General features: G+C 39.1%; 2 protein-coding genes and 1 long non-coding RNA gene across 7 annotated transcripts; all 3 read right to left on the bottom strand.

The window, feature by feature from the left end:
• Nucleotides 1-41,856: 41,856 nt before the first annotated feature.
• LOC131228587 (uncharacterized) lies at nucleotides 41,857-91,580 on the bottom strand. Of its 4 annotated transcripts, none has more exons than XM_058224343.1 (11): nucleotides 91,548-91,580; nucleotides 90,602-90,814; nucleotides 89,607-89,760; nucleotides 87,000-87,174; nucleotides 82,295-82,410; nucleotides 61,583-61,642; nucleotides 60,049-60,202; nucleotides 59,704-59,770; nucleotides 42,888-42,959; nucleotides 42,583-42,648; nucleotides 41,857-42,465 (listed from the first exon to the last, which is right to left on the bottom strand). In XM_058224343.1, exons 1-11 carry the CDS (start codon nucleotides 91,563-91,565, stop codon nucleotides 42,331-42,333), a joined length of 1,230 nt encoding a protein of 409 aa, XP_058080326.1. In that variant the 5' UTR covers nucleotides 91,566-91,580; the 3' UTR covers nucleotides 41,857-42,330. The 4 variants fall into 4 exon arrangements, with proteins under 4 accessions (XP_058080326.1, XP_058080327.1, XP_058080329.1 ...); XM_058224344.1 differs by lacking the exon at nucleotides 91,548-91,580 and adding an exon at nucleotides 90,960-91,329; XM_058224346.1 differs by lacking the exon at nucleotides 42,888-42,959.
• A 3,267-nt stretch (nucleotides 91,581-94,847) lies between these two features.
• LOC131228742 (probable plastidic glucose transporter 1) lies at nucleotides 94,848-136,151 on the bottom strand. Of its 2 annotated transcripts, none has more exons than XM_058224593.1 (11): nucleotides 135,752-136,151; nucleotides 130,496-130,696; nucleotides 123,488-123,587; nucleotides 120,076-120,188; nucleotides 117,191-117,284; nucleotides 116,942-117,098; nucleotides 112,906-113,052; nucleotides 112,745-112,818; nucleotides 107,231-107,319; nucleotides 97,440-97,554; nucleotides 94,848-95,106 (listed from the first exon to the last, which is right to left on the bottom strand). In XM_058224593.1, the coding sequence occupies exons 1-11, from the start codon at nucleotides 136,060-136,062 to the stop codon at nucleotides 94,909-94,911; spliced, it is 1,599 nt and encodes a 532-aa protein (XP_058080576.1). In that variant the 5' UTR covers nucleotides 136,063-136,151; the 3' UTR covers nucleotides 94,848-94,908. The 2 variants fall into 2 exon arrangements, with proteins under 2 accessions (XP_058080576.1, XP_058080577.1); XM_058224594.1 differs by having other exon boundaries at nucleotides 135,822-135,954.
• LOC131228743 (uncharacterized) lies at nucleotides 100,631-106,844 on the bottom strand. Its single transcript, XR_009163079.1, has 2 exons — nucleotides 105,672-106,844; nucleotides 100,631-101,081 (listed from the first exon to the last, which is right to left on the bottom strand). It is a non-coding gene; the product is annotated as an uncharacterized LOC131228743 (long non-coding RNA).
• Nucleotides 136,152-144,179: the final 8,028 nt, after the last annotated feature.

The raw sequence follows: 144,179 nt of genomic DNA, 5'->3' as shown, positions 1-144,179 counted from the left end.
TCACCGATGGGTACGAAGAGCCCACTACGGAGTAAGAAGCTGCCTACACTGCTGAGTAAAAGACCGACCTCAAAGAACAAAGAAAGAAGGACAAGGCCCTATTTCTTGTCTATCAAGGGTTGGACGAATCCACCTTTGAAAGAACCACCGAAGCAACGTCAAGCAAGCAAGCATGGGAGACTCTTAGCACAATTTTCAAAGGAGTTGATTGTGTAAAGAGGGTTCGTCTCCAAACCCTTAGGGTCGAATTCGAGACTGCACACATGAAGGAAGGTGATACCATTTCTGATTATTTTTCAAGATTGCTTGTCATTGTTAACAACCTGAAAAGAAATGGTGAAAAGATCGAAGATATATGTGTGATTGAAAAAGTGCTTCTATCCCTTATAACCAAATTTGAGCATGTGATTGTGGCCATAAAAGAATCAAACGACTTGAAAAAATTGTCCATTGAAGAACTGATGGGATCGTTGCAAGTGCATGAGCAACGAATGCAAAAGAATGCTGGTTCAATGCTTAAACATGTCTTAGAGTCTAAGTTGACTTTAAATGAACAAAAGAATGACCATACACAACAAGGGGGTCGTGGCACTAGCAATCATGCAAGAGGCAAAGGGCATGGATATCATCCAATCCATTAACAAAATCAACAAAAGTGTACTAGTTTCCGTGGAAGAGGAAATGGTAGAGGCCGGTTCATACGTGGTCGTGGAAACACAAAGAACGTTCAATGCCACAATTGCTAGAAATTCGGCCACTATGCCTCTGAGTGTTGGAGCAAAGTGGATTAAGATGAACGATCCAACTATGCTGATGCATCACACCATATACAAGAAGACTCCACACTCCTCCTCGCACAAGAAAAGGCATGTGAACGGTCAGATGTGTGGTATCTCGACACAGGTGCAACCAACCACATGAGTGGTAACAAAGAATCGTTCGTGGAACTCACAAAAGGAGTTTGTGGCAACGTGAGTTTTGGTGACTCATTAAAGGTACCCGTGATAGGTAAAGGAAAATTTAAAATTTATCAGAAGAATGGTGAGCTAAATCACATCTTTAATGTGTATTACGTACCAAACATGAAAAATAACATCCTCAGTATCGGCCAACTCCTTGAGAAGGGGTATGTCATACACATGGATATCTATTCTCTCTCTATAAGAGATACTCACAGGAGACTTGTGGCTCAAGTCCAAATGGCAAAGAATCGTATGTTTCTGCTTCATATTAACACAAAGGTTGAGAAGTGCCTCTATGGACTCGTGAAGAATGATTCATGGAGATGACATCTTCGCTTTGGGCATCTCCATTTCAGTGACATTAAACTCTTATCATCATCAAGCATGGTGCATGGCTTGCCGGCTATTGAAGCTCTAGAACATGTGTAAAGCGTGCACACTCGACAAGCAACAAAGGAACTCCTTCCTAAATAGAGTGTCCAGAAGAGCAAAGGAACCACTTTAGTTGGTTCACACTAATATTTGCGGATTACTTGAAACACCCTCTCTTGGAGGTAATAAATACTTTATTACCTTCTTTGATGATTTCAGCAGAAGACTTTGGGTGTATTGCATCAAAGAAAAATCTTCCGCTTTCACTATCTTTAAAATTTTCAAAGCTCATGTTGAAGTTGAAAGTGGTCACAAAATTAAATTATTCAGATCTGACAGAGGTGGAGAGTACACCTCAAATGTATTTCAAGATTTTTGCAGGGAACAAGGCATCAAGCAGCAACACATTGCAGCCTACACGCCACAACAGAATGACATTACGGAACGAAAGAACCGCACCATCCGCAACATGACAAGAACTATGCTCAAAGAGAAAGGCCTGTCAAAGAGCTTCTGGGCAGAGGCAGTTGCATGTAATATCTACTTGCTCAATCAGTGTCCAACCAAGAGCGTCAGAAATATGACACCACAGGAGGCATGAAGTGGCTACAAACCAAGCATGGTGCACCTAAGGATCTTTGGGTGTGTCGCATACACTCAAGTTTTAGAAGCAAGAAGAAGGAAGCTTGATGATCGTGGCGAGAAATGCATCTTCATCGGCTACAGTGAAGAATCTAAAGCCTACATGCTCTACAATCCACTAAACAATAAGGTGGTGGTAAGTAGAGATATAGTGTTCTGCGAGGAAGAATCCTGGAGGTGGAACCAGGAAGATTCGACCAAAGAAATTCAGGTCAAGGCCAAAGAATATGAAGAAGAAAGGCACATGAATCAGGGGCAGACACCCACATCACCCCCTTTGGATCACAAAAGTCCAGGAGTACGTTCCATCTCCCCTGGAAGTACTTCATCAAATCAGAATTCGATCAGCATATCTTCATTCAATTCTCCTTCACCCTTGGCTCCTATCAAAATGAGAAGCCTCGACGACATCTAGGCATCTAGGCAGAAACTGAGGAAGTGAATTTGCTATGCCTGTATGCGCACCATGAACCTCTCACATTTGAGGAGGCCATAAAAGAAGAATGTTGGAGAATCGCTATGAAAGAAGAAATTCATGCCATTGAGAAAAATGACACATGGGAGCTGATTACGCTTCCTAATGGCCAGAAAACTATTTGCGTCAAATGGGTGTACAAGATCAAACGAAATGCTAATGGTGAAATTGATCGCTACAAGGCAAGGCTCATACTAAAGGGCTATAATCAGAAGTATGAGGTGGACTATGAAGAAGTCTTCGCTCCTGTTGCTCGCCTTGATACTGTGAGGATGATTATCTCCCTTATATCCCATCACAGTTGGATGATCTACCAACTGGATGTGAAATCTACATTCCTTAATGGAATTTTGAAAGAAGAGGTATATGTTGACTAGCCTGAAGGCTTTGTTATGCAAGGGGAGGAACATAAGGTGTATTGACTAAAGAAAGCCTTCTATGGTTTGAAGCAAGCTCCATGTGTTTGGAATGCACGCATCGACAACTATCTTTAAGAGAACGGCTTCGCCCAATGTCCATATGAGCATCAGTTTACATCAAGAAGAATGTTCATGGCAATATGCTTAAAGCATGCCTGTATGTTGATGATTTGTTGTTTATAGGAAACAACCGATCGATGTTTGATGAATTCAAGAAAGCCATGTTTAAGGAGTTCGAGATGACCGACGGAGGTCTGATGTCCTTTTTTCTGGGCATTTAAGTGAAGCAACAATATGGTGGCATCTATATATCTCAGAAGAAGTATGCCAATGAATTGCTTGAAAAGTTCAAGATGGCCGATTGCAATGCCATAAACACGCTTGTAGCAATGGCTTAAAACTGACAAAGGACGGAGAAGGAAGAAGCGTTGACTCGACTATGTTCAAGACTCTGATTGGAAGCCTAAGGTACGTCACAATCATAAGGCCGGATATCATCTACAGTGTTGGGCTTCTAAGTAGGTACATTGAAGCACTAAAAGAATCACACTGGCTAGCCGTAAAAAGAATCCTCAAGTACGTCAAAGGAACATTGGAATTTGATCTTTTCTATCTATACGATGATGAAGCAATGTTGTATGGATACTCAGACAGTAATTGGGGAGGTGACCAAGATGAAAGAAAAAGCACCACCGGCTATGTATTCTATCTCGAAACGACTACTTTAACATGGAATTCGAAGAAGCAGAATGTGGTCGCCCTGTCCACATGTGAAGCAGAGTACGTGGCAGCATCGTCTACTATCCGTGAGGGAATTTGGTTGACAAACCTACTAAAGGAGCAGAAGTATCCGCAGGAAGAATCCACAGTCATATATGTGGATAACAAGTCGGCAATCGAGCTAGCCAAAAATCCGGTGCAGCATGGAAGAAGCAAACACATTAATACCATTTTCTGAGAGATCATGTGAAGCAAAAAATGATAAAATTAGAGTATTATTATACTACGGAACAGGTGGCGGATATTTTCATAAAGGCATTGTCGACAAATGCATTCAAACGACTAAGAATGATGCTCGGAATGAAGCCGGTTTTGATTTGAAGCAGAGTGTTGGAATTCCAAACCAATCTGGTGCATCTACCCACTGTCTGTTGGATTCTCAAGGAGAGTAATTGTTAGAGGAAGCTTCCAGCAACTAGATGCATTCCTCCATGTGGCTGTTCAGCTCCAGATGCTTTGAAATGAAAAATCATTATATATATATATATATATATATATATATATATATATATATATATATATATATATATATATATATATATATATTGTGCTTGTTACCGTAGTTAATATCATGCCCCTATAGTGTAATTTAAAAAGGCGTTTTTGTCTTTTCACCTTGGTAAAAAATGTCTATATAAGGGAGCTCTTATAATCCGTTTGAGATCAAGTCAGTAAGCTTGAAAGCAATAGTAAAGTAACAAAGTTTCTCTTCTCATTTTTCTTTTCACGTGTCTGTTGAGTTCATATCTAAGGCATAAATAAAGCCAACATGTGTAAGGCCCCCTCTGCCAACACAAACACTCTCACCATTTATAACGGGAGCACTACCCAATCCCATGACCCATCCAAACATGTTTCCTTCTCCATCCTTAACTATTGCAATTGGATGGAATCAATGGACAACCACTAACAGTCCATCAATTACCTTAAACTGTATTCCATCCCTTCTACTCCACTCTAATGCGTCGAGCCAAACACAGCCTAAGCTTTCAGTAGCTGCAATTCTACTACATAAATTCACTTTAAAAAAAAAAAAAAAAAACAATTGATGTTTACTGCATGGCCCTGAATGGGCCAGTCTCTGTCAGGCAAAATAAAGAATTTAAATGCGCCCGGTCCAAACAGTTCAAAATTCAGGGCCTAATACTGGACACCCAAACTGGGCATTAAATAATTAAAGATGTGCAGGCACTTAGAAATTTCACATGTGGCATACAATTAATCAAATTAAACCATCCAAATTATTGTACCTGGTGTAGATATATCATGAATCTAAAATTATGCTTATTTCACTATCTAAGTATTAAATTAGTAGAAATTTATTGGACGGTTTAAATGTTTTAAAAAAATAAAATCCAATGGTCTAATTTCCATAAACAAGCATCGAAAATCAGAGCCTATGATTGCTCAATCAATCTATCAGAGGGATTGTGACTCCAGAAAGAGGGCCGCTCAAAATAGTCAACTTTATTTGAGCTAATATATGCCACATGTACAATATCTAAGTGCCTGGGCATCAAACCTGGAAGCCTGAGTATCGTGTAAACCTCTTTCAAATTTAATATCTTAGCTTTGTTAAGCCCGTATATATGTGGGATAAAGCTCATGTACATGCCACACGTGCTCGCATGGCACCATACCATCCATCAAAATGACACAAATATATTAATGCCCCAGCTCAAGAATCAGGTTGAGCAACCTGTTAGGTTGGCTATAGTTTGCAAAACAAATGTACGGCTCATAAAAACTTGTATATATATACACAAACCGATGATTGATAGCAATGTTAGCATATGATTACGTGCGAACCGGTGTGTAGTCTCTCTCTCTCTCTCTCTCTCTCTCTCTCTCTCTATATATATATATATATATATATATGAAAACATGTACAAGGCTGGTATGATCTGGATATTAGACATGGATCGAGCCTGGCCCCAATTAATAGATAGGCTTAATTTGAAGCAGGCCTGTCCCTTGGGCCCAGAATTCCCTCCCAACCGAGCCTGAGGCAGGCGACATCCAAAAGCCAATGGGCCAGCTCAACCCATTGACAGCCCTATCATTTACATGTGCAAGATGAACGGCTATAGATCAAGGTCACAAGTATGAACCATATTTCAAAGATTTCAGAAGGAGCCTAAGGGTCGCAGTGGGCTGAAAGTCAGGCCAACTAATGGTCTATAAGCGTGTACATCGAGTCGAACCGAGTCGAGCAGGCCTTAGCTCGACTCAGCTCAGCCACTAGCTGACATCAGCTCGAACTCGGCTCGGGTCGGTCCTCGAGCCTGACTGGCCAACTCGGCTTGGTTCAGTCAGCAGCTTGGGCCAGTTCGAGCCAAGATCGAGCCGAGTTCGCCATTGCGGCATTTTCACAAACACATGGACTGCACTTTCAAAATCTCACTGTATTTAAGACAACAACAATAGTTTTACAGGTATTTTATCAAACACCTTCTAAGCAATATAAAAATCAAGAAAAAAAAGGGTGTTGGTTTCATATACATACCTTCCTTGCCACCAGCCACACTTCTTTGAGTCATTTCATCAAACACTTGGTGAGCAACATCAATATCAAAGTAACGGAGTCACCGAATTGGTTCAGTCTGAGTCGAGTCGAGCTGGGGCCAGCTCAAACTCATTTTCAAGCTCAAAAAATCAGCTCAACTCGGCTCGAACTCAGCTTTGAACTGAGTCGAATCGAGCCTTTTCGAGTCGAGTTGAGTTGAGCGAGCTAACTGAGCTAGCTCAGTTCGTGTACACCTCTAATGGTCTATCTATAATTGGGGTTGAAAATTTATGCAAGTACTTAATTTTAAGTCATGGTTGCCCGAAACCGCTACGGCTATCCCCAAGTTGGACAAGGTTTCTGAACTTGGGCCGGTCGATGTGGTTTATTAATATGACCAGGATCCACTGGTAAGGAGCTAGAAAGAGCCGCATCTGCTTTGTGCTCGATTAAGCCATTTTGAGGGCATTAGTTGTGCTAAATCAGCATATAGTTTTGTAAGGGTCATTTGGATATTTGTAAAATCCTTAAGTAGGAATCTATTTATAGGTAATCAGATTACATGGAGTGTTTGGATGGGTATATCAGCCAGTAATCAGATTGCAGGTTGTAATCTGATTACAGGTTTTAGCTGTAATATGAAACATAAAAAAGTTATATTTCATATTACAGGTAAAGGGATTTCAGGCAACGACTAATTTTTGAAAATTTTTAAAGTAAGGAGAGTTGTGGATAATCTTCCAATAGGTACAAGGACTCAAAACAAAAGAAGAAAATAAAAATGAAAAAAAGAAAGAAAAGAAGACAAACCTCTCTCTTTCTTTGTTACTATTGCTAGGGTTAAAACTTCTCATATATTTGGATGTTATCAAATCTTAGTATCGTGCTTGAATTTAGTGGGCCCACTTTTGTGGCCTATCAAATGATTTATTTATCGTAAAAATCGGCCACATGCTTTATTGAGTTGGGCTTATACTAATGATCTATCTTACATAAAAACTTTAAATGTCTTTTGATTATTTTTAAAGAATTTATCACTCCAAGTTCTATTGTGAGCGAATACATAATTACAGGTTAAAAACAAATTTCAAATTATCCAAACATAGACAACTATTTCCCTGTAATTAGATTGCAGCTTAAAGCCGAACAGTACATCGTGTAAACACTTTATACTTATGATCAAATTACCTGTGATTGGATTACAACTTAATGACTTTATAGGCATCCGAACGACCCCTAAGGGCCGGGGGACCAAAAACACTTTTATAAGTAGATCATATGGACGTAGAGCCATTGCTTATAATGCGGTTTGGTGGAGAAAAAAGTTGGCTTAACCTCGAAACCCCAAAACCATGGTTAGCAATATTGTAATTGCCTAGGCTAAGGCCTAGGAATTTCTGCCCAAATAGATGGCTATTGTCATTCACTTTGTAGTTTCTTTTCCTTGGGTATCTGCTCTTATGAATTATGGACCTTGTAGTGAGTGTAGAGAAAAAGAGAAGAGATCACCATTTTCGTCTCAGCAATCATCCTTGAGAATTCATAGGAAGAGAAATCTCTAGAACAAGAATAAAAGAATAATATTATTTTATGAAGTGTTGCTTGCACTGTATCTAATGTATTTATATAAGTAAAGAGGCTTTGGACTCCTATATAATCTGATTCAAACTAGACAGCTTTTCCCAAATAGAAACTTGATGTGCTCCATTGAATCGTCCATGACCCGTCTTACATCATAGGATCTTGAACCCCACCAAATGCATAGTTTGTCTAGAAGCAGGATTCCATACATATGGATGATCCTGACCGTTCATTCAATGATGAAGGTGATGCTCCAAAAATCTCCCTGGCTAGAAGTTCCAAACCCTTCAATCTTTGGCCTATTTATTGTTTAATTTGTGCAGCTGCTATACCTTTTTTCCCCTAATCATCTATTCATCACAAGCTAATGATCAACGGCTTAGGACCTTATAATCTATTATACATCTCCCATCCAACATCAGTTCAACGGTTTGGATGACTTAACCACAACAAACCATACATCTGCAAATGTACACCGATTCCTATGTGGGGCCTAGATATAGGCATGGATGAAGACTATATTATTATATAAAAATGCCCAGCATGCCCTAAAAGGTAGACTTTGTTATCATTGTTTTGCTGCCATATAACAATCGTGTATGGGAGCACTACAACAGTTGGGACTTTTACCGGCGCTCAAAAGCGCCGCTAAAAACCCATAAAAGCGCCGCTAAAAACCCATAAAAGCGCGCTAGAGGAGTTTTACCAGCGCTGCGCTTTTCTGAGCACCAATAATTGTAGTTTTTTCCGACGCAAATAAGCGCCGGTAAAGTTCGCTCCGAGCGCCGGTAGAAGTGGTTTCTAACATTTCTACACGAGCGCCGCTAAAAGCTTTGATATATTTGAGAGCCCTAGCATGCCAGTAATTTTTTTTATTATATATAATTCAATCGAAACCTGTATTTTTAAAATATTTGAAACATAAAAAATGATGCCATACAAATAAAACTGAATATTAAACAAATTTTATATTACTAGACAATAAAAAAAAATAGTATTTATTACAATACACATCTTCAATTTGATGAGTTGCTAAAAAATATTAATATTAATTGATAACTAATACAGTAGATTTCCTTCACTTGAGGGTTATCTGGGGGCCTTATGCCACATAAATATCCTGCAATATTTTGAGTCCGAAGATCTGCTATGCAAATAAACTTCTTCAAAATGTTCTTGGGCATGATGTATGTGTAGCCCGTCTCCTGTAACCAGGAATTACTCACATAAGTTAAGTTTCCAGAACCTTTAAAGTTAAAAAGTGCATACAATGGAAAATAGCCATAATTATTTACCTTAATGTCCTCAGTGTTCACATAAATATGATTGACTCTAAGATATAGATTCGTCACTGAGATTGCTCTCACACGCCAATCAGTTTTAGAACCAAATGCTGCTTGCTCATAGGGGCTTGTTGTGGTGACAATGAGTTCATCGCCGTGCACAATTGTTGTCCTTGTTGTGACTACTATAAGTTGGCTTGCTTCTTTCGCCTGCATATGAAAATTTGCTAAAGATTATTAGCCAAGTGAAACCGGCAAAGAGCAAATCAAGGTTTTGGACCAGGGTGGATGTCAAGCACTGAATCCATGGTGAAGTGAATTGTAAGGGCCCGCAGGGATTGTGACGCATGCTTGTGAAGACACCTCTGCCATCATCTCCTTTCCAAGTAAGATTGGATTCTATATTGTCATCCACCATCATTACTAACTATATTCCTGCAAAGTAAAATCTGAAATTTTTTGGTTTTACCTTCCAGAAAAGAAAAAAAGAAATTTTTTGTTGGCTTCATTTGTTCTAATTTGTCAAAAACCATACAGGGAGACGTGGTATATATGATGGCATAATTGGAAGCATACATCAGCATTGGAAACATAGAGAAGTCGTGAAAGTAGTTTCAATGCAGAAATCATTTTCACAAGTTATGAATACTCCGATATTGCTGGAAATTGAGAGTGGTGGGATTTTGGTCTGTGTGGAGAAGCTAAGAAAAGGCCATGCTATAATCATTTACCGTGGGAAAAATTACAGGCGCCCGGTAAAATTACTGCCTGAAAATCTACTGAAAAAAAAAAGTAGCGTTACAGCGATCTATTGAAATACAGAGACGAGGAGTAATTACACCATTTCTTATAGTTTTCACCTCTTTTTCCTTTTGATAGGCGATCTTCAGCAATAAAAGTGCTGATCCAATTTTTGCGACTTCTGAATTGGTCCTTTTTTCATGTCTTCCAGTGCCTAAAGTATTTTGCATACCAGAGACAACGGACAATCTGGAATTTGAAACACAAACTAGTGAGTTTACCTTCTCACTTTCTATATGCAAGCTGTGAATTAGGCATTGGAACAAAGGAATGAATGGGTGCAACTATCATGCACCATATATGCTATACATGTGGATGGTCAAGATTGTCAATTAGAACATCTGCATTGTGTACGCATGCTTGGATTGCCCATGGCCCTGAAACAGCCCTAATCAAACAATCCTAACCATCTAATCAAGAGCCTGTGAACTGTCTTGAAGTTGTAGGCAACAGTTTGCATCAAGGTTTAAAAACTCAAAAAACTTGAAGGTTTGTTTTCGTGTAACTTAGTTGAGTTGCTTCTATGTTTTTTTTTTTTTTTTTTTTAAATTATTTTTTGTAATGTTTTACATTTAAAATACAACAATATTTGAATGTTGTTGATTCTTGGTGAGTCTAGTTGAGTTTTTTTTTTTTCCCGAGTTTTGTCGTCTCTAGTTCTTTTCACAAATCTTAAGCAAATTGTGACGAAATTGAGTTTTTCAAGTTTTAAAACTATGGTTTGCTTTCACCTGAAATCCACTGAACACATGGTTAAGGGCTTATCTGGTGGGCAATCCAAGGTGGCTTCCAACATGTTGTCTGTATAGATTGATGAAGATCCACCTGTCTAGATCCACCTATGCAAGTTTACAGCCATAGGTACATAAACGATCAATTGTATTCTGTCTACATTTTTCATAATTTAAAATTAACTACTTTCAGCAGTGGAGAGTGAAATCAGACCTGTCTTCCATCCAAGCAACACTGTACAAGTTCCCCAGACAGGTTTCATACTCTGGAGGACTGGGAATCTCTCCAGGACAATAAGTTCCCCAACTGCTCTCTATGGCATTCGACGCAGTGGTCGCATAGATATTTAAACCTTCAGGAAGAAGTCCCTCAAATATGCTCCCTGATTCACAAGCTTCAAGATAAAATACCTGTAGCATCATAGGAATATAGGGTCCAAAATCAACATTACACTCCTGGGACATGGTTATACTACACAATGCAAACAATAGCACCGATATTTGCTTACCAGGCTTTTATAAGACCCAGATGCATGCTTTTTCTTCAACACGTCTACCAGATCATTTGCATAAAGGTAAGGAAATGTGGGCATACCTAACAAGTTCATAAATATGCCTTCAAAGATGCTGGTTGCATGGGTCCACTATCTGCTTCTTCACTGGATCCAAAAAGTAATCCTTGTTCATTCACATATACAGCTACCAAATTTATCAAAGAAAATGTCATAGATAGCAGTGAATCATGGGTATTTCTTTAAATATTGATTAATTTAGATTCAATTCGATATTCACTAAACTAAATTAAAAGAATGCATAAATTACTCTTTTTTAATTTTATTTTGTTTGCCCTTATCTTTATTTTTTTTTTAAGGTAACACTAACAGGGATTGAACCCTGGATCACTCACAGATGCTATACTATCTTTTTATTTTATTTTCATTTTGCTTGCCCTTATCTTTGACAAACTGCATTGTATTGAATAAACACTCATCTGTATACCACATATAATTAAGAAAACAATAACATCAAAATATAATAAAAGAACTATTCACTTGGTATAAGGAATTACCCCAGCACTAGTACAACTCATGGTCTTCCCCAAGTTCAGATCGAGATTGTAGGCAGCTCCTATATCAAAAACATATTAAAAGATTCATTCATTGGCTTCCAGTTAGCACATAAAGAATCATTCTTGAGTAAATAAAACAGGATCATTTGAATTGAACAATACCTCTAGAATCACCCTCCACGGCTATCTCTCCTTCATATGTACTCGGTTCGAAATTGGTAACAACTTCCCTTCCATTGCATTTTATAGCCGCCTTGTCATCAGCCCTGAAGTCCAAAAGAAAAGAGGGGAATTCAAGTTGGATGGAACCATTAATGGTTGAGATTCAGGGTAATGAAATTCATCATCAGAGAGAAAAATTCATGATTAATTAGACCTTGCAGCTTCTACTTCGCTGTCAAATAGCCCAAGATATATGTACGTGCACGCAAGCATAATGTTCCATCGATGAAGACAGAACTCCCAAGGCTTTTAGAATTGTTGATCAGAAGCTTTTTGTAAACAGTAGGGGTGTACATCGAGCCAAACCGAGTCGAGCTGGCCTCAGCTCGACTCGGCTTGGCCACTAGCTGACCTCAGCTCGAACTCGGCTCGGCTCGGTCCTTGAGCCTGACTAGCCAGTTCAGCTCGGTTCAATCAGCAGCTTGGGCCAGTTCGGGCTGAGTTCAAGCCAAGATTGAGCTGAGTTTTTTGTACAACATTTCCACAAACACCTGGACTGCACCTTCAAAAACACTTGGACTGCACCTTCAAAATCCCATTGTCTGTAAAATCAGCTCGACTTGGCTCAAACTCAGCTTCGAACCGAGTCAAATTGAGTTGACCGAGCTAGCTCGGTTCGTGTACACCCCTAAATTAAACAGAGGGTTCCAACAGAAAGGGGGAGAAAAGAAGAGGTTTTTAAGTTATTTTACCTAGACAGATTGTCTTTCAATGATCCAAACCGTTTATACTGCAAAGCCGAAATGGAGGGGCCCAATCAGAGGGTGGATTGTATGAGCATAGGTAAAGTTCCCAATTTTGATCATTTCTAACAAAGATTTGGCATGAAATATTGAAGAATTCTAACACAATCATGCCACTGGTTACTAAAAAGCATTTGATATGGATAAACCTGGTTTTACATGCAAGAGTCCAAATACTAATTCAAAATCAAATGATATGCTTTTAACAGAAAACCTACAATGCCAATATTTCAATATTTTGAAACATTTAAAGGGTACAAAGGAGAGAAGATACATTGAGTAATCCAGGCATAGCAGAGAAGTCGAAAGGATTTGCAGGAAACATTGTTTCTGGCACAGAATTCTCTGTCTTGATCCTGTCTCAGCAGAAGAACCTTCGCTTTTGGGACTTTTGTCATCTTTTTTTCTTCTTTTTAAAAAATTTTTTTTTTTTTAACCAATCCACTATCATTTCATAAATTGGAAAATGGGACTTTTGTCATCTACCGGAGGTGACTATTCCTCTAAAAAAAATGTGATTTTAGTGTAAGAAGAAGAAATCAAGTGGGACCTCCACAGCACGAGATACAACCTCTTCAACTTGCATATTTTCAATGAAATGATCGCAAGACAAAGAATGCACCCATTTCATTAGCATATCAAAGACATTGAGTGTGTGTGGACAGCACAAGTGTGTGTATGTTGTCAGTTCAGATGATTAATTTATACAGTATCCATATTGAATTGCAATTACTAGGCTAATGAGTGTAATAGCCAAGTTGCAATACTCTTCTGTAGTATTCATAATGAGGGTGTGGGCTCCAAATTGCAAGTACATTACTTTCAAGTTGCACTTGAAAGGACTGTAATGCGATGAGGGTTAATGGCTCATTAAATTTTAGTTACTTCCTCTTAATTACATTGATGTTCGCAATTCAATTCACATATGCATCCAAATGCAACCAAAAGGTTTAAATTCTTCCAACAGTTGATGAATTTGACCCTACAGAAGAAAAAAGAAGAAGAAGAAGAAGAAGAAGAAGAAGAAGATCCCAAGTACATGCAAAGGGACAATACCTGATAACCCATTTCAAGAAGTGAAGAAAGCATTAATCGGAATGTCTGCCCTTTGTTAAAAGAAACAAAATTCCTCACGTTTTCTAAAAGAAAAAACTTTGGCTGGAAGTAATCGGCAAATGAAAAAAATGCTAAGTTCATTTCACACTGGACCTTACTCTTAAGTGCTTTTGTGTAATCAATCTTTACCGTCCATATTGAAGGCTACTGAAGACGTTTAACATTGTCATGTGATGTTTGCATGGTAGCCCATGATATGTGAAATGTGCTTTGGATCTAATGAAAGTCTAGATCAATGGATTGGACTGTTTAAAATTAAATGTCTAAATGCAGCTAGGAGCAGTATGACTTAACGTGTGTTCTAAGGGCACTTGAGCATTGCTGAACTATAATGTTTATATATTAAGCCCTGTTTGGTAGATGCCTAAAAATGAATTCATCTCATTTCTTTAACAGTAAGCGTGTATTGGAGATCTTGATCCCTAATACATTAGAGATTAAGATCTCTAATACAAAATTACAATTGACTAACATGAGATAAGCTCTTTTTTAGGTTTCTACTAAACAGGGCCTTACTATTTTAAAGGTATTTTAGTAATGTTTTATTTACTAATATAATTATACTTTAGCAGAATTTTATATATCATTTGAGATGTCGAGTTCCCTGTTTGTCACCAACATGAAAATGATACATTTGCAAATGTACACCGATTCCTATGTGAGGCCCAGATATAGGCATGGATGAGGACTATTATTATATAAAAATGCCGAGCATACCCTAAAAGGTAGACTTTGTCATCATTGTTTTGCTGCCATATAACACGCGTGTATGCGAGAGTGTATGGGACGGTGGGGCCCATAGCTCAATCAGACGGTCATGGTTTCAGTCCCAGCTCACCAACTGATGTTTGTGTACGATCTATCAAAGATAGGATCGTAGAGGACAAAGATTTGAAGTAGTGATTCCAACAGCTGGTTCAGTGTATATGTATTAATTAATCTTTCGATGATATGATTGTTTTAGAGGAAGTTTTTAAACAAGAAATTCCAACAAGTTTCGATCAAAAGAGGAAAAAGGAGAAGGAATAATAAAATTATTTTTAATTGATGAGAAACTGAACCCACTTGCCTAAATCAAGAAACCTTCACATGGGATCCTACTCATATGCAAACACTAATAACAATTCCTAAAGTAGGAAGGACATTTATAGCCTATGGTCCTAAACTAACTCCAACCATAACCATAATGATGGTTTCATAAACTTTCATTTGAAAGGATTTGGATGGTGGATTTTAAGGGTCCACAATCTCCCATTAGTCCTCACTTTTGAAGACATGGTTACCTAAAATCATCTATTAAAATGCGATCCCATCATTCTTGCTAGTATTATAAAAAATTAAAAAATAAAAAAATGTCACATTGGCTTCAAATGTCCATCCCTCCCTCTTTAATTACAAGTTAACTTAAAAGCGAAACATAAGGCGGCGCTAAACACACTTTCCATTTGTAAATAAAATGATGGCGGCCTGTTTTGACACATGAATGAGCATTCTAAAATCTGTCAAGCTTCAAGGCCATGGATGAAAGAAAGCAGGAATGTGGGAAGCTGAGAGATCGAAAGAAGCTGCACGGCCGTGAGAAAGCCAAGAAATGCGGGTTATTTTGTTGCAGCTGCCGACTTAGTGTCTCTTCTTCAGAGGATAATGAGGGCACCGATTGTGACCGGGTTGACCCCATGTCGAGCCTAGTGCATGCCATGGTTCAAGAGCGGTTAGACCAGATGGTTAGAGGTAGATGGGAACCAAGAAATGGGTGTAGAATGAAGAAGCAAAAGGGCGATGAATGTAAGTGTGTTATTCTGATTGCAATGGACAAGTGCTCTTATGACCCTGGGGAGGATTTCCGACGGTCAATGCTAGACGTTATAACTATGAACAAGATCGACGAGCCCAAGGAGCTCCGGTGCCTCTTGAATTGCTACATTTCAATGAACTCGGAGGAGTGCCGGCCGATCATACTCCGGGCCTTCCATGAGGTCTGCACCCATCTCTTCATGTGTTGTAATCGGTAAACATGTTGTTTTTTTTAATTATCTTGTAACATAAAAGACTTTGGGCAGCGGCCGCAATGAGTCGGTCTGATCCGTTGAGTTGCCTGTATCCACGCTTCTCTAACGGTTATGATAGAGTACTGTCCATCTACTTTTGGCCCATCTCCACTTTGGACATGGAACGTCCATATAATTGGACCATATCATCTACCATGGCCCAAAATTCCCTCCAATTGGACGTTCGCCATTCGAATATGGATGCAACGCCATTTCGGTTTCAGTCCTACTTCATGGACCATGGACCATCGACCTGACTGCTTAGCTACTCCCTCGGTGGGAGATACTGTTGGAGACAGCCCATAAGCAGAAGGGCCCACCATCAGCTGGGATGGATTTTAAATGGGAACTTAAATAAGAGCCCCACGTGATATAATTGCATTTGCATTCTACTCTCGGAGCATCCTGTAATTCTTTAAAGAGAAATTCTTTTTATTTTTATATAATGGTGGATGGACACGTCTCAATTAGTTTTCCACTTTCCAGCTATTCTCTATATTCCAGGTTGTGTGCTCTGGTAAGTATACATGTTGTATGATTATGGTTGTTACTTTCTGACATGTATCATGATTAGTCATACATGTCCATCTGGCACGTGTGGGACATCCCATCCATGCATCAGGCAGGGCCTTACGTTCCCACGTGATTCATGTGGTATGATGATAAGTACCAAGGTGGTGCATGTTTGTGGGATCTGGGATATTCATAGGTTGCTCCCCGCAGTCAATTTTCCTTTAGCCCAAAATCCACCAGATCCATTCATCAGGTGGGTCACACATGTAAAGGAGAAATGGATGGTTAGAAAAATAATAACCAGGTGTCTATTTTAAAATCAGGTAGGACCTAAACTTGTGTTGGGTCAGTTGGGTTCAGGGTAACCTAAACCAAGTTAGAATGATGACCTTGCCATTCACCTATTAAAATCTTATATTTGTGATAGAGCAATTACAAATGTTTATTAACATATTTGGATGAGTTTTATCAATCTTGGATGATGCAAAATCTGATATGATATGTTGGTTTTAACCATAGGGTTATATGGTGTATATTCGGAAGGGTATGATTTCGATATAATTATTTTTATTCAATTTTCTTTTGTGTTGAGATTTAATTATGTTATAATTAATTTATAATAAATTTAATTTAATTTTTTATTTTTAAAAAAAAAAATTAACTTTTTTTTAATACACACATTCACACACCACAATGAGATTTCACCACACGAGACCTTGTGTTGAAACTCTTGTGAGTTTACCGCGGAAGCATGAACAAAGATACAAATTTGAATTTATTGTAATCTTCATTTTTAGGCCTTTATATATATATATATATATATAAATTCAAAGCTACATTCAATGAAAATACCAAAGGAAATTTTCAATATTTCGGTTTCTTCCTTCTTTATTAATCTACGTTCCTATTTCCACGTACATGTGTACATTAGTATGTTTTTCATATGCTTTCAGTGCATTATGATTGGATGTAAGAAATTGGCAATCCCCTTAAAAGGAATTAAAGGAAACGTTTGGATAGAAAGCGAAGTTGTATTAGCACAAGCTGGGGTGGGACAAAGATTGCTCATCTTTCATTTAGTGCACATTGAGAATACAATGTTCTATGCAAGTGTCACATGTGCTCACATCAACCTTCAAGAGCCCAACATACAACAATTGTTATTTTGAGTACGAGCTAAAATACTACATATACAAACATTCATGCTAAGCTCATCACATGTGATCCAGTCCATCGATATTTCATACTCTCTATTTCATGTGTTTGACAAACGGAAAACGAAGATCATTAATCCCATCAGCATGATCTGGATATATAACTTGTTCTGATCCTACCAGTCCCAAGAGGCTATCCTAACACAAGTTTGCTTGAATCCAAACGAGGCCCCAATGGGTCCTGATAGACCAGAATGTGAATATGGCCTGATGCATCATCTTATTCATTGGGTCCAATTTTCGGTAATATAGACTGTTGACTCGATGGGCCAACCTACCTTCTTAGGTGATGCGCTAAGCTTTTGGTCATAGGTTTGTAAACAATGCTTAAGAGGGGTAAAAAAATCAGCAACAATCCAGAGAAAAGGCTAGTGATTTGACGGCTAGGATCTTCCAATCGTTGACACCTTTTGTGCATCCATGATGGACACTGGGATGCATCTTATAAATCACCTGGATATCACCAAGCTCCTGGGCCTACTCACTCTCCATGTTCTGATGCACCGTACACAATTTACTTGCCACTCTCTAGATTCTTTGAAAAATCAGTCTGATCTGATCACCAATGGGACATGTGCACATGGGTTTTTTTTACCATTGATAATCAGATTGCCTGGCCCAGCTGAAAAAATAAAATAAAAAAATAGATGGCCTGGTTTGTCATAATTTTTATAAAATGGCATCTAAGAGGTGGGACCCCCTGGGAAGAGGCTTGGATCTGAAGCAAGTGGGCTACAGGAGGCAATTTTGTGAGCTGTGTAACTGCATAATTTTCACTGATTGCATCCCTAAAAGGACACATAGCAACATCAGCTCATCCATTTCCATAATTATGCCCACCATGTGTAATCAACGAACGTGAAATGAATGTACATTTTTTAGTACTTGAAAAATCCAAAGTGCACTTGGTCTGTTCCACGTGCTAAAGTGGTCCTTGTCTGAATTTTAACCATTTGCTCAATATTTTTTTAAAACCGCACATGCCACTAAAAGTTAATGATTTGATTCGAAACTTTGGCCAATTCAACTAGACTTGGTCAGGATTTTGAGACTAGTCACGACCAAAAATGCATGTGACTCGGTTTTGACTCAGAAGGACTTGTTGAGTCCGCCAACAGATACTATAAACTCAATGCAACTTGGTGTGACTCAACCCAATCACCCTATCATATAACTCAGGGAAGGACGTGATGAGGTCGATCACCATCTTCCTCGAGGGAATAACGACTCTGAACCCACACGGAGCTTTTTGAACTCCTCACAGAGATACCTCGAATCTACGAGGGAGAATAAGAAAATAGAAATAAATTCTAGAAATTCAAAATAAATTTATTCCTAATTGTCTGATATGTGTGTTAATGTTACACCATTTATAAAGTTTTTTTTTTTTTGAAAAAAAAAATCAAAATCAAAATCAATTTTTTTTAATTACCAAAAATAGCAAAATTTTAACTCTAATAAAAATCCTAATTCTAATAAAACTCTTCTAAAACTTAATTTCTAAAAATAAAAATTCCACATAAACTTTTGCTAGAAGAGTCTTAGCATTATTAAAAGTTATTTCTAAAAAAAGAAAAAAAAATTAAAACTATAAAACTAAGAAAATATTAAAAAAATAGAATTACTAAAAAATAATATTTTTTCTTAAAATATTTGTTTTTAAGCTGAAATTACGTGTTTTCTTGCGAAACGGACAGATGCAACCTACATTGTGGGTCGGCTCACCCTGGATGGCTCATTACAGTAAAGATTGATACATTGTGCACCTCGTAACGATACCCGGATTAAAAGCTATGACTAATTTACGGTTCACCTTCTTTTGGTCCAACCATGTTAGGAATGTATCTGTGCCATGTCCTACATCATAACTATGTCTTAAAAAAGTAGATTGAACATTGTTACCAATAGACGTAGCACCATGCAACAAATCTTTTTGCCCATTTTTTGTATTTGGTCATACGTTAAATTTCTGCCATCATTCTACATATTTCTTAATTTATCTATTAAATGAATTTTTACCGGAATGACTCCAACCAATGGTCAATGGACGTGTTCAACTCTCCTTTTTCATTCCCTTTTTTTTACCTTCTGATAATATTTTAAATTTTGTAGGGACTAAAATACCCATGCATCAAAGATGATACAAGATTTGAGTGTTAGAGAAGGAAATAGGGCTCCATCCAGATGTGTGGAGTGGGTCACATGAAACCATTATTGGGCCCACTCCATGAGAGATCTAATTCACTCATTGTATTCATGCAATACTGGAATCACAGAAAACATGATTTTAGCCTTATCGAAGCTCTCTATAGCCCACCATAGTTGATAATGTAGGACATTTATTTCCAATTGTTTCCTGTGGTATGGTTTACCTTTGTTATGTGTTTTACTCATTCTTAGGCTCATCTCCTGAAATCAAAATTCGAATTGAATGGATGGTGTGGATTTCACACATATGTCACGGTGGGCCCCACAAATACTGTTCGAATACCCTTTTGTTGGGCAATCTGTAGGAAAGGACACCGTTGAAATTTTAGAGTTTTTTTAGAGGGAAACCTATCAAAACCCTTCAACATTCGATGGTTCTTTAGTGGGACCCACCATCGCTCTTTGTCCATTCCATGCTCCGACGTTCCATCGTCCGAAACCATTCTTCTTTGAAGCTTCCTTCGTGGACCCACCACCATTCTCCTGCATTCCATTTTCTTGCGTTCTTTTCTCTGAAAAACAACCATTAAGGTCTTCTCCATTCCATTTGACTACTCATCGGCCCTCCGTCTACAATTTTGACATATATAAGAAGTAAGAAGGCAAATAGGTATAATTTGTATTATTGAACTAAGAAGATAAATTGAGTTGTACAATTGACAACGGCAACCCGTTGTACATGACAATGATGATTTGTTATACATTAAAATGTCAATCCATTGCACATGACAATAATGACTCACTGTACTTGTTTTTCTAAACTTAATAGTGAAGCAGGGATGGACGTGATGAGGTCAATTAGGATCTTTCTTGAGGGAATAATTACTTTTCTGAACTCTTCACAAAGATTCCTTGAATCCACGAGGAAAAATAGAAATAAAATCTAGAAAATTCAAAAATTAATTGATTGATGACAAAAATGAATTTACAACCCTTTAAATAGTGATACTAGACATAGGAAGAAGTTTCAGAATCAAACTCCCTAAAATTCACGACTTACTATAAATAGCAAACTTATTGTTTATAAATGGTCATGATTTCTACTTGACTTAATTTATGTTTTTGGCCAAAAATAGTAAGTGTCCAATTTGTCCTAACTAGGTTATTCTCATAAAATTTCTAAGCCTTTTTCATGTTGGGCTCATGTTGGGCACAACTCCTAAAGCTCAAAGGATTAAGAGTTATGATCGAACTAAAACTTAATATAATAGTAAAAACGAAATTAAAAAGGATTTTCAACTGTTGATTTGATGGAATCTCGCAAATTCAGCGTGGGCAACCCCGCGCAGCGGGTTAGGTGGCAAAAGTATCTTCTCCTACCCCAAAATGATAATTGGTACTACGTTGAATTACTCATTCCAGTTTGCGATATATGTCTGTTTTAGGGTTTTGACGGTCTTGATCACTTCCACCTCCAATCGGGCCTTCTCTAGTTCATCTTGGACATGAAAGTGTTAGCAACCCGCTTTATATCACATAGGCCCACGTTTTCTTTTTCAGGTATATTCATATTTGAAGATCATGACTCTCTGGGCCATCCTATTTTACTATAATGGGGAGTGTGTATATGAGTTGTGACTCAAAATGTGTCATTGTGAGCATTAATTAAAATTACATGTAATGAGATTATATCTAAAATGCATAAGATTACAAAGACAACACTAGTAGAATATGATATTAGAATAAAGGTTTGAACATGGTCGCATATCACTTGCTCCATACATTATCAAAGACGACAAAGATGTCCTAGCGTATATATGATTTTCAATAGATAATTGTTGTCATTTTCAGTGGGTACCAATTACCGTTGTTATTTTTAGTAGGTCCCAGTTGTTTCATGTACAACAGGTCATCCCAACCATTTCATGTACAACGGTCCACCATCTCTAAATGTCACCCTGCTAAAAAGAAAAAAAACACATGACAACCCTATTTATCTCTTACCTTTGGCCACTATCGTTAGAGAAAGTCACCACTAGAGAGTGAAACAACGAATGCAGAAAAGTATTAAAAATGATAGTTTTTTTTTTTTAAATTTTCCATAGAGCTATTGTGGGTTCCACAGGAGTGAAAATTTTGCTGGAGTGTCGCTAAAGAGTGTGGTAGTCCCACAGAGGAAGCTTCAAATAATTGGAGAGTGTTGTGGTCCCCTCTAAGAAAAAGATTCAAGAAAATTGAAAATGGGCCTCTTCTACGGCTTGGCCCCACAAAGAGTATTCGGATAGCTTTTGTGGCGCCCGCTATGAGTTATGCTTAGAATATGAGCCAAAAAATAAGGTCGATCCAAATCTCAAGTGGACCACACCATATGAAAAGGGGAATTGAACACCTGCCATTTAAAACTTCTTGGGGCCACTGTTTCCTTTGGTGTGGGCCACTTGAGTACTGGACCTACCTCATTTTTGGGCTCATGCCTCAAAATGTTCCGATAAAAAGGATGAATAGTGTAGGTATGTCATATATATATCATGGTGGAGGCCACAAGTTTAAACCAGTCCTTTTGGATCGATTTTCGAATCAGAAAAACCAACCCATTTTCAAACATAGTGAAAATGAAATAATTGCTTATTTACTAGGTATTTACCAACAATTTAGAAAATCAAATAGGGACATGGGCCCAAGAATAAAGGAAAACCACAACAAAGGCAGACCACAACACAGGAAATAGTTGGGAATGAATGCCCACCATTATCAACTATTGTGGGCCATAGAGGGCTTGGATAGGGCTAAAATCAGTGTTTTTGGCAGGCCGAGGACTGGTTGAATACAATGAATTGATTGGATTTCTCGTAGAATGGGCCTAATTATGATTTTACGGGACCCACTACACATTTGGATGGAGCCCTCTTAACTTGTCCAACACTCAATCGTCATATGAAACTATTTTCAATGTATGGACATTCAATTTAAAAAGTCAGCAGAAGAAAAAGAAAAAAAAAAGAAAGAAAGAAAGAAAAAGAGTAGAAAAGTGGGCTAAACACATGCATCGGCTATAGTCATTTTGGTAAAAATCCATATATTAAATGAGTCTCCAAAGAAACTCGTTCTGCGAGTCAACCCAACCCAGCAGGATATCAAATCGAGTGTCTAAGTTTTTTTTTTCTTCTTCTTTAATATGCTTGTAAGTAATAGAAATCATTCGTTGTGACCTATCTTCCTTCTCACAACCAAACATTTGTATTTATATATTTTTGCAAAGTCACTAATGAGTAGGTTAAGGTTACAGTGGTATCAGTAGCGCAATATGTAACGTTGGAGTCGGTATTGAGGGCTCGACGTCGTGTGTGGATGACATCCAATCCATACGAAAGGTTTGGCACGCTAAGATGTCCGGGTGATCCCAAAAAAATTAGGCCACGCCAAACAGCATGAGGGCCAGACCACGGGAAAAAAAAAAAGAAGCACAAAATTCAACACATTCTACTAATTAGATTGGCCTGACTTTTGGAGTGCCACATCATCAGTGTGGGGCACACCATTTTGGACGGGTTGGTCCCATACACATGCCACGTGGGTTCACCCATCGAATTCTTTTTTCTTTTTCTTTTTTGGTTGGTTATAAAAACCAAATTCTTTTCTATAGGTGGCCCAACTTGGTGATTGGATTGGGCTGATTTTGAGCTGGGTGCACATCATGTTGGGAAAACCTGTAGGGTGGGGTTGGATACCATCGGCTCCCACGTTGGGCCCACAATAGCCCCGTACCACTAGAGCATCCACAGGTAGGCATCATTGATGTCTACTTCAATATGTAATAACATATCTATTCAGTAGGATAGCATTAAAGACACGAACAATCAGTTCCACAGTCGCAATAAATCCACCACAAAATATCCCAAGTGTTCCCCTTGAGTTAGGGTCGTTGTATTTCATGTTAAATGGCTTTCCGGTGGCATAAGTATCTTTTGGTTCACACTTCATTGTTTCGGGATAAATTACTATAATTCATTCTTTTTGTATTCTCGGGAAATTCCATCTAATTTGGTATCAGAGCGGGAGGTCTCGTGTTCGAGACTCCTCACCGGGTGTTCACTCCCCAAGTATAGGGTTGTGATGTAGTAATAAACTCAGTGAGACCGAAGTCGAATCCCAAGGGACTGAAACCTGTACGTAATTTGAAACTAAATAGAACTAGAACTAGACTAAGATGTAATCTAAATCAAGTGAATATGAGGGAATAATTGTGAATAGATTAATTAAAAACTAATAAAAATAAATATGGGAACTAGGGTGCCAGGGATCAACTTGTAGCAATTGGGAAGTTACCTTGCACTGATTCAGGAACACAGCTGGAATCAGAGTCCTTTCTTATCCAGTTAGTAAGAAGAGATTTGTCAGATCTCTGAACTTCTCATGAATCTAATCATCAACAGATAAGATTAGTGAAGATTTAGAAGTGATTCCGTCACCTAACCATGCCCAGGAGACTATGGCAAACAACAGCAATTTACCAATCTCACAGCCAATCATGAGAGAATTGTGAAAGTTAGGAAGGGTTCTATCACCCAACCATGCCCATGAGACAATGGCGAACAACAGGGCCTCCTAAGTTCACAATCTCATTATGAAAAGAACATACTTAAAGCTATGGTAGATCTACTGTAATTTGAGTCACAATAAACCATTAAAAACTAAAAGTATTCCTTGATAATCAAACTAGAATCCATAAGAGTTCAATAACCATGAATCAAAGCAAAACTAACACCCCAATTACGCTTCAAGCTTCACCTCTTAGTCCTAACTAAGAGGTTTAACCTAGCAACATGATTAGGCTAAATCCCTTAAACCAAAATAAAATAAACAAAAGAAAAAGAAAAAGAAAAAGAAAAAAATAACTCTACTCTCTCTCCCTTGTTCTGTGCTTCACGTCCAGCCCAAATCTAGGATGATTTTCTCTCTTTTTCTTTTTCCTTATATAGAGCAAGGAGGTCGGTGCGGAAGCCTGCTTTACGCAGAGAAGAATCGGTGGAGCTTTCGCAGCTCCTTTCGCAGCCGCGTGCGAAACAAGAACGCGGCAGCTTCTTGATAAGAATGAATCTCAGCAAAGCAGGGCTTGTTACATGATCTGATCCGGCTAGACTTCTTGGCATCAGTTAAACCCACATTTAGAAGGTTTCGAATGGTTAGGATCGTTGGACTGATCCTGGCCACGCGCACAAAACGGATTAGATCGTCTGGGTTTTCGAACGTGCATAAACAGAGCTCGTGTTTGCGCTGGTGTTTGGTGGGGCCCAATATTAACTGTGATGAAGAAATCTACACCGTTCATTAGATTCTAAATGAAAAACCATTCGGGAATGACGAGATTGGATTGATTTCAGTGTGGCCCACAAGGTCTTTTGCTCTGCCATTCATTCTCTCTCAAATGGTTGAGATCATCCCAGCAGTTTTGTTCTCAGACTTTTGACACCAAGGATTGGACGAGAGGGCCCTTGGGCTCCTAATGGATGGTCCGGATTAGACCTTTGTTGTACGGTGGTGGCCCATAAGAACCATCCGCAAGCCACAAAAATTCCATAAAACAGAGCTTCGCATCCAGCGCTGTGATAGTTGGTGGGCCCATAGTTGACGTCAGTGTGGAAATCCAATCCGTCCATTACGTTCCTCTCGAAAACTAGCTAGAAAAGGGTATTTCTGTATGTCTTTTGATTCGGCCCATTGAATCTTTTCTTTCACCGTTAATCTTGCATTTTACAAAGATCCACATGCATATACGTGTATAGGGCCAAAATCCACCTAGTAGAGGGTCACACCTAGCCCAGAGACTCAATGGTCGGCACTGATCATCCGTTGAGATGATATGTGGGACCCACTAGCCAAAATCGACGTCCTCTCATCCGTTGCTAGACGTTTCTTGATTTTTAAGAATAAGAGTCGGTCAGCGCACGCGACTTTGGGAGATCCGGTGCGTGGCCGGTGAAAGTGTACTATGTACACGTATGTGTACATGTGGGGTCCACTGTGATCTTTTTGAGATATCTGCTCCATCCATCCATTTTTCCATCTCATTTTAACCGTGGGGACCAAATTTAAAGTGTATCCTGATAGCAGGTGGGCCCCAAATCAGTGTTTTAGGGTCTTATGTGTCCATTGGGCTACTTCCACAGGGTTCCAACGGCTGAAATTCTACATGTACGGTTAATTTATGGTCCTTAGGCCATATGTGAAGTTTCGAGTTGAACGGATGGTAGAAACCCTATGATCTTGCATTCTAGCTCATTTTCGGGTCACTTAAGCTTTGGTTTCTCACTTTTCTCGGATTTTTGGCGTCGATCTTGGTCCCCTGGAGTCCATCCCATGCTTTGGTGAATTCTAAGCTTTAATTTCATGCTTTTAGCACCTTGTTTCAGTCCAAGCTCCTAAACACACCTTACAGCAAAAACATGGTTAAATTGGGCTGTTAAACAGTACCATGTTCATAAATCCAGGCAGTAACTGGGGTCTGATATGCAATATTTGACCCTCAACACCGGGGTGATTAATGCAACACCATTTTCACATCAGGCTCGAGTGGGGTAACCCGTGGGATGCGGGGACACACTCGGGGTAGGTGACCCATGTGATTTGGGGCCCACGAGGGAGGTCTCATGTTTGAGACTCCTCACCGGGGGTGATTAATGAGCATTTCATACCAGGCTCGAGTGGGATAGCCCATGGGATGCGGGGACACACTTGGTGTGGGCGGCCCATGTGATTTGGGGCCCACGAAGGGGGTTTGGCTGAGGTCCTAACCTATGCGATGTGGGGCCTGGGCTATGAGATTAAGGGATTAATTCGCCGTAATCTAATAGTTCGAGCTTTTAGAGCAAGTGGTTAATTGTCCTGCATCAAATGTTGGTGGACTACGGAAGCACACAGATGAATCAATCAAAGTAATCCAATAGCACAACCAAGTCCAATCACAAAGACACTGAATTTTAACGTGGAAAAACTCCCTTGGAAAAAAACCACAGCACCAAACGACATATATCACTATGAAAGAAGAAATTACAATAGATAAAGAGAATACCCGATTCGAACAAGCATCAAATCTCCCCTTACAAGCCATTAAGAACCCTATGAAGAAATTAGAAAGCTCAAAGATATACCCTAATCCCGATTACACTCATATTTATAACCTTTGGGAGAATCACCATCGAAATTGGAAACAAATCCCACAAATACGCAAATCTGTGCAATCATTCAATGGTACTTCGATGGGAATTCAATGGCATCGAGCAGCCTTCGATATCATCGAACAGTTAACAATGCCATCGAACTAAACACCAAAACGTTCCAGTGATAAATCATGAATTTTTTTATTTTTTCTGAAAGCATCGAGCTGGATACCAAAGTGTCCAACAACCAACATGAGAAAATATAGATTTTTACGATGGCAACGAGCAAGGCTTTGATGGCATCGAACTGTCATTGACGGACATGTTGAATTATAGATTTAAAACATTAATTAACAATCTCCACCATGTCTTCAATCACCCTTCTCCATAGCTTCTTTTCTCTCATCTCTAATTCCGCATTGCATCATAGCTCCACCATCGCTTCTCATGCACACTTAGTCTTCCTTTATGCCTTCGTCAAGACTAGAGAAGTTGCATAGAAATTGAACTTCTCTGTGAAAACCACTTTAGTGAGCATGTCCATTAGATTCACGCTCATGTGAATCTTCTCTAGAGTAACGCATTCTTCCTTAAGCACCTGTCGAATAAAATAGTGACAAACATCAACGTGTTTAGTATGTGAGTGATAAATGGAGTTTTTAGCCAAATTGATAGCGCTCTCGCTGTCACAATTAATCGATACAGCTTCCTGTTAAAGCCCCAACTATTTATCATCCCCCTCAACTAAACACCTTCCTTGAAAGCCTCTGTTACTGCCATATACTCAGCTTCGATTATGGAAAGAGCCATCACAGATTAAAACTTTGACATCTAACTGATCGCTCCACCCACTAACATAAACGAGTAACCGAAAGTCGACTTTCTAGAATCCACACTGTCCGCGTAATCAGAATCCATATAACTAACTAATTTGGCCCCTGATTTCTCAAAAGATTAAGGCGTAGTCTTGCGTACTTCGAATGTATCGAAGTTGTCATTTAACTGCCTCATAGTGTTGCTTTTAGACATATATCTACTAACAACACCCACTGCCTGTAAAATATCCGGTCTCGTACAGATCATAGCATACATCAAACTGCCAACCGCATTCGAATAAGACACACGAGACATCTCATACTTTTCTTCATTTATTTAGGACACTGTTTCAAAGAAAGCTTGAAGTGAGCCGCATGGGGAACGCTAACTAGCTTTACCTTCTCCATCTCATACCTGTAAAGGTTGCTACTCCTCTGTGTCATGATAACAATGAGTGCCCCTTCTGAAACTTTAACGACACGATCAAAAGCTAGTGAACTTGCACCCAAGTGCCTTGAGTGCTCCTAAAGATACCAAGCTCTTCCTCATGTCAGGAACTTGTCTCACCTTGGTCAAGGTATACTCAATGTCATTAAACATCTTATTACTCATCGATCTAATACCTACCACATTATAGGTATTATCATTACCCATAAATACCTGGCCACCATCACACTCTCTGTAACAGGTGAACCAACTTTGATGAGAAGTCATGTGATATGAAGCCCCAGTATCCAAAATCCGCTCATCCCTATGATCATCATATAAGTGCCCGACCATAAATACCAACAACACATCACTTCCACTCGTACCTCCATCAGACTTGGTGGTGTTGGCTGTAACGCCTCGATTTCTAAAACCCGAGTACGAGACTCGTTTTCAAAAATCTGGGAGTTAATGAATCAGAGGAACAACGGAATGTAAACTCAGAGTGCGATAGCCAAAAGAAGCATGCATATTCATGAGAGCTCAAAATTTGACCCGCCCAGCTAGGGGTCTTAGTTACAAAAAATCCATAAGTCCAAAATACCAAACCACTAAAATATAAAGTGTCAACTACTGATTAACACCAAAATATGCCGCTGCATCCTGATGCGGCTCGTCCTCGTAATACTCTTCCTCTGGCTTCATGGTGGCATCATCAAGGCTAGCATCGACACCTTTTACGTTCGTCCCTGCATGTTCTGTACGGTTGGATAGTTGATGGATGAGTGGCCAGCTCAGTGTGAATTCCTCTCAAGATTACACATCTCCGCCTTAGTAAACATAGTTAAAAGGAAAAACAAGCAATAATCTAAAATAGGCAATATGCAGTCTTATTACATGTATGGATGCATGAATGCACATCAGCCTGGGGATGCACATCCAGCCGGACTTGGGCTCGTCACCCATGCAAATCATCGACTTGGAAAAATCATCCAGTCGGACAGGGGTCGATAGTCGATGGTCTGGGAGCTAGCGAAACGATACCCCAACAACTCTGGGCCACGTGCTACAGCATCCAGAATTAGCCATCCGTCATCGCCAATATGCTATGAATGCATGATTAGCCAGCCGTTATTAATCCAATTGCAATCAGCCAACTTAAGCAACTCAATGGTCACTACAGGGGCTCAACACCCAGCGTAGGCCGACAGCTCGAGCATAGTGTCCCATTACCACCATCCCCGGCTCATGAGGTCCTCCACATTGGGATGTTCTAATAGGGTACCTTGATCAAATGACACCGGTTCAAGGTCCCTATTTCCACACATCTGTCTAATTGCATCCCAAGTGTGGCTTGCATACAATCATGGAATCCTCCATGTGTCGCATCAAGAGGTTATGTACAGAGGCAAATCATGTTAACATGTGACAATATATAACTTCAGGTAAGGCATGTAAGGAAGCATCATGAATTAATAACTAAGGAGAATATATTACCAAGTCATGTGAATAAAGATCAAGGATGAACTAGCATGTGAGCAAGTATCACAATGATGGTGGTCTAGTACAAACTAGGTTTAGCTAATTTAGAAATGGAAAGCCCAAGGGGAAAGTCATCACCTGTATGATAGTGTTCTCGAACTTGGCCCGAGCCTTCTTATGGTCCAAGGTTGCTTGAGGAATTTCCTAGAATTATGGTTCATATTGGTCAGGCATTTCTATGGCTTTGTACAAGAGTTCAAAAGGGGTAATGATCTCTACTGTTGGACCCCACAAGGCCCATCATGATGTTTGTTTTTATTTTTTATTTTTATTTTTTTCATACAAGCCGCTCATGAGGTCACAGGGATTTGGACCAGGGAAAATAATTAATTATCACGTTGATCCCAAAACTTCCGTGACCTGAAAGGTTTCAATGCTGGACATTTAATCTCCACTATGCACTACGGTCCTCCTGATGGATCTATTTTATTTTTGCCTCAAACCTTAGGGCAACATAAGTATCGATGTGGGGTCACTGTTAAGTTATTTGGATGGGGAGGATTACAACGTATACATCATAGTGGTCCATCAATGGGCGGATGGTTTGGATCTAACACAAACATTATGTACGGGGCCTCATAGGCTGCTGGTGACATACAACAGTTATGTAACTGGCGTGAGGTACGCCCGCCAAACACACCCACCGTTCAACGCTGTGGATATTTTCATATATCATGGTGGGGTTCACTGCACAGATGGTTGGTTTGGATGAATTACCCATATCAGGGTGGGGTCCACATACATGGACCACTGCCATAAATACGAGCTCGACAAGTAGATAGACGGCTAAGATGGAGTACGTCCATTAGTGAAGCTCCTCCCACGTGATGTGGCCATCATGGAATATATACATATTATATGTACGGGCATATGCTCCTGTTGGGTCCTACATGGATTTGGGACCTCATATAATATTTCATTATATGCTACATGCACTGGATGGTATTCTAGCTAGTCACAATAGGTGGGTCCCACGTAAGGCCACCTCATATATACAATACATGTATATATTATAACCACGTGGGTTCCACATGGGTGTGGGGCCCACATATTATTTTATTATATGTTATATGTAATGGAGAGAGACTCCATATAATCACAATAGGCGGGTCCCACCATAACATATATAGCATTATATATACGTACTATTTTCTTATTATATTATTATATGTTATTTATGATTACCATTATTTTATTATTATTATTATTTTTTCAACATGTAAGGCAGACTGCCCAGGGCCTGACGTCCCTTGATGGACGGCCTGGGTGATCCACGTCACCAAGGTGGGGCCACATACATGGCCCACCAATCGTGGTAGGGTGAGGTCCACCTGCTGATGCAGGGTGCAGCCTACCAGCACTTGCACAGAGCCCATATTCGAGCATTCCATCGGTTTTGGGTGAGGCTCACCTGCATTTGTGCAGGGCCCACTTGTATTTTGGTGAAGCCCACATGCAATACAGCTCCCCTGCAACGTGCTTTGGGCTGTCCCCCAGCAAATGACGTGAAACAGCCTCTGTTGCAGGCTATTTTGGAGGCTGCTCCTGCCTTATTTTTTCGGCTCAAACACGGCCCACTTCCCGGCTGTTTTACGCTCACGTCGACGCCTAAATGGTGGCATGGTGGCTGCCATCTCTTTTAGCCAAAAAAACGGCCGAAGCGGGGCATTTTCTCTCTGGTTTTCGGTCTGATTTTTGGGACGTGCAGCAGCTTAATAGAGTCCATTTGTAGGCCGTCCCAGGACTGAGCTTCAATCCCCCAGCTAAAGGCCATTCCCACGCCATTGTTTGGCTCCAAACAAAGCCTGCACTCAGGTCTGTTTTTGGTCTTAAAACGCATGGCATGTTTATCTTCAAAACAGAGCCTGATTCTGGCTTCATGAACAGTCCCTGGTGATGGGTGTTTTTCAGCCATGAACAGGTGTGGGTGAAGTATGATAAGGCCTTGGTTTTGGGTTTATCTTTAGAGAGAAAAGGAATGGAAAAGAAGGTCTCACCTCTAACAGATGGGTCTGACCCAAACTTGGGTTGACACGCACACACCCACCACCCTCTCCTACTTCTTCTCTTTCTCTTATTTCTCTCTCAGATGGTGTTGCTGTGGTCCCACACTGACTCGGCTCGGTTCGTTTTTCACGGACTGAGTTGGGACAGTGTGCTCTAAGCTCTCCAAGGATGCTCTCGTTCTCTCTGTTTTCTCCCTTTCCCTACCTTATTTCCTTCCTTTCAGTGAGGGAGCTAAAGGGCGAAAATGCTCCTTTTATAGGCAAAGGATGGAAACCTTCGATGGCTGTGTCAGCCTTTCACCGCCGGAAATGGAAACCTTCGACGGCTGTGTCAGCCTTTCGCCGCCGGAAATGGAGATCTCATTTAAGGTTTTCTCAGCCATTGTCGACTATGAGGGGACTCTCCTCAGCTGGTTCGGTGTAGACCTCAGTCCTCTGGATAGGAGGGGCGGTGGCTTGCTTCTTACGCCACCGGATGGTTGCTCTCTCTTGATCCTATCCGCTAGGGAATGGACGGTTGGGACACAAATCCCAAGTCCCTATGCGTGGGGCCGGATCGCTATACCGTTTTGGCCGGGCAGACCCCATGAGAAAGATGGACGGCTTGGATCGTTCGAAAAACAGCTATGGTGGCCCACTTAAAGCTCAAAGGCTAACGTTTTCAAATAGGGTGCTGGCGGGAATGGTTTTGAGAATTTTGTAATTGAGTTCGGTCAAACACTGTTTGACCATAAGTGGCCGTCCAGCGCTCATCGTGTACTAGTGTTTGGGGTGTATATGCACCCAGCTTTGGGGGCTCATCACAACTCTGGTGCTTGATCCGCCCCGCTCAACTGTCTTGGGGACTGGTCATAAGGGTCCCGGCCCAGTTTGGGGCGGGGCCGAGGCCCAGGCGGGTCGTATCATGCCTTTTAGGGCTGAATTTGGCCCGAATGATGTGATCTGTTGGTTAATTGAGTTCGATACTTGTTTTCAACGGTTAAATATGTGTCTTCAACACAGAGATACCCTATTGCCTATCCGATGACTCTTGGGGATTTAGTCCTTGAAATAATGCCAACACAAGTTGTCTTTAAAAAAATTGATCTAGCTTAGGTTATTTGATCATGCTTACCTCTTTGATTGGTGTGGAGCATAAGTTGAGTCTCCCGAGTCGTGGCGGATGGTCTCAATGCTGCTTGGGAAATCTTGTCCTGGGCATGTTAAGTTAAGTTATTAGGTTGACGGGTCTCAAGTTTTAATAATTGTGGGTTTTAAAAAGGTAACACCCGAGTATTAGAGGTACGGGGTTTTACATTGGCTTCCCTAGAAGAAGCCTCTGAGTTCTCTTTTCTTGCCTTTGAATTTATACAATCCTTCTTCATGTACCCAAACATCCCACGGTTCCAACACTTCAACTTTCTCTTGGCCTTGCCCTTGGATTTGGATCTCGATCGAGAAGATCCACTATCCCGCTCAAAATTTCGCCCCCTGTAACCAATGCATCAGTCGAGGCACCTATGTGTTGCGCAGCACGCCAACAACGCAGTGAATCGAGATCCAATCTCCGGTCTCACCCACAAACGATAAACAAGAAGAAATATAAACTAGAAACAAATCAAAGCAATCCAAACAAACCACAAGACAAGATATACGTGGAAAAACTCCAAACTAGGGTAAAAAACTACGGATGCAAACTTTCACTATGAAGAAAAATAAAGATTACAAAGCAAAATATTAACCTCTCCTTTGAAAGTACATAGAAAACCCTTTGTTAACACCTTAGAATTATTTTTCAATAATTTTCAAAATCCACTAGAAAAGATCTAGGGACACCTATATATAATTTAAGCAACTTCCCTTTCGCACCCTTGCAAAAGCGGACTCAAAAATCTGTAGTCCGCATCAAATTTGGAAACGAATCTGCATAACTACGACCGGTCGAGCGAACCCCATGACCGGTCGAGCATGGGCTACAACCGGTCAAGCACCTCGAAACCAAAAAATCTGATGCTCACTGGACTTTGAGTCGAGCCAGTTTACGACTGCTCACGACCGGTCGAGCATACCCTACGACCGGTCGTACAGGGGCCACGATGAGTCATGCGGCCCCCAGATGTGGCTCCATATCTCAATAATCTCCCACTTGGAGATACATCGCCATAAACATTCGTCTTCTACATCCAGAGTGCATCACCTCCCCGTCTTCAAGCCTGAAGACCAATCAAAGCTGAACAGAGCTTCAGCTTCTCCCATGTGACCGCCTTAGTCAGCATATCCGCAGGATTCTCACTTATATGAATCTTCTCCAGAGAGATCGATTCATCTTCTAGTAATGAATGTATGAAGTGATATCTGATGGCAATATGCTTGGTCCTTGAATAAAATGCTAAATTCTTATCTAAGTGTATTGCACTCTGACTTTCACTGTACAGCTTGCAATCTGCTTGCTTCTTACCCAACTCTTCCATGAAACCTTGCATACTTCTGTAGCCGCAATATATTCTTCTTCTATCGTACTGATAGACACTATCTTTTGTAACTGAGAGACCCAACTGACTGCAGTACTACCTAGAGTAAAGACATAACATATAGTGTTTCTTCTGCTGTCGATGTCTTCTGCCAAATTCGAATCCATGTAGCCCTGTAGCTTGATTTTCAGTCCATCATAGCATAGCTCTACATCCTTAGTACATACCAGGTATCTAAGGATCCACTTCACAGCTTCCCAATGTTCCTTCCCGGGGTTGTTCATGAACCTGCTAACAACTCCCACTGCTTGAGTAATATCTGGTCTCATGCTCACCATAACATACATGAGACTCCCAATAGCTGACGCATATGGGACTTTAGTCATATAGTCCCGTTCCTCTTGCGTCTTTGTAACTTACTTCTTAGATAGCTTGAAGTGGTTGGCTAATGGAGTGTTAATCGGCTTAGCACCTCCCATATTGAATCGATCAAGTACCTTGGCTATGTACTCTGCCTGTGATAAAACCAGTTTCTTATTTTCTCTGTCACGCTTTATCCTCATGCCGAGGATTTGTTTTGCAACTCCCAAATCTTTCATGGCAAATTCTCTAGACAGTTGTCTTTTGAGATTTGAGATATCCTTCATGCTTGAACTGGCCACAAGCATATCATCAACGTATAGAAGAAGGATGATGTACGACGTATCAAACTTTTTCAAGTAACAATAGTAGTCTGCATGACGTCTCTTAAAATCGTTTTCCGACATGAAACTTTCAAACTTCTTGTACCACTGCCTTGGGGCCTGCTTTAGGTCATATAAAACTCTTCTTCAGTCTATACACCTTGTTCTCCTTTCCTGGTGCCACGTATCATGTCGGCTGATGCATGTATATCTCTTCTTCAAGGTCCCCATGAAAAAAGGTTGTTTTAACATGTAGCTGCTCTAGATGTAAGTCCTCTGTAGCCACTATACTCAAGACCATGCGAATCATAGACATTTTCACCACAGGTGAAAATATTTCGGTGAAATCGATACCTGCCTTCTGTTGAAACCCTTTCATAACCAGTCTCGCCTTGTACCGTTTCGAACCATCGTGTTCCTCCTTCAGTCTGTAAACCCACTTGTTATGAAGAGATTTTTTACCCTTAGGTAGAGTGACTAACTCCCATGTACGATTATACTCAAGAGAGTCCATCTCATCATCCATGGCCTGCTCCCACTTAACCCATGTATCTAACTATAACACCTCTTCAAAACACTCTAGTTCACCATTATCTGTTAGTTGTAGATAATGTAAGGAGGGTGAGTATTGGACCGTGGGTCTCCTCTCCCGAGTAGACCTCCTCACAATCGGTGTCTGTGGCTCTGCCTCATAATGTTCCTATACATGATCATCCTATGATGCTGTAACACCTATGTCCGGTAACTCTTCCAACTCTATGAATTCTTTTTCCTTAGCCTTATTTTCTTGCATACTGTCCTTATGCATCATTTTTTCATTGAAGACTACGTCCTTACTTCCTATGATTTTCTTATTTTCTGCATCCTAAAACCTGTAGCAAAAATCATACTACCCGTAGCCTATAAATGTGCACCTCCTGAACTTCGCATCCAGCTTGTTTCTGTGCTCTGCATCAATGTGAACATATAAAGTGCAACCGAACACTCTAAGATGTGCAAGGTTCACTTCTTTCCCAGTCCACGTTTCTTCTGGTAGTCCACCATCCAATGGTACTGAGGGACTTCTTTTAATGAGATATGCAGCAGTATTCACAGCATCTGCCCAAAATCTCTTGGGCAACCCTGCATGTAACATCATGCTCCTGGCGCGCTCAAAGATGATCCTGTTAATGCGCTCAGCCACACCATTCTGTTGTGGTGTCCCTTGAATCGTTTTCTGATGTTTGATTCCATTTGCTGCATAATACTCCTCAAACCTCTTATCACAGTACTCTCCCCCATTATCAGATCTGAGACATTTTACTGTTATACCTGTCTTGTTTTCTACCATAACTTTCCACTTCTTAAATACATCAAATACATTAGATGCTTTAAGAAATAAACCCACAGTTTTCTACCAGCATCATCAATAAAAGAAACAAAATAACGTGAGCCACCAAGAGATAATACTTGTGCTGGTCCCCACACATCAGTATGTACAAGCTCCAACAGATGTGTCTTTGGAGCGCGTCCTGTTTTCTTGAAACTTACCCTCTTCTACTTGCCATACACGCAGTCCTCGAAGAATTCCAAGTCAATAGACTTCAACCCTGGTAGTTTTCCTTTTAACAATAGCACTTTCATCCATTTCTCACTCATATGTCCCAACTCTGATGCCATAACTGCCCATTCACTCCAGTTGATGTGACTGCGAGTAAACTATACGATCCTGAAGTCACATACAAAGTACCTTCCTTTTTGCCTCGAGATATCACCAAGGTACCTTTTGTGATCTTCCAGGAATCACTGGTGAATGTCATCACATAACCGGTATCGGCCAACTGCCCCACTGAGATCAGATTCCTTCTCAAACTCGGTACATGTCTGACATCCTTCAATTTCAACGTCGTTCTGTCTTTCTGATTTATATGAATGTCTCCCTTGTCAATAATACTGCACAGTTCATCATCATCCAGGTAGACTCTCCCGAAGTCACCTGATACATAGTTACGCAGAACTTCCTTACATGAAGTGGTATGAAACGAAGCACCCGAGTCTATAACCCAAGACTTATTCTTCGCATCAAGAGACAAGATCAACGCCTCTGTGTTACTCTCCTCAGATAGATTCACTGAATCTTTCCCACCTTGAGAGTTTCCTTCTTATTTCTTAAGTGCCCTGCAATCACATTTCATATGCCCCTTCTTGCCGCAATGCCAACACCCGTCTTTGTCTTTCGGTCCTTTGGACTTCTTCCTTAACTTAGAACGCACGTGTTTATTGCCTCCTTTGTTCAGCGATATTTCTCTTCCTTCAACGTTTAGAGCATTCCCTGAATCCCTTGAAACTCCTGATGCCTTTCTTCTAGATTCTTTGCTGAGAATTAGACCGGCCACATCATCAAATTTCAGCTTTGTCGACCATGAAGAATTGCTCACAACAATTACCAAACCATCCCAACTATCTAGCAAACTGGATAAGATCAATAACGCCCTGACCTCATCCTCAAAAACAATGCTAACGGTTTCCAACTGGCTCATGACTATATTGAACTCATTTAGATGTTCAGCTATACTCTCACCATCTGGCATCTTCATGTTAAATAGTTGTTTCATAAGATGAACCTTGTTGGACGCAGAGGGTTTTTCATACATGGTGGCTAGGGCTTCCATTAATTCTTTTGTAGTTTTCATCTTGGATATATTGAAGGCGACGCTCTTAGACAAAGAGAGTCGGATCGTTCCTAAAGCCTTCCTATCCAGTAAAAATCATTCATCATCTGTCATCTTTTCTAGTTCCTTCACTTTTCCTCCTAGAGGAATATAGAGGTCCTTCTGATATAGATAATCCTTCATCTGCATCTTCCAGAAGTCAAAGTTTGAACCATCAAACTTCTCAATTTTAGTTTTTCCTTCTTTCGTCATCGCTCTCAATAGAACTAAATCAATAGCTCTGATACCAGTTGTTGCGCAACACGCCAACAACGCAGTGAACCGAGATCCAATCTCCGATCTCACCCACAAACGATAAACAAGAAGAAATATATACATGAAAAAACCCCAAACTAGGGTAAAAAAACCATGGATGCAAACTTCCACAATGAAGAAAAATGAAGATTACAAGACAAAATACTAACCTCTCCCTTGGAAGTATATAGAAAACCATTTGCCAACACCTTAGAATTATTTTCCAATAATTTCCAAAATTCACTAGAAAAGCCCTAGGGACACCTATATATAGTTTAAGCAACTTCCCTTTCGCACCCTTGTGAAAGTCGACTCAAAAAATCGTAGTCCGCATCAAATTTGGAAACGAATTTGCGTAACCACGACCAGTCAAGCAGACTACACAACCGGTCGAGCGGACCCCACGACCAGTCGAGCATGGGCTACGACAGGTCGAGCACCTCGAAACCAAAAAATCTGATGCTCATTAGACTTTGAGTCGAGCCAATCTACGATTGCTCACGACCGGTCAAGCGGACCCCACGACCGGTCGAGCAAGGGCCAAGACCAGTCGTGCGGCCCCCAAATGTGGCTCCATATCTCAACACTATGTTACCATTTTTCTTTCTCATCGCCTTTCCTTGAAGGGCTGAGATAACGATATCAATACTAAGGGTCAATCTACCAATGTACAATAAGTGCTTCAATGACTCATATGAAGCCGGAAGAGAATTCAACAGGATGCATGCCTGATCATCATCTTTAATCGTTTCCTTCATATCCAGCAATTTCGAAATCATCTTGTTAAAATAGCTAATGTGGGCCTTAACGTCTCCGTTTAGTTCACTAAACAAAGTTCGGTCAACCGAGGACATCTGGATGGATTTTGTTTAAAGGGAGTCAATGAGGGTTTGTCAACCAAGATAGAGCTATGGTTCACCAAACTCAACTTGGGTCCTCCGCACCTCAACGATGATTTAAAAGGCCCCTAGGGCATTTCCTTTGCACTTCTTCATCTTCAACTCATCCCTTTCTTCCCTAAGGCCACACCAAAGCCCTCAAAACCTCTGAATCATCAAAGAGCTTCTGATTTTTTTGTCTTCCTGAAATCGACAAACCCCTTGCACCGAAATGGTGCCCATCCTCTCCATCATATTCCCCCTCTTCCTGATTCATTTAGTCACCTCACTCATGGCCAAAATGAGTAATGCAACGAAAGAACCAGGACACCACCAAGAGCGTCGAACAAAGCGTAAGGGTGATCTAGGAGCTTCTACATCCATAGTCACCACCGCTCGAGTTAAGAACACAAGCCATGGTCATGAGGGGCCATCGTTGTCACGTGCTCCATTGCCTCCAAGTATGAAGCAAAAAACCATCAACACGCTTTATGCATAGCGAGATTCTTAAATTGGCCCACTTCCACATTCACATGCATTTTCACATTTGCATTCATACAATTTAACACTATGTCAACTTCCACATATACTACCACACTTGCATTCATACAATTCAGCACCACATCCACATGCACCACCACACTTATATTCATAAATTCAAAATTCATATCCACATCCCACATGCACATGCACTTTCACATTTGCATTCAATATGCAATTCAAAATTCACATCCACTTCCACATGCACGTGCACTTTCACATTTGCATTCATTCAATTCAAAATTCACATCCATTTCCACATGCACATGTACTTCACATTTGCATTCATACAATTCAACACCACATCCACTTCCACATTCATATGCACTACTATACTTGCATTCATATAATTCAACACCACATTCCCTTCCATATCCACATGCATTCATCCAATTCAAAATTCACATCAACATACATTTTTTTGTAGATAGATCATATTCTTTGACAAAAATGAGAGAAGATGTGAATGTTGAATAAAATGAATGAACACGTGGATGTGAATGCTGAATTGAATGAATCAAAATGTGGATGTGAATGTTTAATATGAATGAATAAAAATATAGATATGGATTTAAATTTGAATGAATACAAATATGGGTGTGGATGTGAATATGGATGTGGAGGTGAATATGGATATTGAAGTGGGAGTGAAGGTAGATGTGAAAGTGAACGTGGATCTGGTGTGCTGAGGGTGGATCACCACCCTTCTTGGCCTACATAACACTTTTCATACTGTTATTGTGGGGCCCACCATGCATCTCTATTGAATCCACTCCGACCATTATCTCGGAGAAATAATTTCACAGTATGACACCAAAAATAAGGGAAGAAGACATCGGGAGTAGAACCATACCAGAGGAAACAACTCAGAGAGGAAGTCCACTGTTAGGTGTATTTAGGGGCTATAGAGGCCTCGGATGAAGATGAAATCAATGCCCTCCAATATCCCAAAATGACAAGAAATAAAAGAATAGATTAGATTTCTTTAGGAGTTGGCACATATCTGGCTTTGTGGTACCCACAATCCCCTCTTCTTCAACTTCCGAAGTATGAGGATGAAAAGAGGAAACAGCTAAGAAGGCTTTCAGTGGCAAGGATACCACCTTTTGAAGTCATATGTGATCTTATGTGGGGCCCATTAGATTCTCATGAAGCAAATCCAACCCATCCAAATCAAAGGGGTTTTAATTTGATGTCCTCGGTCCAAGTTTGGGGGTAAAACTTATTACAAATGGACCACACTGGAGGAAACAGTCAGCGAGCAGGGTTCATGCAGTAGTGGACCACTCAGAGGCTCAAATGAAAACTGAAAAAACCCTTATGTGGATTCCCGGTTGTTCAATTAATGTGAAGGGACCATATCAGCCAAGGGATAGGGCTGATCATACTTTTAGTGCGTCCCACAATCCATTTGGAAAGCAACTCTCACGCTTTCATTGTAAGCTACAGCCATATGATGGAGTAGGTGGGTAAAATGGCAGTTTCGTTTGGAGTATATATATATATATATATGCAAAAACTCATCTCAGTGGCTAAAAAAGGTGAGCCCCATTAAAAATAAAAATAAAAAATAAAAAATAAAAGGTCATTTTCTCCTTTACATCATTCCATAGTGCTATTATAGTAAAAATCCCATAGTAGAGTGGATTAGATGCAGCCCCGGCCTCAAGATGGTGTGGCCCTTGCCGTGGAGCCCACCTTCATGTATGTATGTATTTTATACCCATGTTGTTTATTCTCATTGCATAACATTGGAGGGCATAAACCAAGAAATGAGGTAGATCCAAATCTCATGTGGACCATACCATAGGAAACATTGGATAAGTGACTATTAAAAACTTCTTCTGGGTCACAAAAGTTTTGGATCAATCTGATATTTATTTTAATCCCTTCATCCGGGTTTGTGTGACCTTATAAATAGATTAGATGGCAAATAAACATTATTAAAACGTCGCGATGGGCCCTAAATAGATATTGATGTTGAAACGTTCAATAGCCACTGTTTCGTATAACATGATCAACCTAAGATTTAGATCTCCTTAATTTTCCATATCAGTCACACTCCCTTAAAGGAAAACTTGAAAAATTTTAAATCAATGGCCAAAATGAAGAAAAGCTTCAAAATGTGGCTGGAATGATACTCTCGGAGAAAAACTTCAAAATGTCGTTAGAATGACGCTCTCTAGGAGAAAAACTTCAAAATGTTTGTCACCGTAACCACACAGGAAGATTGCCAAAGTGGGTCCCACGAAGGTTGAAGTAACGGTCTTAACCACCTTCTTTAGTGGTGGTCCCATCTCTCTCAAATCGTTGGTGGTCCCTCTTTCTCAAATCGGTGGTGGCGGTGGTCCCATCTCTCACAAATTGTTGGTGGACCCCCTTTCTCAAATCAGTGGTGGTGGTGGTCTCTCTCTCTCTCTCTCTCTCTCTCTCTCTCTCTCTCGTATCAGTGGCATGGTGGTAGTCCTCTCTCTCGTATAGGTGGTGATGGTGGTCCCCTCTCTAAAAAAAGCTTCCAAAAACCTAAAAATGGGTTGGAATGTGGGTATGGTCCAACATTTATGTTTACGGAATTATATTGTGGGGCCCACCATGCATCTCCATTGAAATCCATTCTTACCATTAGCTTGAGAAAATAATTTTAGGGCATGGCCCGAAGAATATGAGAATAAGCTAAATAGGCCTGGTGACCATTTCAAACTCTGGGCCAAAACCAAAACCAGGTCTAGCCTGTTGACGGCCCCAAGATGTAAAATCGCCAAATGGGGAATGGAGAGCTCGGGATATGTAAGTAAAGACTTCCAAATGAGAAATGCTCCTTACAATCTAGTGATCGATCACTGCAAATACTTCTTTTTTTTTTGTAGTGAAGGACAACCCCGCAGTCACATAACTGCGGTAGTATTAAACATAACTCACTTGTCAAAGCAGCCAAAAAAACATTTCTCTTCTATATGATTTGCCTCGTTACTCTCTCTCTCTCTCTCTCTCTCTCTCTCTCTCTCTCTCTCTCAGTTGATTTCCCTCCAAAACCAACATTTTGTTTTATTCACATGGAAAGACCAGATAAGAATGCCACTGCCTTCGCAAGGAGAGTAAATGTTGTGACATTTCCGCCTCCAAATGAGATTTTTGAAATGCCAACGTAGTCTCCCATGAACCAGCAGCATGTAGCTCCACTTGGAATTGTTAGAAAGGAGACTTAGCTTAGGATACAACAGAGAAGAAGTGGGCCCAAAGAACATGCCTGTAAGAAATGGAATCAGCTGATCTCTTTCTCAGGTCCAAAGTACATGGTGCTACAAACAGACACCAAAAGAAGCAAGCATCCGATCAGCCTATTGAAAGATGGTGCCACCCTCAAGAACGCGATGCCCCATATTTGAGACAGAAGGGCCTGTGACACAGAAAATTCATTTAATTTGAAAAACCATTCTGAAGATGGAAACTATCAGAGAGTATCATTATCTTATTTCTGTAGTCCTGAAAAAAGGCACAAGAAAAAGAAAATAACCTCAATATATTGCATATTTGTAACTTTACTAGTTTTCTCAAGCTGAAGTCCACGTGCTAAAAAGACCTGGACATAAGAAGACATTGAAACAGTTAAAGCAGCTGTCTACAAAGAAAGAATCATCAGTAAAAGAAGAAGAAAGAATCAAAACCTATAGTGAGAGAAGATATGCAACTATGATTTTGAATGTAACAAAAATCACGATTACTTCAAACCACGGTCCGCAGACCAGGTCAGGATTCGAATGTCAGATATTGAAAGGATAAGAGACAACATGCCAATAAGACGTAAGAAAGGAAAGATACCTCTGCAAAGAATGCCAATACACCAAGTACCACCAGAGGAAGAAATGTATAGAAATTTGGCAGCACAAATTCCTGGAAGGAAGAGAGTGAACAACATTGAAAATGCATAAACATCAGATGCAGGAAAATGCATGATAAAGACTTGATTGATTGCAGCTTCTATGCTGAGAGAGAGAGAGGGAGGGAAGGAGACTTGAAGACAGTGAATGAACTCTTTTGTGTGTGCTAGTGGGTGTGGGCATGCTGGGAAGGGGTATTCATAAAATCTTTAGCATTCAACGACCATGAAAAAAGTGTATTCTCCGCGATTGGAATCTTCTCAGAACAATATGAATAGTAATTTAGTTTTGTAGCTGTGACATCTTTCTAGAAAAATGGCTGCTAGCACATAGAATGAGTAACAGTGAAGAATTATGAATTATGAGCTTTTGGCCTCGAGATGTTGTTCTAAGGGTGGAGCTGTGACTGTTGGTCAATCAATTTGAATCCAAAAGGGACCTGGATAACCAGCGATATCATGATAGAGGGTGTAGAGATATAGGTGGATTGTACAGCAGCAGACTTAGTTAACAAAAGCAGCCAAAGGAGGGGATTGGGAACTGGCGTAAGAAGACAATAATCCTTTTCTGAGGCCAAAGCACCGATGATGAATGGGGTACTAGGAGTTCTACAGTGGATTCATCTCAATGACCACAGATTTGACATGTCTTCCTGTGAAAGATACGGGATTTGCATAATAGAATGCATGTCTACAAAACAAATCATGGTACTTTAGTACAGAGAATAAGCTTCAGTACCATTTGAATAATAGTGAAGTCTTTCATTTGATTAAAAATATAGAATAAACATGAGGTTGCTGAAATTAACCAATACGTATGTGTATCCCAAGGGTGCGATACGCATCTGTTTCCCATTGATTAACCGATACATATCTGTATCCCAAGGGTGCGATACGCATCTGTATTTCATTTGATTAACCTATACGTATCTGTATCCCAAGGGTGCGATACGTAACACGATACTGATATTTCAAACGCTGGTTGAAGCAATCATCTAACCAGGGAGAACGTATTCTCTGAAGCTTCTCCTTGTCAAAAAGGCCAACTTTAAAGGGTCTCATTAGAGGAGCTGGAGATAGGAGTATGAGACCCTAGAGCTTGGTAATTCTGACAGGAATCAAGAGAATCCATTGGCAATTGTTGTTGTTTCTTCTCAAGGTGGATAGAATCCTCAACGAGGATGGGGAAAATAGGTAGGGAAGATCAATGGCCTTTGCAAGATGGAGTGACAGGTATGGGTTCTCTGGCAGAGAGGTTTGGTTAAGGCGTGGGGGGTGCCATTGCATGCTTGAGATGTCGACACATTCCTCGCCATCTAGTCGTGCTTCAGCACTGTGATGGAGGTGCATGCCAGTTGGGAGCACAAGGAGAACTAAGTTGGAAGAATGAAGATCCTTCTTGATGGCTTCATGGAGTTGTTTAAGCCGGTGCGTCTCATTGTGGAAGGAGAGTACATGATTGAAGTTAGGAGGAAGAGGAGGCATCAGATCTACTGATTATTCTAAGGAGATGGATGGAGGTATTGGTGATGTCGTTGAGACCCGTTGCACTTATTAGCAGATGGCGCCAGGGATGCTGATATAGAAGTCCAGGAAAAGAAGACATGACTTGGACAGGGCAGGCCCACAGGTGACATGTAGATAAAGGTCCAAAGGGGGAGAGTTGGGTTCATGAGCATACTAGTGGGTGGGGGTTCATGCTAGTAGAGGGAAGGAGCTGGTTGGGCTAATAAAAAATTATTGCCCTGATAAAGTTGGGATACGCACTTCCCAACTGGTTGAGTGTGGAGAAGGTAGGAACATGTGTCTTAATATTGTTGAAGGAGATAGGAAAGGTAGTTGTTGGCATAGCGCGGAGGGTGATAGGGATGAGGACAAGTATCATGATGTTGACAGGTGTCCGCAGGTGGCAAGCGAGCAGGGCGACTCTTATCATGGTGAGAAATTCCAAATATCTCATGGAAGACAATGTTATTGAGAGGAAATTTTGAAAAGTCTCCACCCAAACTGGTATTTGGGATCAATGAGGCTTGTTGTGCATTGGGAAATACAATAATTTTTCTAATCCACATGCAGGGATGGACATTGAGTTGAGACAACCGTACACTGGGGTAGGCATTAGAAGCAAGATTCACCAATTTCTATTGTGCCAGAGGAAAATCTTGACTCTAGAAAGAAGGTCATGGGGGACTATAAATTGAGATTCGGTGTTGGGATTGATGGCTGTGAGACAACAAAAGTTAGGGCCAATAGTGATGTCTAGGGTTAAAATGGTTCATCAATGCATTGATAGTACAGGCCGAAATATCGGCCAATATTATCATTATCGCTATAGTATTCAATTTCAGTATTGTATCGGCCATATAGTATCCATATCGGCCTGATGTGATACGCAATACGGGATCAAATCAGCCTAACCTTAAAAAAGGCCGTATCGACCAATAATATCTCCCAAACCCTACCGTCTCCCAAACAGGGGTAGAAAGTCAACTCTAACATGGTTCCAACATGTTTTACTGACAGATGTTAACCACGTGGTGTTTTTTGGCAGAAATGAAAAAGCGAAGGTGTCATTTGAATTTTATTTTTATTTTTATTTTTATTATTTTATTTTTATTTTTTAAGCATAAGGGACAGTGTTATTTGTCTTTGAGCTGAAAAGGAGGGAGCTATACCTATTTTTTTTTTTTTTAAAAAGAAAGAAAGGAAAAGGAAGAAGAAGAAGAAAAGAGAAACGGAAAAGGGAAGGTGTCATTTGAGAAAAGGGAAGGTGTCTTTGAGAAAAAGCACAAGGGAGGGTGTTATTTGTCTTTGAACTGAAAAGGAGGGAGCCATATGTTAAAACCTTTTTAAAAAATTCAATAATTGACTATACTTGCCATGATCATTGGCACACCAAAAAAAGAAAAAGATAATAAATGAAAAAGGCATGACCATCAACATGGTGTGATATCTTAAAATCGCTTGGAGATATACTTGCATGAAGTGTGAGGGAATAGGAAAGGATTCGGGTGTAGGAGTGAGGAAGTGCCTATTTCAATTTTGTTTTACTAAGGATAAATAACTAAGAAGAGGGACTGCACGTCCGAACTCTGACTTAAACCAGGAGAAACAGCTAGATAGAATGTTCATGCAACTAAGCTTGGAAACTTGATGAGAGATGCCAAGTGCACTTGCCTTACAAGTCGAAACCAGGAAAACCGGCTCAAGATTGGAGCCACTCATCAAGCAATCCAATTGTAGCTCAAAAATTAAGCTGATCTAATCATCAAGCGGGGCACAGATACAGATTGAATTTGGTCCATTGGTTAACTTCTCTCAACCGTTCATTTATTGTGCATTAATGCTACTTCCTCCGATACATGGTACATTAGTGGTAGGATCATCTAGATCGCTCTAGTACATAACTAAGCATATGCAATATAGTTTTACATACAAATTAATATTGTAAATTATATATGAAATAACAAATGTTATTACTCCCAAATACTATAGAACCATAATCTAGGTCAGTAGAAATGGCAATCTGGATAGGAAATGATCCATTATTGAGTGCTTCAAAATGAAAGATGTAGAGGCTATGGTCACCAAATAAAAAAGGACAGGCTATGGCGATTTAGGTAAAACTTGGCCCACCTAAGATTATTATTAAATCTGTCAAACGTTGAGTGGTGGTGTATGGAATGTTAATTGGGCCTTACTGTATGGATTTCAGTGGTGTTTGGCCATTGATTCGGGCCCACGGTATCTCCCATTCAAATCCTTAATCTCTGGATCAAGTATTGGAGGCCCCAAAACCTAGTGCACTGATCGGACTCGAAAGGAAGAGCATTTTTCATTGTTTTCGTAGTGTTTTTAATCAAGTAGATGGAATCGCTCACAAAAGGAAGCATTGGCGATGTGAAAAAGAAGGCTTGCTGACTTTTTTGTTTTTGTTTTTTTTTACAAGGCGGTGTTTAAAGTTGATTTTTTTTAAAATTTATTTATTTTTTCTTTTTCTTTTTTTTCTTTTTTCTTTTTTTTTTTGTCGTTACTTTGTGTTGGAAGCAGATTTTAGTAGATTGGTTCTATTCATAACATTGTGTGAGATGGATGAATGATGTTGAAGTGGATCCGAAGTGATGAAAGGCTAGAAATATTTATGTGATATTGTTGTGGGGGTGTAGTTGTGTGCGAATCTAATTATAAGACCAGTGTTTTTCCATGTGAGTTGAAGTAAATTAGTTGCAAGGTGCTTTTGAATCGAAAAAGGAAACTTATGGAGTATTCAAAAGGGCTAAATCTAATGTAATAGAGTGGGCAAAAGCTTCTAAGCTAATTATTAAGTTTCCGGAAAGTTAGAGTGAGTTGTAATATTATTTTGGTTTTGTTTTTTTTATCTTTTGGGCTTTGGCCTATCATCAATAAAATTATCAATGTTCAAAAATAAATAAATAAATAAATAAAATTTGCAAGGTAACTATGGACCAAAAAGTGTGGTTATTGATCCCTCATCGCTAGGAGAAGTATCTGGATCTTTGTTTAATGCATCGATAACTTAAGCGAAATTGAATGTGAAGAATTATCTTCTCTGGGCTAAATCTGTTGAGGTGTGTCTCTTAGCTTGAGAAATTGTTCACCTCCTCACGGAATCCAAACCAGAGGAATCCAATCCAAGTATAAACAATGGATGCCTGATAATGCCCATATTCGATCTTGGTTGTAGAATAGCATAGAACCTTAAGTGAGTTCCAATTTGACATGCTTGAATATTGCAAAGGATGTTTAGGATATGGTGAAAAAGATGTACTCATAACAAAATATTTCTCGGGTGTATCAGTTACACAAGGAGATTTTCTCATTCCAAAAGGGGGATAATTCCCTTTGTGAATATTATGCAAAATTGACTAGCATGTGAAAAGAGCTCTCAATGTATCATCTTATTACCTTAGATGTTACTATTATGAAGAAGGTAGTGGGAAGAAATGAAAGTTGCGAAACTCCTATCCGAATTGCCAAAAAAATATCATTCAACTAAATATCATATTTTGGGGTGTATCCATCCCTTCGGTTGCAGAAGTTTATGCTAGGCTTCAAATAGTTTCTGACGCAGGGATGAACGTGATGAGGATAACTACTCCGAATCCACAGAGCTTCTCTGGACTCCTCACAAAGACTTCTCGAATCCACGAGGAAAGAAAGCAGAAAATAGAAATAAATTCTAATAAATTCGAAATTGATTAATTGATCAATAAAAACGAGTTCACAACCCTTTAAATAGGGGTACCAAGCAATGGGAAAGAAATTAGAATCAAACTACAACTCAAACTCTTAGAATCCGCGACTTACTATAAATAGTAAACTTACTATTTATAGACGGTCGTGATGTCTACTAGTGCGCAAGGTTTTCGGCCAAAAATAGTAAGTGTCCTATTTGGCGTCACCAAACCGTTCTCCTAATTATTCTAAGCTCTTTTCACGTTGGGCGCAACTCCTAAAGCCCAATGGATGAAGAGTTATAATCAAACTAAAACTTACTATTTATAGTAAAAACGAAATTAAAACGGGGAAACGACCATCGATCCAGGGGTTTTTCGCAATTCCGGGCTGCGCAACCCGGCGTAGCGGGGTTGGTTGGCTTTAGTAGCTCGTTCTACCCCAAAATCATATATTTTACGTCAGATAACTCATTCCGGATTGCAAGATACGCCCGATTTAAGGTTCGATGGTCTGGATCACTTCTGTCGTCGACCGGGCCTTTTCTGATCCATCTTGGCCATGTAACTGTCCGCGACCCGCTCTACATCAGTCTCCTCCACTTCAAAAGAACTCGTCCTCGAGTTCTCGTCATGCTCTGGTTCATGATACTCGGTTAGGTCCGTGACATTGAAAGTCCGTGAGATTGCCATGTCATTTGGGAGATCAACAACATAAGCGTTGTCATTGATCTTTCGGATGATTGGTACCGGTCCAATCTTCTTATTTTTCAACTTGTTGTACGTCCCGGTCGGAAATCTCTCTTTGCGCAAATGGACCATAACGCGGTCGCCTACCTCGAACACTTTTTGTCGCCGATGCTTGTCCGCTTGTTCCTTGTACTTCTCGTTCGAGGCATGTAGCTTGGTCTGCACTTCTGCATGGATGCCCATGATCTTGTCTGCCATATGTTCTGCTGCAATGCTCGTGCCTAGGTGCTTGGGCAGAGGGACCAAGTCAAGTGTGTGGCGAGGCACTCGTCCGTAAATAATCTGGAACGGTGATCTCCCTGTCGAACGGTTCACCATATTGTTGAATGCAAACTCTGCTTGAGACAAGGCCAAATCCCACTGCTTCGGTTTTTCTCCTGAAATACAGCGAAGGAGGTTTCCCAACGTGCAATTCACAACTTCAGTCTGCCCATCAGTCTGTGGGTGGTAAGCATTACTGAATTGAAGTAGTGTATCGAATCGATTCCATAAAGTCCGCCAAAAGTGGCTAATGAACTTCGTGTCACGATCGGAAGTAATGGTCTTGGGGACCCCGTGTAGCCGAACGACCTCCCTGAAAAATAAATTCGCCACTTGTGTTGCATCGAGGGTCTTCTTGCATGGGATCAAGTGCGCCATCTTTGAGAAACGATTTACCACCACGAACACCGAATCCATGCCGCGTTATGTTCGTGGGAGACCAAGCACGAAGTCCAGTGATAAATCCTCCCAAGGACCGTTAGGCACAGGTAACGGGGTGTAGAGGCTCGTATTCTGATATTGCCCCTTGGAGGTCTGACAAACATGGCAACGTTATACGGCTTTTCCTACATCGGGTACTAATTGCGGGCAGTAATACCGCTTTTTCACAAGAGCTCCATTGGAGGTCTGACAAACATGACAACGTTGTACGGCTTTTCCCACATCGCGTACTAACTGCGGCTAGTAATATCGCTCTTCCACAAGAGCTCGCGTCTTGTCTCGCCCCAGGTGTCCACCAAGGCCACCTCCATGTAGCTCCTAAATAATCTGCTCCCTCAGAGAACTTTGGGGGATGCACAATCAATTCCCTTTGAAGAGAAAATCGTCTTGTATATGAAGGTCACTGGGGTGACCTTCTTGACACTTCATCCAAGAATCTTTGAAGTCCTCATCCTCGGCATACAGCTCATTGAGACAGTCGAAGCCGACTGCTCGTTGCTCATTGTAACTAGTAGTGATGCACGACGGCTAAGTACATCAGCCACCTTGTTCTGCTGCCTTGACTTGTGCTTCAGAACGAACGTGAATTCCTGTAAAAACACAACCCATCTAGCATGCACACGATTCACGTTAGTCTGACTATTAATAAACTTTAATGCTTGATGGTCAGTGTACAAAACAAACTCTCTTTGAATCAAATAATGCCGCCAATGTCGCAGCGCTCTTGTAATGACTCATGCTCATAAGTCGACCACTTCTTTCGGGCTTCGCTGAGCTTCTCGCTGTAGAAGGCTACCGGCCTGCTTTCCTGTGATAATACTCCTCCAATTCTGACGTATGAAGTGTCACACTCAACCTCAAACAATTTGTCGAAATTAGGAAGCACCAAGACCGGTGTTGTAGACAAACGATGCTTGATCTCATGAAAGCTCTTATCAGCTTTATCGGTCCACTGGAACGGTCCTTTTTTCATGCAATCTGTTATAGGCGCGACTATGGTGCTAAAATCTCGCACAAATCGACGATAGAAAGTCATCAACCCGTGAAAACTCCTCACCTCATGAATGTTTGTCCGGATCGGCCATTCCCTAATAGCTCGCACCTTTTCATCGTCCACACGAATGCCTGTGGACGTTACAACAAATCCTAGAAACAATAGGCTATCAGTTAAAAAACTACACTTCTTCAAGTTGAGGTACAACTTGTTAAGTTGTAGGACCTGTAGCACCTGCCTGAGATGTTTCTTGTGCTCCGCCTCATCCTGGCTATATATCAATATGTCATCAAAATATACTACCACAAATCGGCCAGTGAACGGTTTTAGAACTTGATTCATCAAACGCATAAAAGTACTTGGTGCGTTCGATAGGCCGAAGGACATGACCAGCCACTCATACAACCCTTTCTTGGTCTTGAATGCCGTTTTCCACTCATCACCGGGTCGAATACGAATCTGATGGTACCCGCTCTTTAGATCTAGTTTAGAGAACACCTTGGCCCCTTCTAACATATCGAGCATGTCGTCCAACCGTGGTATTGGGAACTGATATTTGATGGTAATTTTGTTGATTGCTCGGCTGTCGACACACATGCGCCAGCTCCCATCTTTTTTTAGCGTTAATAATGCTGGTACGGCACATGGGCTCATGCTTTCTCTCAAGAGACCCTTACGGATCAATTCCTCCACTTGCCCCTGAAGTATCTCACACTCCTTTGGACTCATCCGATAATGAGGGCGATTGGGCAGGCTAGCCCCAGGGACGAGGTCTATGTGATGTTGGATGTCCCTCATGGGGGGCAATCCATCAGGTAAATCCTCAGGCCAGACTTCTTTGAATTCGTTTAGCAACAGTCTTAAACTTGGAGGGATGTTTGAGGGTTCCTCTTCCTCGCCCTTCACCACTATAGCGTATACCTCGCCGGTTTCCTTGGATTCTTCCATAAAATCCCGAATGGTCAAGAGGGAACTCCCCTCCACTTTAGAGGCTTCAGGGTGGTTCTCTAGTGCCATAGGGGCAAGGATTATTTTTCGACTATCCTTGACGAATACGTAAACATTATCTCGTCCCCGATGGGTCGCATCACGGTCCGACTGCCAGGGTCGACCGAGTAACATATGACAAGCTTCCATATCGACCACGTCACAAAGTATTTGATCTTTATAATTTTTGCCAATTGAAAACGAGATAGTGCATTGTTCAGTTACCTTGGTCTCATTCACCTTTTTTTATCCAGCCAATTGAGTACGGGGAAGGATGTTTCATCGTTGGTAGCCGCAACTTGTCCACCATCACTCTTGAGACGATGTTCTCGCTACTACCACTGTCTATGATCACATCACAGACCTTTCCATTGACGGTGCACCGAGTACGAAATATATTGTATCGTTGTGAATGTAATTCCTTTCGTGGGGCATACAGCAATCGCCTCACAACTAGAAATTCGCCACGATCATCGCCCGTCAATTCATCGCCACCTGCTATTTCTTCAGTGATTTGATCATGTTCATCTAAGCGATGGTCTTCTTCTGCGTCCTCATCTTCAATGCCCCCTTCGTTTATAGTCAAGTGTGTTGCGGGACGTTGAGGACAAGTGTTTGATAAGTGGCCTGGTTGGCCACAGCGGTAACAATTGTTCGACCTTGGCCGAGCATAAGGATTTGGAATCCTACTCGGACTCGTTGTTGTAGGTGCTGCACGTTGAGGCCTGGATGAGCCGCTCCCCGTATCACGATTTGCGATTGTAGGAAGTTGAGGTACTGGGTCTTTTCCTCATGGCAGCACTGGATCCTGCGTGGGACTCGTCATGGGGGGTCGAGTTGAAGGATATGGACGAGCAGGAGCTCTTGCAAGTTGTGTTTCTGCCCTACCCGCCAATTGAACTGCTTCATCCACAGTCCCGACTGGGTACATCTGAACTCGGTCCTGAATTGTCGGTCGCAACCCACCTATAAATCGTGCCACCTTCTGTGACTCAGATTCTGATAGATCGTTTCGTGTAGCCAGCCGTTGGAATTCTTCAGTGTAATCTGTGACTGTTCGATTTCCTTGCCTGCAATTTTGATATTGCTGGAATAATATCTGCTCATAATCACTAGGGAGAAATCGAGATCGAAGAAGACGTCTCATCCGTGGCCATGATGAGATGGGCGCGTTGTTTTGGCGAGCTCGTGAGAGTTGTAATTGTTCCCACCATGCAGAAGCACCAGATTTTAATTTAAACGCTACCAATTTTACCATTTTATGATCTGGCATGTCCATGTAATCAAAATATCTCTCTACTTCGGCTAGCCAATCGAGAAAATCTTCTATACGTAATAAACCGTTAAAACTAGGAAGTTCAGCCTTACCTTGATAGTCTCTTTCAGCACGATCTAGATGATCACCTCCATAGATTGGTCGTCAGGCAAAACCCTCATTAAGGTCCTCGTCGCTAGAACTTGAATCATCTGGTGTAGCCCTACGGTTTGCCACTGGTAGTGCTCTACGAAAATCGGGGTTATGTCGTGCAGCAACCATGGGTGGTCGAGCCACCACGGGTGGTGAAGTACCGCCTAGGGCTCGGGGCGGAAGTAGCGCATCCGCAAGACGGTCGAGAGTTGCCTGCAGCCCTTGCATGGTCAACTGACTCTCTCGGTGGAAAGTTTCCATTCTTTCCGAAAGATAACGAATCCCTGGATCACCGTCACAGGATTTTGATTCATACCTTTGTTGTTTGCCATCGGCCCGAGGGGAATCCTCGCTTTGATACCAATTGACGCAGGGATGAACGTGATGAGGATAACTACTCCGAATCCACGGAGCTTCTCTGGACTCCTCACAGAGACTTCTCGAATCCACGAGGAAAGAAAGCAGAAAATAGAAATAAATTCTAATAAATTCAAAATTGATTAATTGATCAATAAAAACGAGTTCACAACCCTTTAAATAGGGGTACCAAGCAATGGGAAAGAAATTAGAATCAAACTACAACTCAAACTCTTAGAATCCGCGACTTACTATAAATAGTAAACTTACTATTTATAGACGGTCGTGATGTCTACTAGTGCGCAAGGTTTTCGGCCAAAAATAGTAAGTGTCCTATTTGGCTTCACCAAACCGTTCTCCTAATTATTCTAAGCTCTTTTCACGTTGGGCGCAACTCCTAAAGCCCGACGGATGAAGAGTTATAATCAAACTAAAACTTACTATTTATAGTAAAAACGAAATTAAAACGGGGAAACGACCATCGATCCAGGGGTTTTTCGCAATTCCGGGCTGCGTAACCCGGCGTAGCGGGGTTGGTTGGCTTCAGTAGCTCGTTCTACCCCAAAATCATATATTTTACGTCAGATAACTCATTCCGGATTGCAAGATACGCCCGATTTAAGGTTCAATGGTCTGGATCACTTCTGTCGTCGACCGGGCCTTTTCTGATCCATCTTGGCCATGTAACTGTCCGCGACCCGCTCTACATCAGTTTCTCTTCCAAATAAATCTAATAGTGCTCATGCTAATGCCTCTAATAAGGCTGCATTTGCCACCTCATCTGGATACTTTGGCATTCGAAGAGGTTGTGGTGGATGAACTGGGTGTTGTGCCTTTCATGTTGGTAGAGGTGGTAGGTTGCCAAGGGAAGGTAAAGGTGGTCTAGTAGTAGAGGAGACCATATATGCCCTCATTGCGGCCTAACAAATCATATTATAGACTTTTGATGGGATCTTTATTGAAAACCTCCAAGGGCTAATCAAGCCCTTGTGGTTGAGAATTTTTCTACGGATGACAGACCCACTACTACTTCATCTAATACCGATGGTGATCAGATTAGTGTTACACTATCATGGGAAGAATATGCGTGGTTCCTCTCTTCTAGTGGCTCTACATCCAACAACGTTTCCTCTACGTCTAAAATCACTTTAGCCTAATTAGGTAAACGTGCCTCTTGTCATCTTATTCATCTTCCCGGATCATCGATACTGGGGCGTCGGATCATATCTTTGCTAATCACAGTTCTTTTTCCTTCCTTTGATCGTGTTTCATCAAATATGTTTGTTGCATTAGCTTATGATACTTATTATTATTATTATTATTAAAAGGTAACAATACTAGGGATTGAATCTTGGATCATTCATACACACTACACTATCTCCACTAACTCATCTGACGAGCGGGAGACTTAGCCACAGGCCCACAGCTATTGGACTTGATACTGCTTAGCCTAATGTGTTTGTGTCCTTATCTTCTGCTCTATATGCCCCAAAATTTTCTTTTAGTCTTTTATCTATAAGTAAAATAACAAAATCTTTAAACTACCATGTCCTTTTTTTTCCTTCTTATTGACTCTTTCAGGACCTTTAAGATAGGCAAGACGATTGGTGGAGGTCGGGATAAGCATAAACTGTACTACCTAGAGAGATAATTAGTAAGTGTTGCAGTGCTTTTTGAGGTTCTGTAATTCATTGGCATTGTCATTTAAGTCATCCATCTCTCTGAAAACTACAGACTCTCATTCCGTTTCTTCTAAATGTGCCAGTTTGGGAGTGCAAAACGTGACAACTGAGTAAGCATCGTAGAGTTCATTTTCCGTCTAGAGTTTGTTCAAGAAATGATGTTCCGTTTAAATTAGTTCATTATGATGTGCGGAGACCAACTTGAGTCCTTAGTTTGTTAGGGTTCAAGTACTTTGTACTTTTTATTGATAATTATTTTAGAAATACGTAGTAATATATTATGAAACATATGTCAAAAGTCTTTCATGTATTTTAGAATTTTCATAGCGAAATAAAAACTTAAGTCATGTGCAAATTTGTGTATGTATAGAATAGATAATGCCTTGGAATTTATTTCTCGGGATTTCTAGACCTATTCACAAAGTCATAGTATTATTCATCAGACTTCTTATGCTTATACACCTCAACAAAATAGTGTTGTTGAGCGCAAGAACATACATCTTATTGAAGTTACTCATGCTTTGTTATTAGAAATGAACCTTCCACAATTTTCTGGAGTAATGCAATTCTTATTGCATGTTGCTTGATAAAGGCGATGCCCTAGTCAATTTTGGATAGCAAAACACCATTCTCATTATTGTTTTTTATTGGGTATGTTTTTTTTTGTTCCTCCCTAAGTATTTGGTTGTACTTGTTTTGTTCATCTATTTGGGAATAGACAAGATAAACTTGCACCTCATTCTGTTAAATGTGTTTTTCTGGGATACTACCATACTAAAAAAGGTTATCTATGTCATTATCCTTCACCTACTATTAACAATGAACATGTTGTCAAAGCCATGCTTGTGGAAGTTCATTTGCCTAATGTATTTCCTTCAGATTTTGTCGTTGAGGAGACACCACCTCATAAGGTTTTCACGCAAACATATTACAAGAAAAGGAGGACGGACCAGGTATTACAAACTATTCCTTCTCAATCTACGCAATTGGCTACTACACCTAATGAGGTTCTCACATCTTTTGTCTTCGGAAGCTGTCAATGATTTACTTATGATGGTTCGTCAAGGTAAACATTCATATGTTTCTTATCTAGTTTCCGATTTTGTTATCTTTATTCACTTGGACCCTGTAAATGACCCATTCTCAAATAGGTAAACCCTTGTTGATCATCACATAGCCTTAGAAGCTTGATTGGAACATGATAATATTGGCTAAAAGAGATACGAAGCTATTATAAATCAAACTGCCCAAAAACAGAGTGGATCTTGATCCTATCGGCAGTTTGTCGATGTGACTCAATAAAATCGAAGACCAGCTCGATTCCATTAAAGAAACGGTCTAGCAACCAAACATTATTTATGAATTTTCTCGATGGGATCAAAGGATAATTTGATCCTATCGAAGGACCTTTCGATCCTATCGACAAAGCCGTTACTAGCTGTTTTATAGCTGTTGCAACATGATTTCTATAAAAATGGGCATTCAGTTCTTGGAAATATAGATGGTTTTTTGTGCAAGTAGAGCCTAAGTGATTCCCCACTCATATACATCATCATATACTCTAAACCAAAAAGATTCATGACATTCTTCTTATGATTAACCACTCTAATGAGCATTCCAAGGTAAATTATGAAGGTGTTCATGTTCTCTCCCTTGTTATAGAGATTAGACTCAAATCTATAGGTAAATCATTGTTTAAATCCTCTAGAACACTCGTCTAGGTGAATCCCCCTCAGAAAACAACTATCCCTTTAGTTGTAGGAGATTCTACTATCCTCCCACCACCTTGGTCACCTCACTAGAGCACCCCCCTTAGAAAACAACCATCCCCCTTATGCACGATCGAGATATGATGGGTGGTCAGCTATAGATTAATGCACCTTCCTAGGTGGTAATATGGTTACATGGAAAAGTAAGGAAGCATAACGTGGTTGCTACGTCAAGTGCTGAAGAGTTGGGGTTCGTGGTTCAAGTTCTAATGCCTATACACTTCAACAATCAAGTTGTTATACACAGTGTTTTAAATATCGACAATATTGGCCGATATATCCCACGATATATCTTGTATCCCACCTGTGCGATAAGAAATGCATAGGTAGTGTCAATATATCCCACCTATTCGATCTGGTGAGCATATTCGATTTTTTATCCTTCTTTTTTTTTTGTTTTGTCGTAAATCACGTTAAATCAATGTCAAATGGTTACAAATCTATGATTCTTCATGTTTTCCATGAAAAATCAAGGATTTGGAGCTTTGATTTTGAGATTTGGGGGAGACGGGGCAAGTTGCGGAAAATTGAGAAAAATCAAAATTTCTCTGTTTCTCTCAAATCAATTGCAATCTTTATATCCAAACACAAAATCAAACATGTAACCTAATCTAGTGATTCTTCTTTTGCTTTTGAATGTATTGCTTGCATTTCCATACATGTCTTCTTATGTTTATAAATATATGAATAGACTTTAAATATACTTGCACTAGTTCAGCTGGACGGTGCATGTATTAGGACCCGATACAAAGGAAACCCCTATTATGTGCACTTTTTTTGTAATAATTTGATTTCTTTTTCAATAATCCTTAAAGTTTCCTTGAAAAATTCGACCAACTTCCCAATATTCACATGTTTCCCAACAACGGCGATACATTACACGATACAACCGATATATCCCATGTGATAACCGAAATGTATCCGTATCCCAATGGTGTGATACATTACACGATAACGATATTTAAAACATTGGTTATACATATTGCCAATAATGTAGAACTGCATGAGAGAACGAAGCATATAGAGGTTGATTGTCATTTCATTTGGGATAAGATATCTTAGAAAAAAGTCTACACTCCTCATATTTCATCCAATGATCAGATTACAGATTTATTCACCAAAGCACTTGAGAAGTCTCAGTTCGAAAAAATTATCTCCGAGCTAGACATATATGATATCCATGCTCCAGCTTGAGGAGTGTCATGATATCTATGCTCCAGCTTGAGGAGTGTTAAATTTGTCAAAACGTTGAGTGGTAGTGTATGGACTGTTAATTGAGCCTTATTGGATGAATTTTGGTGGTGCTTGGACCATTGCTTAGGCAAGAGGGGCATACTTATAATTTTACAATTATTTATTGTTACAACAATAGGTGAGGACGTGTGGATAGATAAAATACTCTGATGCAGGACATGAAAATTAACTATGATATGCAAGATCTCAGGCTTTAGATCAAACTAATTCAAAAACACGCACATAAAATTTCCACATCCCACACAAAAGTTCAAACATTCAAACAAGGGGAATCTGTAAAGGTCCAGGCCTACACATGCTAGGGCTACATCAATAAAAATTATTAGCCAAACGATATTCAAAGGAAAGTGAAAATCATCCACACATGCACAACAATCAGTCCCTAATCCAAGGAATTCACCAATTTCAATTCAGAAAACCCTAGGATTAGAAAAGGGGCAAATAAACTGAAAGTATTGCAATCTAGGGTTAGGATTAGGGGAAAGAGGTATAAGAGGAGTAAAATATCAGAAAATTAGAACCTGGAGATAGTCCCCGCGCACAGACAGCGGGCCAGGCCTATCGTACATGCACAGGGGCCTGGCCGCACATGCGAGGGGGTCCCACACCTGGAAACCGACTCCTTGAGTCTGGTCGGCCAGGGGTGGACTCCAAAATCCCCAAGTTTCGGGTCGATCCGAGCTACGGGCTGCGCATGGTGCTCCGCGAAGTTTCAACCCACCTGCAGGGCTAGATTCTGGAATCCTTTTGAAGAGAGGAAAATTGATACAATAAAGACAGATTTATAGTGCAGATGATTGTGGGAGATGAGAAGAGTGGACGGTAGAAGATGGGAGCGGATCGAGATAGATGTGGCTTCGCACCACGGTAGTTAGCCCTTCGAAAAAGGGAAGGCTTCGCACCCACTTAGGTTTTCATAACTCGGAAAGGAGCAGAAAAACGCAACAATTTTTATTAATCTTCAATAATCCAAAAGGCTACAAGGGGTGCCTATTTATAAGAAAACCCTATGCCCCAAAACTCACGCCATGTGTGCAACCTACTACTTGGCGATGAAGTAAACCAAAATAAAACCTACTTAAAGAAATCTAAAGTATCCATGATATTCTAAATAATATTAATAAGCAAAACCTAAAATATGAGATTAATCAGACTAGTAGGCCATGATCATGAGATCCAATGATGGGTTTTACTTGACTACTGGGCCCACTCCAACGAACTAAAAGTCAGTCTTCTAACTAGGAAGCCCTCCCTGAATGTTGTCATCGATCCAGATTGACGGTGGGGCCCTCCTCCTTGCGTACGTGTGTGTGTGTGTGTGTGTGGTGGGGGGGGTGCGTGATGTCCCCATCATACTCCAGCCATCTATCTCTCTCTTTCCCTTTTTCTCTTCCTTCTCTATTTTCCCCTTGATTTCTCTATACTATACAAGTTTACAATTTTAACAACCCAGTTTTAGATATGGCATTCTGCCAATGGAGATCTGATGATGACTGGCTCTGATCGAGAGTTTTCCTCTCGTCATTCCCAAAACAAGAAAAACTGATACAATATTTCACATCCAAGTACTGATTTAATGAAAATGGGCTAGAACTTTGTCAATCATAATATTTTTCAAATGAGTTATTTTCTTCTAATGAGTAAAATGTGATGAACTTACCTCAAAGGCAAAAGTGCATACTGCCGCAGCAGGAGTAGCAAGTACACCAAATCCAAAAACTGTAACCCTATAGAAGAAGGGCAGTGAATTAGAAAACTGAACCACTTTTACATTTAGAAAATTACTGACATGCTGGAGTGCTTCAAAATGCACATTCAACCACATTCTCATGCATGGAATGAACACTAAATGTAAATATGGGCATAGCAAATCTGACATAATGACTCCTCTAATAATATATTTTAAATGAAGTGTCTCCACCGGTTGCAGCCCTTCCTCTAGTAAGTGCCACTGTCATTCCAGCGAGCGTTTTTAAATTAAAAGGCACTAAGTTACGGATCTTACACAGGTTGATCAGATGCCTTTCCTGCAGCTCGTATAAGGCAGTAGCTAAATCCACCAGTTATTGCTGAAAATAAACCCACTAATAGCGCATAAACAGGGTGATGTCCTCTAACAATAGATGCCTTACTTGGATCACCAGTTTCAGTTAAGCCTCCTACATGCATGTAAAGAGAAATATGCATTATAAAGAACAAGTATAAACATATAACCAAATAAAAAACTCCATTATAGAGAGTCATAAATACATACTGATAACCTTTATGATATTATTCATGCATAAATCTTCAACACAAAGTTATATGCAAAACAATACACTCTCGTGTACCAAATGGACTAAGGTTCAAGGACTAGACTGTGGATTATTGTGACGTGGATGAATTGACTTGTGTTGATGTTCATCGATTTGCATTGCCAATACAGTAAGCGACTTCTCTACCACCGTTGAGATTCGAAAAGTACTTTGATGAATCATCAGGTCCACCAATACATGGTCATTACCAGTTTTGAAATATGGATATCATGTTACGTATCACATTCTTGGGATACGAATACGTATCGGTTATCGCATGGGATATATTGGTTGCATCGCGTAATGTACTGATGTTGTTGGAAACATTGGGAAATTGGTCAAATTTTTCAATGAAACTTCAGTGATTGTTATAAATAAATAAAATAAAATAAAAACCACATTACTACACACTTATAAATCAAAATATTTATTTTAAAAATAAAAATAAAAATAAAAAACAAGTGCACATAGTAGGTTTTCTTTATATGGAGTCCTAATCTATGCGTTCTCTAACTGAATTGATGCAAGTATATTCCAAGTCTATTCATATAATTTATAAATGTAAGTCCAGGATCTATGCCACTTATCTTGTAGGGGCCACTGTGAACATGTTCTCAACCACATATCACGGTCCACTAATCAAGTGCACTACATGTGTACATTGAATATAGATTGTTGGTCATCTTTTTTTGCATCTGGCCCACCGCCCATCCTGATTTTTGGCCCCCACTTGATGAGTAGATAGGTCCCGTACAAAAGTGCTATATTAGCACATGTACGATGAATCAGCTCTTCAACCTCTACTTGTGCTGCTCACACTATATTTTAGTTTTTCTAACTGCATGTGCTGGGATAAGGCACACACTTTGATTCATTCACATAAACATTTAAAAGAATAGCAAAACTTCATTTCATTCACATACGTGGCGCAATCCACACATCCAAGTCATCATCATCATCATCATCATCATCATCTAAGCCTTATCCCAACTATTTGGGGTCAGCTATACGAATCCTGTTCCGCCATTCCACTAAATCAAGGACCATATCCTCAGTTAAATCATATTTCATCAAATCTTTTTTAGTTAAAGCCTTAACCCAACTAATTGGGATTGGCTACAAATCTGTGCATGTACTATATTTGTTACCCAATCCGTTGCTTATGCATGTTGGCACCTCTTTCCCACTCACACATGGGATTAACAGTTTGCACATGTCTGTGTGCATCATTGAATGCCTTCATACCTTGAATAACAAGCATTGGTCGAAAAATGAATAGCAGGCCGAAGAAACTGCAAGCCAAACCTGACATATGAGTGAAGTATAGCAGAAATATTATTGCCCACACAATTATTTTGTTGTTAAAAAAAAAAAATAATTAAAAAAAAAAAAAACACAAATCTCAATTAAATGAAAGGAATCAATTAGATATCCTCTTAAAGCATAACTAACAATGGAACTCAATCATCATCACCATCATCATCTCCATCATAACACTAGAATGCAATAACAATATTTAAAGAGCGGATAACAGAAGAGAAACAGTAATTTATTTACTTACAACGCTCATATATATGGATTGATAAGAAGAATTTTAATAGATAGCAAAGCCCAAAGGCAAGATATGATCCCCAGGGGGAGAAATGACCTTAATCTTACATAAGGGTACCTGCCTATCCCCAACAAGATCAGCTTTCAAATAATCCAAATTCCTTTCAAGGTAGGGAGGAGGAGCTCACAAGATCTTTCACACTTTCAAACACTTGGGTAACGGGCATGATTTTATTGTTGAAAGCCCTTAGCCCTCTCCTTTTAAATGGCCCATAAGATTGCCAAAAGACTAAGATTCCATAGCGGTATGGCACTTGGATCCCTTTGACCTGCCACCAAAGCCTGCAAAATAGTCGCCATAGAACCCAGCATCAACCAAGCAACTTCAAACTAGTCCAAACACCATTCCCATAAGCTAGAGGCAAACGGGCGATGAAGAAAGAGTTTAATAGTATCCCTTAGGCACATACAACAACCATAACAATTATCATTTTCTTACTCCACAGATGATCAATCTCGAACACCTCGTTGCACCTAGTTAGCCATCCAAACACGACTCTAAGTTGAGCTTTAACCCTCCAAAATCATGCATTACCAACACTAATGCCCTATACTCCCTCTAGGATTCTGACCAAATCTTCCTCATTCTCTCTCAAATTTCTTTTCATGACCAGGGATAAACTATTTGTACAACTTTGACATCTTTACATGATAGGAATTGCGGAAGGGTCATCAACCGAATAGCACAGGGGATAATCACCAAACAATGGTCCCCAAAATTTATCATACAAGCTATTTCCTACCTCAAATTCAGTGCCTTAATCAATATTGGCCTCCCTACTAAGGATTGATTATGTGCCCATGACCTCGCTTATGTCACCAAATGAAGGGAGCCCCAACCAGCCTCCCACACCTCTATTTTTCTGCTCTAACCCTTCTCCATAGCATATCAACTTCCTACCAAACCTCTGAAGTCATTTTCTTAATGAAGCTTGGGCCATAGCTTTCAAGAATCTTATGCCATCTTCTCAGTTACTTACTCGGTATGCACACCTTGTCCTTGTTCAAGAGGTACATTTCTTCCAGACCTTTCCATAAGAAATTCCTTTGTAATTATTCCAACTAATGTTTTAAATATCGATGATATTGGCCAATATATCCCACGATATATCTTGTATCCCACCTGTGCGATGCGAAACACGCAGGTAGCATCGATGTATCCCACATGTTCGATCCGGTGAGCATTTTCAATTTTCGATCCCATTTTTTTGTTGAAATTATATTAAATCAGTGTCAAATGGTTATAAATCCATTGGTTATTCATGTTTTGCATGAAAAATCATGAAGTAGGAGCTTTGATTTTGATATCCAATGATTCTTCATGTTCTCCATGCTTTTTTCAAAATTTTCCTTCAGCCAGCTATCAATTAAGACTAATTTCAAAGCATTTAGGAGTATTTGATGAAATGATCATCACATACACTTTAATTTTGAAATTTGAATGTAGGTGATCTGATTTGAGGAAAATTGAGAAAATTTCAAAATTTTCTCAATTTCTCCAAAATTGTTTGTAATGTTGCACTCTAAACATGAAATCAAGCATGTATAAGGGTTGATCTACTGATTTCCTTGTCAATTTTCGGAACATTAAAATATTAATTTCTTTTTATTTTCCTTCAACCAGCTGTCGATTGAGACTAATTTCAAAGTATTTAGGAGTTGTTTGATGAAATGATCATCACATGCACTTTAAATGTTGTACATTAAATTTGAATACAGTTGCATTAGTTTAGTCAGACAATGCATAGCTTAAGGCCCTATACAAAGGAAACCTATTATGTGCACTTTTTTTTGAGATGTTATGATTTAAAAGTTTGTATTAAGGTTTTTTTAACAATCATTGGGGCTTCATTGAAAAATTCAACCATTTTCCCAATGTTTCCCATGTTTCCCAAAAAGTGCAATAAATTACTTGATACAAACGATATATCCAGTGCAATAACTGATACGTATTTGTCTTCCAAGGATGCGATACATAATGCGATACCGATATTTCAAACATCGGTTCCAACCGACTAATCATGCTCTGAAAGATAGACAAAATACATTGCAACACCAATAAAGCTGCTTAGAGGAATGTACTTTTCCCTCCCAAAGACATCTCCCCTTCCATACAGTCGGCCGTCTCTCTGTTCTTTCAATTCCCCCACTCACACACACACATTAAAATAATATATATATATATATATATATATATATATCCATGCTTATCCCCAATGGTATGTTTTTTTAGAGGACGAAGGACTACTTCAAAGCATCTTAAAGTGTTGTGAAGAAACAATACCGACTCCCTTTCCGCACCACAACATATGAGCGTATCATCCACAAAATTATAGATGAGAAACCTAAAAGTCATAATAAGCCACACTGAAGCCTTCTATCAGCTCTTCATTCTTCTCTAAAAATTTACTACGAGCATTGGTTATGTCTACAAAGAGGAAAAGAGATATAGGATCCCCGTCCGATCCCTCTAATCCATTAAAGAATCCTATTAAGGATCCATTAACAAGCACAAAATATTTTTCTGATCTTGTACATTCTTGCCTCCAGCCTCACTAGCAAACCTTGAAGCATGTCCTTTCGAGCAGGTAATCATGAAAGTCCCAATTCAAATTAGCATATGCCTTCTCCAAATCAACTTTGCACACCAAACCATTCTTCCCCAATTTGTGCCTGAAATTGATGCATTCATGACGACAAACGCTGTCAAAATATAGTTGCACAAATCATGAAGTAAAGAGACCACGTAATGGAGTTTAGGAGCAGAAAAGGGTTAATTTCAAAATATTAGCATGTATAAATAGTAAGGAAGCAGGAATGTGAGTGCTAATCTAATGAGTGATTCGACGCAGCTGCAACAGCTGGTTAGAAGGTATGTCTAACTACTGGCAAAAAATTTCCCTTCACAAATGCACCTTGGGAGAAGGTGATATTTGGATCGAACACTCCTTCAGGCCTCAAGTTTTTATCACTTTCTCTTTTAAGGGTAAAGGCAATGAATGAAGCCCCATGTCCTCTGCTAGCTTCCCCTTTTCACGAAACTCTGCCAAAAAACTTACCATCTTGCCCTTTTACTACTTCCCAAATCCCTACTAAGAAGTGGTCATCCAATCTTGGGGCCTTCTCAAAACCAAATTGGTCCAGGGAACCTTTCCTTCCTCAATCGACCTTCCAATAAATTCTTCATCTTCTTCACCAATATGGAGATATCATTAAATTTTAAATTCCCCATATTGGCCTTTTCCACTCCTCTTTGGAGTGCTTTTTTTATGATAAAATAAATTGTTGTACAATTATTTACTTGAAGTCCACAATCACTTCAAATGTCTCTTGAGGGCTTACAGAAACTATTTTGCTCCACAGATTTTGAGGCTTTGGATGCAGTTGAGTATATTCTTCAAGTGCTAGCCATCTTGTGAAAGAATTTGCTCATTTTTATTACCCTCCCCAAACCACAACACCATAAATCTTTGCCGTCAAATGATTTCCTCCACCTTTTCCATTCTATAGATAATCTAAAGAGTCTTTCTACACTTCAAATCTCCCTCGGATACACAATTTTCTACCTCCTCCCCATTATCTACTAAATTCCACCTAATATCTTCAACATTCCTTCCTCAATCTTCCTAAAGTGCTCCTTTTATCCACTCTTTTCTTTTGGATTTAAGGAGATTCAGTTTTAAGGCCAGCCTTCTACTTGCTCCACCAGTCACCTAGAACAACCACCAGCCTTTAACCTATGAAAGAAGCTGACCTCCTCTAACAACACCAAAGCAGAAGAGAATAGGCAATTGTAGAATTAGATTGGAGGATAAAAGGACCAATGATCTTAGGTCGGACATAGTAGTGCACGTCATAAGCTCTTGGATTCCAATCCCAAAAATTAAGCAAATGACCTATTTGGGTTATAAATGAGTCAATCTAGGCATTTCTACACATAAAAGTAGCTCCCCAATGAAGGCCCACGTTGCATACTTGCATGTCTTTGGACCTCATCTACGAATCCTCTCATGCTTGATGTCACCCTGCTACCTCCTCTCTTATCAAAGGAAAATTGATGATAAAACGTCCCCTCTTATACACCTTGATAAAATTCACTTGCCCACACTCCAATCCAATTCATTCTAGAACTCCACCTGCTCATTTGGATCATTGGAACCATAAAGAAATATGAACACTCAATTGAAACCCAAGCTCAAATCTCTAAACACAAACAAGATAAAGAAAAGGTTTTCGATCCACTCCCATTCTTTTATGAGAACAAGTTTATCCCACATCACCACAATACTTGGTGCACCTGTGCTCCTAAGCTGGTCCAATTGAAACGTTGATGACCCCACACAAACCACCACAAATTTTCATCCCACTTATGCGATGCAAGGGCATCTTGGTGTAATTCCAAAGACACACCAATCTCCACGCTAGGGTGGGGTGGCCCACGAGGCGGGGTCTGTGAGATGCAGAATGTCCATGAGATGGGGCCCACTGTGGGACCGTGCGAAGCAGGAGTTGCCCACGAGGAAGTCTTGTCTGGGTTTTCCTAGGAGGGCCTTCCTATAGGGATAAACCGATCCTTCCCCATCAGCTCTGGAGCTTTTGGTGCACTAGTCGGTTGTCCGCTATCAAAATGGTATCAGAGCAGGAACTCAGTGTTTGAGTCTCCTCACCGGCATGGGTTGATGATGCGGGGGCATCTTAGTGTGATTCCAAGGAAGCACCGTATCTCTACGCTGGGGTGGGATGGCCGAAGAGGTGGGGTCTGTGAGATGAGGAGCCCACTGTGGGACAGTGCAATTCGGAGACCCGTGCAAAGCGGGGGTTGCCCACAGGGAGGTCTCGCCTGGGTTTGCAGTTTGCCTGAGAGGGCCTGCATATCGAGATAAACCGGTCATTCCCCATCAGCTCTGGAGCTTTTGGTTCGTTGTTCGGTTGTTTGCTATCATTATACAACTTGCTTTCTTGTGAAGTGATTATTTTATATGACAATGAATACATGTGACTTGCATTCTTTTAATAGGGTGAGTAATGAAGTGCCTAGCTAGCTTCTCTACACTCATCATACAATCTTTTTTCATAATTGATTGAAGATTTACAGTTCATATGTTCCCTTTTACCTCGATATTTCCTAGGGACCACCATTCCCCTTTAATTTAGGTTGTTTTGATTTCTCCTTGTCCACCAGGTGACATCGCCCTTGATTTCCTTGTACAATACATTTCACTAGCTTCCCCACCTGGATTCCCATCTCATTTTCCTGTGTCATGTTTAAAACCCTTGGACATCAGAATGACTTTCTCACATTGAATTGACTACTCTCTGCATTTAGTCACCTCTCCTCTTACAGCCTATCAACCCAACTCATTTCCCTCTCCAACAGGCCCAGTGACTTCTTTGGGATGAATCAAAGTCACAGCCACTATGTCACTAATCACACCTTCCTAATCCATTGGGAGAAAATAGTGGCCTAACTTCCACCAACTGATCTTTTTTTCCATGATCTTCAACCTTAAGGACCTAATGTGCTTCCCACCGGCTTGAAGAATAAAAGAAGTCCATCCATTGGCCATGTTACATGAAAGCTCAATTTGCAAGGTAATGCATTGCATTTGCTCATGGTTCCAAGAATCCCTTACAACTCCAAATAGGGTTCTAGATGCGCAAGGGAGGATGTTGTACTTCTAATTAGTTGACCTCGGAAAATGAACCCACTCCTGCCTTCCCTTTCATTCAAAATTCTTGATCTACGCCCCTTTACAATTAAGATATGCCAAGCTCTTCAAAAGGGCTTTCATCCCTACACTTTTCAGAGGAAAATACCTCTTTGCTCAACTTTTGAGGCCAGCCAAGGAATCCATCTTCTCACTTGAAATTACCTCTCTATCCATATTGTCGTATGGTCATGAATCTTTCTCGCATTTGAGGCGTTTCCACATGACTCTAGCTCTCCTTTTACACAATCATTCTAGTGGTTTCTGTTTTTTTTTTTCCCACTCTTTCGTTACTTACCTCAGGGCCATTAACAGGCCGGTTAACTCCAATCATTCCTCCAAATTTCTTACCATTGACTAAAAGCCCCCCTATTCTTGTTTCTCTTTGGAGCCAAAGTAAACAAAGACAAAGCTCCTTGTTTTCTTAAAGCTTTATCTCTAACAATATGGTAATCTTTGATTTCTCCTACCTTCCAAAACGGAGTGAAGAGCTCAATCATCATTTATCGATCAGGGAGATCATGGATGCAAGGGGATATCCATGTTCTCCAATCATCCACCTGTTTAACCTTTTCCGGACCTCTTTCCTATCCTCAAGCTTGCGCGAGGGGCGAGCATGCACATGAACAATTTACACCTATGGGAACTACATATAAAAATAATAAATAATAAATAAATAAATAAACCCTTTAAGGGAAGCAACCAAAGGCCCCATGATAAGAATTATCACATCAACTCTCACCGAACCACTAAAATGATAAAAGAAGTACAATCTAAAATTCTTGGTTATTAGTTGCAGCATTGTTCGATAATTTCTTGGTTATTTGATAAGAGAAACTCACTTTGTTTTGTAGATAAAGACTATTGTTGTTGCCATCATCATCATCCTCATCAGTTTTTTTTATTTTTAATTGGATCATCATTCTCAGTATCCTCATCACCATCGTCAACCTCAGCAGCAACAGCATCCTCATCCTCATCATTATTGCCATCATCTCCATCATCATCATCACATTGTCCTAGCTATTTGGGGTTGTCTTTATAATTCTGGTATGCCAATCATTCCTATCTGAAGCCCAACCCTCAGTAAGTGTACAAGTTATTATAGGTCTTCACCCTCATCATGCTTTTCAAGCCATTCAACCTTGATAAAACTTTCCTGCCTCAACAGGTCAACTCTGGCATCTGTAGCATGTAGCAAAACAATCCAAGTCAGCTCTCCATCATTTTAGCCCCTATTGAATCTACTCTTTGGGTGTTTTGGAAGTCCTCATTCTTGATGTTCCTGTCTAGTCTTCAGAGAAAGAAATTGTATCAATGGAGAAGCTGAAATAGAGAAGCATCAAGCATTTGACTTGAAGTACATCAATCATGAGATAGCCCCACCTTTTAATTGGATGAACAGAAGTGTGAGAAATACAATAAAAAGGGGAAAAAAATTTGACAGTAATAGGCAAGATCACAGTCATTTTAAGACATTAAAACTATTTCAGACCGTAAGCATATCAATCGCAACTGATAAAAACCAATTACACAGAGAGCAGAAGCAACCAATGGCTACCAACTTAGCTTAAACTCCCATCATTGCTCAAAAGATAAAGGAAATAGAAGATTCGAAGGTCAAATCACAAATCACTTGCAAAAGTGCTTGATCTATCTGCTTTCAACAATGGCAATCCATGTGAAAAAGCAACCTCATGATAATTAGTTGTTTTAACTCCTCAAAAGTAAAGGTATTAATTAGTGACCAAACTTTGGAGCTCAGACATCATGTACACAGCTTTTTAGGACCACGAGTTGAGAAGCAATGAGCTACATGTTGTGGAGTCAGGTATGATGTTGCAAGAGTGCAAAATACATATTCTGCATAACCTCAAATAATTTGAAATCTAAATTCCACAACTCCACAAGTCCATATATCAAGCATCTCAAAAAGCAGAAGCTTAATTATTAAAATCCACAGGAAGTGGAAGTGTTAATATAAACTGTTTATGATTATGAGTGAAGTGTCTAAGAATCACAAGTTTCAAAGTAGAGTGGCACTTTGAGGCTCACGTTTCTGAAAATTTATGTTTCTTTTTGCTTCTAAAGTTCTGTTTCTTGAAATGGAAATAGAGGTTGTGATTTGAGCTCCAGAAGTTGTTTTATTCCTCTGACTAATTAACATGACTGCAGCCTTTCTAATGCAACTCGAACCGAAAAGAAACTATTTGCATAGGATTGAAACTCGAGAGATATTCCTTTTATCAAATACTGAAATATTATTAGAAAAGCAAGAAAACAGAAACAAGGGTAGCTATCCATTAAGGATTGGCAATTGCAAGAGAAGGTCTCCATACACCATTAAGGCAATAGAAAGCATTCTCGTACCAGATTCGCTAGAAAAAAGATCACCAATAGAACTCAAATATAGCCGCATCCAAGATGGATAATGGAATTATAAGGGACTGTTGGGCAGACTCCAATACCATCTCTGCAATTTTTTTTTTTCCAGAAAAATCATAGAATAATAACATATGGGTTGATGTCCTATTTGTAGGCTGCGGTAAGGAGAACCTTACTAAGAGAAACTTGGATACCATTTGATGAGGACATCACGTAACGTACACCCTTACGTGCGTATCAGAGGAGGAAGCGGACCGTGCCAATTTCCCTGCGGCTAGGCGAGTATCCGTGATCGTGTTGAAGACCTCATGTGCATGTGCGAGCATCTGGAAGACCCCACACTAAGAAGATGCACATGGGATGCTTTATGGAGTGATCTAGATCATTGGATCGGAGGGATGCGGCGATCGGGTCATTGGATCGCATGGATCACATGATCGGGCCATTGATCGTTGATCGTTCACATCAGTTTATCATATTTTAGGATTTAGTTTTTTATTATTTTATATTTTGACACATTATGAGTGTTTTTGTTGATTTTATTTAGACTAAGGCTATTTTTGTTAAAGTTCACAAGACGGGGATTTTTGTAATTTTTGAAACTTCTTAGATCTATAAAAAGAGGAGAGCATATGACTTCTCTCTCATTGAATTTCATAATTAAAAATAAAAAATAAAATAAAATAATTTTAAAAGAGAGAGAGAGAGAAGGTCTTGATTTCTTCTCCCATCTTCATGCGATTTGAAAATACTTCCATGTAATTTGGAAGGAAGATTGGTGTGAGTTTAATCTTCGTCAACGGAGGTGCGAGGTCTCCATCTATCCCCATACAATCTTCTCTTTTCTTCCTCATCCGGGTATTTTCTTCAGATTCTTAATTCTCTCATCCCAAATCTTCGTCTTCTTCCAAACCCAACCTTCCCATACTCATTCATAATCCAAACCCTAACCGACCTAAACTGCCACGCCCCAAAATTTGGGTACCCGAGTAGGGCTACTCAATACCCAAATTTCAATCACGTGAACTACAATTTATATGTTATCATTAATGCACAAGTAATACTCAATCCCACAAGGCTATGTGCATATAAAATAAAGGAGGACAACTACAAATTTTCAAACTTAATCAAGCAACATTGTCCATACATCCATAACTAAAACAACTAATTAAATTAAGTGACTTAACTTGTTACATTAACATTGAAATTTCAAACTAAACCTAATGCAACTAATAATAAAGGCCCGCCTGCTCAAAATATTCCAACTCAACACCTGTATGGTTTAAATTTAACGTGAGTACAATGACTTAGTAACACAAATCTGAAGTTCTAAATTTCTTATGTCTTTAAGTAATATATTTGGAATAAACATAACAACAAGACTTATGCTAACATCAAGTAAAATGAATGTAAAAATGATATGCATGCGATACTACTTGATGATTCAACGTAATTAATTAAATAAACATCCAGGATTAATTTCAACACCGTACTCAGTGTATGGTCACATTGTATTAACGCCCACGCACCAGTACCTCGTGGTGAGGGACCCATTTATACATTAGCTGGTCAGACTACTGCTCCAGTTGTACTTCTAACGTATGTCCACGCACACAATTGTACTCATACGTCGTACACAAAGGAGACTCTGAATGATCCAACGGGTTCTAGGGTCTTTCACCCAAGGGACACGATTGCCCTAATTGCTGACTTTAGGGTCTCTTACCAAAGGGACAATTGCCCTACTTGTTGGCTTTAGGGTCTCTCACCCAAGGGATACGATTACCCTATTTGCTGATACAAATATAATTTCTTTATTTCTTTCTCTTTTTTTTTTATTTAATAAAAATAGAAGAGCAAGAATGACATGAACAATTCTAAAATCAACAATAAAATAATTTAATAAATCTAATTTCTACATTGCAATGCAGAATTTATACAAGGTGCATAAATTTAATGTTGATAAAAATTTAGCCCCTAAAATTGTAAAAAAGACTGTTTACTGTACCGACAATAAATTTGAATTTTCTAAGGTACAGGTCGTGTTTCGTAATAGTGTGGAAATTATGCCAAAGCCCTTGACTGTTCTGAAAATTTTATTTGAGCTCTTAATTTGTGATTTTCTTTTTATATTTTATATATTGATATAACTAATTAATTTTTAAAATTTTGAAATAATAAAAAAATTATAATATTAAAATTTTAACTTAAATAATTATTTAACCATATATACTAAAGTTTATATTAATCTTTAAACACCAAATTCTGTAATTCTCAACAATTCCATAAATAATCTTAATCTCATTTAATTAATTTCAAATAAATTTAGTTCTTAATATTTGAATTGAATTCATATTCCAAGTGAGCGTAATTAATATTAATTTTATAAATAGTAACTACAAATTAAATTATAATATAAATTTATAACTCGATTAAACATCTCAAGGTAATTCTTGATTTAGGTTAATAAATCAACTAATCTAAAGTCCTAGATCTATATTTGTATATATTAGATTTATTGAATTAATTATTCCAAAATGTTAATCATACCTCAAATTAAAATTTTAAAACCTTCAAGAGAATTTATGCTAATAATTTAATTTATATACATCAAATTTTCTTATAATTTGTATTTAAGTTAATTAATTTATAACATAAATTTTTATTTTTATCTTTCTACAAATTTCTGGATTAATTTGAAGTTAGATATAAAGGAATTTCAATTAATTAATAAATCCATAAACTTAAAGTGGGTTTTATATTATTGATAGTAAAACAATTCAATTCAAATGAGTCTATAAATTACAACAAATTGAAACCATAAATTTACGTAAACATTTTTTAGTAATAATTTAAAATTAATAATTCTTAAGAATTTTATATTTTAAATTAATTATATATCAATTTTTATAACAAAATTTTAATAGACAGAAACATCTGAAATTTTTATATATGAGTTAGAATTACACCAAGAATACAGAATAATTTATTTAAAAATTAAAGGATTAACTAGCCTATTATATGAATTTTAATTAATTAATTAATTATAAATAAAATTACATGGAAATTCAAATTTAAAAACATAGAAATATAAAAGTCCAGATTCATAAGAGATCACCTACCTTAAAAAAATCTGATGATCCGGCCCTGCTCCAATCTCTCTCTTGATCTACAGAGTTCCCTCTCCCTCTCTCTTTTTGATTCGATTGTTTCTTTATTTCTCTTTCTTTTTTTTTTCTTTTTTAAGGAGGTGAGTAACAGAATGGAAGAGTGGGGATTATGGGACAGTTTCGATTTGGTGGGAGGCTTCGGTGCCCATTACCATACGAAAAAGAGGGAAAAAGGGAGAGAGTGGGTTAATCGACAGTGACGTGCGAAAGATAATTCATTCTTCTTCTTTTCTTTTTCTTTTTTTTTTTATTTTTATTTTTAGATATGGTGGGTCCCACTAACGATGATATAAATCTACTCCGTCCATCATCTTGGCCTGGCCATGAGAAGATATGAGGCCAAAAATGAGACTGATCCAAAACTCAGGTGGGCCACACACAAGCGGACGGTAGGGTTGGTTCCCAAAAAAAAATGGATTGTTACATTCTACCCCCCTTAACAAAAATTTCAACCCCGAAATTTAACATACCTATCATATGAAGATATGAGGGTACTTCTCTCGGATTTCATCCTTTGGCTCCCACAAAGCTTCATCCTCGCCATGATGCCCCCACTGAACCTTCACAAGTGATATTGTTCTTGTTTGAAGTGCTTGCTCCTTCCTATCGAGGATGCTAATCGATTGCTTTATGTATCAGACGTCCTCCCGGATTTCCAGCGGCTCTCAGTCAATGATATGCAATGCGTCTCTTTTGTACTTTCGAAGTATAGATACATAAAATACGTCGTGGATGCCAAAAAGCTAAGGCTAGTCTGTAGGCTATGAGGCCTACTCTCTGCAAGATATCGAATGGTCCGATGTAGCGTGGTATCAATTTTCCTTTCTTCCCAAATCGCATAACTCCTTTCATCAAGGATACCTTCAGGAACACTTGGTCTCCTATGGCGAACTCCAAGTTCCTTCGGCGATTGTTGGCGCAGCTCTTCTGCCGACTCTGAGAGGTACATAGACGCTCTTTGATGACAGCAATCTTCTCGGATGTCTCTTGCACGAGTTTCGGTCCCAACAATGTTCTTTCACTCACTTCGGTCCAACAATTTGGTGATCTGCAAGGTCTTCCGTATAAAGCTTCGAATGGCGCCATACCAATACTCAACTGGAAACTATTGTTATAGGCAAATTATACTAAATTGAGGTGGTCGTCCCCATTTCCCTTGAAGTCAAGAATGCAGCTGCGAAGTATGTCTTCTATGATTTGATTTACCCACTCCGTTTGTCCGTCAGTCTGCGGATGAAAAGCCGTGTTGTGCTGTAGTCTAGCGTAATTCCCAAGGCCTTCTGAAGACTCCTCCAAAAGCGTGATGTAAACCTGGGGTCTCAATCGGATACAATGAACACAGGAATGCCGTGACGCCTAACGATTTCCTTGATATATTGTTTACTTAACTCGTCTAGAGATGAAGAAATAGGTATAGGAAGGAAATGTGTTGACTATGTTAGCCTATCAACGATCGCCCATATTGCATCATGATGGCAGCTTATTTTCGTTAGTCCGACAATAAAATCCATCGATATGTGCTCTCACTTCCACTCTGTGACCCGTAACGGTTGTAAAAGTCCCAACGGCTTTTGATGCTCCACTTTAACCTGATGACAGGTAAGACACCTTACAACGTAGTTGGCTATCTCCCTCTTCATATTACCCCACCAATATTGGCGCCGTACATCACGGTACATCTTGGTTCTTCCTGGATAGATGGTGACTTTTGTACAGTGCGCCTCATCTAATACTTCTTGTTTTAATTCAGATATGTCTAGAACACATAACCTCCCTCGCAATCTTACCCCACCATCAGAGCCTACTCGCCACTCCAAGTTGTCCTTTTCCACTTCTTCTGTTATTTTCTCCTGTAGCCATGTATCATTCTTTTGCGCTTCTATTATTCGTCGCACCTAAAAAAGAAAATCCTGAATAATTACATCCTAATATAAGAATTAAAGGGCTAATCTAAATGGATAATTAAGAGATTACTTACCAAAGTGGGCTGCACCACTAAATTACCGATATAAGCCCGAGGTTCATCGATACGAAATCTGACATCAAAATCTTTAACTATATCAAGCATCTCTCATTCTTTAATCATTAAACTTACCACCAGCTTACGTGTCTTCCTGCTTAACGCGTCAACTATGACATTCGCCTTGTCTGGATGATAGCAGATGTCGAAATGATAATCCTTCAAGAATTTCATCCATCTCCTCTGCCGCATATTTAGGCCTTTTTTATTAAAAAGATACTTTAAACTCTTGTGATCCGAGTATAGTTCAAACTGCTCACCATAAAGATAATGCCTCCAAATTTTTAAGGCAAACACTACAGCTGCAAGCTCTAAGTCGTAAGTGGGATAATTCTACTCATGAGGTTTCAACTGCCTTGATGCGAATGTTATTGCTTTACCACTTTGCATCAGCACGCATACCAACCCTTGATAAGATGCATCAGTTTATACCACAAATCTTTCCCCTTCAACTAGTAAGGAAAGTATTGGGGCTTTCGTTAATTGCTTCTTCAACTCAGAGAAAGCTTGCTCGCAATTTTCATTCCATTTAAAAGAAGTGCCCTTCTTGGTCAAGTTAGTCAACGGCCTTGCTATCTTAGAGAATCCATCAATGAACCTTCTATATTTACCAGCTAATCTTATAATTATGTCGATGCGAGAATACGATATTATATTGGGGATGGATTGGTTATCTTTATATCGGGCCAAAATCGATTGCTTTAGGAAGATAGTCATATTGAATATAGATGTGCGAGCACCGTTACAATTCCATGGAATACAAAGGAAAGGAGCACCGGTTAGTTTGTCAACCATCTCGGAAGTTAAACCTCGAGGAGTAGAACAAATTCCGATTGTTAATGAATTTCCAGAACTATTTCAAGATATCCCTGGATTACCTTCAAAGAGAGATGTTGATTTCGCAATCGATCTGGTACCTGGGACTGCACCAATGTCTAGAGCACTAACCCCACCGTCCACTTGTATGTGGCCCACCTGAGTTTTCGATCAGTATCATTTTTGGCCTCATATCCTCTCATGGCCAGGCCAAGATGATGAACGGAGTAGATTTATATCATCGTTAGTAGGATCCACCGTATCTAAAAATAAAAATAAAAATAAAAAGAAGAAGAATGAATTATCTTCTGCACGTCATTGCCGACTAACCCACTCTCTCCCTCCCTTCTTTTTCGTATGGTAATGGGCACCAAAGCCTCCCACCAAATCGAAACTGTCCCATAATCATCACTCTTCCATTCCGTTACCCACCTCCTTTAAAAAATAAAAAATAAAATGAAACAAAGAAACAAAGAAACAATCAAATCAAAAAGAGAGAGGGAGAGAGAGATCTTTGTAGATCAAGAGAGAGATATTTGAGCAGGGCCGAATCATCAAATTTTTTTAAGGTAGGTAATTTGTTACGAATCTGTAATTTTATATTTCTATGTTTTTAAATTTGAATTTCCAAGTAATTTTATTTATAATTAATTAATTAAAATCCATATAATAGGCTAGTTAATCCTTTAATTTTTAAATAAATTATTCTGTATTCTTGGTGTGATTCTAACTCATATATAAAAATTTTAGATGCTTCTGTCTATTAAAATTTTGTTATAAAAATTGATATATAATTAATTTAAAATATAAAATTCTTAAGAATTATTAATTTTAAATTATTACTAAAAAATGTTTACGTAAATTTATAGTTTCAATTTGTTGTAATTTATAGACTCATTTGAATTGAATTGTTTTACTATCAATAATATAAAACTCACTTTAAGTTTATGGATTTATTAATTAATTGAAATTTCTTTATATTTAACTTCAAATTAATCCAGAAATTTGTAGAAAAATAAAAATTTACGTTATAAATTAATTAACTTAAATACAAATTATAAGAAAATTTGATGTATATAAATTAAATTAGTAGCATAAATCCTCTTGAAGATTTTAAAATTTTAATTTGAGGTATGATTAACATTTTGGAATAATTAATTCAATAAATCTAACATATACAAATATAGATCTATGACTTTAGATTAGTTGATTTATTAACCTAAATCAAGAATTACCTTGAAATGTTTAATCGAGTTATAAATTTATATTATAATTTAATTTGTAATTACTATCTATAAAATTAATAGTAATTACGCTCACTTGGAATACGAATTCAATTCAAATATTAAAAACTAAATCTATTTGAAATTAATTAAATGAGATTAAGATTATTTATGGAATTGTTGAGAATTATAGAATTTGGTGTTTAACGATTAATATAAACTTTAGTATATATGGTTAAATAATTATTTAAGTTAGAATTTTAATATTATAATTTTTTTATTATTTCAAAATTTTAAAAATTAATTAGTTATATCAATATATAAAATATAAAAAGAAAATCACAAATTAAGAGCTCAAATAAAATTTTTGAAAATGTCAAGGGCTTTGGCATAATTTCCACACTATTACGAAACACGGCCTGTACCTCAGAAAATCCAAATTTACTGTCGGTACAGTAAAGTCTTTTTTACAATTTTATGGGCTAAATTTTTATCAGCATTAAATTTATGCACCTTGTATAGATTCTGCATTGTAACGTAGAAATTAGATTTATTAAATTATTTTATTGCTGATTTTAGAATTGTTCATATCATTCTTACTCTTCTATTTTTATTGAATTTTAAAAAAAAAATGAGAAAGAAAGAAAGAAAGAAATTATATTTGTATCAGCAAGTAGGGCAATCATGTCCCTTAGGTGAGAGACCCTAAAGCCAGCAAGTAGGGCAATTGTGTCCCTTAGGTGAGAGACCCTAAAGCCATCAATTAGGGCAATCGTGTCCCTTAGGTGAAAGACCCTAGAACCCGTTGGATCCTTCGGAGTCTCCTTTGTGTACGGCATATGAGTACAATTGTGTGCGTGGACATACGTCAGAAGTACAACTGGAGCAGTAATCTAACTAGCTAACGTATAAATGGGTCCCTCACCACGAGGTACCGATGCGTGGGCGTTAATGCAATGTGTCCATACACTGAATACGGTGTTGAAATTAATCCTGGATGTTTATTTAATTAATTACGTTGAATCATCAAGTAGTATCGCATGCATATCATTTTTACATTCATTTTACTTGATGTTAGCATAAGTCTTGTTGTTATGTTTATTCCAAATATATTACTTAACGACATAAGAAATTTAGAACTTCAGATTTGTGTTTGAGACGATCCTACTGAGTCGTTGTACTCACATTAATTTTAAACCATACAAGTGCCAAGTTGGAATATTTTGAGCAGACGGGCATTTATTATTAGTTACATTAGGTTTAATTTGAAATTTCAATATTAATGTAATAAGTTAAGTTACTTAATTTAATTAGTTGTTTTAGTCATGGATGTATGGACAATGTTGCTTAATTAAGTTTGAAAATTTGTAGTTGTCCTCCTTTATTATATATGCACATAGCCTTGTGGGATTGAGTATTACTTGTATATTAATGATAACATATAAATTGTAGCTCACGTGCTTGGAATTTGGATATTGAGTAACCCTACTCAGGTACCCAAATTTTGAGGCGTGACATAAACCCATCCTCCCACGCCACACATGTGACCGTACGGCCACACGTGCAAATCCCACCTGCCCCTTTTGGTTTCCCACCATCATTATCAAAACCCCTTTCTTCCATTCTCAACTCTAACCCTAAATCTAAATTTCCTAATTTTCCTACTTTTCCAAATTACCCAAACCCTAATTTTCGCCCTAGGTCGTATTAGGTTTTCTATTTTGAAATAGATTATACCCTATGCTAATTGGATGTCCCTACATCTATTAGATCCTAGTTTCTTTTTTATTTAATGATCTTGTGTTACGATGTTGGTAGCTTAGGTCAAAATTACGCATGATTTTCTTTTGATTTTCATGATATTTGTAATGTATATAGCGACATTTGTGTTTTTTGGTTAAATATCTTAATTCGGTTATTTGATCTCACATGTTACTTAGTTCATGCATTGGTCTTGCATCACCATTGGCCAATATGACTCACCAATTCATATCCTAAACCCACACAAGCTTTCCCCTAATGACCTGAAATATCCTGGAGATTAGGGAAACAACCCGACTTCCCTACATCACAGGAAAACAGACAAGGAAACAAACTAATAGAACTTCACACGCTAATAGAAGTCTCTAATTATCATGTGAATGGATTGTTTTGACTGGCCATAAGCCATATGGTTGATGAGGCAGGCCCACAACCCATCTAGGCCCACGACCCACTACAAGGCCTAACATATGCTAATTTTGGACTATTTATTTATAGATTTGGAGCCTAAATATCAAGATTCTGCAATTTATTATTTGTGAAAAATATGGGAGATTATTTAACGATGTGATTGAAGATATGGGGAGATGTGATTGAAGATATAAGGGCTAATTTGAAGATATAATTGAAGATTTGAAGGATTATTTACTAGATTTGCTTTTACTATTATTAAGCTTTTACCATCTTAGGTAGATTAGATTGATTTGAAACAATTATGATTGATTTCAAATCATAATTATTTTCAAGTCAATCTCTTAGTTGGGGATTCTCATTGAAGATTCATTTAGGGGCTATAAAAAGAGTGGTGTGGGAGGTAGGCGTTCCAAGATTTTCTAATTGTGGCCTTTTCTTAAATATTGTAAGAAGTTTGATATCTCCCTCTCTGCTCGAATATTCTTGTGGGTCTACTCTTATCCCTTTTTTAAGGATTCAAGCAAGACCTCATTGATTCGATAACCGGGTTTCACCATTTGGGTATCATAGCAGGTGATCATTGGGGAACTGCCATTTCTACATCATCTCCTAGTGGGCTTCAAAGGGGGTGACACAAGAAGAGTTTGTGCAAGTAATCCAATTGATACATGCACTCACGAACCGGGTAGATCAACTCGCACATGAGGTAGGCAATCTCATTAATCAAGTAGGGGAGCTCCAGCATGGAGGGAATCCAGAGACCGAAGTTGGAGCACGTGGAAATGTATGGGAGGGTTCACACCAAGGTCCTAACCAATAACAAGCCGCCCCAACTCATGAAGACAACAATGATCAAATCTTTTCATTGCTGAGAACCCAGAATTGAAGTAAAAATTCCGAAAACGACAAAGAGATCCATGAGGTCAAAGGAAAAGTTGATATCTGAGGTGATCAATGCATTAACGTTGAACCTAAACTTGAATTCACCAATGGATCAATTAATGGATTAAACGATAGTGGCGGTCACATTAATAGACATGCAATAAACACTCAAATTGAAGAGCTTTTGTGAAAAATGACTGTGACATGAAAAACGAGGCAAATGTTTTAGGATCTATGAAGAAATATAAAGTTACAACAAACAAGTTGGCACCCACAAAGGCGCAAGTGAAAGAGACATCTATAGTGGACTCCAAGGTTGTGATGAGCCGATGCTTAGGGTTGCACCAACAGCTTCCACCAACGAAGAAAATTCATTGTAGAGGTAGTACAAGTCCAAAGGTTGATATTGGTTTCCAACTCGAAGACAAGTTCTTTCAAAGTTAGAGAGAATTGACCAAGGCCCACGGCCAACTATAGGGCCCAACATACGCTAATTTTAGATAGTTTATTTATAAATTTGGGGCCTAAATATCAAGATTTGCAATTTACCATTTGTGAAAAATATGGGGGCTGATTTAGATATGTAATTAAAGTTATGGGAAGATGTGATTGAAGATAAGGGGGCTAATTTAAAGATGTGCTTGAGGATTTGGAGGTTTATTTCCTAGATTTGCTTTTACTATTATTAGGCCTTTACCATCACAGGTAGATTAAATTGATTTGAAATCAATCTCTTAGTTGGGGGATTCTCATTGAAGATTCATTTATGGTCTCTAAAAGGGGGGTTGGTGTAGGAGTTGGGCATTCCATGATTTCCAAAATGTGAGTTTTTCTTAAGTATTGTAAGAAGAAGTTTGATATCGATCAAGTATTTCTCCTACACTACTCAAATATTCTTGTGGGTGTACTTGTCCATTTCTTTGCGATTCGGGTGAAATCTCATTGACTTGATAACCGGGTTGCACCAGTTGGTGTTTGCAGAATACATACAAGCATGATAATTTTAGCACATAAACTAGTACCTAATGGTATCCAATCACACATGTGATCAAGATGGGACTAGTTTGGATCCTCTGATGCATAAATATGACCCTTTTTCACAAGATGCATTGCTTGGATGCATCATTTTCTCAATTACAAACTTCCCAGCTACACTACATGGATTCTTCTAAGCAGGATAAGTATCACGTGTTGGAAGCATCTAAAACCAACACGTATATGCAAAATGCCACAATTCTTGTCTTAGCAAAATCCAGCCTTTTAGACACCTTAACAAGAAAAACCATCTCAATGGACACTTCTTAACAAGAATCTATGAATTATAAATTTTTAAAAATAAAAAATAAAAAAATAAAAAAAGAAAGATAAAAATTTTAAAAATAATAAATAAATGGATTTAAAACATAACATGAGTTAATTGTTTAGATTTTACAGAATCACTTGTAAAAAAGTTTTACTTTTTTTCCCCTTTTGATAGGTAGCCAGGCTCAAACCAAAGACCTCAATGTTGAAACATGCCCTATCTACCACTGGCTTATGAGCTCAAACCCCTCGTACAAAAGACAAAATTATAAAATTATATCATCTTTTAACAACAAAACTTTAGAATTTTACTAGATGTTTAATGTCTTCTTTCTTTGTTTGTGTATTTATTTTTCAAATTAATAATACCACCCATCCTTTCAAATAATAATAATAATACTACCCCCCTCATTTCAAGAGTAAGAGATGGAAGATTTGCAACTGTTGTCGGGTCCTCATATTCTATATTTGAAGAAAGGGGAACTACATGATATTCCCTCAAAATGTAAAAGATTATATGCATTCACCAACTACAATACACGTGGGCATGCGAAAAACATTTCGGGATATGGTATAATAAGCAACTATCCAATCCATTTTGCTTAAATGGCTAAAAGAAGGTGGAGACAAGATAAGAATTAGGTCATGATGTGCTACCCACATACCTCCAATATCTGCTAGTGACAATTTCTCGTGCAAAACTATTCTTGCCACAACAGATGCCAGAATTGGAATTGTAAAGTTCAATACAACAGCATTAGACAATGGTAGGCTTTGGATGCTGAAAAGAACAATTTGCAGAGATTTAATGACTAATAATTACTGAGAGAAAAAAAGGCTACCAAGTATTTAGCACAAACTTTAGAACTTACATGTAGAATAGCATAAAGTCAATAGAAAAACATCATTGAGAGGGAGAGAGAGCATATGCATGATAAGATTCAGAAGGCATGATAAGATTCAATAGTAACTCAGAATGATAAAGTTCACGCATAAACATTATAGAAATTTGTATCCCAATTTTCAATATGGATAGTTTAGTGTACCCTTTCAATGAGTTTAATAAATTCTGTATAGGGAACGTTAAAAGCACACCAGGGAAGAGGTCACTATTTTCAATAGTAACTGAGAATGATAAAACTCATGCATAAAAATTATAGACATTTTTTCACCCAATTTTCAATATGGATAGTTTAGTGTACCCTTTCACTGTGTTTAATAAATTTTGTATTAATAAAAACAAAAAATAGTCTGTTCATGTCTTAAGTTTTTTGCACGCTCCTTGAGTGGTCATTGTATCATGATATTTCATGATACAACAACCTTATTTTTTGTGTAGCTTATAGCTGCATCAAAGTTAGCATTCCCACAATAGTTTGGTTATGATCTTATAAAATGGTTGGTCAAAGTGCTGTCTGTTATGAGCTTATAAAATGGTTGGTCAAAGTACAGAGTTATGAATTTCAAATTCAATCTTTAATTGTTAGAGTTGTTGATGTGTTGTCTTTGCCAACTACTTTCTTGATTCTAATGTTTGGCAGCGAATGACCAATGTACAAAGTTCTTAAACCCCTCCCCTTTCAGGACTATCCATAATGGTATTAGCCTCACAAGGGATGTTCTTCAAAGATGCACCCATGGTTCCAACCATATCCCAAATTTCTCCAAGAGTCCAAGTATATCCACCAAATCCAAGGTTCCACATTCCTTGTAACACAACCATAGCTTACACTTCACTCAAGTATCCCTGATGGCTGGAGAATCCCAATTGGGCCTTACCCATTTCACCTCACACTACACCTCCGACGCTTGTTATACCCAGACTACTGATGCCATCAGGCGCTCCATCACAGGTCTATAGGTGGGTCCCACAATCAGATCAAGTACTGCTCTGATTGTATCTCCAATTGTTAAAAGATACACTTCTATAAAAAGTTTGCTTTCGGGATATTAGCGCTAGTCCAAAGGGCATTTTTCTTAGAGCAAAATCTTATGTAATCCAATGGGCAGTGGCCTCTTTCAATGTAGAGGCTTGTAGTGGGTTGTGCCCCTTTGCTTTCCTTTTTTCATTCTTTTGTATTCTTTCGGCTTTCCCATTCTATTATTAATTAACTGTCATCTCTCAAAAAAAAAAAAAAAAATTTAACCAATAAATTGTCGTCTTTCAAAAAAAAAAGTTTGATTTTCCGAAAAAATTTTGCAACATCTGATTGATCTTAAGATTCTTAGAATACAGGTTATATGAATTATTATCTTCTTTTGGTGATAAACAACCCCACATGTATACGGAGAGAGAAATAGCAATATAACCCATGCAGAAAAAGGAAAGGGAAAAAAAAAATGTGTGGCTCCTACTAGTTGGAAGCACAAATCTTTAGGGGGAGAATCGCAATCCCTACAAGAATCTAAATTGAAATCACAAATCTACAGTTCTGATGGAGTTGTTGGTCAAGTGGAAGGAATCCCGAAACTGAGATCCAAATATATAGACAAAAGATAGATGAAATAAAACTTTTAGTTCTTTTATTCATCAGATTGGAATTCCAAGAAGACTTTCTTTCACTGGTATTGCAAGCCTTTGAAAGTTGTTTAGCAGATACCATAACATTCCTAGTTACCAGTGAATCTTTGAAGTACAAAACTCCCATTCAAGCTCTCCTCCAGTGCAAGTTATATGGTGATTTGCCCATTCAATGAATAACGATTTATCTATTGCTAGAGGGTAAGAAACCTAGACAGCCAGCACTTTATTTCTGCAATCAACTGTTCCAAAAAACAGTTTCCTAGCCCTATGAACAGCATCATGTGTTGCATTTGCAGGTCCAAGGTTCCAGCTTTCCTTTTCTTCTTGCAGTTTTTCTTTTGCTTTCCTCTTCTTCTTGCAGTTTTTCTTTTTCTTTCTAATAAAATTTTGACTAATCATAAATAAATAAATAAACACACGCCTCTACAATAAATGCAAAAAGTCCTCACACACAGACACACACACACACACGTGCAAAAAGTCACAATAAATGCAAAAAGTCCTCAACCTATTATTTTTTTCTATTATTCCCTATATATCCACCTTGATGTCTGTTCGTCTCCCTTCTCTCTTTATGGACACCACAGGCAGACGTGCCTGCTTCCGCACCCACATTTGCACAAACCAACATGCAAGATCCAAGCCTCTCAAAAGGTGGACCAACCATAAGGTTTCATGCGCCAAAAATTAAGCCAATATTCTCATTTAGTGGCCAACATACAAAGAAAATAGATGGACTGTTAATAGGAATTGACAAACACACCATCATACTTGTGCGGCCTATCCCTTCTAATTTGAACCACTCACTATTTTACTTTTAACCACCCTTTTAGGCGGTTCGGATTTCTTGATCAGTGCAATTTTAGACATATGCTCCATCTGCAGTTCAACCCAGAATTTGAGATGGTCTGGATAGTTGTATACTACCGTTTCTTTAGTCGATGAGACTTGCAAGAAGGCAATCACAGCACAACTTGTAGTGTACTTGTACCTTCTTTCATCCTAACATGCCACTTTTGTAGGACATCCTTACAGTGAAAACAGTAGGCTCCATGAAGACCACCTTTCTTAAAGATCAAGTTGATCCACTTATTAGGTAGGCCTTACCTTATCTTGAGTCAGATGTTGGTGCCAGTTGATTCCAACAGTGTGGCCCATTTGATGAGCAAACCCTTACCCACCTGATTTTTGTGGCAGATGATCTTTATGGTGGAGCCTAATGGTTTCATGGTAAGGATGTCCTACACAAGTAGCATATTGGTCTACCAGATACAACAAACTCTCAGTCAGTTTCCACACACACAATGGGCCAGACCCCTACGATGGTTCACCACCATGATTCATCCTTTTTAAGTGTTGCTCTCATGTTTCGATCCAGACCATCTACAATGCAGGCAACGTTGTGGATAAAACATATCATAAACGAATGCCAATTGAGAAATCTTAACTATTGATTTTAGCAATATCAAGTATATGGTTGAAAGTAAAATAGTGCGTGGTTTAAATTCCAACAGAAAAATAATCAGCAACTATAATAGTGTGAATTTTGAGTCATGTTCTATCCAAAGTTTGTGATGCAAGACAACTAATCACTTGCTCTAAAAGCTCGAATTGATAGAGCGTGGCTAAGCAATCCATTTATCTCATGGCACAGGCCCCACATCCCATAGGTTAGGTCCTCAGCCGAACCCCCCTCGTAGGCCCCACATCACACAGGTTCCACCTCACACAAGCCACCCGCCTCTCATGAGCCGCCCACCCCAAGTGTGCCCCTGCATCCCACAGGCCACCCCACTTGAGCCCAATGTGAAAATGCCCCTGCATTAGTTTGCTTAACGATTTCAGTGGTCTAGATTGATGTACGACTATGCCATGTGAATGCTTGAAGAGTCATCGCCATTTCTAAAATGGATGTAAATAATCATAGAAATTGGCTTGTGAAAAAGCATACAACAGGAATTAGAAAATAATAATAATTAATGCCCTTCCCCTTTTTTTTCACACATGTGGGGCGCTCTCCACAACAAAGGGGATTGTTTGCAACAAAAATTAATGAAGCGGTGGTTGGTCTAGAAAGCTCAAGAAAGGGGGCTTTAGGTCATAGACTCATAATCCCTTAAAAAAGGCAAAGAAAATTTATTAGATTTCAATTGTCTAACCCTATGTAACTTGGATGGGTGTGTTTCTTGGTTTTAGGTCTGGCAACAGGCTAGGCCTGGGCTCAGCAAAAGACATTTTTTAGTAGGCCAGCCCGATAGACCCTACACCAACAGTTTAAAAAGTCAGGCCTGAGAACTTTCCAGCCCAACTGCCACCCCTATCCAGTGTTAGACAGGGAGGCAAGTTGGATGTATTGGCTATTGAAAGTCTAACTTGACAGCATGTCCATAAAAATTTTAAAAAAAAACTCTTGTATCTTATTAGCTTAGCATAATGCAACAAATCCCAAAAAACCAATAACTAGTTATAAACCCAAAAGCAACTGTTTATTTGTAGAAAGCATCCAAAACATAGAAGACAATAATCATTTATACAATTATTTTCTATGAGCCATGACCAAGAGCATCAAACACACACAAACACATGTTAGCGCGAAATAATATGAAAAAAGAGCCAATGCCCTTGGTGCATGGGTCCATCCTAGGAAAAGACCACATTATTTTCAAAGATATTTGTCACATTCCCCAAAAATAAGTGCTGGAACCATTATTTCTTTAGAGCAAGGTCAACTGAAACACTATTTGCAAAAGTAAGTTATTCAAAGGATACTATCTAAAAAGCTAAAAATAATAAAAGGCACATCACCTACGGAGACAAGCCATACTGTTTGAGTAAGCAGCACTGACCTATAAATGAAAGTCAACAACGAGAGAAACCCAATTAGGGCTCTTGCAAATATAAGTTTCCAGATATGTGGTGGTCCAAGTATAGGTTGTCCAGTCCTTCTCAACCACACAAATGACAAGATCAAGATAATTGCACATCTTGTAAATACAATTTCAAATATTGGAATTGATCCAACTGTCAATTACAGAAAACAGAATACAAATCAGAGCTTAAAACAACACTTGATTAATATGCAAAAGTACATCATTTGTGCAAGTATTTCGATATAAGTTGCATTAGCCAGACGATACTATAGAATATTAACTTCATTAAACCAGAAACTGGCGGAAAGTACAGAATATTTTGAACTACCTGACAAAACAGAATTTATAGGAGGAATATTAGCTATTACCAAGGTCAATAATTCTTTTGGTGGATAAACAAAATATTTCAGTGTAAGGTGGTTTGAAATTGCATGGAAGATGTAATTCTTAACTGCATGAAGGGAATAGAAACAAATCAAGATGAAGACATTATAAAAGTCCAGTCTTAACTCACTGAAGAGAAAGGATACAATTTCCTGCTGTAGAGATCAAAACAGAACTCCAGAGACACATGAAAAATGCAGGATGAAACACTCTCAAGTTTTATCAACTGGAAGTCCATATTTTATGGCTAAAGAAAAGAAAACATAGACCCAAGTCCAGAATGAATTATACATTAGTACATGATTCCACTTTAACAAAGACGAACCATCAACAACAAGGTAAGCTAGCTTTTCTACCAAGAGTTTGCTTATGATTGACACATGGACCAGCAACAAACTAGAGAGGCTGTGCAGTGTCCTCTGGTATCTGGACAACAGCAACAAAAGCTAGGGACTTACCCTTGAGCCTGTTAAAGGATGGAGGGCTACAGGAGCTTCTGCTTTTTCAAAGAGATACAAGAGGAAATATTCAATTCTTGATTGAAACAATGGCATTTCTCGTTCTCCCAGAAAACATACAGGTGGCCTACCTTCCATTGATCCAGGCCACTTATCTGGTGGGAACCATCCTGAATCAATTAAGCCCAAACTCAGCCTTAAGGGAAAAGCCTACTTATGTGATCAGAGGATTTTTCTTCTCTCACTGTATGTCTACAATGGCCTAAACCATCAGTTTGTAGCCAATTATCAGATAGTTAAGATCATCAGATGGAGGAACCTTTTAAGGCATGACTGATTCATAATTACACCTCCCAGATGAATGGTCCGGTCATCAAGATATGTACCCAGCCTTTATAGTTCACCTCCCAGATGAATGGTCTGGTCATCAAGATGTGCACCCACTCTTCCTAGTTCTTAGACTGTACCAACAACACCGTTCAATTTGATCAAGCATCACAGGATACCTTGGACTATATATGTGGTGTTGTAGTTCCATATATTGGGACAAAGCTGCATTTTACTTTATGATCATGTATTATTTATTTACATTGTTATCAATAAATTTGTCAGTTTACATTCTTGAATTAGTATCTAATGAAAGTGATTAATGGAATAATCATCATAGCATTGTCCCAGCTATTTGGAGTCTGGTATTGGATCCTATTACACCAATCATTGGAAGAGGAATTCTCTTGATTGCATGGCCAGTGATTTATGCCTAGCTGCCCACCTCACATCAACCCTCCACCTTGGCTTGAGCTTGATATAGAGAAGTGCATCGCTTCACACCCCTAAAAATTTGGCCTCTTTGTATGGATGGACCCATCACCCATCATCTAAGCTCCCAATAGGAGATGGAAGGCATGGGACTGAAATGCACATAGCACATCACTTTCTCATCTATCTATCTTGTCCTCCCGGGTGTTCCGTAACAGTAACAGTGGCCATAACGGCCACCACCATTACCTTTACGATACGGGACATAACGGCTGTTACGGCCCTGTAACGGCCGTTACGGTCTCTCTTTTTTATCTGTTTATTTATTGAAAAACCCCCGAAAAACCTGTATCTACCCCGTAGTGTTGATTAAAAAGTATGAAAAATGTGTTTGTCCCATAATAAACTATTACGGGGCTATTATGGCCTTTATAGGGGACGTAATGTGCCATTAACGGCAATTACGGGTCATTTTTTTCCATAACGGCTGTTACAGCCATTACGACCCCGTAACGTGTAACGGTTGCCGGTGTTACCTTTACGTAATGGCCTTTACTGCCCCGTAACGGCCTTTACGACACACCAATCCTGTTGGCACATGGAAGCTTAATTTTGGTGGGTGTTTTGTTAGCAATCCAACTTGTTCCATCACTGGAGGTAACCTTCAGGACTAGAATTGAATTATCATCTTAGCCTCTGGAGCGGCCAATGCATCCCATCCTGCAAAAGCAGAAGCTAAGGCTCTTTTAATCGGCTTGAGTTGTTTTTTTTTTCTAATACCTTCACCAAGCCAATTATAATTGAAGGGGTGCTCCAGAAACATCCCTTACTATGATAGTTGAGAGAAACCAAGATTTATGTTGATGAGTTTTCCATGGTTTTGTGTATGCTTGAAAGATTTAAGCAAGCAATAAGTCAAGTATCTTAAGTCAATCTAACTGATGTCCAAAAGGAAGTATGTTTGTTTGTACAAGTTTCTGACCTGAGAAAAAATCAGAGAAGAGTTGCATAATGCAGTAGATAGAGGAAGATAAGGCCATGCAGAGTAAACCAGAGTATCTACTTCCACTCCATGTCCATGAAAGAAATTGATACAAGGCGATGACCTCCGTCTCAGATTCTTTTGATGTTGGCCCCTACAAATACACAAGATAATTAAACCATGGTGTACGCTCTCTCTCTGATATGAAACTGATACATATATATATATATATATATATATATATATATATATATATATGGGAAAAGGTACTATGCGCTCGACCTCACGAGCCCGTCCCATGAGGTCGAGCTGTGTGGGCCCCACCGTGATGCGTTTCGAACATCTACCCCATCAATCAGATGCACCATTCCATCGTGGGCCTAGGTCTCAAAAATCAAGTCAATCCGTGACTTGTGTGGGCCACACCACATACAGAAGTGGGGAGGGGCCGTGCACCATTAAAACATTCATAATCAGTTTTTTGGGCCCACTGAGATGTGGTTTGCAAATCCAGCCCATCCATTATGTGTGTCCCACTTGGATGAGGGTTCAGACCAAGTTTCAGCAGCATTAAAAACTCAAGTGGGCCCCACCAAGTGCTTTTATATGTTTTAACGGTGTCTTCACATGATTTTAGATGGTATGGCCCACCTGAGTTCCGTATACAGTTGATTTTTGGGATATACCATAATTTAGAGGGGACCCATCAAATGCACGGTGTTGATGGTCGACACGCATCACGGTGGGGCCCACACAGCTCGACCTCACGGGAGCTTACCGTGAGGTCGAGCGCATAGTACCTTGTCCCTATATATATATAGACACACACACACACACACACACGAGCAAAAGCCACAGTTATGGAAGCCACTAGGATAGTGATCATCATAACAAGTCATAAAATGGTGATGGAAATGGGAAATTAGAGCATCCATGAGCGATGTGATGAATGATAAAGAAATAGCATGAGAGGATAGCAATTAGCAATAGCATACCTTTTGGAGGGGCTTCCTTTTGGGATAGGAGACGGAGAAGATGTTAAATTTGGGTTTCTCCACCTCTTTATTTAAGAGCAAGGCAGTTATCTCATTCTCATCACTCACCGAATCCACAGCTGCTGCAGCATCTGTGCCCACCATCTGAATGACGTGTCCTCCTCCATCCCCTTCTCTTATTCCATGCTCCATCAGATCCACGGAATCCATCCCCTTTTCCACCACAACCACAACTTACTATTTGTATGTATGGTAACGTTCGGTAATAGCTACCAGCGATTGAAAGAAACTGAAATCTTTATTGCAGAAACCTCTCTCTAATTCTTCCCGGGAGAGAGAAAGACAACGATCATCTCACCTTTCGAGTTTCCTTGTGTATGGTTTAAGAGTAGACAAAGTCTCCGGCATTTGTCCAGGGGCATCTTTGTTATAAAAGAAATTCGAATTATGTCTTGTACCGGAGAGAGAGAGAGAGAGAGAGAGAGAGAGAGAGAGATTATGTTTTCGGAGTCTGACAGAAGAAGACGCAGACATGGTAGACTAGTTCAAACCTCTAAGATCAAGGGAGCTTGCAATATGTGGGGCCTACATTATGTAACACATGACATCTGACCCGTACATTAGATGTGTCGCCTCACGTTCTCCCCAGGGCCCAAAACTCGGTGGGCCACTGCACATGGGACAAGTTGAGACGGGATGGGGATCCACGGGGGTTTTGTATACGAAATCCAGGCCATCCAGGCCCTTAATCTTGCCTGGTTGAAGGCTCAAAACAAAAAATAGGGTGTTTTGAAAATCATGTGGAATCCGGTGAAGATCAAGGGTGGAATTCTTCTCGCGACTTGTTCCATTTTAGGTGGCCCACCTGAGTGTTTTAAAAAAAAAAAAAAAAAAAACTGATTTGTGGAGGGGCACGTCTAATGGACGGATTGGAAGTGATACATACAGCACGTGGGCCTGACATCTGCCCGGTACCACTGGAGCGCAGCTGAAGACCAAGAGGGCACCTGGGTTGTACTCAAGTGACAAATCGAAACTCGGTTCAGTAGCGCAACAGAGGTGTGTGGATCGTTCCCCTTTTACCGCTGAAATTTGAGTCCCACACATTACGTTACGTTACGCTGTGCGCATGCTTTAGTTCCCACACAGATGCATGGACATTAGATGGGCCCCTTATTTAGATGAGCTGACCACAAAATTAGGTAGGTCGACTAATCAGACAGGCCACATGTGCACATTGAATGAGGATCGCTACTATGGGGACCATCTGGTCAGTTGACTGGGCAATTTTATTTTATTTTTTGGCAAAGTCATGTACACCAAGAGGCCACCAGATGTAGCTGCGATATCCCACATGTTCTCTCTCTCTCTTTTTCTCATTATTATTATTATTGCTTGCAGAGAGCCAAAAGTTAACGAGAATGACGAAATTACTTTGGGGGACGAGATCTGGACTTTCTTTTGGCGCCACCAAGAATTAGGTATGCTTTGATAGATATGTAGCAACTTACAAAAAAGTGTACTTGATTGCACACCAGATATGTACTTATTGCCGTATGATCCATGGGCACTTTATCCATTGCAATGGAGTTTATTCAATAACCCAAACCATTTTATGTGACAGGCTGCTTCTTAGAAGTGGGTATTCAAGGCTTGTAAAATTCTGAGTATTTCCAGCCTTTGATTATACAAAGTTTATGTTGGCCGTCCATTTTCAAAGCAAAAAAAAACCAAATTTCAAATGTTTAAAATAATTCAATTTGAGATGTTTTATTTTCTGTTTATCTATCAAACAAGTTGAAACCCATCATATAAACGGCTTGGATCATTGAAAGATTATCAACATTCCAACACTAAGGTTCCAGCATCTCAAATTGCAAAATGGTCTGATGCATTCAGGCAAACCCCACTTACAAAATGTACATCTGGCATAACTCAAAGTGAATCCATCCGAAATGTGAGACCCATGGTAGGTAGGTCATTGTCCAACAGTCAGATTGATTGAACAACTAAAACCTCAGATGATTTGTTCGTTGAATTTGGTCGCTGTCCATTGAAGGTCCCTCAATTAGCTAATTAGGAAATGAAATTAACGGTTATGGATGGTTTAAGTTACCCATATACCAGAATGTGCAATTTCTTAGTGCCAAACGTCACACTGAGCCTTAAAATTTCTTTTTTTTAAAAAAAAAAAAGCCAATGATTCTTGGCACAAGGCCAATCCATCATAGGATCCAACAGATGAACGGTTCAGATTCATACCCGTGTGCCATGGGCATCAAGATTTGAGTGCCCAACAAATAATTGGATATCACCTGCCAGGATCCTTTTAATTTATTTTCAGTGTTTTTATATATTTTAAAGGAGTTACGGACACGCTGGCAAAGATGACAGTCCGCCGCCACGCACACAGATACAGCGCATGATCAAACTGAAAGTCAATCTAAACAATCCAAATCTGGGCAGATCAGGGATCGAACATAGCACAAAGTTCACACGGAAACAGAATCCTAACAGCCCAATTGGCTGTCATCAAACGGACAGTTACACTGGAAATAAAAAATAAAAAAATCTGACAAGTCCTATTCAACAAATCCATTTCCATACCCAATTAATCTGGTATTAGGGACATGATTTACCTACAGTGGGGCCTCTGATTTGGGCTTATTCAAATTGGTAGACCATGACCTGCCACAGTATCAGTACTGCTTTATGTTATAATCTTTGGAAAGGATCTAATATAGCTAGTTGTACCACTGGCTTACAATACAACTAGCTACTTTGGACACATGGGACAGTCCCACCATCAATTTGGGCCGTCCAATCATTACGGCTGGCCCCTGGAAAGTGAGGATGAAAGATCACAGTAATTGGACAAGCCCATCCATCCAATCAAATGCAGTGGCAAAATGAATGGCTAAGATGGAATTGACCGAACCTACAATAAGTTCCCATGCTTGCACCATATTTTGTGTTGTATTAGGAATAATCCACCCTTAAAATTTTTAGTTAAATAGACGGGTAAAAGTGTTGTAGACTGTACATTCCCAACATACGGATATATTATAGTACATGGCCTGTGAATTCCAAGTTTATAAGCACAACCAACGTGCACTGGATACCAGTTTATCACACATTTCTCCAGTAACACATGTCAATGTAATCAGGGGCCATGGTATTATTTAATGGTATTGGACCTAGTAGATAAAAGGCTGTATCGACTGAATTAAATAAATAAATAAACCATCTCCATATTATTGCTAAAATTCTTTAAAATGCGGGGATCCTAAATATGTCTTTTTTTTTCAAGACAAGAATTTGACAATGTAATGGCCATTCTTTGGTAAGAACAATGTTGGTCAAGCGATGTCAGCTTGACCTGTTGAAAGTCAATCAAATAGCTCTAATAAAACACAAATCAAGCATAACCTGGTGGTTTAGGGCTTGATTCATATAAATACTACAAAAAATGGAAATTTGAAGAAACAAAAATGATGGCTCAACTCTTCTTCCGATATTTTTCAAAACAGTTCATCAAATCCCACTCAAATTTTGTGATTGATCCTCACAATAGGCCTAGATCTAGTTTAAAGTTAGTTTTCAGCTTCCTTTATTTATTTATTTAAATAAAATTAAAATTTTATTTTAAAAAAAAAAAAAAAAAGAAGCTTCCTTTTGGGTTGAAATGAACCAAAAAGTGAGGGGAAAAAATCAAAGAACGCTGAAAATAGAAACTTTCATAATGGACCATTTATGGTTGTATATGGCCTGTAACAGCCATATTGGCCATGTAACGATACCAACACAGATCATAAGGTGACTAACGATGCCAGTACAGCCCATGTTTTTCATAACAGACCAATGCACCCCCTATACCATAACAAGAGTGACCATTTTCTTTAACACAACAGTGGATATGTTGTAGAACATAACCATTTTTTAATACCATGTTCAAGGCCCCAATCTCAGGACGGCTGGTCTTATTTCAGTGGCTGTAAGACACTTGAATCCTGATGCATTTGAGAATTTAAGCATTACTGTCAATTTTCATCCCAATAATTGGTGCCTGTAGCTCTAATAAGAAATGTCACATGAAACTGCTGGCTGTTAGTTTATTGTCAATCATCCTCTCCAAGGCCTAAAATGGACACTTCAAAGCATCTCAATACCTTCATAGCTCCAGCATGCCTCAGTATGTCACAAGCATGGAATTCCATTTCACTTAAAGTAAACTTGCTCTATAAAATTAAATAAAAAAAGTAAATTAAAGAAATGACTATATTCTACATTCTTCGATAAATGCTGGTTTACTCACCTTTAGTTGGAAAATCAGGGTATAAGTTCATTTCTATTTCTTCCAGAGAACGCCCTTTTGTTTCAACTACAAAATACTTAGCAAATAATGCTGACAGAACAGAAACCCCACCAAAGCTTGCGTAGACAGCACTGATTCCAAATCTATCCACCAGTTCCAGGAAAAACAGCCCCACCAAAAAATTGCAAACCTGAGATGAAGTAGGGTGCATATGAAAACAGAATTCAGGCTCTGCATGGATGTCAACAGACAACTGAATGCAAGAGCAGTAATACGAGCATTTTGACAGCATCTGCAGATGACACCATATATGGAAAACAAAGACTTGAAAAAAGAAATTAATGCTGCAATCTCAAAATAAAAATCCGATCGAGTTTGACAAAACCATTGCCTGCCCATGAATTTACTCCACAACATGCTGAGGAACTACGCCAGATCCATGTCAATAACTACAAATGGGGACATGGCAAAACCTCGGGTTCGGCTTGCCAACAAAGCATCATGGTTTTCGTTTTTTTTTAAGGGCGCGTTTGCATTGTAAGTTATATTAGATAAGCTAATTATGCCTTAAGTTGCTTATCTTGGTTTCTACCTATTAAGTAAATATGCTTGTTTGGTAAACAACATGCTTGTCAGTGAAAAAAAAAAAGTAGAAAAGCATGTTTTGTTTCCAACATCATAAAAGTATTTGTTTGGTCCACCCTCATAATCACTGTCCATCATGTGGAGCCAACCTTTGATGTGGATTGTTCATTGTGTGAGCCCCAGCTTTGATGTGGGTACTCCATCATGCAGGGCCCTACCTTAGATGTGAACCATCCATCATTAGGGGCCAACCTTTAATGTGCATTGTCCATTATGTACGGCACACCCTTGAGGTTGGTCATCCATCATGCAAGGCCCACCATCAATGCTATTGTCCACCATGTGGGGTTCACCTTCAATATCCATTGCCCACCCTGTGGACCGTCCATCATGTTGGCCCCAATACTGATGTGGGCCGTCCATCATCTGATGTCAGGCTTGGATGCAGGCCACTCATTGTTAGGGCCGACCCTTGCTGTAGATTGTCCATTATGTGGGACCCACCTTGATGTGGGTCATCCATCCCGTGAAGCCCACTTTTGATGTAGACCATCCATGATGTGAGCCTCACCTTCAATTTGAATTGTCCATCATGTGGAGCCCACCTTCAATGTAGGTGGTCCATCATGCGGGGCTTGCCTTAGATGTAGGTCATTCATCATTAAGGGCAAACCTTCGATGTGGACCGTCCATTATTTGGGGCCCACCTTAATGTGGGTCATCCATCATGTGGGCCCCACTTCAATGTCCACAGCCCATCATGCGGAGCCCACCGTTGATGTGGACCATCCATCATGTAGGCCCCACCTTTGAAGTAGGTTGTCCATTTACCAGCCCGCTTTAGATGGGAGCTATTTATCATTAGGGGCTGACCTTTAATGTGGATCATCCATTATGTCGGCCCACATTAATATGGCTTCATCCATCATGTGGGGCCCACCTTTGATGTGGACTGTCCACCATGCAGGCCCCACCTTAGATGGGAACAATCCATCATGTAGGGCCTCCTTTGATAAGGACCGTGAGAGAGAGCCTCCTTTGACGTGGACCGTCACTGAGAGAGAAGAAGAAAAGTAACAAGTCAAAAACTATCAAGAAAAAAATATATATTGAAATAAGTAGATTTTAGCATTAAGTTACTTTTATAACGATGCTTACCAAACTAACCTAAGTGAAAAAAGTAACTTAATGACTTAAAATAAGTTAAAAAGTAGCTTATTTGGTGGTATCCAAACAGGCCCTAAATGAGGAAATTTATTACGACGGACAAAATAACAGAGACTGCTGAAAACAAGTGACCTTTAATCACTGCCTCAAAAGCCAGGCAATCAAGCTTCACAAATACAAATACAAATACTGGAACTGGAAATGGAACTGAAGAGAGCTTATGATATGAGAGAAGCCACCATGGTCCACAACCAGTTGAATGGAAGGATGAGCAAGCAATCGCTTCCCTCAAAGAAAGAGGAAGAAGAAACGTTGCCCATCACTTGGTGCACAACTAATCTCAGTCATCCATATCCCCCGACCAATCCCGCATAAGATCAACTAAAACCCAAGAAATCATGACCCAAGTGAAAAAGAGAAAAAGGAACCCAGCTCCAGCAATGAAAGGTTGTCACATTGTCCTGGTTTGAGGGATTTGAACAGTTCACAATATGATTTGTACAGTATATGAGATTTACAATTATATGACAAGATGACTACGTGTGAAATGACTATTTTTTTCCTTTTTTTTTTAATCTATATACATGAGAAAACGATGATGTAATATGCAATTGGAAGTTTTGAACATCGCAATAACCCCCATCAAATTATTTGAAAAATAGTCTGTCATAGCAGGCCTAAAAAGCTTCTCTAGACAAATATGTATAAAAGGGTGAGTTGCATTATATTTTATAGTGGCACTACCATCTGCTCAGTTGCATCAGTACATACCCAATGAACTGAGAAACTGAAGCCCATGATTTTTGCACGGGTTCTGGCGCTGCTTAGCTCTGGTATAATAAGACCAGTTACTGGCCCAGCACCTACGGCAAAGGTGAAGATGTACCTACATGCCAAAGATGCAACAATACTCAAATTTCCCAAATATGCTGTTGTTGAAAGAACCAAAATGATACACTTTAGCAGCACAATAATGATGTTTCATTTCAAAATTTATGTTTGCAGTAATGCCTGGGTACTAATTCTATTATTTTAACCTTTTTGGTAGATCTATTAGGCCAACCCCAATTAATTGGTATAAGGCTTAGATGATACTGATGATAGATCTATTAGGCTCAGATGAAAAGTTCATCTCCAAATATTGGCTGTTAATCACACAAGCATTTGACATTGAAGGGCACATACAAAATTCAAGAAAGCATATTCCTGTGTGAGTGTTTGCAGTCCCAAGAATTATCACAGATATCCAATCAGTGGTCATAGTGAAGTTGTTTGAGTATATTAAAAACTAGAAACTGGGAGTTCATTTGTCCAAAGCATTGAAGTGGGCCTCACAATATGTCCAAATCATAGCATTGGACGAGCGACCTGTTCAGTCAGTGATCTAGGCCCCAAAATCTGTCCAGAGTTTTATGTGCCCCTGAGGATAGTTTGATTGATCTGTGGGCCCCATATTGTAGCCCAATTACGAGGGCATATATGGTGTCTGATGAAGGTTAATTTTAGTTAGTGACCTGTCGGGTAAGTTTCATGTTAATATTTTCATCACTTATATTGTGGGCTACTTTTTAAATGAGCACATGATTACCGGGGATATTTTATGGAAGGGTTATATGGCATGAGTAATGGTGCGAGTTACGACCAATTTATGAAAGGGTTATATTGTTGTGATAGGATTTAGGGGTTTTTCTTATCCCTTTCAATACTATATTCAAATAGATGGTCAGGATTAGACCTAATGAATGATAAGATTACATAAGGGTGTCTTTTAATCTGGGTAAAACATATGCACACATGCATAGGCTCTTTTATGAATCAATGATAAATGGAATTTCTGTTTACCCTTCACTTAAATCCGCAATGGGTTTTCCTAGCGGTGTGGCACTCCTTTGCTAGAAGGATAACTCTTTTAGATCATGTGGGAGACTCCACATAGCCATGATTTAGAAGGTGTTAAGAGTACACAATCTTGGATTTATGTGCATTGCAATACATTTAAGTATGCATTTAAGCATGAGAGTATAAATATATTCAGTTGTCCTTTAGTGCACCATATCCTTAGAGATAATGGTGTATAGGTTTAGATTTCATTTGCATTTGTTTCAAGCTTATTAGCTGTAACAAATGGTCTATGAATAAGAGCTAGTAGGGGTAGAGAGATGTGAAGAAAACTATTCCCTTCTCCTCTTCTCTCTTTTTTGTTCTCATTGTCTTTCAACACGTAGTCTCTTGAGCTTAACATGGTATTAAAGCCATGACATGTTTCTTCTTTCCAATCTCTACTATTTTTCCTTCACCCTTTTTTCCTTTCTTACCACCCTGTCACGAAGTTTTGAAGGGATCTTAAAGGCCTCCCTAGATCTGTTCGAAATTAAAAAGGGTGCGTCATGTATTGGCAACCATAAGAAGTGTTGCTGGATTGTCTACCACTGGAAGTGTTGCCAGAATATCATTCAACTGCCGAAGTGAAGTGTTGTCGGAATGTCCTCCAGCCACCGAAAGTGTTGCAGCACAAAACACCAGCCACTGAAAGAGTGATCAGGTCTTTAGCAGCCACTGTAAATGCCCCTGACTCACAAACCCAGCCACCAGAAGTGCCACAAATCAACCCCACCACCGCAGTCATTGAAAGTGAACTCAAACTCTCTGTCAATCTTCAAAATCATTGACAAGCTTAACATGTATGATATACGCACTCTAACTCGAGGGGTAGTGCTAGAGTACACAATCTTCAGTATATGTATGTTGCAGTATATTTCAATGTAAGAAAATACATATATTCAATTGTCTCATGGTACAACATATCCTTAGAGATAATGGTGTATCTTTTATATTTCATTTGTATTTATTTTAAGGTTATCAGTTGTAACGAATGGTTTATGAATAAGAAATAGTAGCGGAAGAGAGATATGAAGAAAAATAATGCTTATTAGTTGTAACTTGTAACAAATTATGGAAAACATAAAGAAGAAAAAAGAATGAAATTTTTTTACGTCCCTCTCCCTTTACTAGCTCTTATCTAAGACCATTTGCTACCACCAATAATCTCAAAATAAATGCAAATGAAATCCAAAGGACACACCATTATTTCCAAGGATATAGTGCTCCATAGGACAACCTAATATATGTGTACTCTCACATTGAATATGTGTATAGCAAGCCAACAACACCACAGGCAATTGAACATGTATAATCTCACACTCAAATGTATTGCAAAGTATGTACATCGAACATTGTGTACTCAAACAAAGAGAATTTTGATCATTTGCCCTTTTTTCTTCTTCCATTCCCCATCCTTCAACCTATATAAATCATACTCATCTACATTTATAGCTCCCTCTGCATTAGTCCTAACTCCTACATCGATTTTGTCTTAGAGAAAGCTGGGCATTTGCGATATATATGCTCTAACTTGAGTAGGAGTGTTAGAGTTGTTACATATTGAAACATGAGACTTCAGTACTTTTATATTGTACCCATTGTTAAAAGTATTCTTGATATTATCAAAATATCCCTGATATTATCCGTATCTCCAGCCCGGCAATACCGAAGTAGTGATACTGATGGGGACATCACACGTATGCCCCCCTACACATGTACGCAAGGAGGAGGAGGGTCCCACCATCGATCTGGATCGATGACGACGTCTAGGGAGGGCCTCCTAGTTAGAGGACTGCGTTTTGGTTCGTTAGAGTGGACCCGATAGTCATGTGAATTCCGTCATGGGTTCTCATGATCGTGGCCCACTATTCTAATTAATCTAGTACTTCGGGTTTTGCTTATTATTGTTATTAGGAATATCATGAACAGTTTAGATTGCTTTGATTAGTTGTTATTTTTTATTACTTCGTCTCCAAGTAATAGATTGCGCACATGACAAGAGTTTTGGAGTATAGGGTTTTATTATAAATAGGCACCCCTTGTAGTCTTTTTTCTCATTGAACATTAATAAAATTTCTGCATTTTTCTGCTCCTCTAAATTTCTGAGTTGTGGAGATTCAATTGGGTGTGAAACCCTCCTTTACTCGAAGGGCTGACTACCGTGATGCGAAGCCACACCTATTCCGATTCGCCCCCACTTTTTACCATCCATATTTCTCTTCTCCTACAATCATCTACGCTTCAAATTCATCCTCTATTGCAACCGTTTTTCTCTCTACAGCAAATTTTCAGAATCTGGCCCTACAGGATCGCTGAAACTTCGGCGAAGCACCACGCACAAACCGTGTATCAGATCAGGCTGAAATTTGGAGGTTTTGTGGCCCACCCCTGGTTGTCTAGGGCCAAGCTGGCCATTTTTCGATTTGTGGGCCCGACACACATGCGGGACACCTCCAGCGCACGTGCATCTGCGCCTTCACCGTTGTCCACGCATGTGACGCTTCTCTGGTTCGTCTCTCTCTTCTCTTTCACCTCTCTTTCACCCTAAATCACTAACCCTAGCCCTAAATTACTCAAATCCCCAATTTTATGCCCTTTCTTCAACCTTAAGGTTTCCCGAATTGAAATTTGTGAACCCCTTGGATTGGAGAATTATTTTTGTGCATGTGTGGATGAATTTACCCTCCTTTTATTATTGTTTGGTCTATAATTTTGATTGATCCAACCCTAGCTTGTGTAGGCCTAGGCCTTGTTTCTGAACTAACGTGATCTAAAGCCTGAAAATCTTGCACATCATATTTGAATTTCATGTCCTGCATCAAATTTGGTATCAGAGAACAAGGTTTTTATAGGGGAATGCATTACATGTTTAGGGTTTAGGTTATTTGTGTCCATTATGCATTAAGTATCATCATATAGAGTTGTTTAGAGGTCCATAATTTCTGATATAAATTGCTGAATTTTCTACTATTAGAAAATCTGCATCTCTTTGTTGGATTTTTTGTTGACAAATTTTTTGCACAGATAGGTTGCTGGAAATTGAGTAGTATTGTGTCATTTTCTTCATATAGAGTCTTATAGGAGCATTTAGTCCTATCATTATGACCCAGATGCGTAACTCCTCAAGGGAATTAGAGTAGATGCCCCTACGTTTCATGCTCACTTGGACCCTAAAGCCTTTTTAGACTGGCTGGCGGATATGGACTACTATTTTGAGTGGTATGACATGTCGGATGCTCGTGGAGTCCGATTCGCCAGGATGAAGCTTGTGGGCCAAGCAAAGAGGTTTTAGGCTACTGTAGAGCGAAAGAAAGAAAGAGCAAGGGAGTGCCCAATAGTCCATTGGGGAGAAATGAAAGAAACACTAAGGAGAAGTACCACCCTTTCTCTTATCGCTTACGGTTGATTGAGGAATGGCAGTCTCTTCAACAAAGTTCCATGAGTGTGGCGGAATACATTGAGAAGTTCGAAGAGTACTTGACTAGGTGTGAAGTTGATGAGGATCCCGTACTCACCCTTGCTCGATTTAAAACGGGCCTCCGTACTGACATTGGGAGAGAATGCTCGCCAAAGACAGACATTATTGAACAGTTGTATCAAGTAGTGTTAGAGGTCGAGCAATATCTCAAAACACATGTGGGAAGGTGGTTTGATTTTCATGATTCTAGTACTAAGGTCAACCCTTCTGGGGCTAAGCCTAGCACTGGATACCAAGACAAACCTTCCAGCAGTTTTCAGTCCAGGCCCAAAGATGATAAGAGTAAAGAGGTTATCGGGTCTAGCTCACGTAAGAGTGGAGCAACTAGGTGTTTTAGGTGTCAAGGGTTTGGTCACTTTGCCCACCGGTGTGGCATAAGAGAGGGCACCAAGGTGTTCCTTATTGATGGGCAAGTAAGAATAGTGCTCCCAAAAAGTGACAGTGAGGAGGAAGAATATGAACCAGTACTAATTTCGACCAACCTTGGCTAGGTATTTGAGATAAAAACACATTATATTACAGATTTTTTTGAATCAAAGCTCGGTGGGCCATTTTTCAGAAAGTCAAAAATAAGTATTTATACTTTTTTTAATATGTTTTTCTGTTTTAATCATGTCATATGATGTGTTAATCATAGTAGAACATGTTAATGTGCATTTTACAGATTTGGGGTGCCATTTAATAATTTTTTAATATTTTTTCTATTTACGCATGAATTTTGGCCCCTTTTTTAAAATTCGAAAAATCAATTTTTAATGGTTGTTTTGCTGTTTTAATCATGCTATTTGATGTGTTAATCATAGTAGAACATGTTAATGTGCATTTTACAGATTTGGGGTGTATTTACGCATTTATTTTGGCCCTTTTTTGAAAATTCGAAAAATCATTTTTTAATGATTCTTTTGCTGTTTTAATGATGTCATGTGATGTGTTAATCATAGTAGAACATGTTAATGTGCATTTTACAGATTTGGAGTGCCATTTTATATATTTTTATATTTTTTTCTATTTACGCATTTATTTTGGCCCTTTTTTGAAAATTCGAAAAATCATTTTTAATGATTCTTTTGCTGTTTTAATGATGCCATATGATGTGTTAATCATAGTAGAACATGTTAATATGCATTTTACAGATTTGGGGTGCCATTTTATATTTTTTTCTATTTACGCATTTATCTCGGCCCTTTTTTTAATGATTCTTTTGCTGTTTTAATGATGTCATATGATGTGTTAATCATAGTAGAACATGTTAATGTGCATTTTACATATTTGGGGTGCCATTTTATATTTTTTTCTATTTACGCATTTATTTCTACCCTTTTTTTGAAAATTCGAAAATCATTTTTTAACGATTCTTTTGCTGTTTTAATGATGTCATATGATGTGTTAATCATAGTAGAACATGTTAATGTGCATTTTACATATTTGGGGTGTCATTTTATATTTTATATTTTTATTTTTTTCTTATTTACACATGAATTTTGGCCCTAAAAAATAATTGCAAACACCTAAATGTAAGATATTTTCATATTACATTCATTCTAATATATCTATCATTGATAGTAGATAATTAAAAAATTAAATATATGAATTTTGTAGTCAAATTCAGGTTATCAGACGGTCCGTTACAACTTCTCACCAAAGAGTGGACCATTACACTACCATAAATATGTTCCAATTTATAAATGAATGCATATTTGGAATGCTTAGAATATTCCAGATTTAATCTATATTTTTGCCGTTACGCCCCCGTATCACCGTTACGCCGCCGTATCCGTATCGGTTTTGGAGGTCACCGTTACGCCAACCAATACCGATACGGGACACCTTGCTACGTCATGGTCCGCATTAGGCTTGAACGATGAGGGAACGCAAGAGTCTGCGACTCTTGCAGTTGTGCATTGTGCCTTTACACAAGCAAATAATACCGATAGTTGGCCCCGTTGTTTTGTTCCTATTCAGTTTGGGTTATACAAAGCCACATTTTAGTGTAATGTTGTTCCTAGGAAGCCTATCGATCTTGTCCCTATGTCACTATCACATAGGCCATCAGAGTCTGCAGAGTCCCTTGTGCATCACATTCATTCATGGCATCAAGAAATCAAGCAGAAGATCATGACTAGTGACGAACATTACACGCTTTCTGCAGACCAACATAAACATTTCAAGGAATTCAATGTAAGGGACTGTGATGATCCGCATCAGACCAGAGTGGTACCCTCAGGGAGCCGTTCGTAAATTACACACGCGTAGCGGTGGACCATTCAAAATTATAAAACGAGACGGTCTCAATGCGTATGTGGTAGATCTTCCACCCTCCATGGGAATTAGTTCCACATTCAATGTGGAGGATCTAATTGTATTTTAAGGGGCCACTGATGCATTGTCCAGCCTTTCGCCTAACCATCCTAATTCCACGGACTTTTTCCTTAATCCATGGCCCTTTCCCGACCCATCTTCCCAGCCTCTACCTCTCATACCTACCCTTTCTGACCCATCGTCCAAGTCTCTACCTCTCATACCTACCCTTCCCGACCCATTTTCACAGCCTCTACCTCTTATACCTACCCTTCCCACACCCAGAGAGGAGATAGAGGATATTCTGGACCATCAAATATTATCTACGTCGGACGGCAGGTTTCAGAAGTACCTGGTTAAGTAGCGGTCATACCCAGCTTCAAACAGTATGCGGCTCACTAAGGAGGAGCTTCAGAGACTTCATCCTGACATCTTGGAGCGGTTTAAGAGTTTTGTTTCGCCAGTGGCGAAATCTTCGCAGCCGGGGAGAGTTGATGAGGACATCACGCGCATACGCACGCCCCCCTATGCGCGTACGCGAGGAGGGCCCCACCATCGATCTGGATCGATGACGACGTTCAGAGAGGGCCTCCTAATTAGAGGACTACATTTTGGTTCGTTGTAGTGGACCTGATAGTCATGTGAATCCCACCATGGGTTCTCATGATCGTCGCCCACTATTCTAATTAATCTAGTACTTTGCTTATTATTGTTATTAGGAATATCATGAACAGTTTAGATTACTTTGATTAGTTGTTATTTTTTATTACTTCGTCTCCAAGTAATAGATTGCGCACATGACGCGAGTTTTGGGGTATAGGGTTTTATTATAAATAGGCACCCCTTGTAGTCTTTTTTCTCATTGAACATTAATAAAATTTCTACATTTTTCTGCTTTTCTAAATTTCTGAGTTGTGGAGATTCAATTGGGTGTGAAACCCTCCCTTACTCGAAGGGCTGACTACCGTGGTGCGAAGCCACACCTATCCCGATTCACCCCCGCCTTCTACCATCCATATTTCTCCTCCTACAATCATCCACGCTTCAAATTCATCCTCTATTGCAGTCGTTTTTCTCTTTACAGCAGATTTCCAAAATCTGGCCCTGCAGAAGGGCTGAAACTTCGGCAGAGCACCACGCACTGACCATGCATCGGATCAAGCTAAAATTTGGAAGTTTTGTGGCCCACCCCTGGCCGACCAGGGCCAAGCTGGCCATTTTTTTATTTGTGGGCCCCACACACGTGCCGGACACCTCTAGCACACGTGCGTTTGGGCCTTCACCGTTGTCCATCCGTGTGGCACTTCTCTAGGTCGTCTCTCTCTTCTCTTTCACCCCTCTTTCACCCCAAATCCCTAACCCTAAATTACTCAAATCCCCAATTTTATGCCCTTTCTTCAACCTTAGGGTTCCCTGAATTGAAATCTGTGAACCCTTTGAATTAGGGAATTATTTCTATGCATGTGTGGATGAATTTTCCCTCCTTTTATTATTGTTTGGTCTATAATTTTGATTGATCCAACCCTAGCTTGTGTAGGCCTGGGCCTGCATAGATTCCCCTTGATTGAATGCTTGAACTTTTGTGTGGGATATGGAATTTTGTGTAATTGTTTCTAAACTAACGTGATCTAAAGCCTGAAAATCTTGCACATCATATTTGAATTTCATGTCCTGCATCAGATACTAATAATACTGGTAGTATCAGAAATTCTAGGTATAGGCAATGTATTGTTAAATATCGCCAATGTATTGATATCAACAATATTTTTTATCGTGTAAATTCCAGGTGTTACTTGTATTGCCAATGTATCGCCAATATTTTCGATTGTGTAAATTTTCGGTGTCGCTTACATTGCAAGTGGATTGGAGATATTTCAATAATATTGCCAAAAATCTATTTATTGAAAAAGTTTCCATTTCAAAAAAAAAAAAAAAATTAGATGCATGGTTGCATGTAGTGTTCAATTTTGTCGACGGTAATATCGTGATATTATCATTATTGCAATGTGAGCTATATCAAGACCACAATCTTTCATTTCCTTTCTAGTTGTTGACAATTTCTCAGCAAAATATTGTGTTGTCGATATTTTGAAATATCAATGGATATTTTGATAGAAGGTAGGATGGATAGATGAGATGGTTAGACTAATTTCTTACGACAAAACATTGCTTTAACGCCCCCATTAAATGGAAACTTATTATGTATGCATTCTTTTTACATTTTTTTTAATTCCTAAATATGTAAATATGTGTATTTTAGCATCTTCTAAAGTTTCACTGAAAATTTGCACCATTTCCCTATGTTTACCCAATATTTCCCCGCATTTCCGGTTATCGGCGATGTTATCTGCAATATCGATATTGTTTCCGCATCCCTGACCAACGAAACTTATAGCGATACCGATACGAACACTGACTGTACCATATTATTTTGTTATGTTTAGGGCTAAGCTATAAATAAGTTGATTTGAGAGAGAAGAATCAAGATCTCTCCTTTTCCTATATTTTCTTCTCTTATACCGTTGATTTTTTTCTCTTATACCGTTGATTTGACAGATCCTAATGAGGTGGAATTTAGAGATCTTTGACATGCTCTCTCTCTCTCTCTCTCTCTCTCTCTCTCTCTCTCCCTATTAGAATCCCAGTAACACCTTAACTAGGCTTTGACATGCTCTCTCAGTGCTACAACCCTTATAGCCCAAATGCTACGCAAAAGACTTGACTTGTATGCATGATTGTCCATGTTAGATACAATTCAACAGAGGTATCTATTTGAATCCCCACATTGTCCTGCACAAACTACTTGAGCAATATAACAAGAAGAATGACAACAGATGCTTTCCTGAGACACAACATGAGATAATATTTCATCAAAAATACTGCAAAGACAATGAAGAACACATACACGAGGGTTCCAAGTACTGGTAGGAAGTGACTTAGCTGTTCATCTAATGGAGAACTAATAGAATATGTTATAAGAAACATTGAAGCCGCCTGCACAAACACAGATTAAATCAGTATCATAAGCTAAGTTTGTATCACTATCTTAATGAAATCATTGTACTTGTACAGGTTAGAAGCATGTATAAGCACATAACCATGTATGTCCCTAATAAATGTGGATTTTATACACTTTGCATCTCCAAAGCCACATAAGGAGCATGCTAAAAGTTTCCCTCACTTAAAGGACCGCATATCTCTAGTTTATGAATCAACAGGTGAATACTTGCAGGGTATTTTAAGAGAATATGGGAATTCTACCACATGCAGCCTGCATGCAGTGGGTGTGTTTGAATGCGTGAATGATTCTTGCATGTTGGTGTTGTTAAGGTAGGCATATGGGGTATGGCATTTTGTCTTTTTCCCCATGTTAGGAGGGTATTTTGTTCTTCTTCTTCTCCTTCTCCCTTCACTTTTTTCAATTTCCTATCTGTAACCATACAGGTGTCACCGTGTGCATGTTATTGTATAAATGATAGTTACATACATGAGAGGATATTGGTGATTATGAGCAAAAATGAATAAAATTGGCTTTTATCTGATTCTGAAATACTATATACTATTATAGAATTGTAAAGAGCTTAGATTAGTTGGGAGCATGATTGGTTGATATGTGGATGTAGCAGTAATAATTTTCTAGAATAAGAACAAATTTCCTCATTCAAATAAAACTTACAAAGTGAAGTTTTGTTCCTTTCATAGATGGCATCGACTGCTCTAGATGAAGGAATAGAGATAAGATTCTGAAATTCCTGAAATCCAGGAATTGATCGGATGCTGATATTGTAAAAATGATATTCATATTTACTTTTGTGATCTTTATCAGAAAGACTTGACACCAGCTAAATTTCATCTTTTCAAACCATGTTCTATTTTCGTTCGCTACATCATGTGAAATCAAGTGAATTTATTCTTCATCATCTTAGTTTTTCTCCAGCAATTTGGGATTGTCTCTTAAATGGTAGATTGGTAAAGCTTTACAGTAACACCCAACATTGACCCTTGGCCCAAAAATTACATGCACGCTCCAAAGGCCGAGCACAAAGTAAAGTCAAGGAGGAGCAGTTGCCAATAAGCATGAAGCAACGATGTATGAAAAGTCATGCTCGTGTGGTTGGCTGGACAACATAGCAGGGAACCCACCTATACATGATTACCAATACAACTCACAAGCCAACACAATCAAGCCCTATGCTACACCTTAGCACAACAATTGTGCGCTACATGCAAAGGGGAAGTTGCAACTTGCAAACAATTTATGCTGGTGCATGCAATGCTAGACTAGCCTTCTGAGCATGAAGATCTAATGAATTTTTATTTTAAACACCCTAGTTGTATGATTCTTTATGGCATTCCTTTTATCTAAATATCTAACAAGATTTTTTAATGAGTTAAAAAAAGAACATGTTACAAGTGGATACAATAAAACTGCATCCATAAAGTATCCAAAAGTATCTAGGGCACCATAACCTAGTATCATACCAAGTCAATACCCATAGAGAGAAGATGAAAGTATCCATATTCTTCAAATGCAATTAAGCTTATCCTATTCCTATCAGAACTCATATCTTTCACACAAATAATATAATAGCCTATTGATGCCTTTGTGTGATTCTTGTGCTTAACTTGGAGGTGCCTATGCTTGGGCGGATCCTCCCCATCAGCCGGCTGCGCCATCTATATTGTGCGTAGAAAATTTTAAGTGCACAAGCTTAGCGTCATACAGCACTGTATAAAGGCGCCATACACTTAGATCTAGATAATGAGTTCCAATATAGCAATTGTCTATAGATGAGATCTCTAAACCAAGAGGCATGAGTCCCTTAACGCCTTTGCACATCACATGAGTCCAATTCTTCATCATTGATATTATTCTTTTAGTTTGATCAGTTTTCCCCACTGGTTAGATTCTTTCATAGTGGTGCAAAAATGCCAAAATACTGTACAAACTCTAATAGTTTACATCTGCAATGAACATGAGACTATCAATTTTTAGTAGCTCTCCAATAAAGAATTTCTCCAATGATTTAAGTTCTAAATTTATTGGTTCAAAAAGGTATTAGACTTCCGTTGACATTTGAACTCTGCTAGAAAGAAAGAGTACCATTAGAATACACATGCATGGTCTCGGTCATCAAGATGTAATACATATTTAACCTCAATAGCCCTATCACCTAGGAAACTCAAATGACATAATATGCAAAGCATCACTAGGGCCCTCTGACTTTCTATTAACTGAACAAATAAAAAACCAATGATTCTTACAAAAACCACTAAACATGAGTGCTTCCATAGATGATGGTTAAAAAACATTCTAGTAATTAATATTAACTATACATTTTCATACTTTTATGTGGGAGGTGCAACACAAATAAGACTCATGCCCCCCCTCATAAACCCACTCATGATGAATAATTGATTAGTTGATAAGGTGATAACGTAGCATTTTTCATCATTGCCTTCAAGATTAAGTTCCAATTGTCTTAGGAAAGTCAATTTCGCCTGATTAAGTAAAGAGGATTTTCCTAAGGCATGTATCACCAAGGACACTCAAATGACCTTCCTACTTTTTTTTTCTGAAAGGTCATGGACCTTCCTACTTCACAATTAATTGAACAAATAATAAACCAAAGACACCAAAACCATTAAATAGGAATATTTCCATGAACAATGATTCTTTTAATGGCCACAAAAATAATTGTTAAAACAAACAGAACAAGGGGCATACTGATGCAGGACATAAAATTTAAATATGATATGCAAGATTTCAGGCTTAGATCACACTAATTCAGAAACAATAACATAAAAATTCCACATACCACACAAATGTTCAAACATACAAGCTAAGGAAATCAGTGCGGGTCCAGGCTTACACAGGCTAGGACTGAATCAGTAAAATTATGGACCAAACAATGCTCAAAGGGAAATAAAAATCATCCACACATGCACAGTAACCAGTCCCTAATACAAGGGATTCATGAATTTCAATTCAAGGAACCCTAGGGTGAGAAAAGGGGCTAATAAATTAAGGATAATGCAATATAGGGTTAGGGTTTATGAAAAACTAGTATGAGGGTAAAATAAGAAGAAAACCTGAACCGGAAGACAGTTCCCGCGCGCGGACAGCAACAATGGCCCAAACGCACGTGCGTGTGATCACGGCCACACGTGTGTGAGGCCCACTATTCAGAAAAAGGCCACCTTGGCCCTGGTTGGCCAGGAATGGACTCCAAAACCCCCAAATCTCAGCTCGATCCGATGCACGGTTTGTGCGTGGTACTCCGCCGAAGTTTCAGCCCTCTTGCAGGGCTAGATCTGGAAATCTGTTGTAGAGAGACGATCCGTTGCAAAACTGATGGAATCGAGGCAAGGATGGCTGTAATTGAGATATATGGATGGAAGAGGGTGGGGGCGGATGGGGATAGATGTGGCTTCGCACCACGATAGTTAGCCCTTTGAAAAGGGAGGGCTTCGCACCCACTTGAATTTTTCCACAACTCAGAAAGTCAAAAAGTTATAAAATAAAAATAAAAATAAAAATAAATAAAAAATAAAAAAACACTTACAAGAATTTTTATTAGACTTCAATGAATCAAAAGAACTACAAGGGTGCTTATTTATAGGGAAAACCCTATACCCCAAAACTCGCATCATATGCATAACCTATTACTTGGCGATGAAGTAAACTAAAATAAAAACCAATTAAAGAAATCTAAAGCGTTCATGATGTTCTAAATAATATAAATAAGCAAAACCTAAAGTATGAACTTAATCTAACTAGTGGGTCATGATCATGAGATCCCATGATGGGCTTTTCGTGACTATCGGGCCCACTCTTTTGAATCAAAACTTCGTCTTCTAACTAGGAGGCCCTCCCTCGACATCGCCATCGAGCCAGATTGATGGTGGGGCCCTCCCTCTCCTTCCGTACGTGCGTAGGGGGTGGCGTGCGTGCGCGTGTGTGCATGATGTCCCCATCACATACAGAGATAGAAAGGAAAGGGGATGAGAAATCAGCCCACTTCCCCACTAAAATAGCAGCTCCCAACTAACCCATCATTCTTTCATATTACGACCCTTAAAATGGGGGACCCACAAGGCCCAAACATATACTCCTCACAAAAAACATTCTAACAAATTACATCCCTATTGTATTTTCGAATTTTTACATAGGAGGTGCAACCACAAATAAAACTTTGCCCCACTCACAAGCACAACCTAAAATTGAATAATATGTTAGGTGAAATTAAGGCAGCCTTTCTTTTATAGTTAAGCTAGGCTCCAACCTCAGATCTCAATGTTGAAGCACTCCCTTAAAATGGGAGGCTCACAACGCCCAAACATATACTCCCCACAAAAAAAAAAACATTCTAACAAATTACATCCCTATTGTATTTTCGAAATTTTACATAGGAATCGTGCAACCACAAATAAAACTTTGCCCTGTTCACAAGCACAACCTGACATTGAATAATATGTTAGGTGAAATTAAGGAAGCCTTTCTTTTTTAGTTAAGCCTTTTTTCATCTGACTTCAAGATAAAAGGTCCAGTGACTTTGGAAGTTAACTTTACTGATTAAGCGCCTTTTTTTCTTCAGAGTACCTTAACACCTAGATACTTTGGAAGGAAAAACACTTGGAAGGCCTGTATCACCTAGGAAACTCAAATAACATGACATGCAAAGTATCACCTAGGTCATGATTGGAAGATACTTTCCTATTAATTGAATAAATTACACACCAAAGATACTAACAAAAATTACTGGCTACGAGTACTTCCATGAAAAGATGGATACAAAACAATAATAATTACTTTCTCTATGTAGGAGGTGCAACAACAAATAAAACGCCTGCCCCATTGGCAAACCCAATCTCACATTAAATAATATGTTAGATGATGACCAAGGAAGCAGTTTTCATCTTTGACTTCAAGATAAAAAGTTCGAATGGGATTTGGAAAGTTAAATTTTACCCAAGTAAAAAAGCATTACTTCTAAAAGTTCCCTAAGGCCTATATTCACTAGGCTGTAGTGAAATCTTAACGTTGACTGAGAAGGAACAATAGTTCAGTAATAACATACCGATAATGAAAAAACCAAAGAAATTGAAGTGTAGGAGAGACTTTGGGGGCTCTAAAATACATTAGTAGAAAACAGCCAACAGAGGATGTCCATTTAAAAGTTAGCATCAAAACAATAGTATGCTACATATGGGACATCCTCTAAACACTAGACAGTATATGCAAACTATTTGGCATCACGAATACGACACATGGGTACTAGCCTCTCTAGTCGCCCCATAAAAAGGAACTTCTATAGAGCAGTCTAAGGAGTGAAATCAGATTCAAAGGCATAGATAAACTGTTCATCAATGCTCATAGACATTGCTCATCAATAACTCATAGAAGAATGTCACTCACCATCCCTAAGTAGCTTCCAATTAGAAGTTTCTTTCTCCCTTGCTTATCCATTAGGTATAGAGCAAATAATGCCCCTGCAGATATCCACCAATGGACAAGAATAAGGTTATTCCAACAAAAGCATCTAAAAACTTGAAAGGAAAAAATATCAAGTGCCAAACCTGCAAAATTGGTAAGCCCTACAAATAAGCTTGCTAAAGCGCCGCTTGTAATCCCAACATCATGAAATGTCAATGATGAAAAATAAAGAATTCCGTTTATGCCAGCAAATTGTTGAAGTACAAAGAGAGCCCCTCCAATTAAAGCTACTGTAATCATATAAAAATAAAAACAATAATGCCTCTAATTATGTGTTTGAGAGAGAAATATAGTTTCCTTGACACTGTAAATAAGATTGAACTTGAACACAAAGTAAAAGTGCATAGATAAACAAATACATTTCCTAGCAATCAAATAAACAAGGTTTAAGTATTCAACTTCTATATAAATTTTACAGGATCCCCTGTCAATCCAATGGAATCTTTGACATAATAAACAACTCCTATTCAAGAAAAAGAAAAAGAAAAAAAAAAAAGGTTCTCAAGATGAATAAGATAAACAAATACATATCCTGGCAGTCTGGTAACGAATGCTTGGAAATTCTACTTCAATATAAAATTTAAAGTAGCCTCCTCTTTTTTTTTAACAGGAGCCTTAAACCCTGTAAATATAACGATTTCTTAGATATAATAAACCACTCTAATTCAACAAAATCCCTCAAATGGATCACAACATAAGAAATTTTAGGTACGACCTTCATCCGGAAGGTTACCAGTCCAACTATAAAAACACCAGATACTTGTTTTGTTCATGCTTGAACTAAGCAGCTTCTGTGATTTGTATAGCTACTCTCATGGTCTCAGAAACTATAGAACTTCTGCAATTACTCCCATGAACCACCCAAAGTAATATCCTTTCTCATCGAATCCCATCATATGACCGACCAGTCCAAATTATTGTATTCAATCTGGGCAATATCTTCACAGCCTCAGTGTTTCAAAGCCAAAAGCCTCATGCTATGCATTTGAAGGGTGGAAAAGGATTTTTATGTATGTGTAAACAAATTCAGTGGTGAGTCTAGTTCTTAAAGGAATGAATAAGATGTGGTATCAGAACTTCATTGTCAACTTTCAAGTTTTCAATTCCCATATTGTCGAGTTCGCTTGGGTGCATTTTGGATCAACAGATGAAGCAATTTGTGATAAAATTGAAACATCAGCTTGGTGAATTAATTATTGAAACTTCTATCAGGACATATCTGTTTGGTTTGTATGGAAAGAAAATTTGTTCCTAAGAAACATCTACTAAACAATCTGATGCAGGCCTCACATGAGCCACCCGCCCACCCCGAGTGTGCCCCTACATTAATCACCCCCGGTGAGGAGTCTCAAACACGAGACCTCCCGCTCTAATACCAATTTGATGCAAGACAATTAACCACTTACTCTAAAAGTTCAAATTGATAAAGCATGGCGAATCAATCCCTTCATCTCATAGCCCACGCCCACATCCCATGGGTTAGGAACTCGCCCAAACCCCCCTCGTGGGCCCCACTTTACATGGGTTCCGTTTCACACGGGCCGCCACCCCGAGTGTGCCCCTGCATCCCACAGGCCACCCCACTCGAGCCCGGTGTGAAAATGCCCTTGCATTACAATCTACCTCTTGCTTTCAATTTCGCCTCCCCCTACCCTCTTGCCTAGAATCCCATCTCCCCTAAAAGTTAGACCCCTCGAATCTTCACAAAATTTCAAAATCTCTCTAATCTAATTCAATATCCAAGACAATGATGGGCTGCATCAACATCAGAGCTCGCATGCAGACCAAAATCCTCCTTGACTGCAACAGCAAGAAACTAACTGTAGATATCAGCCTTGCCAGCCTCAAAAGATGAAGTGATCATCTCCCACCGCAATGCCTACATCTTTTACAACTTCCAGCACCACCTCTTCACACCCAATCAAGCTCGATTCTCAAGGTGACAAGTTCTATTTCTTGCTTCCCATGTGCAGCATCTCAACAGAGGTGATCCCACCCACCAGATTCAATGACACATCCAATCAATGTTGGCTTTCACAAATGAGGGATTGGTGAGATGATGGATTTTGGAGATCGGTTGAGGATGATGAGGGTGTTTCTGTAGTTGAGAACAAGAAGTTGGGAGGCATAGAAGAGGATGTTGAGGGACATGACTGGATGCAGGTTCCATTTGACATCAGAGATCATGTTAGATTCCAAGGGGTGAAGAATGTTGCTGAGACTTGAGAGAGGGAGAGAAACAGAAGAAGAAAAACCCAAGCACAACACTCTTTTTTTAAAGGGCGCCATGGGCACCTTTTTTGCAATGAAAAAAAAAAAATGATTTGAAAAGGAGAATTTTGCTAAGCCTACACGTGTACAATTCAGCTAATGCACGCATGACATGCCACCACATATGCCTGCATGGCAGACAGGTGCAATATCCAAGACATCCATCAGAAGGGTACCACAATGTGCATTCCCTATCCAAGAATCAGGTCAGTCCACTAATCAGGTCAGCCACAATTAACCGACTAAATGTACGGTAATGAAAAAATCAGCTGAAGTTTCTATTTCTAATATCATAGCACACCTATTGAATGGACCACTTTATCTTTGGGCAGAAACATCTCCAAGGTGAGGTCTGCCTAATGGATGGCTTGGATATTACACCTATCCACCTTGCTAGCATATGCGGTGGCGTGTACATTAGTTGACTTGTACATGTGTGGGCTTAGTCTAAAAAATTAGCATCCATTGTCAGACCAATTGCAACAATTAGGGTTTACCACAACTTCAATTCAGATTGCTGCAAGCAAATGTCCTCAATTCAATAAAATCTAGTTGAAAAGGGTCCATTGGAATAGGGATTTTATGATGATTTTTCATAGTGAAAGGTGGATCTGAAATAGAATTCGTAAACATTACATACTTCGCCATACTCATCTGTTGGTTGTCATGTTTGAGAACAAGACAAGATTTACCAGGAAAAAAAAAAGAAGCTACCAGACCCTTCGATAATTTGTTGCATGAAGTTCAATATACATTTTAGTAATTGAATGTAAAAAATAAAAAATAAGAACCTTCCCTGTCAGACTCTAACATCAAATTTCTTTATTTAAAAAAATAAATAAATAAATAATCAAAGGAATAAGTTCAAAAGACTCCCTTGAGGTGGCACAAATAAATTAATCTTGACTCAAAAAATAATCTGAAAGTACAAATCATAATACTGTATCTTTATCTAATGTTCAGAAAGTTGAGAATGCCATAATTTATACAAAATCATCAGACGGACCATTTCAATTTATTTCTGGATATAACGATTTACACTTACAATTCTTAATTAGGCACAAGGCATGCACATAGGCATTTAAATGACAATTTGATCTTCAATACTGTAGCATGAAGTATAATCACATTGCTCTTCCTCCCAAGATGAAGAGGCATATAAATATATAATCCAAGTAGAAGTTTTGGAACTTGGATGATTTTTATTTTTTTGAAAGGTAACAACAAAATTTTATAAACAGAAAGCGCTTAAAAGGCGCAAAAGCTGTACAACAGGGAGCGGGGCAGCCACCCAACCCCCTGTCCCCCCCCCCCCCAAATAACCAGATCCCTTGCTGACATCTTTACCCACCACAAGGAATGACTCAAGTTCCTAAAGCATCTCCCATTTCATTAATCTTAAACCGTCCAAAGACCCGCTAGTAAGCACAGCCGCAAAATGCCTTTCATCTCCTTTCCAACCTCCACCCCGTGCCAACCTCTAAAAGATAGTAGCCAATAGAATTCGGGGAGGCCCATGACAAGTTGAACTTAGAGTAAGTAGTTCCGTAAGCTGCTAGAAAAATGATTCACAAACTATTAAAGACTTCTATTCAAATCAATACTCCAACACGCATTTCAAGAAACTTAGATCTGATAAATACCTTCTTTGACCTATCAACATGTACAAAGTGGCAGCATACTGCCTTAGAAAAGACATCAAGCAACAGTTTTAATAAAAACAAGCTGAAGAAATTAATCATTAGAGTTACTAATTGTCTTTATCCAGGACTGCATTTAAATGATCAACCACAATAATAAACATGTAATGTGCAAATGAAAAATGCTGCAACAGTCATCACCAAATACCTCTCTTGTGGGGCCCCTCCACGAGTTCCAACCAGCTACTTTCTGTATCACTACCATCATTTCTGATAACAGATTGAATTTCTTCAAGGAATTTTTCAACTTCAGACTCACCCCAAAGGCCATAGATAATTCTCTTAGCATCATTATATCTCCCTACCTGCACACAACAATGATAAAAGCTTTCTGTAGGAAATTGAGAAACAAGCTCAATTTGTGAATGATGAATTGAAACACACTATGATCTCCTACTTTACATAGCCAGCGAGGACTCTCGACAGCAAACTGCAAACCAAATATGAGAAGAAAAGCTGGTGAACTTGCAATATACAGCATAGTTCTCCACCTGCAAACCAAGATGTCAAACATTTTTGAAGCTTATTCAAAACGAAACCCCAAAAACAGAATCAGAAGTCTCTTCAGTTGCAAAGATTGATACGATTAAAGTGACAACTATTTACACAATAAGACTCAGATAAGAAGCCCATTAACATTTGCAGGTGAAATACAGGTGAATTCAACAATTTTAGACCATAAATGCATATACAACAAGTATCGCTATCATTATGAGACCCTTCAGAAACCAATACTTAGCATTGTACTTCAATCCAGTTTAAATGCATAAAAATGTGTGGGACCTTTTGAAAATGATGTCGTAAAATTGTTATAAGAAAGGATCATTACTTCTCAACAACCATATCCACTGCCTTCATTGCCTTCAACAATTTTGAAATGGAACTGCTATTTTCAAAGATTCCAAGAAAGATTCACACTCAGGTTTGAAAGAAAACTACTACTGATTATTACTCCAAGAAACTACTAAGATTTTTTGAAGTGACTGCCCAACAAATTAAAATGAGAGTATAAAAAAAAAAAGTAGGACTTCCTTGTTTCTTGATTTCCAATGCAACCCATGCCATAGTAAACTTTCCAACTAAAGGTTATTGCCACGGTAAAATAAAGCCAGATCACTCGATCCCTTCAAGTACACAAGTATAAGATGTGCCATATGCATAAAGGATACGGACAATCCACCCAGTGCACATTGATACAAGTATTTAATGATGTTCACACAAACTCCTTGAACCTTCAATCTTGGGGGAATGCTTGGTCACAGTTCTGAATTTGTTATTGTATGTTTGCTCTACTTTTTTGTCATTTTTTATGTTGAAATGAATGGGCCATGAGTTTCGATCTGCTGGGTGTATCCATATTTATAAAAGTTAATTGGTGGAATACCAGGCAATCTGAAATCACATAGTACTTATGATAGAAAAATCAATTTGACTTATTTCATACCCCTCGCTCGATAAGAAAATGGGTCAAATTGTATAGGACCAAACCTATGGAACTTAAGGAATGATGGAAGGGAATAAAAAGAAAAAAGACAGACAGAAAATTGAAATAAAGAATCAAAGTAGAACCCAAATTCCAAATGAACAAATTCAAACTCGAAAAGAATCTTTCTAATTCTCGTAGAAGGAAGGGCAAAGGGATTGATTGAGAAAGATCTCAATGTCACACCAGGCAATACATCCAGCCCAACTCCATTACTCAAGCGCCAGTTATTTTCCAAATGTGTAATAATAGACACAAAGGAAAGAAACCCACACCAAAGCCTAAGTGACTTATACACACATCAAGAATACCCATCTATCCCGGCTCCTTATCACCCTCAGACTATCCAATCAAACTTTGCACCACTAACGTTTAACAAATGACCCAACGGAAGATCCTAGAGTTCAAAGATCCAATGCCCAAGGGGGGACTTCATACCAAGACTCATGTTCTTTTCCATCTATCAAGCCTCCTGAAGGGCACGTCCAACAGTGGATAGAATTCAGGGGTGTTTGGGGGGGCAAGCGCATTCATCCATAGTCATTTTACAATGCTAGGAGAAAACACAGAAAAGGCAGATGTATCACTTTATTCATAAATTAGGAATGCCACTACCCATACGGCCGACTCAACCAATGGAGTAAATGGCAAAAAACTAGTGAAAGTTTATTTTACTTTGGAAACAATTCATCTACATTAGTGATTATGAAACGTGGATACTGATATTGTTTTTTAGATGGGCATCATAGACACATTCTTTTACAGAATATAAGGTAATCCTTTTAGCTCTGTGGTGGGTTATTTGGGGGAAAGAAATAGCAGGTTCTTTCAAAATAGTGCTGGCTCGGTAGAGGAGTTGGTGGGCAGGATAAAGGTGGAGATGATTGTTTGGGCTTCCCTTTCTGAAAGATGTGGAAGATTGTAACATGTACTCCTTTTTTGGATTGTAATCTGTTTGGGTTCCCTCTTTTGTATTTTTTTTTCCCCACTTAGCTTTTGCTTTGTAGGTCTTCTTAATAATATCTTTGTTACTCTTCCCAAAAAAAAAAAACTGCTGTAGCAAATAGGTGGAAAAACATGCAGCAAAGAGAGCTCATAGGCAAATGGGGATGGTTTAATTTTTGAGTTTGGGGAGCCAATGATTCATGTACCTGGTATTTTCTTCATCTGTTCTTTGGTTACACAATTCTCAGTGCCAACATAAAACTATAAACTTGTACCTTATAAAACAGTCAAAGGTAGATGGCTACACTGAAACTAGAGGATAAGGCTTCAGCAAGTAACAGTTTTCAATGACAAAACAACTATTTCGATGTACTGAAGGCTGAATATGTAGAATTACTAAATGACTTCTCAGTAAATGATGTGTTACTTTGCTAAATGAAAAGAAATCTTTTCAAATAACTTTTTGGGTTGAAGGATGAAATATTTTCAAATAACAAGAACGATATTCACACGATCTGACTACAAGACAGGAAGAAAAGCTTCCATCGAGCTTTCGTATGCACATTCAACTCCTCATAATGTACGATAAAAATGCTAAATAACATCAGTCACATGGAAGAGATGTGAAAGGTTTCAAAATGTACAATCTTTCAATTTAAAAATTCCCAACCTTTCACAAGTGTGACTTCTGCGCTAGCACACAAAGGCATAGGCTTCTAGAAATATTCACAAGAAAAATAGACAACAAGAAAATGCTCAACATTGAAACTTTTGGTGACCCAGCTAATTCAACATTGAAGACATCAGTTCAATCCCGGCTTACCCACCAAATGTTAAAAAGAAGACTGACTCACCAATGTGGATCATTTTCAGAAGGAATTCCTAAAAGCAGTGACACAATTATTCCTAGGCATGTCCCAATTTGACATAATGTTCCCAATGAGCCTCTGTATCTTGTTGGAGAAACCTACACACAATGGTTTGGTAATAAATGAACAAAGAGTATAACAAATGGTGGACAAATTAAATTGACTTCCACAGAAGATACATAATATAAAACATCGAATTTTTACATATTGAAAAGGATAAAAACCATTTTATAGTATATCTGAGTAAACAACGTAATTAAGATTTATACCAATATTTAATTGCTTGTAACTAGCAATTCTGCCTGGAGTCACCCAATTGAAAAATAGATCATACTTGCTAATTATGATAATCATGCTTCAAGACGTATCAGTGGTAGACACCGTAAGTTTCTACTCTGAGGTCATGGGTTCAAGAACCCATGTGATTGAACCCATCTGGTGCATGTGTGTGGGTGTAAGAGTGTGTGTATTCACCTTTCAAAAAAAAATGATGTACTACACTCTGTTCTAATTTATCAGTTTTTTTGTCAAACAAGACTCATGAGAAAAATCATATCAATATCAAAGGGTCAATGCTGACAGTGGAACTGAATTTCTCTAACAAAGCAACTTTAAAGTGAAGATTAGGATCTGAGAAATTATAAAGAGAAACTTGCCAGGTTTCAATAAGGATTGGAAAAGATGTATAATTGTGTATCATTTCATTAATGACTGAATATTAGCTAGAGCATCTAATACATTTTACCTAAATCAAAACATTAAACTGTAGTCACAAATGCGCTAACAGTAGAACACGGGTCGATAATCAACAATCAATGGAAACTTCTTTTAAATTTTATTTAATAGATCATCTTTGTAGAGAATTTAGTGAAGTCAAAGAAGTAGAATAGAAGTACTAGTGGGGAAGATATGTGGTGGGTCCATTAGGGGTGTTTGTTTTTTTCCAATTTCATGTGCAATGCAAATTAAATGAGCCACCATTAACATTTGATGGTGTTTGCTAAAAGAAGAATTACAGCACAACAATCAAGAGTCAAATGCACTTGTAATAGACATAGGGAAACTATAATCATTACAATTTTACCAAATAAAACTACCCTATTTACAGTGGCGCCTGGATAAAACAAACACCACAAGAAATGTCATCATTGCAATCAAATTCATCTTATGTCATCAAAGAAGTGAAAAGTAATCATTCCCCATTTCCAGCCATTTACTAGTGTAATTGAAAAAACAAACAGGCCCTTGGGCATTCTGCCAGGTATTTTCTAGGTTTCATCAAGCAGCCCACAATAAAGAGAACATGGTTACATAGGCTTATAACGGCATCGGGGATCAGATGGTGCGGATGCCAGTTTTCTAGGTGAACCTCAATGATGTAGGACAATTAACCACTTGCTCTAAAAGCTCGAACTGTTAGAGCATGGTGAATCAATCCCTTTATCTCATAGCCCAGGCCCCACATCTCGTGGGTTAGGACCTCAGCCGAACCCCCCTCGTGGGCCCCAAATCACATGGGTACCGTACTGCCTCACACGAGCCACCCACCTCACACAGGTGGGGCCCACCTCACGCGAGCCACTGCCTCATACAAGTCACCCACCCCGAGTGTGCCCCTGCATCCCATAGGCAACCCCACTCGAGTCCGGTGTGAAAATGCCCCTGCATTACTCAATAATGTAGAAATTGAGCCACCCCGGTGAGGAGTCGAGTGTATCCAACCTGCACAATGTATCATACAGATACGTATCGCGCACATCCCGATCGCACTTTTTGGTGAAACATTAGCCTTTGGGGATTATTTAAAAGACCTTAATGCATCCCATAGGCAACGTTATCCGATTAAACTAAGGTAAATATATTTAAATATGATGCATACCATTTACATCCATTCTAGGCAGTGTGAAAATGCCCCTGCATTACTCAATAATGTAGAAATTGAGGAATTTCCTTGCCTCATGGAATATCTGAATATGTAGAATCCATAAGAAGGAGATGGACAAATGGGTTGGAATCAAGAAAAGGGAGGGGCGGGGGCAAGATGCTGTTGGGGGATTCAAGTAGGCAAAGTTTGATCAGAATGCGGACAAGTGGAAGTATGTGATTGCTCTTAGTTGGCTTGTAGGGAGGGATGAAGTCCTAACCATTGATTACCTAAGAAACAGGAAAACGACCTGAGATTTTAATTTGCCTCATTTTTGGAATCAGGCCATAAAAATATCATTTAACATGGAGTGGCGGAGTGGATCATTAAAAAAAAATAACAGTGGACCCCACAAGTTTACTCAGTACGCTACGGGGACTGAGTTACTCAGTACGCATTCCGCTTCCGTCGTCCATGTCGTACAAACAGTTGAAGGGAGATCAGAGTTACATATGAAGTCCTAACCATTGATTACCTAAGAAACAGGAAAACGACCATTCCTAATGTATACATCTCCTGCCACCCCAATGAGGAGTCAGTGTATCATCTTTTCTCGCATTTGAATTATCAGAAGAGGTGTAGTAGATATTCTTTTACCTATTTAGGGTTAAGGGGGGTAATGCGAAAGCAGATTCAAGACTACTACCAAGTGTGGCACAGGGTGCGGATGGGTGGGAGAAGGAAGTTTTTGGTGCCTTGCTATGCTGGCAGATCTTTGGTCTATCTCGAAGAAGTGAGCCAACAGCATGTTCTGCAATAAAGCACAAAGAGAGAGGTCATTTTCCAAAGGGCTTCAAGCAGAGTTGTCAGTTGGGTGTTGGCGCTTAAAAAGTCTGTCAGGGTTATAACAGGGAGCAAATTGTTGAAGTTGTGGAAGGATTTTCTATGGACTAAAAGATGATTCATCATCATCTTCATACATAATCTTTTTCTTTGTGAGCCGCTTTCCTTGGCTTTTTCAATAAAATCTTTGTTAATTTCAAATAAATAAATGAGGATTGAAGGAGCAGAGTAAATTGGAACTGCCACAGACTTTGCAAGTTGAAAGTATCTGTCTAATTGAAGCCAGAAGAAAAATTACATCTGTAACATATTATCATGATATGGTGATATTCATAAAGGAAACCTATGTTTCAATCATATGAAAAGACATTGTATTCAATTAGGAAACTAGGTATAAATATTGAGATGAATATATGTATTCTTTTCAAGGAACTTTTCTTTAAACGATCTTTTCAAGGCATTTTTACAGTCATGGGTTAATGAAAAAATGAAACATGACTGATATCCCACTGAGCTACTATAACTTCTTGTCACCAAGTGGTCAATCCTATATTTTTATTTGTGTTGCTAGTTTGGCATCTGATTCATAGACTTTTTCTGTTTCCACCATTGCGAAGAATTGACAAAATCGAAAATTAATCTTTTAGCAGAAGATGTTTGCAAAGTAAGAACATTGAAATGAAGTAGTACCTCCGAAATATAAATTGGGACGAGGACTGTGTTCACACCAATGCCGAGACCAACAAGAAATCGTCCCCAGAGCATTTCATCCAAAGAGTGTGCTTGTGCACTGTAACAAATTGAAGGAGCACTCAGAACTTGCAAGCCAGTAGGAAACATAAACAGATCTAAATTGATTAGAAGAAACTAAAGATAACAGGTAAAAATGAATCTAGTATTTTATTTCTTTGGAATGGCAACTCAATTTTATTTCAGAAAAGAAAAACTAAAACAACAAAAAAAAAAAAAAGGGAGAGATGATGCATAATCATCCCAAACTCAAAAATAGCCCCCACATGCCAGAAAAACATACAAATATTGGCCCATATCCAATTAGAAAGAAAACTAGGAGTTTCCCTGCGAAAAGAATCCCAGCCGATGAGGATATTGGGGAAGGAAACCCCTTCGAATTTTGGAGTGAACATGGCCCATTCCATTAAAATTCAATCCTACTTTCTAGTGACTCTACAGCAACACCGTTTCTTGAAATAATTATAATATTCCTCTTTCCATATCCCTCACATAACTGCATAGGGAAACATCTTCCAAATAACCACCCCTCAAAGTAGCCTTTGACCGATACCACAAGCAAGTAAAGAAATCATACAAACCAGGTGCCTTATCTCCATCCATAACTCCCACTACCATACGAACTTCCTCTTTCTTAGAATCCCTCTCAAGAAACTCAGCAGCATCTAATCTACTTGAAGGGCAATCATCAAGAGTCGGCCTTAGAAACTCTTCTTTGAAATACAAGTGAGCACCGCAATTAACAATTCTCTCATTTGAGTCAGATCTTCACCAGCAACCCCTGTATCTGAATTTTATGGATAAAAATCTGCCTGTAACTCCGGTTTGCTATACGCAAAAGAAGAATTCTTGTCCCCATCCTCAACCATATTGCTCTCAATTTGTCTTCATGATGCCTCCTCCCCAGTGTTTGAATTATCTCCGATATTATCTTTTTCTCCAGCTCAGCAATACCGATAAAGCTGGTGGCGATACCGATAATGCTGGTAGTATCAGAAATTCCAGGTGTTAGCAATGTATCGATAAGTATCGCCAACGTATCAATATCGCTAATGTAATCGCCAATATTTTCAACTATGTAAATTCTAAGTGACACTTGTATTGCCAATGCATCAATATTGCCAATGTATCGTCAATATTTTCAACTATGTAAATTCTAAGTAATGCTTGTATCATAAGTGTATCGATGATATTTCAATAATATCGCCAACATATTGATATCATCAAATTTTTGTTTATTAGAAAAAAATTTATTTCATTTTTTTTGCATCGGCACATAGTTGTATGTAGTGTTCAATTTGTCATTGATAATATTGATAATATCTTGATATTATCGATATCGCAACATGCGCGGTATTGAGATTGCGATCTTTCGTTTCCTTTCCAATTGTTGATGATTTCTTGGTGAAATATCATGTGTTATTGATATTTTGCAATATCGATAGATATTTAAATGGAAGGTTGGATTGTTAAATAGGTTGGATTGATTTCTTACAACAACACATGCTTTTAAGGCCCTTTTTGCAATTTTTTTAATTTCTAAATATGCAAGTGTGTGTAAGTGTTATGATGTATTAAGCACCCTTTATTGTCAAATTTCGGTGAGACAAAACAAGTTAGAGTGTGACTTGAAGGATGATGGAAAGCTCACCTTCAAGATCATCATCACATGAAGATTTGAAGTACAAGACATGAAGATCAAGCTACTGAGATCAGTCTTCCAATGCGAGTCTACTTCAAGATCAAGCTTCTAATGCGAATCTAGTTCAAGTAGAAGATCTGAAGTTACTGAAGATTTGAGTTCAATGTCCCATGATTCAGGTATAAGTGACCCTAGAAAGACCCTAGGTTTAGGTCCTTTCTTATGCATATTATCTACAGGTTATTATACTTTGTATAGGCTTAAATTTGACTAGTCCTATCCTATGTTCGACTAGTCCAGGCTCTGATTCGACCAGTCCAGAAATTGCTTCGACCAGTCCTAGTTTTGAACTCAAAATTCGAGTTTTTCTGGTAGATCCTCGACCAGTCGGGCATCCTGCTCGACCAGTCGTGGAGATCTGCTCGACCAGTCGTGGGGAGCTCGACTCGAACTCTAGCAACATATTTTGCATCCCACGACCAGTCGAGGGCTGTGTTCGACCAGTCGAGCAGGCCACTCGACCAGTCGTAAGACAGTTTTATCCGATCGCGCCAGAAAATTTGAAATTTTGTTGAATCTAAGACCAGTCAAAGGAGACCTAAGACCAGTCGAAGGAACCGTTTTTCAACCTATAAATAGAGGTCTTTTCTTATTCTAAATCATTCATTTAAGCCACAAAAAGCTTCCACTTTGAGAGAAAAGTCTCTGTCATTGCCAAGCTATAGTCCGGTAATTTTAGATCATTTTAATAGCTTATTTGTTTTTGTAATTCCTTGATCTCTGCATTGTTAATTTGATTTTTTAAAGGGAGTTTTCACTCTACCTTTGAGATCTAAGGAATTCAAACAAGTAGCCCAAGGTTTGAGATAATTTAAAATCTATTTAGAACCTAGAACCCTTGATTATATTTGTTGGACATTGAACATCTACATCAAGCGAAGCGGTTCTACAGGCTACATCAAGCAGCATCTTCAAGAAGAAGATAAGTACTTTTTATTTACTTTTTGGTTTTGTTTGAGATTAGCTAGAAAAATCTCTGCATTGGTTTTGACTGAGATCAGCCAGAAAATCTCAGCACGGGGTTTGATTGTGTAATCCCAATTGAAAACACAACTGTATAGGTTTTAAGGTGAACCTGAGAAAACCTTGTTTCATAGTGAACGCCAATATCACGTGGGTTGTGATTATTGGGAGTGGAGTAGGTGTGGCTATTTGAGAACAGTTGGTGTTTGAGGTGGATGATGATGTATGTGATGGATGTGTGTTGAATGTTTGTAATCTCTTCTTTCATGTTCATGTGGTGAATGTGTGTAATAGATAGCTTCCATTATTTGCCTCTTGTTTTAGTTTGTGATCTTGATCCTTACTGAGTTCAAGAAATCAGGTTGTCCTACCATAAACATTTGTTTTTGGTGTAAGGTTATCCTTTGAACAAAGTTTGAATCAATTTCTCAATACCATTACAATTGAGAGTCCGTCCCTCTCCAGCCGTCGTATTAGCCACTGCACCCGTTACTGCACCACCTGGAAAGCCAGCTGAAGAAGTCAAGCAAGCATAAGTCAGAATAGGGCAGCAAAGGACAGGCTCTGAAAGAGGTCAACTGGAACAAGGAAGACGACGGCTCTGAAAGAGTGATTGTTCGTATAGAGAGGCTCGTATAGAGGCAATGAGGTTTCTCACTTTTAGACTCTCGAAATGGCTTTGACGATAGCATTTCTAAATAGGTTAAGGCCGGAGGTTCTTTTTGATGCATCTTTGAAAAAAGCCCGTGTTTTTGAACGCCCCTGACTTTCCGGAAATCGATTTAGAAGCGGAAACTTCTCCTTATGTACATTTTAACATCTCCTGAAGTTTCACTGAAAATTCCAACATTTTTCCCATGTTTCCCCACATTTCTGATTATCAGCAATATTATCGGCGATATCGATATTGTTTTCGTATCCTTGGCTAGCGAAACTTGTAGCGATACCGATACTTCGAACGCTACTCCTCCCTAGCATTGATTGATATTCGAGCTTGAGTCTCTCTCCTCCCCATCTTTTTTCCTTTTTTCCATCCTTCCTCATTTCTAACAGCCTCCATATCTCAATCAGGAGCATGGTATGCCAAAACAGTTACATAACGGTATCAGTGGTAACCATGACACATTGCAGGGCCAAAATGGTCTCCCTCTTTTTTTTGAAGGATTATGAATAGATTTTATAAAAACAGCTTGGCTAGAAGCCAAGACAAGAAATACAAGAAAGGGGAAACTATACAATTCTAACAAGGAACATACTACATTTAAATCTACTTGAAAGCAAACTGTAGCCCATTCGATCACATCACTTTTCGCCCTCCTAACGATATGATCTAAAGATGATTGGCCGTTACAGAAAAAAATGGCCTGCAACGGCCCTATAACGGCCATCAACAGCCCTATAACGGTCCCTAATGTGGCCAAAAAAAAAAAAAAAGAATGCAACTGCCGTTACAGCCCATACCGTAACAGTAACAATGGAGACCATTACAGCCACCATTACCATTATTGAATACCTTGATCAGGAGCTCCTCCATTTTTGTGATGTCCATTCCAAATTTTGATTTTTTTTTCCCCTCCATTCTTTTAGCTTTCTTTAACTAATTGGAAACTTTTCAGAAGCTTGAATCCTGCCCCACTAAACTCCACCACACAGCAACAAACTCCAAGTACCCATCCTGCACTAACCATAACTCTAAAACTAGACAGGGGAAGGACCAGCTGAGATTTCAAATGATTCCAAATAAATTGGTACATGATCCGAAACCGATCTAGGAAGAACTGATTAAACTAAGCCCAAACAGTGACTCTCCTAGACAGTAGTAAATAAGAAATCTGTCCAGCTTGCACATTTGGGAAGTAGTTGTTTATTTGTCCACATGGACCGACTCCTGGAAAGAGGGATATCAACATCAAGCTGTTATGGGCAACAAATTCTTTGAATTTCCCCATTGCCAGGGTAATATTGCCTCCACCTGATTTCTCAAACACAAACGGAACGCATTGAAATCTCCCCACACACACCAAGAAATTGCATATTGGAATTCATTACTAAGAGATTAGTTAATCCTGCATGTGTGTATAAGGCAACCCGTCTGCACTCCGCCACATGTGACAACATGGCCCATGTATGGGAGATCAACACCGTCTGTCAGGTGCATCCCAAAGACTAGACACCACAGCAATAAATTTGCCCATTTATCAGACAACCTACCTATCAGGTGGCCCACAGGTTATGAGGCCAACGTGTTAAAAAAACAAAAACTCAAAATAAAAAGAAACACAAATAACAGATATTTAAATTAACAAAAACAATTTGGGAACGCTTACCAAAATAGAACTCTCAGGTGCAAAGGGTGTTACATCTTTATTGGCTAAGATATTAGACTAGAAGATGTAAAATGAGGCAGAGCCAATATGTTGAAACCCAGACTATACATCGACCCGTTTTTGTGTTGATTTGGTTCAACCGCTAATCCAACCAGTCTAATCCAAAATCATTAAAATATTTTGTTTTTTGAAGGATTCAAAATCATTAAAATATAAGGATTAAAAAACAAATTTCCTCCTAACATATGGTTTGGGCATTTGGTTTATGAGTAGAAGTCATTGGATCAATCCGTCCCAGGTGGAATATTCTTTTTTCCTGAAAAATAGTTGCCCACTAAGTTACCTCATGTTCCTAGAGACCTGGCCCGATTTAGTGGGATGTTACCCATCAAAACCAGTCCAACCACCTGGCTTGGTCCTGATTCTAAAATTCTGGACACAACCAACTTTCTACAACTACGTGATCTGGGACTAACCCACAACAGAATAACAAGAAATAACTAAGACAACCACAACGAGAAAACCTAGGAAAATGCTGAACCTGTACTCTCAATATTACCCCTAAAACTTAACATCGGATGTCTTTAGATCCTAAGTTGTACAATATTCAGAGGGAAAAAATCCTAAGTTGTAACTTGCTTTTAGCATATGATAGGCCACCGAAATCCATACACCCATTCACACAAGAAGATGCATGCACAAGACAACAACCGCATAGAGATGCTACGACATATGATATACGAAAGAAAAGTCTAAGAGAGCACCAAAAGCATGTGAAGTTCTCAATCAATTGAATCTATGCTCTCTAAAACCCTACTCAACTAAAACAAAGAAAACACCACACCAAACTTCTCCCTCTCTCCCTCTCTCCCCACTCTCTCTCTCTCTCTAATAAGGAGAAGTTACCTAATGGTCAAACAGTATTTCCTCCAAAGAAAAGCTACCTTGAATTGCTATTCTGGCAAACTCTGCAAACAGCAATCTTCTTGTCTTTCCAAAAGACAGAAAAATTGCCCAAGTATGAAATCATATAACTCTGACACCCCAAAACTAGTAATATCCTAGCCAACATTTGCTAAATGTGTAAATTCCTAAAGGTCATGCCATGGTAAATAACAAAACACAAGGTTGAAACAAACGACAAAGAAATGACTAAAATGCAGAAATATGTTTGAGCCTGTCAATACCAAAGCAAATCGGCTTTGCAACCAAGCAGTTCCAAAATCATCTAAATTGATATGTCGTGTTCATATTACCATTGACATCCCTAAATGCACCTCCACCATCTTTATAACTGGTGCTGATTGACCTTCTAGTATATCCCATGACCTTATTTAAATCCTTAAGCAACCAATGGAACTTTTTAGGCTCCGAAGGTGATTCTTTGGTTTTTGTTTAGATTAGCAAAGATTGCATAAGACCAGAAGGAATCATCTTCTAATACATATCCAATCCCTCACCCCAACTTAAAACAAGTTGCACCCTTTTACAACAATGTAAGAGTTCCTATGCTTGACTGACTACACTATCTCTAGCCCCCTAGAAAATGACCCCATCTATGCCATATTGCAAAATACTCAGTTGTTTCACTCCTTCCAAATAGACCAAATAATAAAGGAGATTCTTTGGTTTTAACAAATGCAAAGGATAAACATCAATATGAAAATTTAAAAACATCCCAAATTTTTGTATATTAGCATAATTCAAGTAATAAATTATAGAAGCCTCACATCACAACAATACCAAGCAGAAAAGAAATTGAAAAGATATAAGAGCTCACATTTTCCCAAGAATGAGCTATTGCGATAAAAGAGCTCACATTTTCCCAACAATGAGCTATTGAGATATATGCAATAGATATTATTGGTACAAAAAAAGGAATTACCTCAAAACAGGAGAACCCCTTAGTAGTTTCAATTTTGAAAAGAAATGGTCTTAAATGAACAATAAAATGACCTCAAAAGCGTCCCAAGAATCAATGGTATTGTAGTAATTTGAAGTGTGCGCCGACAACCAAGATTATCAACTAGGGAGCCAGAGCTTAAACTTCCAATAAATGCACCAGCTATAAATATGCTCACGACAAGACCCTCGAGAAGGGGATTGCCTTCAAATCCGAGCTCCCGTGCAATGGAGACTATAGGGCCATTCATCACCCTGCAAAACATTTTGTAGTCAGGACATGCAGGCTCTGAAAGGAATAATGGAAAGAATAACAGAAATTATATGTATCATAAATTTGCTTCACTTGGTACATGTGAGTAGCAAAAACATTATAATATATAAATAAGAACAAATGTAATAATTTTGATCAAACTGCTAAAGAAGATTGATAGGACTAGAGTTGTACCCGCTCGATTCGACTCGGAAAAGCTCGACTCGACTCGGCTCAAAACTGGGTTCAAGCCAAGTCGAGCTGATTTTTTGAGCTCGAAAAAATTTCGAGCTGAATCCGAGCTGGACTGAGCTCGGCTCAGCGTCCCTAGACACTGGATGTGGGCGTGGTGTTATGTGAATAGACGCCAGGCGTCTGGACGTGCAGAATAAATAAATAAATTTTATATATATATATATATATATATATATATATATATATTTATATATATATATATATATATATATATATATATATTAAAAACCTTAAAACCTAAACTCGAACTCAGTTCATAGGCTCAAACTCAAACTCAGCTCAAGTTCGGCTCAAACTAGCCCGAGCTGCTGACCACCAAGCTGAGCTGAACTAGCCAGTCAGGTTCGAAGACCGAGTCGAGCCGAGCCGAACCAAGTTCGAGCTGGGGTAGCCTGCTGGCTGAGCCGAGCCGAGCTGGGCCAAGCTCGACTCTGTTCGACTCATGTACAGCTCTAGACAGGACTCTTATCTAGAAAAACCGGAGGGGAGATTCTGTAGTTTTGCCGCAGGGTTAAGATTATGGTTTTGAATAACAGTATTAGTAGGCGCGTATTGGCCTTTTTTCTTTTTGAAAGATGAAGGATATTATTAGAAGGCAAAAGGCAAAAAAAAACAAACAACAACAACAACAACAACAAAAGCTACAACAGCAGAAACAAAACCTAAAGCAGAAAAGAAAAACAACAAAAGAAACGAACAAACAAGAGCACGGAGCTCAAACCCAACCCACTAAAACATCAAGGAGCCCAATCCTTTGACTAGAACACTTTACAAAGAACCCCACCGACCAACCCTTTCATATCCTTGAACAGCGATTATTCCTCTCTAACCAGATGGCCTAGAAGGCAGCAAGCAGAATAAGTTCCATCTTTTCTTCTCAAGCTTACCTCCACCCCCAATGTCCTGAGATCTGATGTGCCCAATCCACACCCAAAAAAAATTTGGCACAAACAATCTTGAAAAAAAATATTGGGAAAATAGGGGGAAAAAATGTGAAGCATCAGTATTAATGATGCTAGATGTGGGTCACATGATCGTACAGCCCACCTAGATATTTATAATAAGGGTCATGTAGTCATACAGCTCACGTAGATGATTGTAATAATGGTTGTACAGTCACACTGCCCACCTAGTCTTTGTTCTTGACCACTTTGTCCCTTAGTATATTGGGTGCACTTAAGGTGTAGAAGTCATATTATAAAGAGTGAGGGGCATTAATGTCTTTTTCTGGTTTTACGAGTGTATGTGGCATGTCCAAAAGGAGTTGCAAGCTACATAGAGTTAGTCTAGCACCATTTAAAGGATAGTGGTGACTCATCAACCATACACATGTCCTAGTTCCACCGCAATCCTGACTGTGCAAGTCACTGACCAACTGCGGATGGAGCATGCAACCCAAAAACTACATAAGAGATTATTTTAACCTTTTGCTTTTCCCCTTGAATTTGAACCACGTATAACATTATATTTAACCATCCAATGGTGCAGAACATGGGAGAAGATGAGCTACCACCATTTTGAAAATGGTGAAGAACTAATAAAACAGTCTAGCACTGTTCATAACATGTCTGCACGCAGGTACAAGGCAACTCATGTATTCGTGAAGGCAGTCTACAATGTGACATGAGTAAAGGATCTACACTGTCCACCTTGAAAGTCCTGTCATAAAAATCCATATGCAATGGAATCAAGCAATTCAGCTTGTTAGATTGTCCCTAGATTGTGAAACAAACCAACGAATGAGAGCTAATTTATCAGAATTCCCCACAAGATGCGTGTCCATCCCCTCCATTTCTGGGCCACGACATGATTAAAGTGCAACCCACCAAATGTACGCTTCATATCAGGCATAGATATAGGCTGAGGGCACACACATTGAAATCCCCACACGAGAGTGTACTCACAGGAATTGAATGTCATTTAAGGAAAAGTTCAAATTCCCTCTTTTATGTAGTATAGATTACTTCAAGAATATAAGCAAGAGGGTTTTGAGGTCCACTCCTATTCTCTTTCACTCTTCTCCTCTCTCACATTTTCTTCTTCCTTTCTCTTCTATAGAAAACTAAATGGTGTTAGAGGGGTAATTAATCCAATCCAGATCTCTTTCTTGTCTTCATCTCTTAAAACCCTCTTTTTCCTTCTCTTATTTGTCACATTCCCTGTTGGAGCATTCTTATTTTCGGAACCATCGGTCCTCATTCCTGCTAGTAGTGTGCTTCTTTTTTGAAGGGTGAGCAAAACCTTGGTTGTTGAATCCATCTAACTTTCTAGGAGTTCAAATAACCTCTGCCAAGTTAAATGGGAAATTATCTCTATTTGTCTAAATCCATACAAGTCTTCTTGCAGGCCAAGGGAAACTTAAAATATTTGACCATGGAGAAACTAGGCATAAAGGATAACAAGCATGATGAATGGATTCAAGAGAACCTTAGACAACGACATAGTTTTGTAATAGTATGGAAACATCATTAGCGTGAATGTAATGTTTTACACTACAAAGGTGGCTTGGGGTACGTTACTAAAGATGTATTTGTCATACATAAACATCTCTTGTACATATTAGTTGTTTGAAGAGATCTTCACATTCCAAAAATGGAATAAGTCCCCGAGTGAATATTATTTGAAACTCAAAGGGAAATTGTTATTTTCTGTATGATAAACGGTCCAAGGAAACATAAAATTCCAGTGTGTATCGTTGTTGGCGGGTATTGATTCTCTTGAAGGGAAATTTTCTCAGATAGCAATAACACCAGTCATTCCTTGAGGGACAGAATGTTGGGTAGTTAAGGAACAACATGTTCATAGGATGAGAGTAGCCAAGGTATTCAATAACAGCAACAATAGCCGTAACGGCCACCACTCTTACCGTTGCAATACAAGATGTAACGGCCATTACAGCCTCTCTTTTTCTTTTCTTTTCTTTCTCTTTTTTTGTGGAAGAAAAAAAAACCCTACATCAGCCTGTTACGGGCTGTTTTTCTGTAGCGGCCATTACGTAACCTGTTTTGCATACCTTGAGCGTAGCTAAAATGAGGATGTTGAGATGGATGAGTGGCAAGTTGAGGAAGGATGGAACTAAAAATGAATGCATTCGAGGAAACTTAGGGATACCACCAATAGGTGATAAGATAGGGGGCAGTAGACTTAGATGGTTTGGTCATTGTAACGGAGACGAAGAACTGTTCCGATTAGGAGAGAGTTGGTACAAGTTGAAGGCTCTAAAAGGACAAGGGGAAGATCCAAAAGGACATGGGTGGGGGTAGTAAGAAAAGACCCGACGACCTATGTTCTAACTAAAGTTATGTCCCTTTATAGAGTGGAATGGCATAATAGGATTCATGTAGCCAACCCCAATTAGTGGGGATAAAGCTTAGATGATGATGATGATGATCATTGTTTGTTGGTTGCCTTATGTATGTGACGATTATGCCCCCAGATATTGCTTATGTTGCTGCTGTGGCAAGGTAGTTCATGCATGCTCCATGTAATCATCTAGGGGCAATGTACCAGATCTATGATTTCTAAAATCAGCTCCATGGAAAGATTTGCTGTATTTCAATCACGGACACTTGAATTTGAGTGAGTGTTGTGATGTTGCTTGGGCACGTTCTTCTACGGGTGATCCATTATACGCTTGTTGGGGGTACTCTTGAATCATGGAAAAGCAACAAGCAAGCAGTAGCTGCCCATTCATCCAGCAAAGCAGAATATCGTTCAATGGCCCATGCAAGTGTGAGATTATTTGGGTCCGCTATCTTCTTCAAGACATGGGGTTTAGTGTGCCTTTCCCATTCCCTTACATTATGACAACAAGTTGTAATTCATATCGCTCTCTATACTATTTACCATGCAAGGACAAAACATATTGAAGTTGATTGTCATTTTTTATATAGGAAGTCGATTCCAAGTTGCAAACTTTGTCTATTTGTTCCCATGGATCAATATGCTAATATTCTCTCACCAACTCGCTAGTTCATCCCATTTACATTATATTATGGGCAAGTTGTGCATGCATGATATGTATGCTCCAACTTGAGGGGAGTGTTGGAGAATAGCTGTCGAGGGCCAAAAAATTTATATATATTCACGAGGAGCACCACACTGAGGATTTTTCTTATTTATTTTGTCATTATCTTGTGTAATCTTTTATTTTCCATCTTTGTTTCGAATTCTCATTATGAATATACAAATTTCTCCTTCATCTCTCAGAGATAGTGCTTTTCTTTTCTCTTCTTCAATATCACGATCCATCTATCTCTCCATAAAATCCACAATGCCCTTCACTGAGTTAACTGACCCAATAAAGAATATTCAAACCAATGAAAAGAAGATGAGTGATATGTGGGCAATCCTGCCATTGCCTCGATTTGGCCGTGCAACTAGAGTTGAGAATCACTTTGATAGTGGGTTTGTTTAATGATGGGGACATTCGGATGTGAGAACCGTGCACCTAAGTGAGGTGTGGAACTTGTCCTAAAGAGAGTGATCTAGTTGTGACTATGCCACCGTCTGCCGGTGCATCCAATATTCGACTGTAAAGCATTCATCGACCGCAGGAGAGGTGTTCGTTGATAGGCACAACGCAGCCAATCCCTTCAGAGAGAGTGGTTTTACAGAGGGAACACTGTAAAAGAACATTTTTTATTGTTTACTGATCAACTATTTGAAGGCTACAAAAAGAAAGTTAAAGATGGCTGAATCGTGCACCGCACATGTGCATATATCAAAACTATTGCACTATTAAAAAAAAACAAACAGAGGAGGAGATGGTAGCAAATTAAAATAGGAGGGGAGAAAGTCACCCAATGTGATAGCCGAAAAGGAAATTAGCCATAGATGCGGTGAGAACGTGTGGGAAAGCAGGCAACCAACCCAAGTCAAGACGATCTCCCAGGATTGATGATGATGATGATGATGATGTTGGTGGTGATGGTGGAAGAGGCTTCTTCACCCCAGCAACTTGGAACCTCCTGGACAGAGGATGAGATAACTCGGACCATCTTCTTGGTTTTGGCCTCAGATATGGAGTGAAGCATCTCCATTTGGAGAATGCTTCTGATGGTTTCTCCGGAATAAGAGATGGTGATCGCCCTAATGCTGCTGCAGCCCACATTGAAACTGTATCCGCCCAGACACAGAGAGAGAGAGAGAGAGAGGGAGAGAGAGAATTTTCAAAAGCGACAGTTTTTTGAGCCGCGCCAGAGTTACTCGCGCTGGCTACCCACCGGGGTTATATGCACGTGTGTGGAACTTTCGTGAGATCCACCCCGTCTATCTGCTACACTACCTCATCTTAACCATTAATAACGATCATCCAAACTCTGGTAAACCACACCATATCACGCAAAACAGTTGAGATCGAATGCCGACCATTAGTTTTTTTAGATCCACCAGGTTGTATATATGCCATCCAATCCACTCAGATGATGTGCCTCATCAGACCAAAAGAGGAGGGATGGAGGGATCAAGGCCTAACAAGAGGTGCTGTAATATATAGACAACGTGGATTTCATGAACTCTTTTTAGTCCTTTCTCGCAGGTTAGTGAAGTAATCCCCATAGGTCCTACCGCCATCTGCACAAGAGTTTTCCATTTTCTACCCTTCACCGGCACGCGCCAAACACATGCTTCTCACCACTTCATTTTTCATGAGGAAGTATGATCCATTGACCAAGGGTCAGGCCGCTAAATGGGACGAAACGTGTCCCTGAACACCCACATTCAATGTCCTTGCAGCTCCATCTAACCAGCCTAATTTTTACGCTGCTACACGTCAACCAACAGGCCTGACTGATGAACGTATCGGATATCTCACGTGTACTGCATAGACACGTGTGGGTGACTTAGTTTCATGGATCGCACGCGCGGCAGCACGTCTCATTTCATTTGTATGAGCATCAAGTACTTGTGGTCCATCTCTTGGATGGGATAAAATGAGGGCCCACGGCCTCGGTACTTCCTTGTCAGGCCAAAATGATGTGACGAGGGCACATCTGCGGAGAAAAACTCCAGTACCCTGCCAGAGCGTGAGGGAGGATACGCAGGCACTCACTGATTACAGACGTGGAATATGGCCACGCAAATTAAAAGGTCCCAAGTTCAAAATGAGGTGGTTCTAAGGCTCAAGTGGACCTCACGGGGAGGATTAAATATCCACCGTTGAAAACTTTTTCGGGCCACAGAAGGTTTGGATCAAGCTTATATCTATGTTTTCCCTTCAGCCTAGCCCTCATTTATGCGACATTATGAACAGGTTGGATGGCAATTAACCATCATGGTGAGCCCTAAGAAGGGTTCATCAATGGGTGTTGTTGATGTAAGAATATGGACCGCCTCTTCGAACATCCGGTACCTACACAAGAGAAGAACAAAAGGAGACCCTGGCTAGATCAAGGGACCCTCCGATGCCAAAGTCAGGGTAAGAATCTAGATCTTCTTGTGTTGAAGGGTTTATGGCAAGAGATTCTGTGTCTCTTGTCCTTCACCGAACTCCCAGTGCTTCGAGTAGCCTTTTGAGAACTGAAAAGTTCCTTGGCATTAGAGTATTTTTATACTCGATTCATGAGCTCACCCAGAGTTGTTGGAGGGTTTTTGCCTGTTGCTAAAAGGAACCTTCCTTCCCTGATATCGGCTATCATGATGGTCAAAGTTATTTTGTACAAGTAATCGTTGACCTGCACCGCCTCACACAATGTACTCTTTCAGCATTTCACCTTCTCCTTGTTTGATGGTAAGTAGGTGAGTGGACGATTTCCATCGTTCTTTCCCCACAATAAACTGTGTCAATAATGTCTTACCGAGGTCGGCGAAAGAACTAATCAACTTCGACTTCAGTTGTCTGTACCAGCTCTATGCAGTTCCCATCAAAGTTAAGGCACGGCACATGATAAACTTGGATGCTAACTAGAGCTCCTTCCATGCCCTTAAGGATTCCAAATGTTCAGTAGGGTCCCCAGAACCCGAATATGGGGTAATGGGCGACGTCCGGAACCTCGTGGGCAAGGCAGAACTCATGATGTCGTTGGTCAATGGTGGCTCCGTTTTTTCCATCATTGTGTCTATTGAAGTCGGGGCTTGCACTCGATAAGCTTGGCGCATGTCGCTAATCTACCCTCATAGCTTGTCAAGTTGAACTTCCCAGGGATCCTTGTTCTTAACAACAGCTTCAGTGGTCGAGTCTACCTCGGTTGCTTTCTCGCGCCTCCTCTTTTCCAGTTCGTGACGTAGATCAGAAGGCGCCAGCACGGAGGTCCCCGAAACATGAGATGGTGCTTGGGCGAACATGTCATGAGACATGTCTTTTCGCAAATTTGCTGGTACAAAGTCCTCGGCAGCTGCTCAAGTGGTAGCCTCCTGATTAGGGAGGGAAGTTGTCTCTCTAGCATTTGCCTCATTTGGCTGAACTCGCTGGCCAGTATTTCGACCTGATTATACAAGGAAAGGTAACAGCCTCCTCGGTTTCGAGATCGTCGTGTCCTTTTGCCATTGTGGCTTTCTGGTAGAGCAGGAACGACTTTGATGTCGTTCCCACAAACGGTGCCAAAATGTTGATGCAAGAATCTGGACTGCCTTCTTCAAACCTCCGAGCACATGCACAAGAGAAAAACAAAGGAGACACTGGCTAGAGCGGGGGACCCTCCGATGCCAAAGTAAGGCTGGGAATCTGGGTCTGGTCGTGTTGAAGGGTTTAGGGCAAGAGATTATGCATACCTTTTCAGTGTAGGTGGATCCTTTATTTATAGTGTATGTAGGACAGGGTTGTCCATAATCATATGTTGTATTTGATGTCTTAAATCTAATCAGATTCTGCCAAGATTTTTTCGCAAAACTGCGAAAGTGCGGAATTTGTTTCAGATTTCATTTAAGATTCTTTCCGATTTTGTTTAGGATTTTTTCTACAACTATATATACGGATGTAAATGGGATTAGGAGATATTCTAAGGGATTCTAAGGCTTTCTAAAAGGGTTTTAGAGTTTCTAAAAGGGTGAAGCAAGGAGAGATTTGAGGATTACTCATGTCTGGTAAGTCTTTTCTCTTTAAAATTTCTGCTTTCATAGTAAAGATCTGTCGCTTTGTGTCGTGGTTTTTTTCCGAAAGGGTTTTCTACATTAAATCTTTGTGTTCTTTTATGTTTACTTTATGCTTTTGGATTTCTATCCTAAATCCATCTCTATGTGATTCCGCGACACAATCCCCAATAAGTAGTATCAGAGCTATCGTTGGGGCACAAATCTAGATTTGTACGATTATCATCAATGGGAAATATCAAGTTTGATATTAAGAAGTACTCAGGTAAAAATAATTTTGAGTTATGGAAGATCAAGATGATTAGTTTATTAACTAAGCAAGGCGAAGTTAAGGCTCAAGAGGAGTGGAAATCGACTATGAATGATGAAGACTAAAATACTCTTGACACGAATGTTTTAGATTCCATCTGTTTATATCCCACGGATGAGGTTCTCTATAATATTTTGAGGGAGAAAATTGTGGCTAATTTATGGGCGAAGTTAAAAGATATCTATACGAAAAAATCCTCTGAAAATTGCCTACACTTGAAGCTACAGTGATATATCTTTAAGATGGCAGATGGTGGAGATCTGGAGGCCCACATCAGCAACTTTAATAAATTGGTTTACAAACTGGTAGATATGGAGGAAGTGATCAAAGATGAGAAACAAGTATGTATGTTGTTGAATTCTCTTCCGGCATCGTATGAGTCATTTAGGGACACAATGTGCACCGCAAATAAAACCTTGAGTGTCGACATTGTTATCTCATCCCTTCAAGGGAAGGCCATGAGAAAGCTAAACAACGACAGAGGGACATCTTCCGATGCACTGTTTATGAGGGGAAGAAATACTAAGCGAGGTACAGGATCTTCAAGACCTATATCCAAATCCAAAGGCAAGGGCAAAGGAAAACTAAAATGCTAGAACTGTGGGATGAATGGATACATGAAGAAGGATGGCACAAATCCTAAAGCAAAAAAAGAAAACTCAGAGTCTTCTTCCAAGGAGGCCAATATTGTCACATCTGACGAAGAAACAAGTGAAGATAATGTTCTGTTTGTGTCTATAGTCAGACACTTGCATAACAATCTTAGAGATGAGTGGATCATTGACACAGGAGCATCATATCACATTACTCCTCATTGAAGTTGGTTCGCCAGTTACAAGGAATGCGATGGTGGACAGGTCTTTATGGTCAATGACAATATTTGTAATGTTGTGGTTATTGTTACTGTGAGCATCAAGATGTTTGATGAGATGGAGCATACCTTGACTGATGTCAGGCATGTTCCTGATATAAAGAAAAGTTTGATTTCTCTCAATGCACTCGAGGCTATAGGGTGTAAGTTAACTGGTATTGATGGTGTTCTTAAAGTTTCAAAAGGGGCACTCGTGGTTATGAGAGCATAAAGGCACGGAAACCTTTACAGGTTGATCGAGAACACTTCAGCAGGTGGAACGGCAGCGGCTGTTACAGATTCTGCATTTGTACACATGTGGCATGCTCGTCTAGGCCACATGAGCAAGTAGGGTATGAAGGTACTATCCGATCATTGTTTAATTCTAGCTTTTAAAAATTCTAATTTAGATATATGCGAACATTGTATATATGGTATACAATCTAGATTATCTTTAAAATATGAAAAACATGTATGCAAGGAAGTGCTTGATTATGTGTACTTTGACGTATGGGGGTCATTGCTAAAGTTTTCCATTGGGGGGTCATCATGGTTTGTTTCATTCATTAACGACTACTCCAGAAAAGTTTGGGTTTACTTTATGAAACGTAAATTCAAAGTTTTTTCCATATTCAAACAATGGAAGACAATAGTAGAAAAATAGTCGGGGCAAAAAATAAAAGTTTTAAGAACTGACAATAGTGGAGAATTTACGTCCACTGAGTTTAATGGATGTTGCAAGGATGAAGGGATCATCAGACACAACACAATGAGCCACACGCCCAAACAAAACAGTGTGGCTGAGCGGATGAATCGGACTCTCTTAGAAAGGGTCAGATGCATGTTAAGTAATGTTGCGTTGGGCAAGGACATATGGACAAAGGTCGTTAATATGGCTTGCTATTTGGTGAACCGATTCCTGTCTACGGTAATTAAATGTAAAATCTCAGAGGAAGTATAGAGTGGTCATAAGCTGAACTACTCATATTTGTACATATTTAGTTATGAGGCTTACTCTCATGTACCATCAGTTGAGAGATATAAACTAGACCATAGAGCCAAGAGGTATATTTTTGTAGGCTATAGTGTTGGTGTGAAAGGTTTCGGATTATTCGACAAGGTCACACGCAAAGTCATCACTAGCCGTGATGTCAGATTCGATGAAAACTCCCTATTCTACAAGAATAATCAAGAGGAGCAAGAGGAACCGAAAAGGTTAATCGTGGACTTCCAAATTAACACAAATGATACTCAGGCAGAAATAGATGCTCAGGCATATGTACAAGAGCAGGTAGAGCAGCCAACCTGTGAGAAGGAACCCACCACGTGATCGCAGGTTACCGGTAAGATACAAGGACGATTCTAATATCACATATGCCCTCATTACAAATAAGGGGGACCCGTCAACTATTTAGGAAACTCTTGATGAGCCTGATGCAGAAAAATGGAAGGAGTTATGGATGATGAGATAGACTCGTTACACAAAAATCATATATGGGAGCTGGTGGAGCTTTCAGTGGGCTGAAAAGTGATCAGATGCAAGTGATTATTAAAAAAAAAGATAGATACAAAGCAAGACTGGTAGTGAAGGGGTATGCTCAGAGAGAATGAATCGACTTTATAGAGATATTCGTGCAAATGGTTAATCAAGTATCCCTCGGATCCGTGTTGGCGTTGGTTGCTCAATACGATCTCGAGCTGAAATAGATGGATATCAAGATTGCTTTCCTTCATGGGAAGTTGAAAGAGAAAATCAATGTGAAGTAACCAGAGGGTTAGAAAGTTAAATGGGCAAAGAAAAAAAGATTTACAGGTTAATGAGGTCGTTGTACGGCTTGAAACAGTCACCTAGGCAGTGGTATAAAAAATTTAATTATTTAATGTTGAGTCGAAAATTTACTCAGAGCGAAATACAATCACTATGTCTATTACAAGACGCTGAGTGATGGCAAATTCATCATCTTAATATTATATGTTGATAATATATTGATCACCTGTCATGATATGTCTGAAATCAACATACTGAAGACTCAGCTATCAGGGACATTCGAGATAAAAAATTTGGGGGCTGCAAAGAGGGTTCTCAGTATAGATATTTATAGAGATGGGAAGTGGAGCAGGCTTTAGTTATCACAAACAAAATACCTTGAAAATGTGCTGATCAAGTATAAGATAGACCAGGCAAAGCCAGTGACTATTCCCCACGCGGCTCACTTCAAGATTTTCTTAGAACAATGTCCTAAATTAAATGAGAAAAAACAGGTTATGTCTCATGTGCCTTATTCGAATGTGGTTAGCAGTTTAATATATGCCATGGTCTATACGATACTAGATGTTTCACAGGAAGTCAGTGTTATGAGTAGATATATGTTAAACCTCGGCAGGTAACATTTGGAAAGCGATGAAATGGCTACTTCGATACATTCGAGGTACAAAAGTCCACGTCTTAACTTTTGAGAAGACATGAACAAAGTTGGTAGGGTATGTGGATCTAGACTACCCAGCAGTGTGGATTTTAGAAAGTCAACTTCAGGATACTCGTTTATACTAGCGGGTGGAGTAATTAGTTGAATATCGAAGTTTTAATCCGTGGTGGCATTTTACACAACCGAAGCAGAATATATACCAGTAACAGAAGCGTTTAAGGAATGTGTTTGGTTAAGTGGCATGATATATCAATTGTGACTTCATTAGGAGGCTGTGCTAGTTAATTATGATAACGAGAGAGCTATCAATTTGGCTAAAAATTCTATTTATCACTCTTGTAGTAAACGCATTGATGTTCGTCACCATTTTATCCGACAGGTGCTTGAAGTAGGAGGCGTAACTCTGGAGAAGATTTACACTAACGTGAATCCAATAGACATGCTCACCAAGGTTGTTCCTATAGAAAGTTCAAGTTTTGTGAAACTTCTCTGGGCTTGGAGATGGTGTAATAGGAGGACGGAGTGTGCACGAAAAGCATTAATGAGAGACAGAGATAGGAGAAGAGGACAAAAAGCTACATATTTGAAGATTAAAGACATGGTGGAGATTGTTGCATTTGATGTCTTAAATCTAATTAGATTCTGCACAGATTTTTTCGCAAAACTGCGAAAGTACGGAATTTGTTTCCGATTTCGTTTAGGATTCTTTCTAATTTTGTTTAGGATTCTTTCCACAACTATATATATGGGTGTAAACAGGATTAGGAGGTATTCTAAGATTTTCTAAAAGAGTGGAGCAAGGAAGAGATTTGAGGATTGCTCAAGTCTGATAAGTCCTTTTTCTTTGTAATTTCTGCTTTCATAGTGAAGGTCTGTCGCTTTGTGCCGTGGTTTTTTTCCAAAAGGGTTTTCCACGTTAAATCTTTGTGTTATCTTGTGTTTACTTGGTGCTCTTGGATTGTTATCCTAGATCCATCTCTGTGTGATTCTGCAGCACAATCCCCAACATCTTAGGCATGATCTTAACCCTTAAGCGAGATGTACGTGAGTGGTGAATGTTGTCAGTTACCCTAGAATCATGTGGTGGACGGTTACACGCATGTGATGGATGTCGATGATTACCCTGGAGTCGCGCATACTCAAGGAAGATCATCCGTCCAACTATGGAGGTAAGTCAACACGACTCTGATCGAAGCATTACAGGTCGGCATGATCCAAACTTCTTATTTCGCTTTACGTTGGGGGTCCGAGGTAAACCCATATATGAGTAATCCGATGAGGCTATTAGGACTCATGAAAAAGTTAAAGGCTACATAAATTGGACATCACAAAGACCTCTTGGAAGGCCATTGCTTTGTTTAGCATACACAGGTGAGCTTCCTTATACTCCCAAACATCATCCAACATACCTTTGACACGCTATCATCCCCCTAGCTCGACCATCATGGATCGTTGAAGCCAACCCAAACTAAGTCCTCGGTTATCTGTGTCGAAGCTGAACTGAACCAATCGATTGACTAGCCAGGGATGAGGAGCTCGGAAGTTCTGCATTGGTCGTCTAGGATGTTGGCTTTTTTGAGTAGAGGGGTGTATCTATCTTCTCGTTAGTTCCTTCT

Source organism: Magnolia sinica, chromosome 16 (genome assembly GCF_029962835.1).
Source record: "Magnolia sinica isolate HGM2019 chromosome 16, MsV1, whole genome shotgun sequence".
In the NCBI taxonomy this organism is placed as follows: domain Eukaryota; kingdom Viridiplantae; phylum Streptophyta; class Magnoliopsida; order Magnoliales; family Magnoliaceae; genus Magnolia; species Magnolia sinica.
This window is presented reverse-complemented; position numbering and strand designations above follow the sequence as displayed.

Excerpts from the sequence above, each read along its gene's own strand:
- LOC131228742 (XM_058224593.1), bottom strand. The coding sequence starts at position 136,062 with ATGTGGGCTGCAGCAGCATTAGGGCGATCACCATCTCTTATTCCGGAG. Across the intron at positions 120,189-123,487 it reads TCCCAATTTATATTTCGGAG|GTTTCTCCAACAAGATACAG; the intron begins GTACTACTTCAT and ends CATTGTGTGTAG. Across the intron at positions 97,555-107,230 it reads CCAGTACTTGGAACCCTCGT|GTACATCTTCACCTTTGCCG; the intron begins GTATGTGTTCTT and ends TTTGGCATGTAG.
- LOC131228587 (XM_058224343.1), bottom strand. Across the intron at positions 89,761-90,601 it reads AAAGGAAGCCCCTCCAAAAG|GGGCCAACATCAAAAGAATC; the intron begins GTATGCTATTGC and ends GTGTATTTGTAG. Across the intron at positions 61,643-82,294 it reads GTCACTAGCAGATATTGGAG|GTTTGGCTTGCAGTTTCTTC; the intron begins GTATGTGGGTAG and ends CTCATATGTCAG.